A 144,179-nucleotide genomic window follows, 5' to 3' on the forward strand; every position below is an offset into this window, starting at 1 on the left:
GACATGGGATCTGAGTTAGGCCATTCAGCCCATTGAATCTCCTCACTATTCCATCATGGCTGATATATTATCCCTCTCAACCCGATTCCCGTCCCTCTTCCCTGTAATCTTCAATGCCCTGACTAATCAAAAACCTATCAACTTCCACTTTAAATATACCCAATGACTTGGCCTCCACAACAATGAATTCCACAGGTTCACTACTCTCTAGCTAATGAAATTCCTGCTCATCTCTATTCTAAATTGATGTCCCTCTACTCTGAGGTAACAGCTTCTGGTCCTAGACTCCCTCACTATAGGAAACATCCTTTCCACATCCACTCAATCTAGGCCTTTAAATATTTGAAAGGTTTCAGTGAGCTTCCCCTCATTCTTCTAAACTCCAGTGAGTACAGGCCCAGAACCATCAAGCACTACTCATACATAAACACTTTAGTTCCTAGGATCATTCTCATGAGACTCCTTTGGACCCTCTCCAATGCCAGCTCATTTTTTCTTAGATAACGGGCCAAAACTCTTTACGATATTCTAAGTGCAGTCTGACCAATGCCCTATAAAGCCTCAGCATAGCATTCTTGCTTTTATGTTCTAGCCCTCTCAAAATGAAATGCTAACATTGCATTTGCCTTCCTTAACACAATTCAATCTGCAAGTTAACATTTAAAGAATCCCGCACAAGAATTCTCAAGTCCTTTTACACCTCTGATTTTTGAATTTTCTCCCCTTTTAGAAAATCTTCTATGCTTTTGTTCCTCCTACTTAAGTACATGACCATACACTTCCCTATACCATATTCCATCTGCCACTTATTTGCCAATTCTACCAAATTGCCTGTCCTTCTGCAGATTCCCTGCTTCCTCAACACAACCTGCCCTCCGCCTATCTTCGTATCATCTGCAAACTTGGCCAAGAAGCCATCAGCTCTGTCATCCAAATCATTGACATGAAAAGCAACACCAACCCCTGTGGAATATCACTAGTCGCCGGCAGCCAACCAGAAAAGGTCCCTTTTATTCCTACTTTTTGCCCCCTGACAGTCAGCCAATCTTCTATATGTGCAAGTAACTTTGCCCTTTTTACAAGCCTTTTCTATCTCCCATTGTAATTTGTACCCCACATTCTGTCTACTGTTCAGAGGCCTGTATATAACTCCCATCAGGGTCTTCTTACCCTTGTAGTTTCTTTATTCTACCCATAAGGATTCTATATCTTCCAATTCTATGTCACATATTTCAAAGGATTTGATTTCATGTTTACCAACAGAACCTCTCCAGCCCCTCTGCCTACCTGTCTGTCCTTTCAATACACAGTATCCTCGAATGTCAAGCTCCCAACTATGATCTTCTTTCAGCCATGACTCAGTGATGCCCAGAACATCATTACTGAAAATTCTAAATGCACTGCAAGATCATCTACCTTATTCCACATAACACGTGCATTCAAATATAACAGCTTCAGTCCCCTATTCATAACCCTTTTCAAATTTTCCATTGTTAAACTTCAACTCATCCTACTGTCTGCAATTTTGCCCTATCATCTGCCTGGTCCTTTGCCACAATCTTACTACACATTGCATCTACTTGCATAGGAACTGCTCCATCTTCAGCCCTATCACTTCAGTTCCTATCGCCCTTTTAAGTTAGTTTAAACAATGATCAAGATTAATTGTCATTTTCAAGATCTAGCTGCATAATCCCATCCTGTTAACAACTAAATTGGTGATCTCTGTCAGGACTATACATACCCTAATGTAATGAACTTTTCGAGTCTGAGGGAAGCTCGAGTGCGTGGGCTCTAAGGTTTGTGGAGTACGTCAATTGGTTAATTGTTGTTTAATGAAAGTTGTTAATTGGTTAATCTTGTTAAGCTTATTTTGATAGGCATGGGGATTCCATGTACCTGTATTATTTAAACAACAACTCCTTAGTGTTTATGGCAGGGTCCCAGATTAGAACATGTTTCACCTCGCAGTGGTGCTCAGCTGAGCCATCAAAATTCTATTGGAATTACTATGCATAAATTCTGGTCACGTTTTTACATGAGAGTCTGTTTTTTCTCAGCACTTGGGTTAATTCATTGCCAGTGTATACTGTGACAGAAATAACTCATGATATAATAGACCCAGTGGAGTTGAGCAGCATTGTTTTAACATCAGTCAGCTTGAGGTGAAGACGCTATCTATTCTCAAATCCATGTCTAAGTTTAGGTTCCGAGTGTCACTTGTCTACATGCTGAGTTTCTCAAGTCCACATTCCGAGTTTCTCTAGTCTATGTTCTAAGCTTTATCCGAGTTTTATTCTATGCTTCCAAGGTTATTCAATATTTCCAAGATTTGTCCAATGTTCCCGAGTCTTATTCTACGCTTCCTAGATTTGTGCAATGCTCTCCCATTCTCGGGTTCCCCGGCCAGTCTCAGGTTCCCCAGGCCAGTCTCAAGTTCCCCAGACCTGTCTTAAGTTTACCAGGTCTGTCTTGAGTTACCGTGTCTTTCGCCAGCAGACCCAGGATCTCGAGTTCCCCAGGTCTCCCTGCCCCATCAGATGCCGGCCAAAGAGAGACGGGTACGGTAATGAGCTCTTCATGCCTGTGCGAGGAGCCAGAGAACATTGGGGGTCTGAGGTTTGTAGAACACTAATTGGTTAATTGTTATTTAACAATAGTCGTTAATTGTTTAAATTTGTTAAATTTATTGAGATAGGCTCTGGGATGCCTAATGAGGGGGTCCCACCAATGTATATTAATAGCATAGTTCGCTTTCAATTTTGGAGGCTGTGCAATGTGTTATTATGAGAGCAATCATATGTGAAAACATTGGTTTGTTTACAATGCAGTTATCTACCCATTCTTTATTTGCTTCCAGTGGGAAGCTGTTGCTGTGGAATTGCAGGCCCTGAAAGGATTAGAAAGTTCCCCTGATGAGCATTTGGCTTCTCTCTTCAGCTTCAAAATTAGTGGCGGAATGGCTTTCGGTGATGTGTCACAGACAGATTCGTCTTCTCACATGATGAAGCCGGGACTTTTGTTTCTTCCTGATTGCTCTAGGCCACAGGCTCCAAACTGACATGCTCAACAGTGTAAAACTAGACTAACTGAATATGATGTCTCTGTCTCTCTCTAACCTCAGGACATGCTGAGCTTGTTTGTCACCACTTGCTGCGAGCATTTAAGAACAGGGTGTCAGTTCATTAGAGTTTAATTCATATCAACTAATGTGCTCACCAAACCATGGTAGAATGAAGCTCAGCTAACAGATAAATGCCAGCAGGAGAGGCTCTCAGTATCTTTGTGCATAATCGGTAAAGACAACAAGTAAACGCCCCACTTAATGTGCTAGTGATGTGGCTCCAAACAGGCAACAAAAGAAGTTCAGACATTAATTAGGATGTTTCTCCATGCCTCAGCAGTTCCAAAGCAACTTTCTTTTGACGTTTAGCCTCTTCAAGGTAGCAGAGGCTCGTAATGAAGGCAAAGTTTTCATTGCACTCAGGGAATTCTAAACCTTGTTCCACAAAAGTCACCTCAGCCAAGGCCATTTGCGAACTGAGACTGGTGTTTTTTTTGGTTGTGGTTACTGGCCAGGTTACTAATTTAAATTACTGTGTACAGGTTATCACAGTTTCACAACACAATGAAACGCACTGAGTGACCAACTCATGCTCCAGCAACTCAAATTGCTGCCACTGTTTGGTGGATTTGTATTTTGAGTCGAAGTATTTGTTAAACTGAAGGTGGCAGTACTAAGGAACTAAAAATAAGTTAAATCCCTTCAACCAATATCAGAGTCCAGATTTAAACAGAGAAGAAAATGCTTTTGCCTGCAGTATGGCTGCAGTTGCAGAACATAGAACATAGAGCATAAAACATAGAACAAGAACAGGAATAGGCCCTTCAGCCCATGGTGCTGTGAAGTAATTAAGCTTAGGACACATCATTCCTTCTGCCTGCATGTACTTCATACTCTCCATTTATTCAAGTACCTATCCAGGATCTCCCCTGTGAAGCCAACTTTTGGTTAAAAGGCAGAGGATAGAGTGACCTTGGCTTTAAGTTAGTCATGGAGAGTTAATAGAGAAGTAAGATATAAAAAAAGGCCCTTCAGCCCACTTGAGTTACGCTGGTGACCATCAAACACCCATTTACACCAACGAATCTTCAGAAAGGTTTGGGTATGAACCTGTAGTTAAAAACACAAAGATCATAGATCTTTGTGATGGCTTTGTGCATGGGTGCTACTTGTCTTAGTCAATGCAACCCTGAAGGCAAAGGATGAATAATGTATTCAGGACCAAGACTTCCTCTGCTCCTCTCTTGTGGTCCTGGTGTATGTCTATGGTCTTGCTCACACATGCTGCAATTCCAGAAGAACTTCATCGCCAGATGTGGAGGCAATATGAAAACATCAATTGTCAATATTTTCCAAGATCTGCAATGGAAGCCTTGGAAATGAGGTCGAGCAGATCTCACAATGATAGTGCTGTGGAGTGAACCGCAAATGTTTCAACTGGGAGTGGGTATCCCTTTAAGTCACAGAACTTCATCTGTGAGTAAGCATTGAAAGTCATATTTTGGAATAATGTGACTGGACGTCACGTAGCAATGCAGGAAACAGTTGCTGGATGTCAACAACATCACCCACATATGCACAGATCCCTCTGGGAAAAGTCTGGTCAAATGAGCCGGAAATGTCTGTATCATGTTTCACTCTGGGAAAGAATCAGCATTCAAAAGATGGGTATTATGTGATCTCATTTCTAAGCCAGTGAGTCACAACTCCAAACATTCCCCATGTCAGGACTAAAGCAGAACTACTGACAACTATTCCCTCCATAACCAGTCCATTGTTACATGTCCCACATCCTTTTATGCTTCTGTCCAGCCTTCAAGAAATCTTCAAGCCTGTCAAACTCTTGTGGATGAGACAGAGGGGCAACAAGTCGAACTACTGGGTTTCCTCTGGGTGCTGTCTGATTCCAGAATGCTTCCCAGGGACTGGAGAATAGCAAATGTGACAACACCATTTAAGAAAGAAGGGAGAGACAAACATGGGGAGCTGCAGAGTAGTCAGTCTGATCTCAGAAGACTGAAGATGGCAATGGTACACTTAAAACTGGAGCTCAGCAGTGAATGGGGATTTATGAAAGGAAAATTATGCCTGACAAATCTGCTAATTTTTTTTAAGGTTGTAAATAAAGGAAAACAAATAAAGTTGAACAAATTGATGCTATATCTTTGAACTTTCTAAACACCTTTGATAAGATGCTCTGCTGGATATTGTGAAATAATATTTGTGCACACAGTATTCGGGGTTGGTCTTTGAACAGAAAACATAAAGGACAAGAATCTGGGACTGTTGGGGTGTTACTGGAATCAGTGCTGGTGCTCCCATTGATCACCATCTCTATCAATGATCTAGATGAAAGACTTAGTGTAGTATATACACATTTATTGCTGATAGCTAAGGTAGCAGGTTAATTGACTCCAGTGTTGGCAAGTGGCAGGAAAATCGGATAAACAGGAAAATCAGAGTAAGTTGCATGGTATGAGAGAGAGAATAGCCACTGGAAAGTAAGTAGGGGAATGAGACTGAAGGAAACATGGCAAGAGCCAGCAGAGATTTGATTAGCAAAATGACTTCCTTTTATTTACAAATAATGAGACATCTGGATGACATTGTGGGCTGTGAGAACATTGCAGAGCGGCTGCAGAGAATTACTGAGAGGCAGCATGAGTGGGCAAGGACATGTTAGGTGGGATGTACAGTAATGTGGCCATCCATAGTGGTGGTATAAAAATAAAAAGGCAGAATATTTTTTCAATAGTGAAAGGCTGAAGGAAATCAAGGGGACTTGTTACATGGATAGCTGAAAGCTGAGGTAGAGGTACAGCAAACAACTAAAAAGTGAATGGTAAGTTCAACTTTTTTTTGTTAGAGGACTTGGGTACAATAGTAGGGCTGTCTTAATCCAGTTATAAAGAGCTCTGGTGTGACTGCACATGTACAGGTCTCATCTCTTTCTCTCCAAGGAAGTATAAGGAAGGAGAGGGGGCAGGAAAGGTTCTTTTTCCGAAGATATCATAGACTGGGCTTATATACTCTGTGGCCACTTTATTGGGTACACCTGTTCATTAATACAAATATCCTATCAGCCAATCATGTAGCAGCAACTTAACACATAAAAGCATGCAGACATTGTCAAGAGGTTCAGGTGCAGTTCAGATCAAACATCAGAATGGGGAAGAAGTGACTTTCATCATGGAATGATTGTTGGTGCCAGATGAGCTGGTTTCAGTATCTCAGGATATGCTGATCTGGGATTTTTCACTTGCAATAGTCTCTAGAGTTTACAGAGAATGGTCCAATAAACAAAAAACATCCAGAGAGCAGTAGTTCTGTGGGTGAAAATGCCTTGTTAATGATAGAACATAAGACCATAAGACATAGGAGCAGAATTAGGCCATTTGGCTCATCAAGTCTGCTCCACCAATCAATCATGGCTGATCCCTTTTTCCCCTCCTCAGCCCCACTTCCCAGCCTTCTCCCCATAATTTTTGATCCCATGTTCAATCAAGAACCTATCAAGCTCTGTCTTAAATACACCCAACAACCTGGCCTCCACTGCTGCCTGTGGTAAGAAATTCCACAAATTTACCACCATCCGGCTAAAGAAATTTCTCCACATCCCTGTTTGAAATGGACACCCCTCTATCCTGAGGCTGTGCCCTCTTGTCCTAGACTCCCCCACTATGGGAAATGTCATGTCCACATCTACTCTGTCTAAGCCTTTCAACATTCGAAAGTTTGCAATGAGATCCACCCTCACCCTTCTAAATTCCAATAAGTATAGACCCAGAGATATCAAGCATTCCTTTTTTGATAACCTTTTCATTCACAGAATCAGCCTTGTGAATTTCCTCTGAATCCTCTCCAATACCAGCACAACCTTTCTTAGATGAGGAGCCCAAAATTCAAGGTGAGGCCTCACCAGTGCCTTATAAAGACTCAGCATCACATCCTTTCTCTTGTATTCTAGACCTCTTGAAATGAATGTTAATATTGCATTTGCCTTCCTCACCATCAACTCTACCTGCAAGTTAACCTTTTGGGTGTTCTGCCAAGGACGCCCAAGTTCCTTTGCATCGCAGATTTTTTGGATTTTTTTCCCCATTTAGAAAATGTCCACACATTTATTTCTACTACCAAAGTGCACGACTATGCATTTTCCAACATTGTATTTCATTTGCCACTTTCTTGTCTAGTTTCCTAATCTGTCTAAGTCCTTCTGCAGCCTACCTGTTTCCTCAACCCTACCAATCTTCATATCATCTGCAAACTTGGCAACAAAGCTATCTACTCCATCATCTAAACCATTGATATATAACATAAAAAGCAGTCCCAACACAGACACCTGCAAAACACCACTAGTCACTGGCAGCCAACCACAAAAGGATCCTTTTATTCCCACTTGCTGACTCCTACCAATCAGCCAATGTTCTAACCATGCCAGTAACTTTCCTGTAATACCATGGGCTCTTAACTTGGTAAGCAGCCTCATGTGTGGCACTTTCTCAAAGGCCTTTTGAAAGTCCAAATATACATCTACTGTATCCCCTTCAAATATCCTACTTGTAATCTCCTCAAAGAATTCCAACAGGTTGCTCAGGCAAGATTTTCCCTTAAGAATACTATGCTGACTTTGATAGCAGTCAGAGGAGAATGGCCAGACTGGTTCAAGCTGAATAGAAGGTGACAATAACTCAAATAACTATGGTTTATAACAGTGGTGTGCAGAAGAGCATCTTTGAACACAAAACACATTGAATCTTGAAGTGGATAGACTACAACAGTGGAAAGCAACACTCACAACATGCTGGAGGAACTCAGCGGGTCGGGCAGCATCCGTGGAAACGATCAGTCAACGTTTCGGGCCGGAACCCTTCATCAGGACTGAAGAGGGAAGGGGCAGAGGCCCTATAAAGAAGGCGGGGGGAGGGTGGGAAGGAGAAGGCTGGTAGGTTCCAGGTGAAAAAGCAGTAAGGGGAACGATAAAGGAGTGGGGCAGGGGAAGCAGGAAGGTGATAGTCAGGAAAGGTGAAGAAGGAATAGGGGGAAATGCAATGGGTAGTAGAAGGACCCTTCAGACCAAGGGTGTAGCTGTGGGAACTTGCATGGGCCCCAGCTATGCCTGCCTCTTCATTGGTTATGTGGAACAGTCCGCGCTCCAAACCTATTCTGGTACTGCTTCCCAACTTTTCCTTCGCTACATTGACGACTACATTGGTACTGCTTCCTGCACCCATGCTGAGCTCATCAATTTCGTCGACTTTACTTCAAACTTCCACCCAGCCCTCAAATTCACTTAGTCTATCTTGGACACTTCTCTCCCCTTTCTCGATCTCTCGATCTCCATCTCTGGAGACAGGCTGTCCACTGACATCTTCTACAAGCCCACTGACTCTCATAACTACCTCGGCTATACCTCTTCCCACCCTGCCACATGCAAAAATGCCATTCTCCGAGGATGAGGCTTTCCATTCCAGGATACCTCAAATGTCCTCTTTCTTTAAGGATCGTGGTTTCCCTTCTGCTGTCATCAATGATGCCCTCACCCACATCTCCTCCATTCCCCGCACTTCGGCCCTCACCCCATCCGCCACCACAACAGGGACAGAGTTCCCCCTATCCTCACCTACTACCCCACCAGCCTCCGGATCCAGCACACTATCCTCCGCAACTTCCGCCACCTTCAACAGGACCCCACCACTAAGCACATCTTTCCCTCTCCACCCCTCTCCGCTCTCCGCAGGGATTGGTCCTTCCACAACTCCCTGATACACACGTCCCTCCCCACGGATCTCCCACCCGGCACTTATCCCTGTAAGCGTAAGTGCTACACCTGTCCCTACACCTCCTCTCTTGCCACCATTCAGGGCCCCAAACAGTCCTTCCAGGTGAGGCAACACTTCACTTGTGAGTCTGTTGGGGTCACCTGTTGCATCCGGTGCTCCCGGTGTGGCCTCCTCTACATCAGTGAAACCCAACGTAGATTGGGGGACCGCTTCGTCGAGCACCTCCGCTCTGTCCGCCACAACAGACAGGATCTCCCGGTTGCCACCCACTTCAACTCTGCTTCCCATTCCCATTCGGATATATCCATACATGGCCTCCTCTACTGCCACAATGAGGCTAAACTCAGGTTGGAGGAGCAACACCTCATATACCATCTAGGTAGTCTCCAGCCCCTTGGTCTGAACATAGAATTCTCCAACTTCCGGTAATTCCCTCCCCCTCCCTATTTCACTCTGCCCCCTCCCTCAGCTGCCTATCACTTTCCTCATGGTTCTGCCTCCTTCTACTACCCATTGTGCTTTCCCCTATTCTTTCTTCACCTTTCCTGCCTATCCCCTCCCTGCTTCCCCTCCCCCACCCCTTTATCTTTCCCCTTACTGGTTTTTCACCTGGAACCTACCAGCCTTCTCCTTCCCACCCTCCCCCCACCTTCTTTGTAGGGCCTCTGCCCCCTCCCTCTGCAGTCCTGATGAAGGGTTCCGGCCCGAAACGTTGACTGATCTTTTCCACGGATGCTGCCCGACCTGCTGAGTTCCTCAAGCGTGTTGTGAGTGTTGCTTTGACCCCAGCATCTGCAGAGTATTTTATGTTTACAACAGTGGAAAATCACGAGCATACATTCAGTGACCACTTTATTAGGAACCTCTGGTATTCTTGAGTTTTGGAAAATGAGAAGTGACTTCAATGAAATGTATAATTTGTGTGATTTGACGAGGTAGATGTTTCCTTGACAAGTATGAAGTTTCTCTTGTCTAGGGTGCTAAGAACAAGGGATCAAAGTCTTCCAATTAAGGATAGGCTATTCAGGACAGAGATGAGAAAGAATGCCTTTACCAAGTTCAGTAAAATTTTGAAATTCTCTATCAAAGAGGTCTGCAGAACCTCAGTCACTAACTATCTTCAAGAGATTTTTAGATATTAGAAGATATGTGTTAGTGCAGGAAAGTGGCACAGAGATAAATGATCAATGGTCTAAATGCCTGCTTCTGCTTTTTATGTGCCAATGTGAAAATAAGCCATTGCTTAGTTTGTAGTACAAGTAAATAACAAGGAAGACTTGTGCTGCAAAAGCACCCACCAAAAACCATCTCTAACAAGGATGAACGTAACCACCTACCTTTGAAATTCAATAGCATGGCCATCACTTAGTCAAACACCATCAATTATCCTGGGTGCAATCCCATAAGCCAAAATGCTTACTGGATCAACCAGCTAGACAATGGCTAAAAGAAAATTTATCAAAGGGCTGGGTGTCCTCTGGCAAGTGATTCAGTTTCTAACAACCCAGCACTTTTCCACTCTGCAAAGCCCACGCCAAGAATGTGATGAAATACCTTCCACTGCACTGGGAGAGTGCAGGACCATCAACTCTCAGAAAGCTCAGTACCATCCACGATAAAGCAGACTATCTGTTCCGCACCTCTTCCACCACCTTAAATATTCACTGCCCACAACCACTGGTGCATAGCATCTGCAGTGTGCACCATCCACATAATCACTCCTTTTGCTTGCTTCTGATACTCGGACAGCCTCTCCCAAACTTCCAACTTCTAGTGCAGAGCAGCAGGTGCAGGGGAACACTGAAAACAGCAGGTCCTCTAAAGTCGCACAGAGTCCAGACACAAAAATGTATTGTTGGTCCTTTGCTGTGGGTCCATCCAAGTCCTGGAACTCCTTCCCCAAAAGCACTGAGGGAGAGCCTTTATACGAAGGTCTAATTAGAAATGAAGTTAGCAGATCCAGATTCCACACTATGAATATTCTAGGTTTTGCTGTGGGCTGGCAAACTGCCAGATGTACTGTTTTTCAGGTGAGATGTTCATTTGATGCCACAACTGAGCTCTTGCATATATTTGGAAGGTCCCATGGGACCACCGAGATGACTAGAGGTTTCTCCTTGCTGGCACACCCAGATAGTCTCCCTCTTCAGTACATCCCATCATTCATTGTGTTGTTGCTCAGTTCAAAGCAGCAGTTATTTCATTCAAAATACCTTTGCCTAATGATACTATTTCACTTTAACTTGTTAAAGTATTCTGTGCAAAGGACCTTTCCTTCTGTCCACACTCTGGACTCATTATGAAGAACAATGAGATCCAGATTGTTTGTTATTTTTCTGCAAAGACTTGGATTAAATGTGAAATAACTATGCCCTGATTTAGATTAGATGAGACGGGATGAAATACCAAAACAACGTCTGTCAAGCCAGAGGAGGGCTCCATTGGCAGCACACAGTCATCAGTCATATTTGGCAAGCAGGTTCTAGCTTATTGAAACAGACCTGCTGTGTGAACCAATGGAACTGTATTCTCCAGTGGAAGAACCGTGATTAGAAGAGTGTAATCAAATAAGCATGAAGTATTTCTTTGGCTGTTAGTGTGAAGTCTGAGCACAAAAACCAACAGTTCAACTGAAGTAATGCAAATAAATAAATTGCTGGAGGAACTCAACAGAATTTTGCATCACAGTCCTCATAATGTCTTAAACCAAAGTGTTGACAATTCCTTTCTCCATTACAGATGTTGCTCAACCCACTGAGGTTCTCCGACTGTTTATTTTTGCTTCAAGTTCTAGCATCTGCCGTCGCTCATGTCTCCAACATTAAACACAAATATATTGTGTGAAAGCCAAAATTATAGGGGCTGGGTGCTGACGTTAATGAAACGTGCTCACAGTAGCCTCTGTGGTGGGTGTCCCTATTGCTTTTGTTCGAAGGTGGGGGGGGGTAGTTCTTGGCACCAGAAACACTGTTCTTATCGAACCTCCAGTATCAGCAATTGTTTATTTTTAGATTGCTGATGTTTACTAACTTCTTGAGCACATGAATATACAATCAGAAAACAAAGCACAACAGGTAAAGAAAAGTCAAAAAGCCACTGCTGCTGGAAATCTGAAATAAGGACAGAAAATGTTGGAAATACTCAGAAGATCAGGCAAAATCCACGGCGAGGGAAAGAGTTTGTAGCTTAATTGTCCACTTTAAATACCCATGAGGTGGCAAGTGATAGGAATGTCTGGAGAATAAAAATTGATTTATTGTGGGATTAGTGTTTAGATGTGATTGTTGGTTAGCATGATCTCAGCTGTTATGAATCTCTAATCCTATTTACTTTCAAGTTATCGAAGAGGACTTGCGACCCGAAATGCTAACTCTATTTCTCTCTCCACAGAAGCTGCCTGACATGCTGAGTATTTACACAATTTTATTTCATTTAGAGGTCCAGCTCGGTTACAGGCCTTTCGGTGCCAGTTCCACCCATGTGACCAATTAACCTATTAACCCATAATCCTTTGCAAAGTGAGAGGAAACTGAAGCACCCAGAGGAAACCCACAGGGTCATAAAGAGAATGTACAAACTTTTTACAGACAATGGCAAGCACAATTTTTGGTTAATATTTATGGCAGGCTCTCGCACTGACTCTATGCAAGGTTGCTTTTGCAAGTTACTTGCACCTAGTCTGGAGAGGATATGGTACAGTGTAAGACCATGAGACCATAAGCCATAGGAGCAGGATTAGACCATCTGTCCCATTGAGTCTGCTCTGCCATTCAATCATGGCTGATCCTTTTTTTTCTCCTCCTCAAGCCCAGTTCCCAGCCTTCTCCCCGTAACCTTTGATGCCATGTCCAGTCAGGAACCTATCAACCTCTGCCTTAAATACACGCAATGACCTGGCCTCCACAACTGTCTGTGGCAACAAATTCCACAAATTCACCACCCTTTAGCTAAACAAATTTCTCCACATCTCTGTTTTGAAAGGGTACCCCTCTATCCTGAGGCTGTGCCCTCTTGTCCTTGATTCTCCCACTATGGGAAACATCCTTTCCACATCTACACTTTCTAGGCCTCTCAACATTCGAAAGGTTTCAATGAGATCCCCCATCATCCTTCTGAATTCCAGCGAGTACAGACCCAGAGCCATCAAACGTTCCTCGTATGATAACCCTTTCATTCCTGGAGACATCCTTGTGAACTTCCTCTGGACCCTCTCCAATGCCAGCACATCTTTTCTAAGATGAGGGGCCCAAAACTATTCACAATATTCAAGGTGAGGCCTCACCAGTGCCTTATAGAGCCAAAGCATCACTGAGTGGGCCACTCGCTGCAACCTGGATTTGGAGATGGAGGAGGCGACAGGAAGAGTTTTAAAATGTTCTTTAAGCCTACCCATGTTCAATGTTTTGCTTGTTGTAAGATACGGTATTAGATTTATCTAGGTTACACTACTGTGAAGCATCATTGGATGTTTTCACTACTGGAAAGACCATTGTGTTTCCCAGTGAGTACCAGCAAACTGAGTAACTGAGTCAGGATGAATCCAGGCATCCACCTATCCGTCCCCATCTCTTACTGTGCTCACAGGTCTTGGCCGGGGCTGAGAACAGGAAATCGGATGAGGCTGCAAGGGCAGCTCATTGTTATTCCACCCCCCACCTCCCCGAAATACATAAACCAACACCATCACCTGCAGCTTAGCAGACTTCCAACACTCTGTTCAGGCTCTCGCTCAAAGAACGGAAGATCCGGAGCAGCTGTGGAACTGCACCCCTGCCTGGAGTGAGTGAGGGATCAGGAGGACTGGAGACCTACGTAACTACTCCTGAGGGGAGAGCAGTGTTCAGTGGACCTGTTCACTTACCAGGTCAATGCCTTTCAAGATGGAAGAAAGGAAAAGAAGATAAGAGGAACCATTTGGATAATAAAGGCAAAAATCAAAGTTAAACATCTGTAGTTTAATTGCACCTCATTGCATTACAGAAGCCTTTGTACTAAGTGATTACAGGAATCCATTACTTTTTTTTTAAAAGTGTGTGAAAAGTAGTTCATGTACATAGGTAGGCATGCAAACTTAGCCGGTTATTCCACAGGTTTATGTTCACAGGGAAATGTTATGACTTTGGGAAGACAGTAATGACATCATAACCCTCAGGAGGCGTGGATCGCTCCCTGGCGTGCTGCTCACAGTAGATGGCATCCCCCACAAAGAAGTGTCCCTTCTGCTTCAGGTTTGTTCCGCAGTCTGAGCAGACATAGCATTCTGGATGGCGGAACTGGTCGCGCACTTTCACAATCATTCCCCTGCAACAGTTCCAAACAGATACCACGGTCAGGCAGTCCTTACTATTTCCTAAACAGATAGTACAAACCAGCCAGTAATGTGCTGCCTCAGTTTCGTCAAAGCTCATTGACCTGAAATGTCAGCCAGGGAGAGACATGTGTGTGGGAGCTTTCCACTCCCAGTGGCCAATTGTGCTGGGTGCACGTGCCCCAGATAAGGGAAAGGGATCAGCAAGATTCCTGAATGGAATTTGATTGTAGAAAGGATATTCAATGACAATGGGCATCACAGCACAGGAAAATCCAAACCTCACAGTATTTGCATGGGTGTGCTCTAAAGCCCGTCAGGATAGGTTAATGGGCAAGGCCCAGGACCCCAGAAGGATTTCCCTTTGCACCCTAACTGAGATCACCGATCCAAATTCTGGCACTTCTAGTCCGAATGACTCAGGGGAACATTGCCACAAAAAGCACGCCAGCAAGGATGCACGGCATTTTGCAACAGCACCTTCACGGACTGAACAATGACACAATGAAAAGACCTGGCAGAACCTGCCCAATTAACGAGCAAAGGATTTGCTGCCAAAGGGCTATTCCATGTTTCTCTCCCCATCTGATAAAAGATATAAAACCTGGTATAAAATGACAGCCGGGGCTCAGTCCCCAGATCAGGCTCTGACCCAGGTACCTGCACAAGGTGCTCAGTGAAGTTCTGAGGAAGTACTACAGAGGCCGAGTTATTACACAGAAATGGGCATAAATGCTCCCGTTCAATGATAGCAAGGCTCTGCTCCCCGTACTCTGCAAAGATTTATTCATGGACCACAACACCAGTGCCAAGCATCCCGACCATTGTTCTGATCATTAGAGAACCATAATGTTTCCCCATCTCCCTCCAGCCCTTCACCATCCCTCACCACATCCACTCCTCCTCTCCTGGCAAGATCTTGCACGGGGCACAGATACAGGATGTCTACTGTAAGCTCTTCCCACCACTGCCTAGCAGCTCTTACATCTGGGTCATCCCTCTAATGGACATTGCCTTCCCCCAGCTGCTCCCAAGCCTCCTTAAATCCTGCCCCCCAATCTCCTCCTTTCTCCCTGGTGCCTCCTCCTTCCTACCTTTGGGCATCTCCTCAATCAGCTGGGCCCCTGCAACTACCAGTCCCTTCCTATTGGTTCCACCTCAGGCCAGCCCCACTTCCCCACCAGGCCAGACTGTGCAATGTGGTTAGACGACGGGTACCATACTCACACTATCCCGGTGTCACAGATCTCACACACAGGCAGCTTCTGTGCACTTCCCACCGTCGAGCCAACCTTGGTCGCAGGAGCCTTTACTTTTCGGAACCCAGACGGTTTCTCAGTCTGTCCTGAAAAAGTCAGACAAGGCCAGGGTTAAAATAAACAGAATTATTTTATCTTCATGCATTCACCCTAGGTTGCCAACCTCTGACCTACCGTACATATGAATAAGTGTTTGGGAAATTGGAGGGATGGATGGGGGTGGGCTTGCTGGCTGCTGCAGATTTGCAGGTAACTTCTGCTGGGGTGGGAATGGGGCATTTCTGTAAACTTTCTCTTACCTCCCCCTCGCTGCATAAACCACAAAAATCAGGAGCTGGGTTAAACTGGGCAGAGATGGCAGTGCTGAGCAGACTCACTCACCTACTCATTGAGTTAGCCACTGTTCTTGTGCCTACTTGCCCTCCACTGCTGGCTCCGTGATGCTCTCCCACATACTGTTGTTCACTTCCAACTTACAAACGGTCCAGGTTATGGGCAGTGCTCAGGAGTAGAACCCCGTCATAACCTGCGAGTACCAACAATATTTTTAACAGTAACATGGGAGACCATATTAAGAATAGATTGGGAACAACAACTCCTCCTCACCGACACACCTCAAGGATGCATGGTAAACTCATTGCTCTAGTCCTTCCACACACGACTGTATGGCTAGGCAAAGACTGAACACCATCTATAAACTGGCCAATGTCACTACTATCTTTGACACAGATGATGACGAGGAGGAGGACAGGAGTGAAATAGATCGGCTAGTTGAGTGGTGTCGCAACAACAAACCTGCACTCAACATCAGCAAGATCAAAGAACTGATTAATACTTCAAGAACGGGAAGCTGGGAGAACACACACGAATCCTCATTGATGGGTCAGCAGTGGAAAGGGTGAACAGTTTCAAGTTCCTGGGCATCAACATCTCAGATGATCGATCCTGGGCTCAATCATGACAAGAGGCATGCCAACGGTTATACTTCACTAGGAGTTGAGGAGATTTCATATGTCACCAAAGACTCCAGCAAGTTTCTCCAAGTGTACTGTGGGGAGAATTCTAACTGGTCGTATCACCGCTCGGTACGGACGGTGCCAATGCCCAGGGTCATACGAGGTTTCAGGGGGTTCTAGACACAGCCAACTCCATCACAAGCACAAATCTCCCCACCATTGAGGACATCTTCAAAAGGAAGTGCCTTAAGGGTGACATTCATGACTGAGGATGTCACCACCTGGGACATACCCTCTTCTTATAACTACCATCAGGAAAGAGGTACCGGAGCCTGAAGACACACACACAACATCTTAGAAGCAGTTTCTTTCTACTGTCAAATTTCTAAATGGTCCATGGACTCATGAACACTACCTCACTATTCCTCTTTTGCAATCCTTCATTTTTTATTAAGTTGTTTGCTATGTCTGAACTGTATTACTGCCGCAGTCATCAACCACAATGAAAAGACCTGTGAACATCATCACTTGATCCAAGCCAAGGTACCTCTTGTACCGAATACAGTGGTGATTGTGTATGTTTGCACTCCTCTGCTGTTGTAGCCCATCCACTTCAAGGTTCGCTGTGCTGTGCATTCATAGATGCACTTCTGCACACCAGTGTTGTAACGTGTGGATATTTGAGTTACTGTCACCTTCCTGCCAACTTGAACCAGTCTGGCCCTTCTCCTCTGACTCCGATCATTAATAAGGTGTTTCAGCTCACAGAACTGCTCACTGGATGTTTTTGGTCTTTTCACACCATATTCTGTAAGTGCTAGAAACTGCTGTGTGTGAAAATCCCAGGAGATCAGCAGTTTCTGAGATATTCAAATCACCCCACCTAGCACCAACATTCATTCCACAGTCAAAGTCACTTAGATCACATTTCATCCCCATTCTGAAGTTTGGTCTTAACAACAACTGATCCTCTTGACCATGTCTGCATGCTTTTATGCACTAAGTTGTTGCAGCGTGATTGGCTGATTAGATATTTGCATTAATGAGCAGGTGTACAGGTGTACCTAATAAGGTGGGCACTAAGTGTTCATGTCACTTCACCATATCGCAGCCCTTCCACCACATTTAATTGGAAATGTAATCATATATGTTCTGGAACTCCTAAACCAATTGTACTGTGGGGACTGCAGGGACTGCAGGGATGAGGGCAATCTCCAAGACTGCAGTTGGCACAACGGTGTGGGATGGGTGGGGAGTGTGATCTGGGAGGATGCAGAAGATCCGAGATGACTTGGACAAAATGGGAAATGCATGGCAGGTGCAGTTCATTGTGGTTATCTACTTTGACTGTAGTTCCTATTATGGAGAGAAGTGCTTGGGAAGGTGAAATGCCTGAAGGCAGATAAGTCACCTGGACCAGATGGATTACAACCTATTGTTCTGAAAGAGCTGAAGAGATTGAGGAGTGTTCCAGAGGACTGGAAATGTGCAGATATCACTCCACCCATTCAGAAGGGAGGAAGGCAAAAGAAAGGAAATCATTGACCAGTGGGAATAAAGCCTCTTTATTCCCACTCTTTGCCTCTGCCAGTCAGCTAATCTTCTGTCCATGCTATTATGTGGCTCATGCGGAATCTTGTCAAAAGTCTTCTGAAAATACAAATAAACAACATCTATTGAATTTCCTTTGTCTAACCTGCCTGTTTCTATATAGATGCTATTACTAAGGAGAAGGTGCTTTGCAAGCTGAAAGATCTGAAGGTAGATAAATCACCTGGACTAAATGAACTATACCCCAGGGCTCTGAAAGAGACCGTTGAAGAGATTGCGGAGACATTAGTAAATAATTTTCAAGAATTCCTTCAGAACAAAAATGAGGGTGAATTTCTTTAGCCAGAGGTTGGTGAATCTGTGGGATTCATTACACCGTACAGCTGTGGATGCCAAGTCATTGGGGTATATTGTCCTGCATGCAGTGTAACAGCTAATGTAATGCTGTACAGCACCAGCGATTGTGGTTCAAAACTCTCCACTGTCTGTAAGGAGTTTGAACATTCGTCCTCTCCCCCCCCCCCCACCCATGTCTGTGTGGGTTTCCTCTGGGTGCTCCAGTTTCCTCCCACATTCCAAAGAAACATGGATTAGTTGTGGGAATGCTATGCTGGCGCTGGAAGAATGGCTACACTTGTGGGTTGCCGTCAGCATACATTCAGACTCCACTGGTGGTTGATGAAAACGAAACACTTTACTGTACGTTTCCATTAACATCCATCACCCAGTAACTCAATCATCACAGCCTTCCAAGGAAGAGAATTCCAAATATTCAACACCCTGTGGCAGAGGTAATTTTCCCTCCTCTGCCTAGACCGGCCAACCTTTATTTTGAAGTAGCAATTCTCGGCTCCAGACACTTCCACCAGGGGAAAGGATTAGCCTGATTCAGAATATTATATATTTCAATGAGTGCATTCTTAGCTCTAAACTCCAGAAAATACAATAGCAGGGGTAGGAAGGCCTGGGGATTGATGGTGGGGCCTCATGATCCTACCATTGGCCTCGCTTTCCAGGATCTCCTGTAGTGCACGGAACGAGGCTGACTGTCGAGGCGGCTCCTCTGTTTCCTGGTTTTCCTGTAGCATTTTGTAAACTTCAGACTCTGTGTCCACCACGGGCTTACATGGCAGTTTCATTGGTTCCAAACTGGAATGGAGAACATACACATAAGAGAAACACAGAACGTCAAGTCACCCAGTTGATATTACGGACAACGTGTTGAAGGTCTTTCGTCAGGTCCCAATGCCAAAATCATGCAACATAAAGCCATCAGTGAAAGGTGATTGCAAACAAGCACTTAAATTGTCCAACTTTCATCAACCTTCCAATAAGTTCCCAAGCGAATGATTGGATTTTCTTCCTCTAATCACATGTGGAGATCACACTGGAACTAAGTGACTGGGACTAGCATTACAAAAATATTTGTAGTTGATAAATATGAACAGTGAATGGGTGCTTTATTCTATGCCTAACTCATTCTGCCACTGGGAGTGTGTGATGGGACAATGCCTTACTCAGTGGTGTATGAGCCAGCACCCACATAGTTAAACACCCACAGCTCTCTGAGGTACAAAAATTCCAAGAATTCAAAGCCCTCTTCAAATAAATTCCTCTCATCATCTCTCTCTTAAAGGGGCAGACAAGACAAAAAGAAACAACAACTCTGAAGTTTAGAATGAGAGGTGCCCTCATTTCTGAGGGATCTCCACAGGATAACTGTTATGAGGATGCTTTTCTTAGAGGAGGTAGTCTAGAACTTGACTTTTCTGGAATTTTTCCTCCAGTTCTAGACCAAATCCTCATATACTCATAAAAGGCACCAAGCTTTGCCCCTGTGCTTCTACTGTAGTCACAAGAAACACCTGTACAGATGTAATAAGATTTTCCAACTGTACACTAACTCTCCTTCCAATAGAAACCAATATTCCACTTCATTTTGTCACACAAATTTACCAAACTTCCAGAACACCAACACTGAACAGTTTAGCATCAATTAAACAATATTCTGCTTTTTCCATTCTTGCAGGACACATAACCCAGTCTTGATCCACATTATGCTCCATATGACACCTTTTTGACCGCTCACTTACCCCATTAACATCCCTACGCAAACAGTGTGCCCTCCACGAGTTACTTCCTTTTTCACCAAAATTTATATTATCAATGAATTTGGAAACATTACACTGGATCCCCCTTATCTAGATTGTAACTAGTAGACCCTACTGTTCTAACCCCTCATGTCCATCTCTAGTTGCATGTCGTCATCATGATAATTACCTGCTTCACACACATTTGCCCTTGGTTATAGATACCAAGGAGGTCATTGACACCACCCTTCCCCCACAAGTTACAGTATTTCTGCATGCTTATGGAATGGCCAAAGTGAACCAAGCTTACGAGCTTATTCAGTGGGATGTAACAAGATGGAAACTTTCCAGCCAATCTTCCTTCTTACCATTCCTTGTATACCCACTGGCTGGGAATTCATTGCCTTTCTTTTGGGATGAGCAGTCAAATGCCCTGACTGTCCAGAGCCCCGATGAATATCAACACCCATCTGCTGCTGCAGCTTTACTGGAGATTGTGCCTTTCTGGGTTTCAGAGTTCCTTGAATTGCACATCCCTCGTGCTGCAGGATGTTCACTGCACACAGAACAGTACACAGAGCCAAAAGCCCCTTTGGCCCATGATGTGCCAAACTAATCAAACTAGTAATGAATACCTAATTAAACTGATCCTTCTTCCTACATTTTGTTCATATCCTTTCATTTTCTTAACATTTATGTGCCCATCTGAGAGCCTCTTAAACACTGTTATCATATTCACCTCTACTAACACCTGACAGTACAATCCAGCAACCCACCATTCCACTTTGAACTTACCCCTTCTCACTTTAAATATCTCTATTATTAGACACTTCAACCCTGGGTAAAATAACATGAACTGTCTATAGCCATGCCTCTCATAACCTTATAAACTTTTAGATTTTCCCTCAGCTTCTGCCGTTGTGGAGAAAAATAGAGAAAAAAGTTTGTCTTTGCACATGCTCGCTAATCCAGGCAGCATCCTCTCTTTTGCGCCCTCTCTAAAGTCTGTGCATCCTTCCTATAATGGAGTGACCAGAACGAAATGCACTACTCCAGACATGGCTTAACCGACGTTTAATAAAACTGAACATAACTTCCCAAGTGCTGAACTCAATGTTTCCTCCACTAAGAAAAGTGAGCCTGTCATATACTGTATCTTCTTTACCTCCATATCAGACCTGAGCAGCTACTCAGGGAGCTATGGAATTGGAATCTAAGATCTCTCTGCACATCAATGCTGTTAAGAGTCTTGCCATTAGCAGTTTACTGTACCCTTTCAGTCACCCAAAGTGCAAAACCTCAAATTTAAAACACAGAACACCACAGAACTGTATAGGCCCTTTGGCCCACAATGCTGCGCAAAGCTCATAACTAAGATCAATCTAACCCTTCCCTCCTACATAGCCCTCTATTTCTATTAACCATGTACCTATCGAAGAGATTCTTAAACGTATCTGCTTCTACCACCACCACTGACCACTGTTTCATGCAGCCACCACCCTCTGCATAAAAACTTACCTCTGAAATCCTCGCCATGATTTACTCCGATCATCTTAAAATTATTCTCCCTGGTATTAGTCATTTCCACCCTGGGAAAAAGTCATTGGGTGTCCACGTGCCATCTCTGCCTCTACTACTACCCCTAGCAGTATGTTCCACATACTCCACTTTCTGTGTAAAAAAAAACTTACATCTGACATTCCCTGTACACTTTCCTCCAAGCTCCTTAAAATTATACTACCTCGCATCAGCCATTTCTGCCCTGGGAAAAAGTTTCTATCAACTTGATCTATGCCTCTTATCTTGTAAAGCTCTATCAAGTCACTTCTCATCCTCCTTCACTCAAAAGAGAAAAGTACTATCGTGGTCAACCTATCCTGGTAGAACAGGACAGCACAAGATCAGGCCCTTGGGCCCACAATGTTGCACCAAACCAATTAAATCACTAATCAAATTGCTATCGAAACTAATCTCTTCTGCTGACACAATGTCCACATCCTTCCATTTCCCTCACATTCATGTGTCTATCTAAATGTCTTTTGAAAGTCTCTGATGTTTTTCCCTCCACCACCATCTCAGGCACCCACCACTCTCTGTGTAAAAAAACTTGTCCCTCACATCTCCTTTGAAATTACCCCTTTTACCTTAAATGCATGCCCTCTGGTATTACACATTTCCACCCTTGAAAAAAGATATTGTCTGTCTCCTCTATCTATGCCTCTCATAATCTTATCACAAAAGATATATCACCATAAAACATACTCTCTAATCCAAGGCAGTCTCCTGGTAAATTTCCTCTACATTATCTCTAAATCTTCCACATCCTTTCAATAATGAGGGAAACAGAACTGAAAACAATATTTCAAGTGTGCTCTAACCAGAGTTTTATAGAGCTGTAACATTACTTCACAGCTCCTGAATTTAATCTCCCAACTAATGAAGGCCAACACACTATACACCTTCGTAACAACACTATCAACTTATGTAGCAACTTCGAGGGATCTATGGATATTGACCCCAAGATCTCTCTGTTTCTCCCACTGTTAAGAATCCTGCCATTAACCCTGTGTCCTGCCTTCAAATTCAAACTTCCAAGATGAAACAATTCACACTTTTCCAGGCTGAACTCTATCTGCCACTTCTCAGCTCAACTCAGCTCTGCATCCTGTCAATGTTCTCTGGGACCTTGCTGATAAAGGCAACATGAAGATCTTGGTCAAGGCCCCAGCATTCTCATCACTTGCCTCTCTCACTAACCTGGGGTATTTCCCAAATTTATGCTGGGAAAAAGAGCTCTGTGTATTCAGCAGTCTAGCCCAAGTTGTTAATTACTCCATCCCCACCTCACTGCACCCCAAAGGGTCAGGTATGTCAGAAATCTTTGCAGACTAAGCTCTCCCCGTGCTACCAGTAAGCGAGCTCCTCTACAGCCGCCTAGCTTTGTGCTTTAACATAATTTACCCGCTATGCGCAGTGTTCAGTAAAACAGCAACTTTTCTTAAAACCAGTGAGCGCTAACCTGCTGCAGTCAGCTGAAGTTCAGCCTTGGTTGCTGAAGTTGATTGTGTGAGCAGGCAGAGAGAGAGAGGTTCAGACAAAAGATTTGCAAACAATCTTAAGCAGCATTTTCAAGCCTTGGTGCTTTGGGATGACTTGAAGATGTGTAAATTACAAGACTTTCAGTACATAGATCAGTGTTTTATTATTGAAAGCAATAGCCAGTTCACAATACCTAATGTTCCAATACATTGGAGTTCATAGATGACATTTGACAATAAGCACATATTTAAGATAATTGCCAAAGGAATAGAGGGATCATTAAAGTTTTAATACAGAGTCCCTATGATTGGGATCCATTGGGAGAAAAGTTGGTGGCAGCTAAAATGAACATTCACTAGAAGGGAAGTGCGTGTGGGACTAATGAAAAATATTGGGAGCTAGGGTCAGGTTTTTAAAAAGGCTGACTCAAACATAGAGGGTGAACAGCCATCTGTCTATGCAGCCCAATCTGACAGTTCTTTGGAAGAATCATGGCCAAGATAAAGAACAGACGGAAAAAAAATTCTGCAGGAGGCAGAGTTAGATTTCTCCGAGGGAAAGTTATCAATCTGAAATATTAATTCTGTTTCTTCCTCCACAGCCTGACCTGCCGAGTACTTCCAATATTTTCTGTTTTGTTCCAGATTGCCTCCATTTGCATTATGCTTTTTCAGATGGATGCCATCCTGCTACAAGACTTCTTATCCAGCTATAGAATTGGGCTGAAATGTCTCTTTTACCTGCAGTTGTGAGGATCTACATGGTTCAAACTCTGCCTCTAAAAGGGCTGGTCATTCTAAATGATTGTTTTTTTAAAAAAACATCTTTCTCAAAATTTGGGGCAATGTCAATGTAGTTCAATGCAATCTGAGTACAGTAACCAGCAGATATCGGCTGGCTGCAGGAAGCAGCTGAAATGCACAAATGAGAGGATTGTAAGAAGTTAGTTAAACACCTGAGCAACAAAGGAGCAATAAGATGACAAAGAGTGATGAGGGGGCCCAAGAAGACTGGCAAGGGCCAAATGCCAAATGCCACTAAAATGCATTGGAACTCTATTAAACAGAAACTTGTTGTTGTGATGTAATCGATAATTCCGGGTGCAAAGTGGCATAGTTTAGCATACCTCACAGCACCAAAGATCCAGGTTCAATCTTGACCTTGGGTGACAGCTGTGGGAAACATGTATATATTTTGTGGCCAAGGATTCCCTTGGCTGATCTGATTTCTCTCCAGATTCCAAGATGTGAAAGCTCGAAGAGTAACTGGCCGCTGCAAATCATCCTAGTTTATAGTTGAGACTCACAAATCTGTTTATTTTTCTTCAAGTAGGTATGCAAGGTGGTAGATAGTATATGTATGAAGCATACGGTATTGATAATGTACTGCATGGTCAGCTAGTCCTGAAGATTAAGGCAAAAGCGATCTGCAGTATATGGGTGAAATGGATCCACAACTGGTTTAGTATTAGAGGCAGAGGGCAGTGTTGATGGGTGTTTTTTTCTGACAGGAAATCTGTAGAGTGGTGTACTGAAGGAATTGGTGGCACATGGCCTGGTTCCTCTCTCTCTCTCTGTCTGACTCAATGAGGTTAGGAGCGTTGCATTTTCTTCCATCCAGGTTCAACCTTCTTTCACTGCCCCTCACTCCCCTTCTCCTAGAGTTGATGGCACATCTTCGATCAAAGAATATGTTGTGCAGGAGAAAAAGCCCAACAGTGGGTACCCCAGTAATTGCCTTCAGCAACAGCAGTCAGTGGTAGGGGACCCAGCTTAACTCCATTTGTCCCCCTCTTCCTTTGCCTTGACCTGAAATGGTTTGGACCTCCAATCCAAGAATATGACATTTCTAAATAGAGTGCACAACCAGCCATTTCTCTGCCATCAATAGAGGTTTTCGAAAAAGTTCTATGTCCAATAAGATCCTAGGGACAGTAGACATGCTGCTTTGTAGAGCCTATTGTTACCGGAAGCTATGTTTTTACCCAGTGCCAAGACCTGATGCTCAGACAACATCACCAGCGCTTCCCTTCAGCATGTTTGCTCCTCATATCTTTTTATTGCCCACTGATAAAATAAATACACTCACACACAGATCAGTGGTAGCCTGAAGGGTCTGATGATGTTAGCATTGTCTAAAGGGAAGTTGAGATATCGATGGGACTGTCCCACACAAGATATTAAAATGAGCTTGCTGGATGTTGAACCTGTACTTTGCTGGTCGGTGACACATCGGAGTAATCTGATCTCAGTGAGCTTGGCTTGACATTCTGATTAAAAAAAAATCTATCCCCATTTTCCAGTCTGTACTCCATTTTCAGTTTTAATTTCCTTAGTGCTGTGATCTCCAGAAACACTGGGAATGTCGACAGGGAGATTTCAGTCACTAACTGTGTTGGAAAAGAGTTGTGGATTGGTTCCAGAGGAGAGTAAGAGAAAATGGATTTACATAGGATTTGAATAAATGTGTGTTGCTAGTTGGTTCACAGTCAGGAGATTGAAGAACTTCATTGTATACCAAGGGTTCCCAACCATTTTTATGCCATGGATCAATACCTTTTAGCAAGGGGTCTGTGGATCCCAGGTTGGGAACCCCTCTCTACTGTGGAAGTGAGAGGGGGTGAATAGTATTGAATGAAAGGAAAATGGGCAAAAATTGGAGAGGAAAAGAAATGGAATGATAAACCAGCAGGGTTTCTGAACAGAGGCGGGAGAGGGGACACGTGAAGCACAAAACCCAACAGGCCGTGGTATTTTATTATCCTAGGTGAGGGTGATGGGGAAGGGATGGAGTGATAGGTCGGGGACTTTATAAAAATATTGACATAAAGCTGCCAGTCAAGCCTTCAACGGCAAATAGAAGCAGCCGAGTCCAAGCAGCCCAGACCAAAATGTGTGCAGGAAATCAGCCCAAAGTGACGTGCAAGTGTGCAGCAAAACCAGAACCCCGCACCCATGAAACACACAGCACAGTAAAAAAGGGCTTGTTACCTGCCAGCAGTGGGGCTTAGGGTTGAGATCTGTCCCTGCAAACTGTCCATAATGTTTTGCTGAGAATAAAGTTGCAGAGGAGAATTAAACTGAGTGTGAACCACTCGAAGCCCTGGCACTTCCACTTCCACCGGACCTGCTGGACAGTACTGGGCAGCTTCCTTCAGCTCCTCGGGTCCGACCCGGAGTTGGCTCGGGATGGAGGAGGTGCTGTGCCTCCTGCGGAAAGCTGATGGCGAGCAAGAGGAAGATGGAGCATATACAGAGGCAAGGGGAGCTCGAAAGAACCCAGTAGGAGAAAGTGGGCTAGAGCGCAGGATTAATTTTAAGAATTATGAAAGAGAGGAGAGGAATGATTTTAGAAAAGCAAGCAATGGCATGATGATGGGGAAAGAAAGACACTGTCAGAGACCTTAGTAAGGATTCAAGTGTCAGCAACGTTTACTTCACAATACACAGTAAACACTGTTATCATCAGGTATATTGGTGGACAGAGAGAATGTCCCTCTATTGGGCTTCTATACATCTTATCTACAGTATAATATCTAATAATACCTTATTATTGGGCTCCATTTCCCGACCCTTATCCAACCGCAGCCTAGCTGGTAACCAAGAGATTTTTCTAGTTTTCCAGTAGCTAATGCAATGACAATAAGCAATCCATTTACAGTGGATTCCGGTTAATTGGGACACATCGGGACCAGTACATTTTGGCTTTATTAAGCGGCTGCCCCAATTAGCCGAAGTTTCATGGAACTAGTTAAAACGTATAAAACAGACAAACTACCATTTAACTGAGTAACTAATTAGGTATTTAAATGAAGTACAGAACAAACTAGAAGACTAACAATACTATCATAGTACTATAAAACTATAGTTAAATAGTTATCAATGCAGGAGTTCATCCAATCTATGCTGCCATGTTCTTTTGATTGATTGTAAAACTGAATAAAATCAGTGCAGATAGTGGATTGCCTTCATACAATGCTTTTGATGACTGCATCTTCCAAATCTTCATTTTCATTGTAACATTCAAAATGATGGTTGATACCTTCAAGTTCTTCATAGTTCCCAACTTGTTAAGGTAGTGAAATCATTTAATTTCACTCCTGGATGTTTATAGCTTCTCCAAGCCCGAATGCTTGAAACTGTAGTGAGTAAAATGATTCTAAATTGTCTTACTGCTTATTTCTCGCCAACTATCAGTGACAAAAATCACTACTTTTTTTTTGAACACAAGCACACATAACTGATGCTACTTAAAAACTGTTCACACTAAGCACAGAGTAGTGTTTAACAGCCACACTAGTGCACATGACTGACGCCAGTTAGAAACTTCGGTAGCAGTCTTCCGTCCCAATTAATCCGAATTAGGTTAACATCACTGGCATACACATGTCGTGAAATTTGTTGTGTGGCAGCAGTACATTGCAATACATTGTAATAAAAACTATAAATTACAGTAAGTGTATTAAATAAGTAGTGCAAAAAGAGAGGGAAAAATACTGAGGTAGTGTTCGTGGGTTTACTGTCCATTATGATGGCAGAGGGGAAGCAGCTGCTCCTGAAATGCCGAGAGTGTGTCTTCGGGCTCCTCCTGTATCTTCTCCTTGGTGGTAGCAATGAGAAGAGGGCATGTCCGGGGCGATGGAGGTCCTTAATTAAGCGACATGGTATCCCAAATAAACAGAAGGAATCCTGGTTATTTTCTCCACTGGATTTTGTTCTTTAAGAGCTGTACCCCGATTAACCGTTGACCCCATTAACCGGAACTCACTGTATTTGCTTACATTGTTGTTAAGCCAAATCCTTAAATTTCACCCATTATCAATAATATACCCTGGTGTTATACTCCACACGCCACTACCTCACCATGGCTACAGTGATAAATCTGTACCCACTAGCTTTGTACCCCATTGGAATAGTGATAGGTAAGTCCCATCACCATATCTCAATTCCATTCTATAAAAAACTGGACCTACCAGTGTTATAATTGTGAACGGGTCTGTCCCAACTAGCACTGTACCCTAGTGATACCAAGTAACTGACCTATCTCAACTAGCACTGTACCCCAAAAGACTTGTCTCCATTCATATTGTATACAAAGCTACACAGTGATAGGTCTGTCCCACAGTGCTCTACAGGAACCTGCACTGTACATCAACCAGTGTTCTATATCCCAGTGTTATATTGGGAGACAATTATCTCCACCAATAATGTATCCCAATGTTCTGTAGTAAACAGACCTGTGCCCAGTAAGGCTGTACCCAAGTGTGATACAGTTCATGACTTGCACCGACCAACATCCCCATCTCCCCTGCTCCCAGGTGGAACAATGTCACACGTAGCCACCTCTATGACATCCCTGTGTTTGGTTATGTCTAATCTCGATCCACCAGAACAGAAATCCCAGTGACAACAATGTATTTAAGAAGCAAGATAATGCAGCCTAAGTCTTCAAAGACAGTTAAAGAAACTCCTAACAGCATCAAGTGATAATTTTATGTGTCTGATATGCAATCATGCATTCTTATTCAATTATTAAATTTAATAATAGTATATTAAATGATAAGATTCTTATTAATAATAAGAATATTAAATAATAAGATTCTTATTAAATCTGTAAATGAAGATTAGGACACACAAGATTTATGAGGCTTCTATAGATCCAACTATCTAAAGAAAGATGGATCTAAAGTTTGCCTATGTTGCTGAAATCTGGGATCTGCATTGCCTGGATGGAGACAACCCAGGAGGGAAGTTCTGGCTAACCTAGATAATACACTCACACTTTCCCAGTGAGCAAGGCTCTGCACTGGTAATGCAAACTATAAACTTGCCCTGAAATTATGCTTTCTCATTAGCTTCAGGACTGTGACACCTCGTCATATTAACTGAGCTGAGGTAAAACAACAATGTGCACCTGCTGCCACTGGACGTGCGTCTAACGGATGGATTTACTAGACTGAATGCGCGCTGAAACTGAGCTGGTCTCTGAAGAAGGAAGCACAAACACAGACAGTGAAGTTACAGCTTGTTCACCCTCCATAAAGTTGGCACATCAATTAAAGTTAAGCAAGTCCAACTTTGGCCACAAGTCGTGCTTGTGCAGGAAACCTGGCTCCAACAGAACCTGCAAAGAGAAAGCTCAGAGAGTTTTTTTTAAATTACGAGTGAATCAGACAGAGGATGAAATATTTTGTGTTACAAAATGACCCAGCAAGTCCACTGATCGTAAGCTCTTCTCTTCTCACCGCCCTGTCGGAAAGGCCTCCTTGAGATCCTGGTCAATCTGGGCTAAAAACTACACACAGTTATCTCATACAAAATTCAGATTGACTCTTGATTCTTTTCAATAACAGGTCCCTGAGAAACTAGAAATGCACAATTACAAGGGCAGAGAGAGCATGTAAGCAATCAACTGAATGCAAAGCCGAGGTTTGATTTTGGCATGGTTCCCACGGGAAACACCAGCGTATGTGGTACTTACATCTTGCTTGGCTCAGCACTGCTGGAAGCTACCCTGGAGTCGAGGGCACTGTTGACTTCCTCCACTTTGGCTGCAGAATAGAGGCCAGATGGGCTGTTGTACTGTGAGGTTATGACTTTGGGAGATGAGTTGGACGTGGCTGTGGCACAGAATGGCTTAGCACTCCGGTTATGAGCACTTCCTATGTGTTTAACCTCCTGCATGCAAGGTCAAAAGGACAAAGATATATGGCTACATGCATGCGTGAGGTGACAGCCAAGTAACATGCAGTACAAAACCCACAACATTAGGGATGTGCATACACTGTTAACAATCTCTGGGGCTTCCACTTTTCACAATAGTAGCAAAATTACTTATGGTGTGGACTACAAGTGTATAATTTGTTGAAAGCGGTGTCACAGGTAGACAGAATGTAGAAAACAATGTTTAATATGCTGGCCTTCATCTATCGTAACAATGAGTACAGGGATTGGAACATTACATTGCAAGTGGATGTTAGCAGTTTATTCCCCAAAGTAGGGGAGTCCAATATTAGATTTATTTATTTGTTGAAATACAGTGTGGAATAACTCTTTCCAGCCCTTCGAGCCATGCCATCCAGCAATCCCCCGATTTAATCCTAGCCTAATCATGGGACAATTTACAATGACCTACCAGCTGGTAAGTTTTTGGACTGTAGGAGGAAACCGGAGCAGGAGGTCACAGGAAGAACATACAAACCCCTTACAGGGACCGCTGGGAATTGAACCGAGATCGCCTGTACTGTAAATCATTGTGATGACCACTACTCCACAATGCCGCTTTAAAGATTAGGGTGAGCAGGCAAAGGTGAGGAGCAACCTTTCCTGGCAGAGAGTGGAGAGTAAATGCTGACAGAGAATTTGCTGATGGAAGTAGAATGGTTATCATTTAAACAGCAATTGGATGGGTACATGGAGTGGCAGGGAACCAGGCTATGGATCAATACCATTAAGCCAGGGGTCCAGGTTGGGAATACCTGCCTTAGAGGGATATGGACCAAAAGCAGGAAATTGGGACGAGCTCAGTGGGCACCACGGTCGGGATGAACTGGTTGAGTCAAAGGACCTGCATCCACGCTGTATTGCTCCATTACCCAGAGAGCAAATAAAATGGAATTTGCCAGGGATCACCAGGAAAGAAACATGGATCTGCTTGGCTAGCTCTTCCAAAGAGCTGCTCACCAACACAATAACCTCCCTCAGTGCCAGAAAGGGACAAATTTCAACATAAATTATGTGGAAAAGATGGCTTTTACATCTTGCTTGACACTCCCTCCTCTGCTTCGGTGGCTTAACTTGGAGGGTTGGGAAGCCAGCCTAGGATTCACTCCTGCCAGTTTCTCCAGTGGAAGGGTTAGCTTAGAGTTCTGGAACAATGCCCGGATCTCCTCACCAACACCAGCCACAGATGGAAGCTGGAAGGTTAGTGGGGTAAAAGGGTGAACAGCTGCCTTGTTGCCTTGTTTACTGTCATTAACAGGGTACCAACAGTGATTACACATCCCTAATACAGATGTTCATACAGTACTCTTCATTCCAGGTAAGTGCTAAAGCAGGTCTGTGATCTGTAAACCAACAATAAACTCACTATACACAGCAAAGAACAGGTTTGTGACAGCTACATTGACTTACTGTTTACAGCAAATCCCACGTGCATAGTGGCTAAAACACAATAATATCACAAAAGCAAAGACAGGAAGATCAAAACCATGGTCAGCAAGGTGGGGAGTCTTGGAGTTGGGGAGAGGCAGAGACTACAGCACTCTGGGTATAAATGGCTGAAGGTAAGTGCAGAAATGATAAAACCATCACAAGGGCGACATGAGGAGGATCAGAAATCCAACATGGAAGGAAACGGAGTGAACGGATCTCGGCCAGGAGCAAGCAAGAAGCGTGACCTGGAGTAAGATTGGATGTGATCAGCAGGTCAGCTGAGACTTACTGAAGGTGGAGGGCAGGAGACAAAGCAGGTGACAACAGATTCACCAGCCGCAAGTGCCAACTCATCCTGTGGACAGCGGACCGAGAGACCAGCAGTATAAAGTAAAGAGTGACAGACGTATTTCCCTGGCTGTGGGGGTCAAGAAGGAAAATCTGCTGAAGCACGTAGCTCATGGAAGAAACCGGGAGGATGTGGGACAGAAGGTATGGCTGAAGATACTTCAGGTAAATGCTGACACAATGAGGAGAGGATCCACCGAGCCAGGCAGTGGTTTAGAGGCTCCAGGAGGAAAGGGAACACTTGAGAGCGAGGGGATATGGCTAATGCTGTATCTGCAGAGACTCAGACACCTGCTGGACAAATCTCCAGAAGGGAACAGGAGGTAGAACTGAGGACTGCAAGGACAGGGATTCACTGCTGGATCATATACAGAGGGAAGTGATGGTGGTGAATTTGAAAGAGAGGAGACAGTACCTGTGATCTCAGAGGCAGCTGGCAAATGGCTAAGGTAGGTGAAATGGTGTGGATAGGTTGATGTGACTGGATGGAAAAATGAGTGTGGTGAAGGCACAATGTACGTTTGTAAATGGGAGAGAATGTGAGGAAAAAAACTTACGGAAAGTGTGTTTTAAGAGCTAGGAAATGCAGAGAATGATACCAAAGGAGAAGGGATTCACACCAATGTCAACTAAATAAAGGCCTTGCCTATAGGGGTAAAGTCATCCATGAGCACCATGCAAATCTTGAATGGAGATCAAGGGGATATTGGCAGTTGGGGAAAATGTTTATGACTGGGAAATGGAGCAAAAGGGGAAGGTTGGTTGTAAGAAAAGTCAGTAATGATAGTGGGAGGAAATTGGGTGAGGATGAGGGCAACAGTCACCTGTACTTGTGAGGATAATCCTGGATTGATGAGCAGATTTGTTAGAGGGGACTGTGGATGATACGAGGTGAAGATGTATCATCATCATATTTGTATGTTTGAATATATCCAAAGCAAGAACGTTTTAGACGGGAGGGTGTGAAGACAGAGAATAAATCAGGGATCAGCAACAGAAGGGGAGAGACCAGAGGAATTTCTGGGGCAAAGCCATTAAACTTAAAGGAAACCAGTTGAGCAAATAAACAGGTCAACAGCTGCAAAAGTTTTCATGGAGAACAGAGGCAACTCAAAGTAGACTTTGTATTTTACATTTGGCTTGGGAAGCATTTCCCAAAGAAAGAGACAGATGGAGCTGAGGCTGGGAGAGAGCAGTGGGACATGGTGATAAGGGATACAAGGTGGTTATTGGAGCCAGGACTTGTCAGCAATTGAAGCAATGAACGTAAAGTTCACGGGAGGTGATAGGGCCACAGTGTGACCATGGATGGGATAGGAAATTAAACATGGAGGAAAGGCTTCAGGGGTGATGAAGTCAGAGCAGAGAGCACAATGGGATTTGAGGTCTATAGTAGGACAGGCTCAGTACCATGAACACAAGGAGGAAGACTAACAAACCTCAGAATAACAGTCACATACTCATGACTCTGTTAACTGTGTATGAAAAAAAATTTGAATATCAGAATGAGATAGATGATAAGGGATCAAGATCAAAGAAGAACAAGAGTTAAGGGGGATGTCCCAAGTATTTGTTGGATCACCAGAGGTTATGTATTTGTGGGAATAAAACACACACACAAACTGAATCAGAATTACTAGTCTTGTATTTAAAGGGATAATGGAACAAACATTTTTTCTTATTGCTTTCTTACACACTATTAAGATTTGGAAACCGATTTCTGTAACTTGTGTGCCACGGAGAGGCAAAAATAGAACAGCTACATGCCAAGAAATATCTCTTAATCTTCTTCCAACTCCTGATCCTCCAGCCTTCTACATTGTTAGTGCTACTGTCAATGCCCTTCAGGATACCGGCCTGTTTCTGTGACAGGGGGTAGCGTCGTGTGACAGACTGCCATCAACATGCTTTCATATCATACCGACACACAAATTCAGAGCAGGAGTTGGCCTTTGGCTCCTCAAGCCTGAACCATTATTTAATCAGATCAGGACTGTTCAGATGCAGCACTGACCTTATTTACCTCCTTGCTATCTACCTCTGCTTTGAAAATATTCAACCTCAGGTTTTACCACTGTTTGAGGAAGAGTGTTCCACAAGCTCAACTGTCTTAAATGGGTGACTCCTTACCTTAAACAGTGAGCTCTGGCCCTCAGCATCACGATCTCTCAGCATCTTATCCCCTAGCTCCATGTAAAGATGATCCCTTTGGTCTCCATGGCAACTTGCTCTTTCCTTGGCTACCCTCTTATTTCTAATATACTTAAAAAGGTCTTGAGATTCTCTTTGATCTTCAGAGCCACTTTTCGCCCTCCAAATTTCTTCCCCAAGTTCTCCCCTACATCCCCTATAAAACTCAAAGGACTTGTTCAATCACAATTTTCTACACCTGGCATATACTTCCTTCTATTCCCTAATGCTGATTTTGTCCGTGATCCAAACTTCTCACTGTTCCTGCATATTGGCCTTTTCCAAATCATGCACTGGATTATCTAGATCTCTCCGCACCTTACAGCTCTGCAGTCTCTCACCAAGGAATTGTGTTTTTCTGCCAAAATGGACATTTTTGCATGTCCCACTACCAGGTACAAACCCACTCACTGAACCCCTCTATATCATTCTTTGGCCTATGACACCCTTATCATAACTAATTTTCCTATCTGTCTCTGCAACATTAGTAAAGTGGTTAGCCGCTGAGACGTCAGCAAGCGAACGTGTAGCTTGCCCGCAAACCACAATTCAGAAGCAGTAATTATTGCAGATTAGAATCTGAAGTTGGACTTAAAGTGGACAAATTCTAAGTCACCTCTAAGTAGCTTCTGAAGAGCTGGTGTTGCTTTGCCACAACAGAGTTTTTGCTGGACTGTTTGGACCCAGTTCCACCTGCACAACTCAATAGGAACCACCAGGTGGCGCCCAGCAGCCAGAATACATGGCAAACTGTATTTTGTTAGTTAACAAGCTGACGCTGGGGCTGGAAGCCTCTCACTCAGTGCTGCATCCTGCACCTTGCACACACACACATCCCACTGAATTTCTGTGAGTCCTGAGACGGCTGATAAACAAAAGTGGGACGTGTAGATGGAACAGCAAGTTTTGGGCTGGCAGACGGTGGGTGGTTCAAGAGGTAGATTGTTGAGTCCAAGATTTATACTGGGCTCCAGTATACCATCAGTGAATGGACGCGAGTTGGAAATCCGCATGAAGCAGTGGGGATTTTACAATTTTTCTGAATTTTGAGCACCTTTGGCACCTAACAGGAATAGAATCCCTGTTTGGGATTCTGGTGTTGGGACTGTGTGGCTACGCATAGCCCAAACGCCATTTATAAATTTGCCGATGACACAACTATTGCTGGCAGAATCTCTGATGGTGATGAGGCCTACAAGGATGAGATAGGTTGGCTGGTTGACTAGTGTCGTTACAACAACAGCACGCTCAATGTCAGCAAATCCAAGGAACTTACTGTGAACTTCAGGAAGGGGAATTCAGGAGAGCAAACACCAGTCCTCAGTTAGGGCTCTGTGGTGAAAATCGTAAGCAGCTTCAAGTTTCTGGGCACTAACGTCTCAGAGGAATTATCATTATCATTGATTCAATTATGAAGGAGGCACATCAGCGGCTTTAATTTGTTTAGAATTTGACTGGGATAGATAAGTCCTGGGGCTGGATGGGATATAACCCAGGTTACTACAGGAAGTGAAGGAAGAGATTGCTGCACCCTTGGTGATGACCTTTGTGACAGAGGTAGTACCAGATGTTTGAGGGTGGGGGGTGGCAAATATAATTCCTTTGTTCAAGAAAGGAAGTAGAATTAACCCTGGGAATTATAAACCAATGAATCTTACCTCAGTGATGTGCAAAGTACTGGACAGGATTCTTAGAGACAGGATTTACGAGCATTTGGAGAAGCATTGTCCAATCAGCATGGCTTTGTGAGGGGCAGGTCTTGCCTCGCAAGCCTGACTGAATTCCCTGAAGATGTGACAAAGTACATTGATGAAGGTAGAGCAGTGGATGTGGTGCATATGGATCTTAGTAAGGCATTTGATCACGTTCCCTCACTCAGAAAGCCAGGAGGCATGGGATCCAGGGAAGCTTGGCTCTGTGGATTCAGAATTAGCTTGCCCAAAGAAGCCAAAGGGTGGTTGTAATGGAGTGCATTCTTTTTTCTTTGTAATTTTTTTTATTGAATTTCATCATCAAACATTTTCATAAGATGTATTTCAGATACTGTACATATATATCATATAACCATATTTGTCACAAATCTCCACATAATATTTATGTGAGGTATACACTTAGAAAGGAGAGGAAAGAAAGAACAATCAAAAGAAGAAAACTATGTACAGAGTAGGGAGTGATTTTTTTTATAATATATTCATTGACTTGTGAGAACAAAATCAGGCCTATGAGGTGTTATGTAGTTAAACCATTTTTTTCCAGTATGAATAAAATTGTTCCAACTTATGATTAACAGATGCTGTTATCTTCTCCATTTATCACAGGCGAGCCCAACTTCAAATGTATGGATGGAAATTGTAATGGAGTGTATTCTACCTGGAGGTCAGTGACCAGTGGTGTTCCACAGGGATCTATTCTGGGACCCCCGCTTCTTGTGAACTTTATAAATGACTTGGACGAGGATGTGGAAGGGTGGGTTATTAAGTTTGTGGATGACACAAGTGTTGGTGGAGTTGTGGATAATGTAGAATACTGTCGTAGGTTACAATGGGACTCGGCAGGATTCAGAGCTGGGCTGAGAAGTGGCAGATGGAGTTCAACACAGAAGAGTGTGAAGTGATTCACTTTGGAAGATCAAATTTGAAGGGAGAGTACAGGATTAATGGGAGGATTCTTAGTGGTGTTGAGGAACAGAGGAATCTTGGGGTCCACATCCATAGATCCCTCAATGTTGGCATGCAAGTTCATAGGGTTGTTAAGAAGTGTGGTGGCAGACATTAGTCAGAGCTATGGGGTAATGTTGCAGCTCTATAAAACTCTGGCAAGACCTCACTTGCAATATTGTGTTTAGTTCTGGTCACTTCATTTAGAAAGGACGTGGAGGGTGTGGAGGAGATTTGCCAGGATGCTGCTTGGATTAGAGAGTGTGCCTTATGAGGATAGGTTAAGCGAGCTAAGGCTTTTCGCTTCAGAGCGAAGGAGAATGGGAAGAGATTTGATAGAGGTGCACAAGATAATAAAGAGACGTAAATCAAGTTGGTAGCCAGACGTTTTCCCAGTGCAGAAACGGCTAATAAAAGGCAGCTTAATTTTAAGGTGATTGGAGGAAAGTACAAGGGGATGTCAGAAGTTAGTTTGTTTTTAAAAAAACACAGACAGTGGTAAGGGCATGGAACATGCTGCCAAGGGTAGTGATAGAGGCATTTTTGAGAAACTCTTTGGCACATGGATGATATTAAAGTTAGAGGGCTATATAGGAAGGAAGAGCTAGATTGAACTTAAACTAGGTTAAAATGTAGGCACATCAGGGGTTGAAGGATCTGTGCCGTGCTTTAATGCTCTATATTAATTTTGTCGATAGCTGCCTTTGCAGAGAGGTGGTTCTCGGACAAAAGAAGGTCTCCATCCTTTGCAAGGTGTCTTCATGGCCCATTATTGTTGAGGACAGTGTTATTATCAAGAGAAGATTGGGAGAGAGCCCCTGATTTATTTATTTTGCAATTTATATTCATTTTTATCTCTTTGTACTGTGCTACCACCACAAAAGAACAATTTTCATATTATAATTCAGTGAAAATAAATCTGATCCTGATTAGATTTGTACCATTCTATGCCTCGCCTATTTGTGCTTATCTCAATGCTTCATAAATATATTGATTCTATCAAATTCCATAACTCCATTACCTAATCTGACAGCACATTCTAGATATCAAGCACTCTGTAAAAAAAACACTTACCTCTGAGGTCCCCTCTAAAATACCTCCTCTCTCCCTCTTGCTTTTGCTACAAATACCATGTGAGAAAGATTTTGACTATCAACCCCATCTATGCCTCTCATAATCCTATACACTTCTGTCAGGACATCCCTCACCCTCCTTATCTGCAAACCTCTGCTAATGCAGCAGTAACAAAGGTAATGACACAAACATACAGCACCAAGCCCTCGTAGCTGCTCCTAATAAAATCTCTCATCACATATCTTAAACTGACAATATCAGTATTGCATATGCCTTTAAGCACGGCTCCAGGTCACACCTATGTACAACCTCGTCATAGTTCCAAGGAAACCATTTCAAAACAAATGGTAAACAACCAAGTCTGGCAAGGAAACTCAGTAGTGTTTCCTTAAACATTAGAAACTGAACTTTAAAAACACACACACAAGTGCACAAACAGGCACGTAGTTATATGCTGGCAGAGGGGCGATGGAGTGCAGTCACAAATTTCCATGCATTCCTCTCCCCAATTAATCAGCAAATATATTCAAAATGCATATGTATGTGGACATTATGCATGCTTAACGCACCCATCCAAATTGGATTCCTTCCCACATCTACGGCAGGTAGGAGCACACGTGCACGCACACCTGATCCCCTACTGTGCTCCTCACTACAAGTATGAGAACAGGCAAAGAGACATCACATGCAACACGAAGACTAAGTATGGGCACTTGGACAAATGAGTGATGAAGCAGGAAGTGATACTTCAACACAAAGGCACACAGTGCCTGTTGGAACAGCCGAAACATACCACAACCCCATGTCAAATTCGCTAACCCTTGGGACCAGCTTTATCCCCATTATATCCTGCCTCCTGGGCTCAGGCCCAGGAATGCCTTAAGTGCGGATTTATCCAGGAGCTGTCTGATTGTCCATTAACCTTGACTAGCAACACTCAGGGCCTGGAAACAGTGGGATGCTGTGGAGTGCCTCACTGCCAGTGTGTCACTCTGTGGATGGGGTAAAATTGAGACCCTACCCATGGAGACATGTAAACACATAACCCCCGGGGAGACCTTTTCACTGCTGCTCTAACACTGTAACACCAAACTATCAGATCAATTCTCAAAGTTAGTGCAACAAAGCAAAGAGAACACCAAACTGTGGGTTAATGCTTGGTCGCTCCTGCCTGTATCTGATCCAAGATACTCTGTAGCTGGCAATCATTCAGAGTTTTGAGGACGTGACAGAACATTACAAAATTCACGTTCATTATTGTATTGCACAAGCCTTCATCATGACCTCATCTTCCTTGCCGGAAGACAAAAGCTACTGGCTTTTTGAAAAAAAATACAAAAAGCTGTCTGGTTGTCAAAAGGTGGTGGCTATAATGAAGTCTTATTCTTGAGCAGCAGCTTAGCACAGTGATGAATTTAAAGAGCAAGCTCTGGTGTTTCCAGGGACTGGCCAGTCTCTGGTGGGCCATTCATCTCTTCCACTCCATTCTACTCAACAAAGACCCCACACCTCACCTAATAGTTTTCTCATCAGTTTCAAAGCCTGACTTGACTGCCGTCCTTTATGTAAAAGATGCCTGGCCCTGGGTTGAGTTGTAAGGTCAGGACACACTTTTCTCTGGAGTCTCTGATCAATACACTTGGCTTCCCTGGATCTATCCAATCAGAAAATTTTCATCATCTCATCCTCCTTTTCGCTCAAATAAAAACTCCAAGGAAAGTTAAGCCAACCTGTGATTTTGCCCTTTAAATACTGGTATTGTTTTCATATATCAGCACTTTTCTCTCTGTGGTCCACTAGCCAAACCTAACTACTCCAGGTAGTGTTGAACCTCACCAAACAGAGGAATCATCACCACTTCTTTATATTTCAGGCCCATCATAGAGTTGTACAGCACAGAAAAAGGCCCTTCGGCTCATTTCATCCATGACAACCATGGTCCCTCTTCACACTAATCCCATATGCCCTCATTTTCCTATCTAAATTCCTTTTAAATATTGTATCCACCACTTTCCCCTGGCAGCTCGTTCCAAATTACCAACCAATCCTCTGTGTGAAAAACTTGCCCCTCAGATCTTGAAATTTCTCTCCACTCACCTGAAACCTGTACCCTCTAGTGTTAGATTCTCCTGCCCAAGGAAAAATATTCTGACCATCTCCCTTATTTATGCCCTCATAATTTTATAAACCTCTAAAATCACCCCTAAGCCTCCTATGTTACAGTTTATCCAGCCTCTCCTTATAAGTCCCCCTTTCAAGCAACATCTGGTGAATCTCTTTTGCATGCTTTCAAATGTATAGACACTTTGACAGACACGCTATAAATTATAAACAGGGGAGTGCAGTTGATATAATTGGTTTAGAATTACCAACTACAGTGTCTGTACTAAAATACAATTGGATGGACGTGTGAATGATTTTAGAAAGTGTGGAGAAGGGGTTAAGCAGAATTAGATGTAGGTTTATTATCACCGACGTATTTCGTGAAATTTGTTGTTTTGCAGTTGGAGGGATAGACAGATGCTTGCAGTATTTATTCCTCATATTTCCTTACAACATAGGCAATTTAAGAGCAATTCCACTTGCCCCATTTATTTCTCTGTAAGCTATTCACTAAGAGATACCTATCCCTCTAGTCTCCTAACACAACTTTGGGATGTGGCAGTGAACCAGATGACCCAGAAGAAACTAGATGGAGTACTGGGCTTCACCACTGGACAGGAGGGCAGGTGGTCCTAAAAGCTGAGAACTTTAGTAGAACTGCAGTTAGAGTGGACGTGCAGTGATGTGAGCTGTTCTGATCTACATCTTAGAAGGAGGACTAAAAAAAAGAGTGCAGGATACCCAAAACTTCAGTCTGCAAAGACTCAGCATGCTGGGGCTCCCAGCTCCAGTTTAATGACAGTTGACTTAAAGATCACGATAGAGATGATAGGGTGAAGACAGTGAAGAGGTCACCACTGTGTCAGAAGAATCTCAGATGTCAACGAGAAGGCATACAGGAGTGAGACAGATCAACTAGTTGAGTGGTGTCACATAAACAATCTCATATTCAACATCAGTGAGATCAAGGAACGGATTGTGGCTTTCAGGAAGGGGAGCTTAGTAGAACACATACCAGTCCTCAGAGAAGGTTCAGGAGTGGAGAGGGTGAGCAGCTTCAAGTTCCTGGGTGTTAACATCTCAGAGGATCTAACCTGGGCCAACACACTGATGCAATCAAGAAGACATGCCAGCAGCTGTACTTCATCACAAATATATTCACCAAAGGCTGTCACGTTTCTACAGATATACAATGGAGAACATTCTGACTGTATGTCACACCATCTGGTTTGGAGGCTCCAATGCCCAGAATCAAAAGAGGTTGCTGTGGGTTATAGACTCAGCCAGTTCCATCAAGAGCACAATCCTCCGCACCACTGAGAACATCTTCAAAACCCGGTGCGCCAAGAAGATAGCATCTATCATTAAGCTCCCTCACTATTCAGGATAAGACTCTTCTCATTACTACCATCAGGGAGGAAGTACAGAAGTTTGAAGACCCACACTGAATATTTTAGGAACAGTTGTGTGTGCTGGGCACGTGGCCAAGTGGTTAAGGCATTTGTCTAGTTACCTCAAGGTTGCTAGTTCAAGCCTCAGCTGTGGCAGCGTGTTTGTGCCCTTGAGCAAGGCGCTTAACCACACATTGCTCTATTCTGTGTGAGGAGAGGCGCCCCACACAGGCTTCCATTCTGTGCCTTGTAAGGCATGAAAATGCCCGACGCAGGCCTCTCATGGTTTGAGTTGACGTTCCCTCCCTCCCTTCTTTCCCTCTGCTATCAGATTTCTGAATGGTCCATGAACCGAAAAACTCTACTTCACTATTCCTCTTTATTTATTGTAACATAGTAATTTTTTTTGCCTGCCACAAAACAACCAATTTCTCAACTTAAGTCAGTGATAATAAACTTGATTTTGATTCTGCCATTGTCGGCAGATCAAAACATTGTGAAAAGCAAAGTAGTTAGCAATGAAAGCATTGAGGAGGGAAGAAAAAACCCATCTCGACCCACGAGTGGATGAATCTGCAAAATTTTCTCTTATCAGGAGCAAACTGAACTGCACAAAACTGATGCATGAGGGGAAGTTAAGCAAGTGTGATTGAAGAAAGGAATAAATGGCCTGTTACTCAAGTGAGGAGGGTGTGTGGAGGCTTGTGTAGAGTATGGATCGGTTTTCCCAATGTTACTGTGCTTTAGGACAATTAATGGTGAAGGAATAAAGACCCGCAAGGAAAGCTCTACTCATTTACCGAAGGGTAAAAGGTTTAGAGGGCCTCTAAGGAAAATATCTTTCCCCTAGATTGATGGAATTTGGAACACACTGTCTGAGAATGAGGGAGAGTTAGGCACCCCTACAAGATTTAAGAAGAATCTGGGTGAGCATTTCAATCTCCAAGGCATGAAAGACAACAACCCAAGTACTGGTAAATGGAATCAGAATAGTTCGGTACTTGGTGGTCAGTATAAATATGATGGCTGAAGGGCTTAGCTTTGTGCCCTATGCTCGCCATGTGCCAACCTACAGCAAAAACCTCGATGCACATTAGAGCTATCACCAATAAAGTGCTGCAAAATTCTCTAATTCCTGTAGCAGGATGGGTAAGACACTACCAGGTTCTCTCCGAGACTAGAGTTCCCAACACAGGCCACATCAGCCAGTAATTGATACCAGGCTCCAAAGCTGGAACTCTACTCTAAACGCCATTCCAGCAGGTGATTCCCAAACAAAGAAAATATTCCCAGAAACCTCAAAGCTTCACATACTTATCTAGTCATTAGGCTTACAGCACTCAGACTGGTAGAAGAGCATTCAGGAAAGCACGAAGCCACAAGCCTCTCCACCAGGAGGCCAAGAACAAGTGTGGAAGGAGAAGGAAACATTCCAACCACCAAGCTGCACCAAGTCTGTTGCCTGCATATGAATCATCAGTTACCTCAGAAATGCACATGAGGCAAATCACCCTCACAAGGAGTTGCTTGAGGAGTTGTTCTGGCATATATTTCCTGATAATTCAATTTATTCAATCTACTAACAATACAACACCCCTCACTTTCTTTCCCTGTAAGTACTCTCCCTCTCCCATCAAATCTTCCCCACCCCTCCTAATCATCCAACCACCCTCTACTCTTGCTGGTTATTTGCAGTAACAAATTAACCCAGTAACCTGTACGTTCTTTGGATGCAAAATGAATCTGAAGCACCCAGGGAAAGTACTGAAAAGGCTCTGTTGCAAAGAACCACAGTCGAGGGTCTGGCATTATTGGGCACAAAGGGTTGGGCCCTGTGAAACAGCCTCACAAGCATTTCATCAATGTATTGTTCAAGAAGGAAACAAGTACCTCAAAGTAAGGAAATCTACTAAATTGTTTCTACAGTGAATGTAAATCATAAAAGGCCAATTGTATTCATTGTAGTATGACCTGGACCAAATGGACCACACCCAAGGGTTGGGAAAGAGGTAGTAAAAGCGATTGTGGCTGCATAAGTAATGATCTTTCAGGAATCACCAGACTCCGGAATGATTCCAGAGAACTGGAAAATTGCAAATATCACTCCACTCTTCAAGAAGGGAGGGAGGCAGAAGAAAGGAAATTATAGACCAGTTAGCCCATAATGGGAAAATGCTGGGTCCATTATTAAGGATAAGGTTTTGGGGTATTCGGAGGTGCATGATAAAATAGGCGAAAGTCAGCATGGTTTGGCAAGGGGAAATCTTGCCTGTCAAATCTGTTGGAACTCTTTGAAGAAATAACAGGCAGATTAGACAAAGGAGAGTTAGTGTTGTTTAATAGGATTTTCAAAAAGGTCTTTGATAGGGTGCCAGAAGTGAAGCTGCTTGACAAAAGCCAATGATATTACAGGAAAAATACTAGCTGGATAGAAGATTGGCTGATTGGCAGGAGGCAAAGAGAGGGAATAAAGGGGGCCTTCTCTGGCTGGCTGCCGGTGACTAGTGGTGTTCCGCAATGGTCAGTGTAGGGACCCCTATCACTTTATTTTCCCGGCACTTTTCCTATTGTTCTGCAAGTTACTCTCCATTGTGCCAATAATCAGAGTCTGCTCCCTCACACTATTTGTATATTCATCTTACAATAGTTTATCTTCTATTTCCAGCTAAAATCCCTGGAACTCCAACACATACATTCATTGATATTCTTTCTTTTTCCCTCTCTCTCTCTCCCTCTCCTTAATGCAGAATGATTTAGAGGGCAGAACAAAACACTTCAAAAAAAGGATTGTTTGCCATCTACATTAACTTTGCTATGGTCCAGCTGAAGAAAATGTATTGATTTTCTATTTCCCTTCAATTTCATTATACAACTCTTCCAACCCCGTCTAAGTAACTGAAATAAACTGACAGGACAGTGTTCCACCATCAACAACATAGAAGGCACCTTATTGAAAACATAACACATTATTTGCTGATACCATTTTACATACCATTGAACATCATTTTTTTTATCATTAATGACATTCAAAACATCTTGGGAAAATCACTCACATTATGAAATATGTAAATATAATAGGTAACATTTTAAATGCAGAGGGGTAGAAATTTGGGGAGCTTCAAAACACTACCAAATGTCACAGAAATTGGACATGCAGTGGTGTGGAGGAAGCTGGAGCATGATATGATCGATGTATGTAGGAAGTATAGATGAGATAGGGTCAAACTCTTTTTCCTTTGGTAGGGGTATTACGATCATGAGGGCACAACTTTATGTGAGGGGGAGCAGCTTCAAAGGGGATCCAAGAGTTAAAGACTTTTTACACAGAGAGCAGTTCATATCTGCCAGAAGTTGTGGTGTAATCAGATTCAATTATTATTGAGCTCAGTTTTTATTGAGCCACAATAGAAAGCACTGTATCAGAATACTCAAGGACAGCGTCTACCCACTTTATCAGATTCTTGAACGGATCTCTTCTATGGCAACGTCGACTCTTGACCTTACATTATGATCTTGCACTTAATTGTTTACCTATACTGTACTTGCTCTGTAGCTGTTACACTTTCTTCAGCATTGTTACTGATTTACTTTGTTCTACCTCAATGCACTGTGTAGTGATTTGATCTGTATGAACATTATATAAGACAAACTTTTATTGTACATGCAACCAAAATGAACTAATGCAATTAGAAGATACAAGAGGCATTTAGACAGACAGTTAAATAGGTAGGGCATGAAAAGATAAGACCCAACTGTGGAGAAACATGGCCACTGTTGATGGGCAAAAATGCAGGCCTAGTATGTGCTGTATGACTCCATATTTCAAAGTGTGTCTCTCAGTAGGACAATTCCAGAATGTGGTTTAAAGTACCAAATGAACAAATCAAAAACAATGACATAATTTTGTTGAAGTGCACCCTAGGTAATCTATGGTTCCAAAGCCTTTGAAATGTTGTGAAGAAATAGATTTGGCCGCATCAATTAACTGAAAGAGGGCTTTTGCACACCGGTTGAATCCCCATGTTGGTGTGTCTTTCACTGATTCTGTTATGGTTATTATTCTATTATTTTACTGAGTATGCCAGCAAGAAAATACAGGATTGTATATGGTGACATATATGTACTTTAATAATGAATTTACTTTGAACTTTGAACTATATTACAGAATGAAGTGGGTGTCAAATTAAACATATCAGACATTTCACTTGCCTCAGCTGTGTAAAAAAAAATAAAGTGTATTTGGGCAATTAGAGAGACTCACTTGCAGAGAGTTTCCCTTCCATATTCACATTGATCAGATAAAGAATTTGTTCCTTAATTCTGTGGGATAACTAATTCACGAGACAAAGATTTTCCATGAGTTGGAGAAAGAGGGAGCTGAATATAGGTCTGGGAATAATTTTGGTTTACAGGGGATAGGGTGGCCTATCTGGTACTGAGGGGAATAGAATGTGTTTTGCATCAGCTAGAAGTGACCACCGATGGAAGGACATTCAAGAAATGGAGATAGTTGACAAGAAAGCTTTGAGCAATAGAGAGACTGAGGGAGAGGCAGAAATAGCCAGTCTTGATTATAGCCAGAATAAAGGTGAGGCTGACAAATACCATAAGTCACAATCAACCCCAATTCTCTTGTCACCTGTTGTCAATATACTGGTTTTGCAGTGGGTCCATTCCGGGTTACATGTATTGCCAGCAGGTCTGGCCTGGTACCCTATTGCCCATGCCCAGTCTAACAAGGTTTACAGCAATCAGCAAACAACACAGACCACAGCAAGGATCTGGTGGTTCTATACCTCAGTCACACACTGTTACAGAAATCTGGCTGGAATATAATAGGAAATATTTGCTGAACATTCAAAGTATACAATTTTCAGTTTTATGCAAAAAAAAATAGTGTGTGTGTGTTTTTAAGCAAGGCTCAATCATGACTTGAAGAGGAAAACATTGCACACAAATTACTTATTACTTTAGGGAAATGAAAAGGCTTAGGCATCCTGGGAAGGTTAAAGACACTAGACTCAGGGGTCAGGGATCAAGGGCTGGAGGTCAGTGGCTTTTACCTGATGATCAGCTGCCAAGTTCATCCGATACGGATGCGACTTTCCATTCTCATTAGTCAGAGGTGACCAAATTTTCGACTCAGACCTTTAAAAGGGAAAAAAAGGTGTGTGAATATTAATTGACTTTAATTCACTATTCAAATTCACACAGCTCCAAGCTAAAGAACTCCCTTCCAAAAGAATGCTAAACATGACCCTTTGACCAAGGGTTTGAATAACACAGCAACGTGGGATTTTCTTTTTACCAAATTAAGGATGAATTGTCACTGTTAGAAATTGCTATAACATGAAACTCAGATCTTAAGACTGAACTCCAAAAGAATATTTAAAGAGAATGAAGCATATCTGTCCACCAGGTTATGCATTAGTTAGATTTACATTTATAGTCCAAAGGACTGAAAGACTTAGTTAAATGATCTTCCAATAGGAATTTACCTTTGAGTTGGTACTTAACAAGGATTTATTTGGTGTCCATTTTTTGAAATGAACTGAGTCTCAAGTCAAGTCACTTTTTATTGTCATTTCGACCATGACTGCTGGTACAGTACACAGTAAAAACGAGACAATGTTTTTCAGGACTATGGTGCTACATGAAACAATACAAAAACTAAAAACACGACAAGAGAAGATCTGCAGATGCTAGCAATCAAAGTGATACAACATCAAATGCTGGAGGAACTCAGCAGGCCAGGCAGCATCTATGGAAAAGAGCAAACAGTCGACATTTCAGGCCGAGACCCTTCATTAGAGCTGGCCTTCATCAAGACCCTTCATCAGGAGTTATCACTGGCTTATATGTGGCAAAGAGGGAAGTAGCTCTGTGCATTGAGCCGTGAAGGTGCAGGAATGGCAGGGAGGTCCAGAAAGACAAATTCATAGAGATGGTCTTGACAGTGAGGGCTTCATTAGTCACCACCCCATGACAACAACACAATCCACCTCAGCTGTATTGAATTTACCAGATACAACTTACTCTCACAATTCTTGAATTGGATTGTCTTAAGTAAAACACATCTTTCACAACAGCAGTAATATGCCCTATATTTCTGACAAATCTCAAGGCTGTGTGCTTTTCTCCCTGCTCTACTCTATACACACGTGACTGTAAGGCTAGGTAGAGCTCCAATGTCATATACAAATTCGCCACCGACACCACTGCTGTTGGACGTTTCGCAGGTTGTGGTGAGTCAGCATACCGGAGTGAGAGAGAACACCTGGCTGAGTGATACCACCACAACAACTTCCTGCTCAATGTCAGCAAAACTAAAGAGCTGTTTTCATTTCAGGAAGGGAAAGGAGGGCAAACCTGTGCCAGTCTATCCTGGAGAATCCGCAGGGGAGAAAGTCAGCCAGCGGCTTTAGATTCCTGGGCATTAACATGTCGAATGACCTGTCCTGGCCCAGTACAAAGATGCAATCACAAGAAATGTGTGCCAATGTATTCAGTCCTGAAATCAGTCCTCTGATGTTATCAGTCCTGCCAAAGGGTCTCGGCCTGAAACGTCAACTGTACTTTTTTTCCATAGATGCTGCCTGGCTTGCTGAGCTCCTCCAACATTTTGTGTGTGTTGCCAATGTACTTATTTGCTTAGGAGATTATAGAGGGTTCAGCTTATAATTGAACACTCTGTAGATGCACTGCTGAAAGTATCCTGACTGGCTGCACTATGGTTCAGTCCTGCACTTCCAATGCACAGGAACATTAGAAGCTACAGAACGTAGCGGACTCTGCCCAGTACCTCACAAACAGATCTCACCCTGTCATCTGTGGTATCTGCAGAAGGCACTGCCTCAAGTAGGCAACATCTATCACTAAAATTCCCCACCATCTCAACCATGCCAACTTCTCATGAATATCATCAGGCAGGAGGTACAGAAGCCTGAAGTCCCATGTCACCCAGTTCAAGAACAACTACTTTCCTTCAATGGGCATCTCCACTATCAGTGTTAAACTGCTGACCCTCAGGTCAATTGGTTTATCCCCATGTCATTTTTGAAATGCTCCAGTGCCAAACACCAGGAATCATCAAAGATTGATTAGAGCAATCTTGTGCTCAAGGGTGCAGCCTTTAAGAGGCCAAGCCCATCCCACTTTGCCTGTGGGACCTCCTCATTTATAGTTATCTAAATAGCTTCATCTCCTTAACATACCAACAATTCCCAACAGTATGCTTGCACTTCAAAGAAAGCAGAATTCATTTATCCCCACTGCTCCTTTCTCATCCAGATTCAATCCGTACACTCTCAGTTACATCTCTGTGTATATTAAACCGAGCTCATCACTTGTATCAGCTATCTATGAAGCCTCAGACAAGGCAGCAGCAGACATTAGCAGTAAGTTATCTGGCCAAGTTCATTAAATGACATAAATTAACATAATTGAAAATGTAAGGCCCTTGCCAGCAGGAGCATACATTAAATGTACATCTCTCAGGAGCTCTGAGAGACACTCACAAAGACCTGCAGCTGGGTCACGGTTAATAAAACAAAGGAAATTCCACCATATTCAGCCATGAGACTTGGCTTGCAGTTGAACCTTTGGGACAAGGATCAAGTGATCTTTGATACAAATTTCTAGGTTAAATAAATTCATGAAATATGCATGTTAGATTAATCATGATATTGGCCTCTTAAAGTGCAGAAACACTCCAGAAATTTGACAGCAACAACGAGAGTACAAAAGTTCCCACAACATTCTGCAAAGAAAAGCAACCGAGTTATCTGACAACTATCAATAATTAAACGCGTTACCATAGGACACCAAACACTGACTGGTTACAGGGAAACCTTCTTGTCTATGACACACAAAAGAGGAAGTAGACACAAAGAAGCAAAGTAGAAAGCAATAAAAAAAACTGTATAATACTTTACATTCATATACAATTCTGTGCAAAGGTTTTAGGCACATATTTATAGGTAGGGTGCCTGCACAATGTTGTATTCGTCAATGCGGGGGGGAGAGAAGGTTTGTAAATCTAGCGGGGGCAAAAGATGTTGGGAATGGCAAGGAAGGAATGTTGCAGGAGTGGGGGTGGGACGGGTAGCAGAGGAGTGCTGAGGTGGGACAGCAGTGCAGGTGCAGACACACCCAGCCCTGAGACACCAGGCACGGTCATTCGATTCTAAACAACACACACAAAATGCTGGTGGAACACAGCAGGCCAGGCAGCATCTATAGGAAGAGGTACAGTCGACGTTTCGGGCCGAGACCCTTCATCAGGTTCCACCAGCATTTTGTGTGTTGCTTGAATTTCCAGCATCTGCAGATTTCCTCGTGTTTGTGTTTTTGATTCTAAACAGTTGGCTTATTGATCCTTACAGAATGTCTCTCTGATGCTTCCCACTTCTTTCCCCTTTTCCCAACCATGATTCCCTTCTCCCCGCCGCCTTCCCACACTCAGTCCACAGTAGAGACCCATATCAGAATGAGGTTTATCATCATTCACATATGTCATGAAAATTGCTTTAGAGTGCAATAGACAAAGCTACAACAGTACTGTGCAAAAATCTTTGGTACCCTAGCTATACATATGTGTCTCAGACATCTGCAGGGATATTGTATCTGGAATCTGGATGCATTTAATCTCCTACAATTAAACATTATTGTTTCTTTGAACTTAGAGTTGGAGGAAATCACGAAACACGAACACAAGAAACTTTCTCCACTTCAGTCATCTGGTCTGTGACTAGACTACAAGTGTAAAACTGTAAGCAGAACCGATTTACTGCAAAGGGAAATGACAGGAGAGGAGGGAAGGTCTGTGATCTAGGCTGGACACAATCCTCAGCCTTAGTCACAGGAGGAAGTGCTCTTCGAGCCAGCAGGTTCTGTATTTTTGGATAGTAATTATACAAATTCTACTAGGGCCACAATCAAGGCTGTTCCGTGGGAAAAGAAGTTACTAAAAAGTTAACCCCGACTCTCAGATTCTAAAGCCAAGCGTTGGCAGGAAAGCGGTCATGTTATAAACGTCAAACTGAGCTGCATTTGCTCTCCAAACTTGCAGTTTAAAAATAGATGAGTGAGTAAATTATTCACTTTACACTATGTTACTGCTACCAGAAAAGTAGAGGGTTCTCAACCCAAGTTAACACTCTGTCATAAAGTGCAGAAACAGGCCCTTCAGCCTACTGAATCCATATCAATCACCTACACTAACCCTCAATTAACTATTTTATTCTTCCCAGAGTGCCAGAAACTACTGCCATATTCTAGCAGTTACCAACACAGTGGATGAAGTCTATGCTGGCCAATTAACCCACCAACTCATATCTTTAGCAAGTGGGGAACACCGAAGCTATCAGGCCTGCATAGGCAGGCACCTCCCAGTCTCCACCCAGCTAACAGGTGCCACCTGCCACTCATTTCCAACTCAGCACCTGCAGCCTATTTAAACCCAGCTCTCATCCACAGCCCTTTGTTCGTCATCGAACCAGCCAGCCTCAACCAGTTGCTCCTAGCCTTCAGTTACCTTGTTGTAAGTATCTGTTCTCTCTTGTTTTGTGGCCACTCGCTACTTGTTATTTTGCAGTTTGTTAGTAAAGTATCGTTTACTGCTAAATCATCTCTGCTGCTCTGATATTGGGTCAAGTCTCTTCTATATTTTCTGACACATACAGTCATAAGGAGAACGTCCAAACTCCACATAGAAGGCACCAGATGTTAGGATGAAATTGAGGTCACTGGAGCCATAAGGCAGCAGTTTGACTAGCTGCACCATAGTACATTCAGGCAACAATGAATCAGGCATTCATCTTTTCCTCACGCTGCAAGCGATATCTTGCTCCATCCCTGATGAGGGGATTTGCAACTTGCTGAACAAGTTTGTATCCCAAGATATATCATGATATAAAGTATGTCAACAGGTCACCAGACTGATTCCTGGACCTGTGGGTTTGTCAGATGAGAAGAGATTCATCAGATTGGGCCTGTACTCTAGTGTAGAAGCAACACAAAATGCTGGAGGAACTCAGCAGGCCAGGAAGCGTCTATGGAAAAGAGTAAACAATTAATGTTTCAGGCAGAGACCAAAACGTTGACTGTTTACTCTTTTCCATAGATGCTGCCTGGCCTGCTGAGTTCCTCCAGCATTTTGTGTACACTGCTTTGGATTTCTAGTATCTGCAGATTTTCTTGTGTCAAGTGTAGAATAATAGATGACCTCACTGAAGCATTATTTTTAAAAATAGTGCTTGAATGGATGGATGTAGGGATGTTTCCCACGGTTAGGTATCTGGAATCAGAGGTCAGTCTCAAAATAGTGAGCCATTCAGTATTGAATTGAGAAGAATTTCTTTTTCAGCCAGAGAATGAGGAATCTTTGGAATGATCTAAATAACACGAGTACAGAAATACATTTTCTGGGTTTATTCAAGATGCAGATTAATAAGTTTTTAGCTATTGGCATTGGTTTAATATTGTCACTATTGCGTTTGCTCACCTATACAGTAGATACTGATAAGACCCGAAGCTAGGAGATAGAACAAAGCTGGAACATGAAATAAACATTTATTCTATAAAATACAACATCGCATCCCGAAGTCGACTATTTAAATGTTTTACCCAAAAACATTCGAATCATTGTTAGGAACTTCAACCAATCAGTGAAAGTCAGCCTGGGATTGGTTGTCAGTTGACAAACAGGCATTGGTTGTTCCAGCTTACTGTAACACCTCCCTCTTGAAGACAATTTCCTGCAGGATTTGAGCCAAGGGTTGATTTAAATTGGAACAATCAGCTTGTGCTGGTGATCACTCCTTAGTGATTGCAGCCTGTCCTTTTCTTGTTGTGATGTTGAATGTGGCTGTGCTGATGCTGGTTCAGTCAGGGTAAAGACCGTAACTGGTTGATGTGTCGACACCAGTAATGTCTGTCTACAATAACTTCATAGAACACTTTCCCCATTTGTTTGATAACCTGACCTGGAACCCAGGGGTCTTGTCCATTGCAATATTTCTAGCCCTCTGGGCTTGAGTGACTTCACCCTTTGACCAAAGTCTGTGTACCTGACCATCTGTTGTCTCAGATGTTCAACACTGTGGCAGTATTTTCTTCCCAAAAGTGCTTCAGCTGAAGACTTCCCTCGAGGTCTGGATATGGTGTCATTATGTTAACAGAAGTGTGTTGACAGAATTGCCCAATGCTTGTTCCACTCTAGATTTCAGAAGCCACCATTTGAAGGCATCAACAAAACTTTCTGCTTTCTCCGCTTGGTCATTGGACAGTGGATGATATGGAGGTGAGCAGGTGTGGATAATGCCATTGCTCTGGCAGAATTCAACAAACTGCTCCGCACTGAATTGAGTGCTATTGTCAGAAAGAAGTGTGTGACGAGAATACACATAAAATTAAGATGTTTGCTGGCCTGGGTTAGCATCAGTGGCATCAGCAGTTGGTCTGCCACCTGTCCTCAGGGGAAGGAGAGATAGGGAACAATGAAACAGCATCTGGAGATGTGTAATGAAGGGACGGGAGAGAGAGCTGTCTGGAGCGGCTCCCTCTTTGAACCCTGAACTGTTTGAAGTGATGGACAGGCGATACCCCAGCAGGCGGATAAAAAGGGACAGGTTCGCTAAGGCAGGGACACATGACACCCGAGGTAACGAGACCTTGGAAGCGGTGCGCCTCTCACGAGTCGGTGGGAAGTACCAGACCTTAAACGCACAGGGTGGAAAGGTACGATCAGCGGGAACCCGGTGTGTGTCCACCCTCGCTTGGGTGCCGGGTTCACTGCAGAGGATAGACCGCATCTGGAGGAGGGGTCACAGTCGGTGACCTCAGGTGACATCACAAAGGACCCGCCCGAAAGCTGCTTGTGAGCAATATCGCCGGTCTGTGAGTGGAAGCCGTTTCTGAATGATCATTCGTTCTTGTTCTCTCTCTCCTTCCCCCCACATTGTCCATCGCCCTGGCAACCATTACTGCGAACTGAACTATTAAATCGAACTGGACTTTTGTGTCACTTTAAAATTGGTCATTTACCCCTAGACAACGATAGAGCTTGATTGATGCTGTTATCTTAATTCTGTGCACATGTGTGTTTATCATTGCTGAACTGTTGCATTTATTATCCTTTCAATTACTGTGTTGCTTGTTTCTTTAATAAAATTTTCTTAGTTCTAGTAATCCAGACTCCAACTGAGTGATCCATTTCTGCTGGTTTGGCAACCCAGTTACGGGGTATGTAACATAAGTGGGGTTCTCGTCCGCGATTTTGAACGCTAAATTTGGGACGGAGTAAATTGATTGTCTTTTCTTTCTTTCGGGAATTTTAACCCAAACAGCAGAAATGGAGGCTGAGGAATTTATAAAGGCGCCGACCTTGGAGGCATTAGAGGATGCCAGGAAATCGGAATTGGTAGCTGTGGCCAAACGGTTGAATCTTGCTAAGGGGAAGTCGACAATGAGGAGAGAGGAGATACACAGAGCTATTGTAGAGCACTATGTATCTAAAGGTGTGTTTCCCCAAGGCGAGCTGGGGCTGGTGTCTATTGAAAAACCTGCTGGAGATGCGGTACAGGTACAGCTTGAAAAACTGAGACTCGAGCACGAGTTCCGGGTACGACAGTTGGAGCAAGAAGAGAAGGAGAGAGAGGTAGAAAGACAAGAGAGAGAGACAGTTGGAGAGAGAGACAGACAGTTGGAGAGAGAAGAGAAAGAGAGAGAGACAGTTGGAGAGAGAAGAGAAAGAGAGAGAGAGAGACAGTTGGAGAGAGAAGAGAAAGAGAGAGAGAGAGAGAGACAGTTGGAGAGAGAAGAGAAAGAGAGAGAGAGACAGTTGGAGAGAGAAGAGAAAGAGAGGGACAGACAGTTGGAGAGAGAACAGAGAGAGAGGGATAGACAGTTGGAGAGAGAGGAGAAACAGAGGGAAAGGGAATTTGAATTGGAGAGGTTAAGGTTAAGGGCAGAGCAGGGGCACGTGCCGAACCAAGGTGGAGGGTTCCGGGTGACCCAGGAGGTTAGGCTGGTTCCCCCATTTGACGATACCGACGTGGATCGGTACGTCCTCCATTTCGAAAAAGTGGCTATAAGTCAGGACTGGCCGAGGGATAAGTGGGCTGTGTTACTTCAGAGCGTACTGAAAGGGAAAGCCCAAGAAGCTTACTCCGCTTTGTCCGCGGAAGATGCCCAGAGGTATGAGGTGGTGAAAGAGGCCATCCTCAGGATTTATGAGTTGGTCCCGGAGGCATACCGGCAGAGGTTCCGGAATGCGAGGAAGCAGTGGGACCGCACGTATTTGGAGTTTGCCCGTGAGATGCAGACATATTGTGAGCGTTGGTGCGCCTCAAAGGGGGTAGAGGGGGATTATGACAGACTGCTACAGCTGATCCTGATTGAGCAGTTTAAAGGTTGTGTCCCTGAGGGTATGAGACCCTACCTCGATGAGAAAGAGGCAGCCACGTTAGCCGCAACTGCTAAGTTAGCAGATGAGTATGCGTTGACGCATAAAATGAAGTTTGCCCCGAGTAAAGGCTACCACAAGGGTAGTCAGGACGGTGGGGAGAGTCCGCCGGAAAAGTCAGAAAGTAAGCCAGGGACTAGTGAGAAGGATAAGGTAGACCGGGAGCAGTCTGGTAGGAAGTCCCCTGGGGTCGTCTGTTATAATTGTGGGAAAGCCGGACACTTTGCGTCCAGGTGCTTTGCCCCAAAGAAGGAGACGGGAAAAGAAAAAACGGCAATTTTGACTGGCTGTATCGAGTTGTTAAGCGAACCGCTAGGGAAGGACAGGTCTGCCAAAATTCAGGAAGGGCGCGAGAGGTTTATCTCGGCCAGATTGGTGTCAGTGAAGGAGGGGTTAAGACCAGTTCCAGTGCGGATCTGGAGAGACACGGGAGCGTGTCAGTCACTAATACTGAAGAGTGTATTAGAGTTTAGCTCAGAGACCCAGACTGGGGAGGTAGAGGTAAAAGGTGTTGGGGAAGGGACAGAGTCAGTCCCTTTGCACCAGATACACTTACAAAGCAACCTGGTCTCTGGACTAGTCACAATCGGGGTGAGGTCCGAATTACCGATGAAGGGCGTGGAACTCTTGCTCGGTAATGATGTCGCCGGGGGAATCGTGCTCCCAATCGTGAGATTGACAGGTCAGCCTGCCAGCAGTGAGGCCCCGCCCATGGACTCACAGGTTCATCACGGGACCGCGGTAGTGAATTTAGCTGAAACGTTTCTGCCAACCTTGTACGAGACGGGGGTAGAAAATGAAAAGAAGGAGTGTAGTGAGACAAGAGGTAGTGAGGGAGCTGGGACAGACGTAGCAGTAGCCAGGAAAGAATTTGTGCAGACGCGGGAGTGAGACGAGGGGCTGATGGTTTCGGCAGAGACAGCTCTCTCTGACACAGCTTTAACAAGGGAACTAGTAGGCTATTGTGCGGAGGAGGAAGTGCTAAGGAAGCAAGGGAGACCAAGTACTGTGCCCGCAGATGAGGAGTGGGGGGTGGTGCAAAAGAGTTATGGGGATGAGGTTTTTAACATGGCCCACGAGGTACCCCCCGGTGGACATTTTGCGGTGCTGGAGGAAACAGTTGGTGGAATCATGAAAGAGGTTTACCGGCTGCCCGGGGGAAGGATGTTATTGATCATGACCGACGCGAACTGAGACGGTCACAGGCTTTTGATATGCTAACAAACTTAGTCGGTGTTAGCGTGGAAATCAATAAAGCTAGGGGCCCCCTGATAAGAGAAAAAAACCATTTTGAAAAGATTAGTATGGGATCGATCAGATGGGAGAAGGCTATTGTTTTGGCCGGGTCTACTGATAAGGTCTCTCCCTTAATACCCGAACAAAGCGACTCTTTAGGAGTAATTAAACGACTGGCACCCGTGTGTTTGATAGTCCCGAGGCGATGCAAAGAACTGGGACGTTGGGTGATGTCTGTTACAATAGGCCAGCCTAGTAAACAACACTCATATATAATGAGTAATTCAGTGACTAAAGGGCTGATGAACACAGAGGTGTGTATTGGCAATTTAATACGGCTGTCTGAAGCCAGCTCGATAGTGAACCTTGAAAAAAATGAATTCGGCCACACGAGGGTCACTTACCCGGGAATTATGGTGACACAGGGGCAGCTGGCAGCGATGCAAGCTACAGTGCAGGCTATCGCTGACCTCCCAACCCCGACAGACAAGAGGGCCCTCAAAAGGCTCTTGGGGATGGTGGGGTACTATAGGAAGTTTTGCGATAACTCTGCAGTCACTACCCCTCCCCCTCCTACTAAGCCCTTGCGAGAGAAAACTGAGTCGGAATGGGACGACCCTTGTTATTGTGGTCTGGGACAAAACCAAATGAAAGGTTACATTGATCGCAATTCATCAGTGTTTTTGGCCACTATGAAGTTTGCTGAGTTGGAGCCTGGTCTAAGGGATTATTAATAACACATACAAAAGGAACAGAACATGTGATGACTGTCTGCCAAGGTGTTGACAACTTCAAATTCTCTGTATTAGCCAAATAGCTGATAAAGATTTATATTTGTGTGTGTATCAAATAATGTATTCATGTTTGTAATTTTTACCTCCCGGTAAAAATCCTTAAAAGGGGGGAAATGTGACGAGAATACACATAAAATTAAGATGTTTGCTGGCCTGGGTTAGCATCAGTGGCATCAGCAGTTGGTCTGCCACCTGTCCTCAGGAGAAGGAGAGATAAGGAACAATGAAGCAGCATCTGGAGATGTGTAATGAAGGGACGGGAGAGAGAGCTGTCTGGAGCGGCTCCCCCTTTGAACCCTGAACTATTTGAAGTGATGGACAGGCGATACCCCAGCAGGCGGATAAAAAGGGACAGGTTCGCTAAGGCAGGGACACATGACACCCGAGGTAACGAGACCCTGGAAGCGGTGCGCCTCTCACGAGTCAGTGGGAAGTACCGGACCTTAAACGCACAGGGTGGAAAGGTACGATCAGCGGGAACCCGGTGTGTGTCCGCCCTTGCTTGGGTGCCGGGTTCACTACAGAGGATCGACCGCATCTGGAGGAGGGGTCACAGTCGGTGACCTCAGGTGACATCACAAAGGACCCGCCCAAAAGCTGCTTGTGAGCAATATCGCCGGTCTGTGAGTGGAAGCCGTTTCTGAATGATCATTCATTCTTGTTCTCTCTCTCCTTCCCCCCACATTGTCCATCGCCCTGGCAACCATTACTGCGAACTGAACTATTAAATTGAACTGGACTTTTGTGTCACTTTAAAATTGGTCATTTACCCCTAGACAACGATAGAGCTTGATTGACGCTGTTATCTTAATTCTGTGCACATGTGTGTTTATCATTGCTGAACTGTTGCATTTATTATCCTTTCGATTACTGTGTTGCTTGTTTCTTTAATAAAACTTTCTTAGTTCTAGTAATCCAGACTCCAACTGAGTGATCCATTTCTGCTGGTTTGGCAACCCAGTTACGGGGTACGTAACAAGTGTTACTGGGATCTTAAAGCAGCCGAAGATCAGCAGCTGTTGATTGGTAGCCTTTGTTGCAGTTGACTTCGTAGGTAGTACTTATAGCCATTTAGAATAGCTGTCAACCTGGACAAGGTAGGTACACCCATTGACTAGATCAAAGTAGTCAATACTTGCATCAATTAACAAGGTATCTGGACATACCCTGCAGAAAAGGATCTGCAGCTGCTCCTGCTCTGCAATGGACCAAAAGACCTTCAGCAGCATCTGATACAAGCCAGTAGACTTCACAATAAATCACAGCCACAAATGCATCTTGTTTTCAGTAACCTGTTGATTCACAAGTCTGGAGAGAGCTTCTGCCTGATCAGGTTCCTGGGTTGATGAGTACTTGATTTTAAAATCGTAGGCAACTAACATTGTAGCTCAACTTTGTAAATGGTTAGCTGTTTAGACCGGGATGCCTTTCTTAGACCTGAAGATGGATAACAGTGGCTTGTGATCAGTAAGGAGAATGAACTGTCTGCCATAAACCATCTTGTGGAATTTCTTCATGGTAAAGATGATTCCCAAGGCTTTTTTCTCAATTTGTCCATAATTCCTTTCTGCTGTGGTCAATGATATGGTTGCATATATGACCACTTTTTTGGAACTATCAAGGAAGATATGGTATATGACAACACCTACTCCATCGTTGGACACATCCGATGCAACATCAATTGACAACTCCAGTAAGTTAGATGACAGCATACTTTCCACCTGATCAAAATGCCCTTGGCATTGTTCAGACCATTTCCACATGGCACCCTTGTTGAGCATGGCATTGAGTGCCTCCCTCAGCCGGTGCGTGGCTCAGAAGAATGCTGAATCACGACCGATGTTACCCAAAAATCAACACAAGGTGCTGACATCTAATGGCGTAGACATCTCTAAGACAGCAGCAATGTTTTAGGGATCTGTGTGATTACCATGCTTATCTACGATGAGTCCCAGATACTTGACTGAAGACATCAGGAGGCTGCATTTTTTGCATGAAGTCATAGTCTGCAGTCTTGCAGTTTGTTCAAAACATGGTCCAGGCATTGGCATAGTTGTGTCCGATCCGTGCCCATCACAATGATGTGGTCGAGGTAAATGACAACACCATCAGTACCACTCAGCATGGTGTTCATAAGCTACTGAAAAATTGAAGGAACTGCCTTTACCCTGAAGACAGACGGAGGAAGGAAAACAACCCCTTATGTGTTGTTATGGTGAAAAGCTCCTGTGACTTTTCCATTACTTCTGCTTGGCGGTTCTACTTCGTAAAGCAGTGACCACCATTCAATTTTACGAGGAGACTGCAGGTACTGGTAATGGATAATGGTGTGCCTCCAGAGCCGCATTGAGACTAGTTGAGAAGTCTACACCCAACCTCACTGTACCATTGGTTTACTTGTTGATGAGTACTGGAGCTGACCAATGTGAGTAGTTGACTGCTTTGATCACACTTGCTGGCAATTTAAAATTGGTAAGGCTGTGTAAACTTTAAACTCCTTGTAGATTTTGATGGCTTTAAAACATCTTGCCCTCATGCTTATCTGCCCTGGAAGACAGTGAAGGACAACAAAAGCCTTCTTTGTGACCATGCCATTGGCATTTGCTGCAAATGTGTTTCTTGTTTTAGCAGTTCCTTATGTAATGCCATGCAACGCAGTTCCAACACGCTTGGAGATCTGCCGAGTGATGATGTCTGGGCCACTGGAAACTGCATGATACAGTTCTGTTCGACCAGGTTGAAATAATGTTTCAGCTTGATCAACCACTGACATTCTTGAGTCATATCAGGGTCTTGCTCCGGTCTGGCCAGGAGATGTTTGTGAATGTCTGCATTGCCAGGTGCCTGAAGTCCACAAATGTAAATCAGACATTTGAACTGTATTTTGGTCATATTACCCAGCATGAACTTTTCACATGTGTGATTGACAATACCAGATTATATGATGAAGTCATCGGCATAGTCTTCAATCAGTTTTAGGCAATGGTAGATGAGAGAAGAGAGATGATGGTTCTCCAGAAATGCTTGTTAACTGTTGGACAATAGGTCAAGTGGGTTTCTAGGCATGACGAAATAATGCTCATATTCAGCAGTACCCAGTTTTCTGAGCAAATTGTGTGTCTTCCACGAGTCATCTTTACAGGCGAATTCAACCCAGAAGACATCTTCATAAGGTTTGAACTAGGATTCAAATGCAACTCCCGCATGGCAACAAACTGTAAGTTGGTAATAGACACAACTGACTCAGTTGTGCCCATTACCAATTCTGTTCAGTGTTTGACATTGATGTCATTGGACTCACTGATTAACCCGCTCCTTTTCCTCCTCTCAGATGCAGCGAATGATAACAATCCCACTGGCACTTCTTGGGCCCCAATAAGGGGAGAGGATCATCCTCAGGAGAATCGTTTGTTCTTTGGAAAGATCTTGCGGCACTATTTCACACTTCAGTTGGGAAAGCAAATGAAGTTTCATTTGAAATGTGTCATCTGAGAGGTAGTGTATATGGAAATGTGGCATTCCCTCAGCACTGAATTAGAACTGGATTACGTGCTCTGGTATAGGACTTGAACCCACTACCTTCTGATACAAAGAGGAACTAACACAAAGCTAAAGATAGCACAAAGCCAATCTGTTTTCACCTCTTCCTGAATCTACTGGTTGTAAGTCCATACTTAGTTCAAATGACTTTTCACCAAGTACATATTGGATAGTGACTAACAAACGTGTAGGAGAATATTATGGGGGCAGGAGTGTGTAGAAGAAAAGAGACATCAAACCAGGACTGACGGTCTCTTTCTTCCTATAAACCCTATGCTACGGTCACTGGTGTGTGGCCATGTGATTAAGGCGTCGGTCTAGTGATCTGAAGGTCGCTAGTTCGAGCCTCAGCTGAGGCAGTGTGTTGTGTCCTTAAGAAAGGCACTTAACCACACATTGCTCTGCAACGACACCGGTGCCAAGCTGTATCGGCCCACAGTGGAGAGGGGAGACTTGCAGCATGGGCAACTGCCGGTCTTCCATACAACCTTGCCCAGGCCTGCGCCCTGGAAACCTTCCAAGGCACAAATCCATGGTTTCACGAGACTAACAGATGCCTATTATGCTACAGTCACTAACAGGGAAATCTGGCTATTTGCATGCTATCCCAGACACTCTTTAAACACCCAGCCTACTGGAACAGTGAACACTCCCCGATCATGGTACCCAAATTTACCTGGAGTCAAACACTGCCTGTAGTACCTCAAACAAATAATCCAGTTGAGCAGCTTTGACAGTCTGTTGGGGCAGTTCAAATGCCCAAGTAGCAGCTTCTTTCCTTCACGCTGCTCAACACAGCTTATCCGTCCATGGTCAGATTACATATCGCAAGAGATGCAATGATGCGGTGTGAGTTGGGTGGAGTCAGATGTAAAACTATCAGCACATTTTCCTGCAAAAGTAGCCAAACAAGTCCCTAGCAAACTGCCCCAGAGCAGACAATAGGAAACCTTCAGTCTGTCTAAGGATGACAGCAGATTAAAGAAGGTGCTGGTGAAACACAGCGATGCTTTACTCTCAGCAAACAGTACTAATGACTTTATTAATCACACTTTTTCTGGACAATGATCATTGCAATGAGTAGCCTGTAACTTTCCTTTTGGAGCTGAGCTTTTGAACTGCCTGTATGACCTGGTATTTTAGAGGGTGAACTGAAGTCTCGAAGGTGCAGGTTGATTGTGGTGTGGCCCGTTTGGGACAAATCGAGGTGGCCCGGCCCAGGTCAGGTCCAAGAGAACGGAAAGAGCCAATGTTTGGCTATTGCTAGAGTGGACTGAAAGTGGCAGATCCAAGGCGAGGTGAGGCAGAGCCAAAGCTGCCGGGCGCAGGCCCAACAGTGAGGAACAGGCCTATGTTTGACTGATTTTAAGCACCAGGCCAGATTGGAAAAGTTGGGTATGGGCCAAATCGAGGTGGCAGGGCCCGGGTCTGAGGATGAGGAATGAACCGATGTTTGGCCAATTTAAGTGCTGGGCCAGTCTGAAATGGTCAGAGTATCAGGGCCAAAGGTGAGGGATGGGCCAGTCTTCAGCTCACTGCTCAGCGAGGTTTACTTGTCTCCGGGCTGAGCTGAGGCTGTGGCCTGCAATGACAGGCTCCTGGACCAGTTGCAATGGTGACTGGTTGCGTGGCTGTGAACTTTATTTCTGTATGTTACTTGCTTACTTTTTATTGTTTGCACGATTTGTTCTTTTTTTTGCACTTGTGTGTTTGACAGTCTTTTTAAAGGGTTCTATTGGGTTTCTTTGTTTTGTGACTGCCTGTAAGATGACGAATCTCAGCTTGTACATACTTCGATAATAAATGTATTTTGAATGTGTTATATTTATAAACACGTCTTTAGCACAGTAAATTTTCCGAACATGGTTTATAGAAGTATTGTTAAACAAAATTTCATATATGAAAGGTCTCGACCGGGTAAATTAACCATCCACGTTCCGCTACAGATGCTGCCTAGTGCACTAGGTTCCCCATAGAGTTTTGTGGGTTTTTTTTGCATAGCAAACTTTGTTAAAGAGGTAATTTTTACAAACGGAGGAGAGTTCATGCATCACTCAGGAAGTCAGGTGGAAACCGAAGGAGTGCAAAGACCTCAGCGGGTTTGCTGAATGCTCAAAATTTGATTTGGGGATAACGTTGGCCAGCGAACACTTGTTACCAGCCCTGGCTTTGCCATATTTCAAGCAAATTCTGATTCGGTAGTTTTAAACTCATGAAAAGCAACAGCCTGACTCAAGGAAGACTGCATTTGTCTTCAGTGTAAGGAACTAGTAATGACTTCTTGACCCAGCTCTATTTAAATGCATTCTCAGATGGCAAAATAACTGGTGGAGATTTGAAACTACCAAATCTCCAGGGGTTTAATTAAAAACATTACAAAAATTCATGTAGTCTGAGTTTGTGCAGATGAACACACTGCATCCACGCATTGAGAGCCGGGGGGTGGTGGGGGGTGGAGTTGGAGGAAGATCACTTAATTGGAACAAGCTAGGAATAATGGATCAATAAGACAGCCTGAGGCCGTGCAGCTTCATGTCTGTATATGGTCTGCTCTATTGTTAGCCTGTTGCAGAACCACTCACAACGCCACTTCGCCTAGAATGATCACCAACAATAGGAGACAGAGCACCGTGCCTCCTGTCAGACTTGGGCATAATTTGGCATGAGATTTTTTGCATGCCATTTGGATTACAGACACATTAATGAAAGAGTGCAAGGGATGTCTCTCCTCTGGGGCTGAAAAACTCTGGGCACAGGGCATTCATCACCGTTCGTATTGCAATATACACTCAGTAGCCACTTTATTACCTCCTGTACCTACCTAGAATGGCCACCGAGTGTACATTTGTGATCTTCTACTGCTACAGCCCATCCACTTCAAGGTTTGATGTGTTGTGCATTCAGAGATGCTTTTCTGTACACCATTGATGTAACTTGTGGTTATTCGAGTTACTATTGCCTTCCTGTCAGCTTGAACCATTCTCATCTACCCTCCCTCATGTCCCCACAGAACTGGATGAGCAACAACTGAAGCCCTTGGTCATGCCTTCATGCTTTTATAAGTGTACCAGCAGCAAAATCTGATCAGATCAAGATTTGATTATTCAACAATGATAGTAACATCAACATTCATAAGTCATGAACATTAGATCCAAAGTCATTTTCCTTGACCAGTGAGTGCAAGGACAAAGGAGAAAACAGTGATTTGGAATCAAATCAAAGACACAGAGTCGGTGTGAAAAAACTAAGGAAAAAAAAGGAACATGTAGAAGAGGTCACTGCATTCCTGCTACATTCTGGTCATTGAGAAGTTAATGAGTGGAAAAGAAGTGGGGAAATATATACAAACATTCATGGCCCATGAGTTATAGGATCAACAGTCCCATTCATCATGATCAGAACCACCCAGTGATAAGCCATTACAATGGAACACAGGGAAAGATGGACAAAAAAGGTATGGTTTCAACCAGTTCACATTTTACTAGTCTGCCAAATACATAACTTATGGGAGCAATTGACTACAGTAAATCAATTGCTCCATCAACTCAGTAACTCCAGTTTTGAAGTTTCCCTTGCAGCTCAATGGACTTCTCTCCAGTGACGATTTCCAGCAGTTCCTTCTTTATTTGGGAATCAGCCCTCCAGGTTTGTCCAGGAGTGGGATGGAAACATTACTTGGAACTTATTATTTCTCTGGGTTTAAAGGGGGCCATGGCTGACAATGCCTGGTAAAAGTGGTGACTTCAGAAAACCAGTAACTCCCTTAGGTGAGCTCACTCACTCAGTCCATTGCCAGAAATGCAAGCCTTGTTTAACAAGGTCTCTGACACACCTCTCACCCAGCACCAGGAGGAATGTGCACAGAGCCAGGGAGAGAAGGCAGCACAGGAGGAGGTTAGGAATTAGAGGTTACGTTGGAAAATATGAAGATGTGTTGATAGTTTGTCACAGACTCACTCAGGACACAGACTGCCAGAATGCAACTGGTCTTGAATAATCTGGGATTCCCAGGAATTAATCTTTCTAATCAATTAGTCCTGATGTAGATTCTCGGCCCAAAATGTCATCTGCTTATTCCTTTCCATAGATGCTGCTGGGTATGCTGAGTTCCTCCAGCATTTTGTGTGTGTTGCCTCGGATTTTCAGCATCTGCAGATTTTCTCATGTTTGCATCATTCTTCTCCAAAGAACCCAGGAGGAAATGGAGGAGATCTAAATACCAAATGTTTCCTTTGAGGGTACAGAAGATGTGGAAGAGAATGAGGGATTACAGGTAAATGAAGAGCCTGCCATGACTTCCACTGTTCACTTCAGACAATGGAGGTTTAAACATCTGGTACACTGAGCAAATAGAAACTGTTAGGAGAGGTAGAGTAATCGATAATCAGGCTCGGGTTCAAAGTGATTGGGAATGAGCCAGAAGAAAAAAAAATTAATCTTTATGCATTAGTTGGTGTTATCCAAGTATCCAGCCAGAGGAAACAGATTCAATAGCAACTTGCAGAAGAGAACTGGAAAAGTGGCTGTGTGTGGAATGGGAAGAGTGCTACCAAACACCAGCACAGCTTTGACCCAACACCTGCATTCTGTTACTTTATGGCTTTCAGTTTCCTCAAATATCATCACTTATTTACTCTTACCACCAGGGAGGCGGAGAGAACAGCAGCTCAACGTGGCAGATGAACCTTCCAGTGAGCCTGGTGACCATGTATGGAGAAAGTCCATTCTGCAGGAGGTAGAGCAGTAGATGTGTAGGCAAGTTACAGAGAGATAGAATATAAATCAGTACAGCACAGGAATGGGTTCTTTGGCCCACAATGTTGTGCCGAAACAAGTAAATTAGTAATCAAACGGCCAACTAAACTAATCCCTTGTGCCTACAGAATGTCCACACCCCTCCATTTTCCTCACAGTCAAGAGGAATGATACTGCAGTCATAGGGGATTTCAATTTACCCAATATTTATTGGGCAACACTTAGAATCAGAAGGAGTGAGATTTTAAAATGGACTCAGGAAAAATGTTTGTGTCAGTACACAGACAGTCCTACGAAGGAAGGAGGTCATTCTGTGTTGTGAAGTTGGGCAAGTGGACAAAGTTTCAATGGGAGAATACTTTGGTAATAGTATTCATAACTTGGTGAGTTTTAAAGTAATTATGGAAAGGCACAAAGACAGCAGAGAAATGAAGTGGACAGCAAATCTGGGGATCCTTGGATATCAGAGTATATAAATGGTTTGATTAAATAAATAAAAAGGAAGAATACAGTGAAGTATTGTGGGTCCCATTGTGGGCAGAAAGGACTATGCGTGTGTAGACACAAGAATATGTGGGCAAGCTTTTCATCTCTATTCACCAAAGTGAAAGTCGTTGGAGCTGGAGATTTCATTATGGATCGTAAAATTCTGCCTGATAAGAGTGAAAAGGAACTTGAAGTTGAGCAAGTTCCTAGGGCCTATGAGATATAGCCCAGGCTGATGTGGGAGGCAAGGGAAGAAATTACCAAGGCCATGAGAGAGATATTTAAAGCTTGAGCCACACACACACACACACACACACACACACACACACACACACACACACACAGAGTTCTGCCAGCATTGTGCAAGTCAGGCAGCATCTATGCAGGGAATAAACAGTCGACATTTCAGGCTGAGACCCTTCATCAGAACACAAATGCTTGAAATTAGCAGCTTCTTTCTGACTTTTGCTCCTTCCATTCCAGACCTGATGAAGGGTCTTGGCCTGAAATGTCAACTGTTTATTCTGCATGGATGCTGCCTAACTTGCAGAGTTCTGCCAGCATTTTCTGTGTGCTGAAGATATCCAGCATCTGCAAGAACCTCACGTTGATATTTAAATTTTGATTGCCACAAGCAACTAGACAAAGGGCAGCATCAATACTCCAGATAATTCTCAGATTTTACAAAAAGCCTCAGACTTAAAACATTAACCGTTTCACTTTTCACTGATACTGTTGGACCTGCTGAGCTTTTCCAGCATGTTCTTCTTGCTTTACTGGATAGCCTGGGCTTGTTTTCCTGTGAGCAGAGGAGAGCTCTCAGGAGACAAGCAAAAAAATATGAGAGACATAGCAGATAGTAAAAAACAAAATTTCTCCATTTACAAGGTACCCATGATGAGTCACAAGGCACCTATGCTGCCTTGCAGCTATATGCACTCATGGGGGAAGGCTTCCGGAGTAAAGCCTGAGGAAAAATCCAGAGCTGGAGTCCCTAAGGCCAACCTACATTGAGTTCAACGTCGCCTGGCAACTCCTGTGACGCTGCAGGTGCTGAACTATGCATGGGCAACAGCTTGCTTTCCATCTTGCACTGCCCTGGCTTGCATGTCACGTAGACAGCTAGCTCCCACTCTCCAACATCCATGGTTGACCCTGACCAACAGAAGGCCTCAGGATGATGAGAAACAAGAGATTCAGAGGGAATTAAAAGAAAAGATTTTTTTCCACCCAGAAGGTGGTTACGATTTGGAACACACTGCTGAGAGGGTGATGGTGGTGGCAGGGACTCTCATGATATTTAAGCTTCTGGGCCATCACTTAAATAACTAACATATAGAAGTATAGAACACAGTGGATCAAACACTAAGACACGGCAATGATGGGACAAGATGAACAGTTCTGTGCTGTGTGACTATGTCTCAATGAAAGGGCCCAGATCACTGCTGCTGCAGACGCGTACATGAGGCAGGGGCTAGTCTAGGTGACTTTAGGTTGATTTGGCATCAATGGCCACCTCTGGGTCAACTTCATTCAATATGCAGAAAGGGCGGTAAAGGAAACTGACCTATGTTTCTGTTGCCACTATCACAGTCTCACTATTTCCCAAAGCCCAACACAGCCAAAGAAGCATTTTGTGCAGTCACTGTTTGCATAGGGAACCAAGACAGGCCACTTGGGCAGAGCACACTGTGAAGTGATAATGACCAGGAAAATCTGTTCAAGTGTTGCACTTTAGGATAAATCATAAACACGAGAAATTCTGTGGATGCTGGAAATTCAGAGCAACACACAAAATGCTGGAGGAACACAGCACGTCAGACAGCATCTATGGAGAGGAATAAAGAGTTGACGTCTCAGGCTGAGATCCTTCATCAAGGTTTGAAAGGAAAGGGGAAGAGGCCAGAATAAGAAGGTGGCGAGAGGCGAAGGAGTACAAGCTGGAAAATGATATGTGAAACCAGGTTAGGGAGAAGGTGGGTGGGTAGGGGAGGGCAGATGAAGTGATCCACCACCCCTTTCCCCTCCACCCCCCAGCCTCCCTGCTTCTCAATTCACCCCCAGCTCTCTGGGGCAGAGAATGAGAACTAATTACAAACTTTGGAATAAATTCCTCCTCATCTCCAGCTTGAACAGACCACCCAACTTGAAGCTATGCCTCTCAATTATAGACTTCTCCAGGGAGGAATCTACCCTCTAAGACACAAAATACTCTGCAGGTGCTGGGGTCAAAGCAACGGTCACAACACGCTGAAGGAACTCAGCTGAGTGTTGCTTCTACCCTCTAAGATATGTTAATTCTCATTCATTATCTTCACAACATCTAAGTACAGATAACCCCAACATTTCAGCAGTTCACATAATGGAAATATGACCTTATGGAATCCACTACCAAAGAAATTTGAGATATGGAATAAAAATCTGCTCTTCTGGAATGCTTAGGAGAACAAAGTGTAAAAGAAACAACAAACTTTGGTATTGGGATTTTTCTGTAACATGAACTCTTGGCAAAAATTGGCAAAGGCTTTCTATAAACACAGCTTCTCTGTAACAAAGGATAACACTGTAATGTTCTATCCTTCTATTCTTCCAAGTCTGGTAGAAAATGTCAAAATTCATCCTTCCTCACCAGTGGTTCCTGTTCTAGCTATTTATTTCAACTATTCACTTTAGGTCTGTGAACTGATTTTCTATACCAGGTACCTTCAAACCTATATCCCTTATTTTGTGTAGTTATATGTCACTTTACCAGAATACCTCATGAAGTCCAAATATACTATATGCACTGGGTTCCCTTTGTCTTATATGCCAATTACATCCCCCAAAGAACTCTCAAACAAGAGAAAATCTTCAGGTGCTGGAAATCCGAGCAACACACGCAAAATGCTGGAGGAACTCAGCAGGCCAGGCAGCAGCTCGGGCTTAGTCCTGCCGAAGCGTCTCTGCCCGAAACGTTGACTGGACTTTTTTCCATAGATGCTGCCTGGCCTGCTGAGCTCCTCCAGAATTCTGTGTGTGTTCCCTAAAGAACTCTAGTAGTTTTCTGTATTCCCTTTCATAACATAATTAGGCAGAACCAATGTTGTCTTAAGCTCAGTCTCTAGCCTTTCCTTAATAAAACATTCCAGCAATTTTTCCCCCTAATGGGAAGTTAACCATCCTGTTACTCCCCAGTTATCTTCCTCCTCCTTCTTGAGGAACCTTACCACATTTCCAATGCACTAGAAACTAAATTCACAGTCTCATAAACAATCAACACAACGACGACCAGAATTTAAGACACATTGCTTATGCTATTATTGTTCGACATGATACAAATTGGTATTGGTTTATTATTGTCACGTACTGAGATATGGAGAGAAACTTAGTCTTGCAAGCCATCCATACAGATCATTTCAAAACAACGTACCTTGAGATAATACAAGGGGAAACAATAACAGAATGCAGCATATAGTTTAACATTGACAGAGAAAGCAAGACAGTAAGGTGCAAGGACCATGGGTTTTGCACCCAGAAAGGGCAGATCAAGACAGTTCAACAATCAGAGCTTGTGTCAGTGACGCATTTGCTCACTACTGTACAGGTTCATCAGCACAGATAAATGGGTGATGAACTTCCATTAGAAATTGAAACCATGACCTTCTGATTGAAACAGAAAGTGAGCTGACAATTATAAGGAGAAAGGAGCTGAAATAAAGAAGGTATGAGAAATGGCAGTCAAGACAGAACACTCTTGACAAATATAATGTAACAGAAAATCCTGACGAGAGGCTCTGGTGGAGAAAAGAGCAATCGAGACAGACAGAGTAACTGGGAACCGTGAGGTGGAGATGATGGACTCCCTGTGGAAAACGCAGCTGTAATGAAGTATTAGTGGGGAAGTTTGCGGTTAATGGTGGCCACATGGGAGATGTGTGGAAACTGGAAGAGTTGCTATTAAAATAAAGCAATAAGTGATCATAAATGACCTGCCATACTCTAGACGAAAAAACAATGTTTTGAAACCAACCGAAATCTGAAGCCTCTGAACATTATTATTAAAAGGGAAGGGCGGGAAATGTTGGCACCTAAAAAAAACCTGCAGTCTGTGCCCTGAAGACTAATTGTCTGCAGCACTTGTAAGAAGTTAAGAGAAAATAAAAATTCCATCTTGATGCGTGAAAATAATTCCCAGATTCCGATCTGCTGCTTTTTCAAGGTACTCATGTTACTGCTGCCCAAGCCGCTCGCAGCCCACACAGCGAGTAGAGAAACAGCAAATAATCCCAGCTCATCATCATTCAGCTCCGCCAAGGGGAAGCCCCACACATCCCAGCAGAAATACAATCTCATTCTCCATCCTGTGAGAACATTGAACCCAATATACCGAGGTTCTGACACACTCCCAAAGACTGGAAAGAAAAAAGATTCAGTCTACTGTTCCCTGTCTGCAGTTACTGTGGTTCCTTGTCTGCGAGACATGAAAAGATTTAAACTGGGTTCCAATTCACCCACACACACCTAAACGCAAAGCAGATTCACAGACAACAAACAGGATTCACCATCGAAAACAATGTGAAAAATGGTTATTTATGAAAATCAAAGAAATCCAGATGCTGGAAGTATGAAACAAAAACAGAAAATGATGGGAGACCAGACAGCATGTGTGGAAGGACTAAGAGAGAAAACAGGTTATGCTGAAGTTATAGAGAGGGTGGGGAGGGATGGATAGGACATTTCCTGACCTGCTCAATGTTTCAACATGCCAAGAGCAGGAGACGCTCAGCAGGTCAGGGAGCACCTATGGGGTGAGATGGACAGTCTATGTTTCAGGTCACATTCATCTTCATCTGGACTGCATGTTTCTACTACTTCTGTGAAGAATATTCAATCACAATCATTATACATCAGAGTTTTAGTGTTATTTTTGCCAATTCCTCTTATGTTCTCTCTCCTTTGTCACACAGCTTCCCCATCCCTTTCCTTCCCAAGAATCTCCTTCTCCTCTGTTATTGATTACAGGATGAAAATTGTTTGTCTGAGCATCTCTCATTTTTACTTTGTCTCCATCGCAGGGCACTGGAGCTCAGGCATTTTTTTCCCCTGTGCTATACTGACAGTCACGTAATCCTACCACAGAAACACGCCAAGTCTTGTGAGTGAAATTTTTATGTGTGATCAATGTTGGGACTACAACGGCAAAACTAATGGAAAATTTCCTGTAGGAAGCTCCATCTTGTAGAAATGCATATGCTGGTTTAAAACTGTGCTGAACTATACTGAAATACTGTATGCCTTTTGATTTTGTGTTTTATATTCTGGATTTTCTCTCATTTCTTTTTTGTCATTTTCACATTTTTGTTCTGCGCATGGGGGGGGGGGGGGCGGGTCAAGGAGGTCCTGATGTTTTTCTTTGAACAGGTTGTTTCCATGGTTCATCTTTGTTTTCTGTGGGAAGACAAACTTCAGGGCTGTATACTTCATATATACTTTGATACTAAATGTACTTTGAACACTTCTACTGCTGAGCTAATAGGCTAGGAGTACCTGGTTACAGAAACCAATCCAACTTAGTCATTGGTAGCTACATTACTACATCGTGCCCCCAATTATGAAGAAGCCAAACAGGCCGAGTGCCAGTTTTAATAATCTGGGATCTTTCTACACCCACATAGTTTAATTACAGACTAAAGGAAACAAAAAATCATGCATTATTTAATTAAAATGGACTTAGGCCTTTGTTCACCAAAAGACATCACAGGCGTTTTCTTAAGTTGAAGTGGCAACAAAGGAAGCCAATACAAGAGGCAATTAAGTAAATAACCAGCTAACATATTCTTTAGGATATTATTTAAAGAGTAAATATTGGTCACAACATTCCTTTACATTGCGCAAATCTTCACATAACTGAAGGTAGGCAATTTGTCAGTTCTGTACAAGGAGTAACACCCTAGCTTAAGTGGTCATGTCTCTGGAGTGGGACTTGATCACACCAATAGGGGGATGTGACCTACAACCAAGGCACACTTGGTGGCTAAGAAATGCTTTAGTCCATTTGTAAAGTTGCCATTGTCAGACCCTGGGATTACTCACCATTCAGAAGAGAAAAGTGAGAAGTATTTTATTAAACACAACAGTCCATCTTCCAACCCCTCCCTAGTAATGCAGCCCAACTTTTTTGGCGCTACATCGACAACAGCTTTAGTACTGCTAAGTTCGTCAATGGCATCAGCTTTACCCCCAACTTCCACCCTGCCCTTAAATAACTTGGTCTATTTCTGACACCTCTTTCCCTTTTCTTGATCTCTCTGTCTCCATCTCTGGAGACAAACGGCCTACAAATATCTTCCATGAACCTATCAACTCTCACAGCTGTCTTGACTATACTTCTTTCTACCCTGTCTCCTGTAAAAACGCCATTCTCTTTTCTCAGTTCCTTTGTCTCTGCTGCATCTGTTCCCTGGATAAGGTTTTCCTTTCCAGAATATCAGAGATGTTTATCTTCTTCAAAGAAAGGGATTTCCTTTCCTTTACCATTGATGCTGCCTTCACCCATCTTTCTGGCACCTTAACTGGGATAGATTTCCTCTTGACTTCACGTACCATCCCATGAGCTTCCATATCCACGAGAACATTCTCCTCAACTTCCACCATCTCCAAAGGGATCCTATCAAACATATCTTTACCTCCCCACCACTCTGTCTTCTGCAGACTGCTGCCCTCTATTTCACTTGTCCATTTAACCCTCCTAGGACTTATCCCTGAAAGTGGCCAAAGTGCTACACCTTCACATTCACCTCCTCCCTCACCCTCATTCAGGCTCAAAACAGTCCTTCCAGGTGAGGCACACTTCACTTGTTAATTTATTGGGGTTGTCTCCTGTGTCTGATGCTCCCAATGTAGCCTCCTCTATATTGGTGAGACCTGACTTAGACAGCGGGAAATCACTTTGTTGAGAACCTCACTCTATCTGCAAGAATCAGGATTTCCCGGTGGTCAACCATTTTAATTTCAATCCCCATTCCCAATCCGACCTGTCGGTCTACAGCCTCCTCTACTGTCACAATGAGCCCACTCCCAGAGTGGAGGAGCAATGTCTCATATTCCAACTTGGCAGCCTCCAACCTGATGGTACTAACTTCAATTTTTCTACCTTCCAATATTTTTCCCCTCCTCCTTCCCTCTGCTTACATTCCCCATTCTGGCTCCCCTCTTTTCCTCACTTGCCTATCACCTCTGCCTGGTAACCCTTCTACTTCCCTTTCTCACATGGACCACTCTCCTCTCCAATCAGATCCCATCTTCTCCAGCCCTTTACTTTTTCCACCTATCAGCTCCGAGCTTCTTACCTCATTTCCCCTTCCCGCAGACACCTGATTTCACCTATCACCTGCTAGCTTGTAATCCTTCCCCTCTCCTCACCTTCCTATTCTGGCTTCTTACCCCTTCCTTTCCAGTCCTGATGAAGGGTCTCAGCCCAAAACGTCAAGTCTATTTGTTTCCATAGATGCTGCCTGACCTGTTTAGTCTCTCCACCATTTTGTGTGTGTTGCTCTGCAATTCCAGCATCAGCAGCATCTCTTGTGCTTAGTATTTTATTCATACAATGCTGTTTTACCTGGAAATCAGGAACGTCAGCTCATCTCCATATCCTTTGATCTTGTTCTGAGCATCCAAGTGTGTCATTCCATCAGTTTTTTCACCATCAATGTCCAAGATTACATCCCCAACGCACAGCTTGGCAGCCTCCGCTTTACTCCCTGGAGTTATCTGACAACAGAAAGTTGAGATTTTAATTACCAAAATACAAAGTCTGGGTGGGGGAGGGGTGATGAAGTAAGTGTGTACTGTTCTCGATGGCATTTATATGTGTGGCCCACATTCTGCTCGTAATTTCATTTGAGAAAAGGACTCTCCCAATTCTGCATTTGCTGACCTATCCCCTAAGGGCAGAATGCTAGAACACAGCACGGCCATTCACACAGGTAGTGTCATTATACAGCAGATATTTACAATGACAACTCAGGAGTTAAGAAGGTGGTACAAATGGAGAATCATCAATGGCTGCTAATTCAACACTTCACCAAAGAGGACATAATTCCAACAGCCAGGTATTAGCATAGAGTTAAGTATGTAAACTTCAAATTTTGTGTGTAAAGTTGGGAAAATAATCAAATTTACTTATCAATCATGATAAGCCTTCTGCTAGAGGAGATCCAAGGAGAAGTTATTTAGCAATCAAAAAATACAAGCTCATTCTCTCTTGATGGAATTCTTCACAAACTCTCACTACATATTTTCCTCAAATGTTTGCTGAATTAACTCCATTTTCTCTTCCAATTGAAATAGTAGCTAAAGCAAAAGGGCAGCAGAAACCCAGGCAGCTCCTTGAATGGGGCTGCTTGTCAGGGTAAAATTTTGCCATTGTTGACACAGCAATGGATACAGTTCTGGCCAGTAATCAAATGCCCCACAGAATAGTGCCTAACAGTGGCTAAAAACAGCACATTTCAACTCCCATGTGTTGACATTACTTGGAGCATCTTAGATCACAAGTCATAGGAGCAAAATTAGGCCATTCAGCCCATTGAGTCTTCTCATCCATTTCATCATGGCTGATTTATTATTCCTTTCAACCCTATTTTCCCACCTTCTCCCAGAAACCTTTGACACCCTTACTAATCAAGAATTTCTCCACTACTGGAATCATGTTCTCCACTACTGGAAACATGCTCTCCACATCCACTCTATCCAGGCTTTTCAAGATTCAGTAGGTTTTATTGAAATTCTCCTCTCATCCTTCTAAACATTAGTAAATACAGGTTCAGAGCCATCAAACACTCCTCATACATTGATATTTCATTCCAGAGATTGTTCTTGTAAACCTCCTCTGGACCCTCTCCAATACTGGATCATTCTTCCTTCAACATGGGGCACAAAACTGCTCACAATATTCAAAATGTAGTCTAATGAACACCTTATAAAACCTCAGCATTACATTCTTGCCATGACATGATTGATCACACCATCTTCTCCACTGGCCAGCCATATGCATCTGCTCTCATCCAATCCTATACTCATCTATCCAGTGTCAACAACCTCCAACAACTGGCAAGTTGCTGACATGACCTCCAATAACTCACGCCTTCACTCCTGCAACATTTCAAAGGGGTCTCTCAAAGATCTATATTTGCACCCGTCACCTACACACTGTGTCATCAACTTCCTCATGCAGAGCAAGATACCATGGGTAGGTTGACATTACACCAATTCCCCTCACAAATCACACCCTTGTCTACCATCTGAGTTTTCTGATACACAGTTCTGGGAAACTTTCCACCAACTAAGTACTCAAAAGGGCAGAGGACACTATCTTCCATACCTGTAACATCTATCCATAATAACAGCCTCCAAGCTTCCTCTGCTGACTGACTAAAACTAAACCACAAACAACTCTAGTGGGGTTTATGATCACAGGAGGAGGTTCGTACCAAACATCCCTCCATCAAAATAAAAAGCAAAATACTGCAAATTCTGTATATCCAAAATAAAGCAAAGGGCAGTTCGGGCAGCATCTGTGGAGAGATGTACAGATTTAATGTTTCAAGTCGATATGCTTCATACAAAAAAAAGCTTTTCTGTCATCCAGTGAAAACATTAATCATGTAGTTCCACTAATGCCACGTGGTCTAAGAACTCCCACAACTTTTTCCAGTTCAGCCTTTGTTCCTATGAAACAACTGCATAGAGTCGAGTGTGGTCCCAAACATTCCCATGCTCTCTCTGTGAGCCAATGGATTCTGCTTTATTCCCAACAATATGCCACTGGGTTAAAGATTACCAGAAAGGTAATTGGCAAAAGAATCAAAGGGGAGTCGATTGATAAGTGAGAGAAAAATCATTTCAGGAATAAAGGCAAATAAGAGGGTAAATGAGACTGACACGGTTACCCTGGAAGCTTGGCATGGTCACAGTGGGCTAAATAGTCTCCTCTGTATCACTGAGTGTAAGAGGGCTGTGCATCTGTGGAAAACAACAGTATCGAGTTCTACTGTTCACTCACCCAGAATAATACAGAACAGTACAGGCCCTTTGGCCCACCATGTTGTGCCCACCTTTTGACCTACTTCAAAACCAATTTAACCGTTCCCTCCTACATAGCCAATTACCCTCCATTTCTCTTTCATCCATATGCCTATCTAAAAGTCTCTTAAATGTCCCTAATGTACCTGTCTCTACCATCACCCCCGCCAGTGAATTCCATGTACTCACCACTCTGTGTAAAAAAAATTATCTCTGACATCCCGCCTATTAACACGAGAGGGCACAGTTTTAAGGTGCTTGGAAGTAGGTACAGAGATGTCAGGGGCAAGTTTTTTTTAAAAGCAGAGAGTGGTGAGTGTGGAATGGGCTGCCGGCAACGGTGGTGAAGGCAGATACAATAGGGTCTTTTAAGAGACTCCTGGATAGATACATGGAGCTTAGAAAAATAGAGGGCTATGGGTAACCCCACATGATTGGAACAGCATTGTGGTTGAAGGGCCTGTATTGTGCAATATCTATGTTTCTATGCTTTCTTCCAATCACCATAAAATTACCCCCTTTTGTATTATCCATTTCCACTCCGGGGAAAAGATACTTAAACTACGCCTCATCACCCTATACATCTCTATCCCCTCAACCTCCTTCACTCCAAAGAGGAAAGTTCTATCTTGCTCAACTTTTCGTCATAAAATATGCTCTCTGATCCAGGCAGTATGTCTGGTAAATCTCCTTTTTGCACCCTTTCTAAAGCCTCCACATCTCCACATGAGGCAACTGGAACTGAACACAATATTCCAAGCATGGTCCAACCCAAATTTTATAAAGGGGGAACATTCCCCCCCCCACTTTATAAAGCTACAACTTTACCTCACATCTCTTGAACTCAATCCCTGTAATAATGAAGGCCAACACACCAAACACTGTCTTAAACGTCCCATCAACTTGTGTGGCAACTTTTAAGATCTATGGACAGGAACCCCCAGATCCCTCATTAAACTATGCCCCTCCTGCCCCCCCCCCCCAAAAGCTCTTTAGCTTTGAAAGCTTCATTTACATCCTTCATGGAGTCACACACCAGATAAATAGACCCATGGGCCCATCTGTGTTGACTACCAAACATCAAATTACACTAACCCCATTTTATTCTTTCCAAGTCCCCTCAAATTCTACCTCTCACCTACACACTTGTGAGGCATCAACCTATCAACTTCCACATCTTTAGGATGCAGGAGAAAACCGAAGCACCCAAAAGAAGCCCATACAGTCACAGGGAGAATGTGCAAACTTTACTTTGTGACCAAACGACAAAGTTATCAGAAGATTGATGCCGATAAGAGAGATAAGAGAGAGACAAATGGGGGAAACATTCAAAATGCTAATAAGAGAGAGACGAGAGAGATTAACGAAAAGAGACATAGCTCCGAGTATTGTCAGACCGGTTGCTTTGAATCTGAACTGTTTGAAGTTTGATGGACAGGCGATACCCCAGCAGGGGGATAAAAGGAACAGGTTCACTAAGGCAAGACAGACACCACGAGATAACGAGACCCTGGAAGTGCGTTGTGCCCCCCCCCACACAAGTGGGTGGAAGTTTTGGAGGTTTGGTCGCGGGACCGACCATAGACGCACAGGGTGAAAAGGTACGATCGGCGGGAACCTGGTGTGTGTGTGTCCGCCCTTGCCTGGATGCCGGGTTCACCGCAGAAGGACGATCATATCCAGAACGGAGGGGTCACAGTCGGTGACCTCTGAAGACATTACAAAGGGCTCACCCGAAAGCTAACTGCGAGGAATATCAAAGGTCTGTTTGAATCCGATTTGAATATCATTATTCGCTCTCTCTCTCTCTAACAGCACAACAGCAATTACTGCGAACTGAACTAAATTGAACTGAACTCTGCGTCACTTGAGACTGATCATTTTACCTCTAGACTGCGATAGAGCTTGATTGATTCCTATTATCCTAGTTCTGTGTACTTGTGTGTTTTATCATTGCTAACCTGTTACATTTATATCCTTACTATTAGAGTACTATGTTACTTATTTCTTTAATAAAACTTTCTTAGTTCCAGTAATCCAGACTCCAACTAAGTGGTCCATTTCTGCTGGTTTGGCAACCCAGTTACGGGGTACGTAACAACTTCAACAGCATACGAGGTCAGGATTGCACACTGATCACTGGAGTGGTGAAGCAGCAGTGCCTACCAAGTCAGTGTACCATTCTACCTTAGACTTTACAGTAATCATTCTTAGACCATAGGCCATAAACCATAAGACATAGGAGCAGAATTAGGCCACTTGGCCCATCAATGCTTTCCACCTCCATAAAACATCCATAACTGCTGTTTCACCGTATTTGCCTTCCACTCTACATGGCCCTTAAAACCTGTCTATAATTCATGAGGTCCATCAAAACTTGTGGATATCACACATCTGAAGCACTCTCGGATGTGTCTTAATCTTGAATAGTCTGCACTGATGTACTAGGGCACAATCCACGTTACAACCATTAAGATCAGAATGCACTGGTTTAAAAAGATAATAAAAGAACATTAGGATGTCATTAAATTGTTTTAGAATCAGATTTATTACCACTATCTTATACAAAGTGAAATTTGTTGTTTTATGACAGCAGTACAGTGCAAAGACATAAAATAACTATAAATTATTAAAGAAGTATTCCAAAGAAAAAGCAATAACGATGTAGTACTCATGCATTGCTCAGAAAAAAAGACAGAGGGGATGAAGCGATTCCTGAATAATTGAGTGTAGGTCTTCATGCTCCTGTACCTCCTCCCTAACGGTAATAACAAACAAAGTGCTATCCCAGACAGTGAGTATCCTTAACGATGGACGCTGCCTCTTGAAGATGTCCTCGATGCTGGGGCCAGTTGCGCCCATGATGGAACTGGCTGACTGTATAACCCTCTGCAGCCTCTTGTGATCCTTTGCACTGGTGCCTCTATACTAGGCTGTGATGCAACCTCTCAGAATGCTCTCCACTGTACATCTATAAAACATCGCAAACGTCTTTGCTGGCATACCCAACTTCTACAAATTCCTAACAAAGTATAGCTGCTGGTGTGTCTTCTTCATGATTGCATCAATTTGTCGGACCCAGGACAGATCCTCTGAGATGTTGATGCCCAGTAACTTGAAGCTGCTTATCCTTCCACCTCAGACCCCTCAATGAGAACTGGTGTGTGTTCTCCCAGCTCCCCCTTCCTCAAGTCTGCCACCAATTCCTTGCTCTGGCTGATATCATGGATACAGGTCTTCACCTGTTTATGAATGCTCAACATATTTCAGGAACCAGCTGGATTGGGGGGGTTACAGGCATCTGCTCCCAGTTGGGAATGAGCCATTTCTACATGCCTTCTCTCACTCCCCCCGCTCCCCACTCCGCACCACTGATCTGAAAGAGTCAGGGGCTGGGTCAAGTAGGCGTGCAGAGCTGAGCTGATTCACTCACTGAGGTCAGCTGGTAGCCGTTCTTCCAGCGCCTGCTAGTTCTCCCATCACCACTGTTTCTGTGATCCTCTCCCACACACCATTGCTGTTCAAAGTTCACAGTAAGTTTATTATCAAAGTACTTCTATGTCACCATATACAACACTAACATTCATTATCTTGCAAGCATACTAAATAAATTCATAAAATAATAACCCTAACAGAATCAGTGAAAGACCGCGCCAACTCGTGCATTCAACTAGCATACAAAAGACTACAAACTGTACAAATAATAAATAAAAAAGGAATAAGTATTGAGAACATGAGATGAACAGTCCTGGAAAGTGAGTCCATTGACTGTGGGAACACTTCAATGATGGAGCAAGGGAAGCTGAGTGAAGTTATCCCCTTTGATTCAAGAGCCTGATGGTTGAAGGGTAATAACTATTCCTGAACCTGGTGGTGTGAGTCCTGAGGCTCCTGTAGCTTCTTCCAGATGGCAGCAGCGAGAAGAGAACACAACCTGGGTGGTGGGTGTCCCTGATGATGGATGCTGCTTTCCTGTGATAGCATTTCGTGGCAATGTGCTCGATGGTGGGGAGGACTTTACCCATGATGGGCTGGGTTCACTTTTGACTTATCAACAGTTTAGGTTATGAACAGAATCCTGCCTGAATGAGGGAGAAAGGAATACTGTAGGAGGATATGCCGATGTGCTCAATGCCAGAACACAAACAGCAGCATTTGATTAAACAGTTTATGTGTTTTTTTGACAAGCAATCATTCCAAAACAAGTAATTCCAGGGGACTAAGCAAAGCAGGTTGGCTAACAACATGGTTTTTAAATTGACCCAACTGTGGGATGTGGTTTTACATCTCGCAGGCAGTTGGGAAACATGCAGCTAGAAATCATAATATACTTTAAAAAGTAGATACTTAACAGCTATAGCACAGTACTGGTAAGGGAATGGGGAGTGCCAAGTTTCTGTGAGGCCACCTGGCTTGAATTTCTTGTCATGCGCAAAGCTGAAGACCTTATATACTGGATGGATAAAATCAAGATAGAAAACGTAGGTCAAATTATTGGAAAGGTGCAAGCCAAGGTGGAGTTTCAGAAAGATGGGCTCTCAATCACTAGCAACCGGACCTCAGCTCAGCAATGTTATAACCAGAGCCGAGCAAGCTTAATGGGATAGAGTTTGACAAGTACAGAAAGATCCACTAAATCTGCAGTGAACGTTGTATGCTGCACTCAAAAAATGCATATGGTTCAGGTCACCAGATTATAAAAGAGACATAGAGGACCTGATGGGGATGCAGAGAGGATTTATAAAGAAGATACTTGAAAAACAAGGGTGTACAAATCAGGAAAAGATGAACAGACAGCAACTCCTTGAGAAGAGGTGGTACAGGGATGACTTAGGTTGCTGGATTGGATGTAGAAAGAGTTTCCATTGATGGGGAAGAGCAACACCAGATGCCATCAATTACAGGAACTCACCCCAAGGGTTTTAACAGTAACCTCTTTACCCAAGGTGCAAATGGAAAGATGGAAATGGTTCAGACTGGGATGGCTCAAAAGTTAACAATACAGAGTAGATGCATTTAAGAGAGCCTGGAAATGTTTAGGAGTGGGGCACAAGAGACTGCAGGCACTGGGACCTGGAGCAAAAAAAAAAAATCTGCTTCAGGAACCCAGCAGGTTGAGCAGCATCTGTGTGGTCTAAAGGAAGCCTCAACATTTAAGAGTGGAGAAAGAAGATGGCCTGCATAATGAGGAGTTATTGATTGGTCAAATGAGGAGGGGTAAAGGATTATGGGCCAATGAAGCCAGGTGAGGTTAAGTTCGGAGACAGAGGTAGGAGAATGAGTACTGGAGATGGGGGGGGGTGGGGTGCACACAAAGGACTGTAATGATAGACTATATTGGCTTGGTTTATTATTGTCACAGGTACCAGAATGCAGTGAAAAGCTCATCTTGCATAGTGTTCATACAGATCAAATTAATATACAGTGCATGGGGCTAGAACAAAGTAAAGCAATAACAATGCAATAGAAAGTATAAAAGCTCCCAGAAAATGCCATGTGGGTAAACAGTAAAGTACAAGATCATGATCAGTTCGACTGTGAAGCCAAGAATCCATATGATCATAAAAGAGGTCCATTCAAAACTCTGATAATAGTGGGATAGAAGATGTCCAAGCCTGGTGGTATGTGCTTTCAGGCTTTTGTATCTTCCGCCTGATGGGAGTGGGGAAGGACAGAAGTTCAGGGTAGGTGGGGCCTTTGATTATGCTGGTTCTTTTACTGAGGCATAGACAAAGACCACTGAGCGCAGACAGGTTTCTCTGATATACTGAGCCGTGTCCACAACTGCCTGCAGTTTCTTGCAGTCACGTGCAGAGCAGTTGCCATGCCAGGCCATTATACATCCAGACAGATTGCTTTCAGGATTTGGGGAGTCCCAAGCAGAATACACACATTTAACATGGACTAGCTGTTTCTTCACTTATGTTCTATACAATCCTATCAAACTTCCACCAAGGTCGCTCCTTAATCTCATACTAATATTTGTTTTAGAGTGGGGGGTGGGGATAAAGACAGCAGACAGTTGATGGACAGGCTGCAACAGTCAGCAGCAAAGGTGATCACAGGAGATGTCAGCTTTACATATTACCAATCAAGAAGGCAGGAGACCTGAAGCCATTAGCAGTGAAGGTAAGAGAATACGAGTTTCAGCACTCGCCTCCAGTTTTGACCCAGTAAAATTTCAGCGCCGAGGTTTGTGTGCGCAAAGCATCATTTCTGTGACGGAGGCTCACATGAAGACTGTACAATTTCAAGAAAGATACATCAAAACTAGAATTACAGGGAAATCCAGAAGAGTGTTTAACAATCAGATTTTTCAAACACAAAATTTTTGAAAATAAAATATTGTGGAGAGGCAAGGTAGTGTAGTGGTGAGCACAACGTTTTACAATTCAGGTGATCTGGGTTTAATTCCCGCCGCTGCCTGTAAGGAGTTTGTACGCTCTTCCTGTGACCATGTGGGTTTCCTCCAGGTGCTTCGGTTTCCTCCCACAGTCCAAAGACGTACTGTAAGTTAATTGGTCATTGTAAATTGTCCCATGCTAGACAAGGGTTAAATCAGAGGTTGCTGGCAATGTTCCCTCTAATCTGTAAAGACCAGTGTGCACAAAAATCTTCTGCTGCGCAATTTTTTTTGCCCAATGACAACAAGTGCAGACTGAATTTTATATATGGAGTTATTCATTTTAACAGCGAGCAAAACACTGACAATAAGAATTTTAATCTCCTCTGAGTTTGATTGTTTCGCCCTCATTCATCTGCACTCACAAAACATACGTAGCAAGCCTGTAGTGGGTGATGAAAGATTTTTCGCTGAAGCTTTTGCACACCACCTATGTGATTTGCTTGCTAAATGACGCTTTCAAAAGTCTCCAAATATCAGTCCACTTCTTCCCACTTGCAAATTCTCTGCAACTTCTGCATCATGACAGCACATGCAGGTAATACCAGTTTCTCTACTGTACATAAATATTTCTCGTGGCTGCACGTTCCTGACCTCATGAGCTTTCAGTGAAGCAGCTTCTGCTGGTTCATGAAGCCATTTCGCTTTAAATGAACTAGCAGTTCTTTTGCAATTCACACCCTTTGCTTCTTTATAATTCAACACAGTGAATCAATATTTTCAATTAAAACAGTATAAATAAACCAATTTTCAAATCGGTAAGCAAATCATTGCAAACACTACATTGTCACACCGTCCACATCAGAAACCAGAAAAGGAAATGTGATTGTGTACAGTTGTGAAATATACTTAACATGCCATCGAGGTAGAGGGAGACAACCTTTAGTGAGCAGTTAAATTGCTTTGTGCATGAGCATATGCACACACCTTAGAGGGAACATTGGTTGCTGGGCAACATGGCTTGAAGGGCCTATTCCACACTCTAGCTCAAATAAATAAATAAATAAATGCACAACACAGTGCACTAAAATGCTACTCTATGCAAAAGAATTTCCAAATTTTTGCTCAAAGAACAATTATACATTTGTTTGGTCCCAACATGGGCTACTTCCAGACACAAAGTTCCTGTTAGAAAGGCTAGGATACTCAGGAAGCCAATGTCCACAAGTGCCAAGGATGGTGCTGTGGAATGCTGGGATACAGAATGGAATGAGGACTCAATCCCACCCAACGATCTTTGTATTAGTTCCTGTACGCCAACATACACACACAGATTCTTTGTAAATCAGGTGCAAGCAGAATCTGCTGCAGATTTACAGCTCAGTTTAATTGTCACGATTTTTTAAAGCCTGCTTTGACAACAGTTTGGATATTTACACAAGCTTTTGACTCTCCAGCCAGCTAAGCTTTAAAAATGTGACACTGTATTCTGTAAGACTATAGAGACAAAGATGTAGCAACAGAAGAGGGCGTAGCATTTGTTTGAGATGAGAGGATGTTTCAAGGCTATGACCCTCAGAAGTTTGTTTGAAGTAAACCGGTTGGAATATGGAAGAGTGGTTGTGCAACATCAAAATGCCCATGGCCTGAAACAACTTGCTAAACTGATACATCTGAGAACCCTAGAGTGCAACTACAGCTCCAGCTCCTAACTCCCATGTGCAGAGCTACACAGTAAAAGCGGGAGATAAACTTTTTTCAAGCAATCTGTGCAGCATATTTTGGATGTGACGAGAATACACATAAATTAAGATGTTTGCTGGCCTGGGCTAGCATCAGTGGCATCAGCAGTTGGTCTGCCACCTGTCCTCAGGGGAAGGAGAGATAAGGAACAATGAAGCAGCATCTGGAGATGTGTAATGAAGGGACGGGAGAGAGAGCTGTCTGGAGCGGCTCCCCCTTTGAACCCTGAACTGTTTGAAGTGATGGACAGGCGATCTGGAGATGTGTAATGAAGGGACGGGAGAGAGAGCTGTCTGGAGCGGCTCCCCCTTTGAACCCTGAACTGTTTGAAGTGATGAATAGGCAATACCCCAGCAGGCGGATAAAAAGGGACAGGTTCGCTAAGGCAGCACACACACGACACCCGAGGTAACGAGACCCTGGAAGCGGTGCGCTCTCACGAGTCGGTGGGAAGTACCAGACCTTAAACGCACAGGGTGGAAAGATACGATCAGCGGGAACCCGGTGTGTGTCCGTCCTTGCTTGGGTGCCGGGTTCACTGCAGAGGATCGACCGCATCTGGAGGAGGGGTCACAGTCGGTGACCTCAGGTGACATCACAAAGGACCCGCCCGAAAGCTGCTTGTGAGCAATATCGCCGGTCTGTGAGTGGAAGCCGTTTCTGAATGATCAGTCGTTCTCTCTCTCCCTCCCCCCACGTTGTCCATCGCCATGGCAACGATTACTGTGAACTGAACTAAATCGAACTGGACTTTTGTGTCACTTTGAAATTGGTCATTTACCCCTAGACAACGATAGAGCTTGATTGATGCTGTTATCTTAATTCTGCGCACATGTGTGTTTATCATTGCTGAACTGTTGCATTTACTATCCTTTCGATTACTGTGTTGCTTGTTTCTTTAATAAAACTTCCTTAGTTCTAGTAATCCAGACTCCAACTGAGTGATCCATTTCTGCTGGTTTGGCAACCCAGTTACGGGGTACGTAACATGGATTTACGAGGAATGTGCACTTGGACTCCGGGCAAGAACACAAGAGGCTTGGCAGACGTAAAACTTGATCTTGAAGTATGGAGATTTAACAACTTGGCCACCAACGTTCTGCAATGGAATCCAGTCAACTCATCCAGCTCTGAAACACTCAAATTTGAATGCTGCTTGGGGCAAGACAGAGCCGAGTGAGTCCATCACCGAGTGGGTCTGTGTTCAGCACAACACAGGAGATCCCACTGGAAGAACTAGAACACAATTCACACATGGATCAGTAATCTTTGTTGAAAGTGGTGCCAGAAGCCACTGTTAGCTAAGGTAGCATCCATGGCATTAACAGAGTGCTTCGACTCTGTCATGTTAGTCACAATTAAACTTCTGGCATACAATGCACAACCGTAGAGCAAGAATGTTTCCTCCCATCATTACAGGAAGCACTTCATTACAGGAAGATCAGACACAGACCCAATTCTAACCACAACAGCTGGATTCATTGTTGGAGTCAGAAGGACCACCTCATTCTCAACGACCTGGAGAGAGATAGTTTCATCACCTCACTTCCATCCCCGGATCCAGCGTACACAAAATAATTTAAATTATTTCTTATATCAATGGATGCATTAACCCACAATGGCCCAGAAGTGGAGAACTTTAATCGTTTTATTTGATGAGATAAATGAATAAATGGAAGTACCCTTTTCCATAGATGCTGCCTGGCCTGCTGAGCTCCAGTATTTTGTGTGTGTTGCTTCGACTTCCAGCATCTGCAAATTTTCTCTTCTTTGTGAAATGAAAGTAAATGATTAATTTGACAATCGATAAAGTTAATGTACATTCTGGCTAAATTTAGCTGGTGTTTACTCTAAGACCCTGCTTGCTTCTTTATGGAATGCCTTGGGTCCATGACTTGAAGCAAAAACATAACTAATATAATCACAAAACCCTACCCACAGCACTGTGGGAGTTTAAGGCAGCACTGGTGAAGCTCAACAAATACTTGCTGCTGGCCAACGATGCAAAGGAAACAACTAAATAGTTTGTTAATCACACTTTTTCTGGTAAACGATCACCACAAACCATCACTTGTAACTTCACTTTGGACTTGATTCGATAGGGCAGGACTAAAGCAACAGGCCCATTGCCAAGAGCAAGGAAAAAGCCGCTTCAATCAATTTAAGCAGTGGGCTGAATTGGAAAGGTCAGGAACAAACTGAATCAAGGTGGTGGTGCCCAGGCTTCAGAGCGGATCGAAGTGTCAGAGCCCGATGTTTGGACGATGACCTAAGTGTTGGGCCAAATTGGAAAGATTGGGTACAGGCCAAATCAAAGTGGTGGCATGCAGGCCCCAGAGCATATCAATGTGACCAAACCTGATGTTTGGACAACAATTTAAGCGCCAGGCCAGATTAAAAATGTCAGAGTGTTGGGACCTGAGGTGAAGAATGGGACAGTTCAGCTTGCTGCTCCACAACATTCACTTGTCTCTGTGCTGAAGTGAGGCTGTGAGGGTGTCTGTGTATGGACTCTCTTTTACGGACTTTAGTCATGAACACTGTTTGCTTGCTTTTATGTTTGTACTATTTGTTTTTTTCTCTCTGCACATTCGGTGTTTGACCGTCTTTTTTTTTAAACAGGTTCTACAGGGTTTCTTTGTTCTGTGGCTGCCTGCAAAAAGAAGAACCTCGAGGTTGTATACTGTGTACATACCTTGATAATAAATGTACTTTGAATTTTGAGTGTATTCACTACAAGGTGCAACATTCAAGGAGATGTGACCACCTTAAGGGCACCACCTTAATGTTGGCTTTATTAATGATCCCAGAAATGTTCCTTAATGCAACCAAACTGGAATCTGGAGGAATACTCAGTGAGGAGCAGTTGAGAGTCTCACACCAGCAGGCCCCACTACTTCTGATCACAGCCTTGCCACGTAAAAGAACCAAGCTCACATGACAACGATACAGAGCCAAGTTCCAAAGGACTGGCACTGTCGATGTGGCCTGTATCAAGAGACGATCACATAAAAGATTTCTCAAACAGCGTTAAGCAGTTACTGGAACAAGATGAAAACAATCTGATCAGTTATGTCCTAACAGTACAACTAAGATAACTGCTCTGAAAAGCACAAAAAAAAAACAAGTTTTTTGCAAGATTAAGACAGTGGTTGCTCTAAAAAATTCAGAGGCCCATATAAGGTCCGGCACTTCTGTCCTCTGCTCTCTCTCCTCTTTTAAACTTTCCTCTTTCAAATATGTGTTTGCCATTTACAAGATATCCTGGCAGTTGACTCACAACTAAGCCTGGTTAGGAAGTCAATGTTCCACAAAGGATATATTTTGCTACTTACATCCCCTCCCTCTAGCCCTTGTTCTTTAGTGCATGGGTACTAAACTGGTGATCACTGAATTGTTAACGACTTGTTAAATTGAGGTAAAGGCTTCTCCAGCCCCTCACTCCTCAGTTTTCAATACACACGGTACATCTCTTCTCCAAAAAGATGGGGAGGGTGGATTCTTTAAAGGAGAGAAGGAATATAAAAACCATGAAGAGGTTTTGGAAGAAAATCCTAGAGACGGAGTGAAGGAAGGTGGAAAATGTACAAGGTGCCGCAGTGGAATGACAGTGAGAGGTCCATGAACTGTATATTAATTATAGAAGAGGAAGCGTTTGCTGTCTTGAGGCAAATTAGTGTGGATAAATCCACAGGGTCTATAAAGGTATTCCCTCAGAGCTTGTGAGAGGCTGGTACAGAAGTTGCCAGGGCTCCAGCAGAAGACAAGGTTCCAGAGGATTGGTGAATAGCTGATGTTGTTCTGTTGTTTAAAAAGGCTTAAGAACAAGCTGGGAAATTATAGGACAGGGTGTCTGATATCAGTAGTGGGTAAGTTATTGAAAGGTATTCTAAGGGACTGGACATACAAGTATTTGGTTAGACAGAGACTGATTAGGGACAGTCAACATGGCTTTGTGCAAGGTAGATCGTGTCAAATCTCTGTCAGAGTTTTTCGAGGAGGTTACCATGCAAGTTGCTGATGGAAAGGCAGAGTCTGTTGTCTACGTGGACTTCAGCAAGACCTTTGACAGGATCCCAGTGGGAGTTCCGTCAAAAAGGCTTAGTCACTTGGCACTCAGATGAGGCAGTAAATTATATTCGACATAGGCTTTGTGAGAAAAATCAGAGTGGAAGTAGATGGAGGCCTGCGACTAGTGGTGTGCTGCAGGCGTTGGTGCTGGGCCCATTGTTTGTCATCTATATCAATAATCTGGATGATAATGTGGTAAACCGGATCAACAAATTTGCAGATGACACCAAGATTGGGGGTGTAGTGGACAGCGAGGAATGCTATCAAAGCTTGCAGTGTGATCTGGACCAGCTGGAAAAATTGGCTGCAAAATGGCAAATGCAGTTTAATGCAAACAAGTGTAAGATATTGCACTCAGAGGGAACAAACCAGGATATGGCTCATACACTGAACAGTAGGGCATTGAGGACACTGAGGTAGTCAGAGGGACCTGGAAATAGAGATCCATAATTCCTTGAAAGTGGCATCTCAGGTAGATGAGGTCGTAAAAAGAGCTCTTGGAACACTGGACTTCATAAATCAAAGTACTGAGTACAGGAATTGGGATGTTATGCTAACATTGGTAAGGCTTAATTTGGAATATTGTGTACAGTTCTAGTTACTTACCTACAGGAAAGATGTCAATAAGATTGAGAGAGTATAGAGAAAATTTATAAGGATATTGCCAGGTGTTGAGGACCTAAGTTATAGGGAAAGGTTGAATAGGTGAGGTCTTTATTCCATGAAGTTTGGAGAATGGAGGGAAATTTGATAAGAGGTATACAAAATTATGAAGGGTATAAATAGGGTATATGTAAGGATTTTTTCCACTGAGGTTGGGTGAGATTAGAAATAGAGGTCATGGGTTAAGGGTGAAAGGTAAAATGTTTAAGGGGAACAGAAGAAATTCTTCATTCAGAGGGTGATGAGAATGTGTAATGAGCTGCCAGTGGAGGTGAATACGGGTTTGATTTCAACACTTAAGAGAAGTTTGGATATGTACATAGATGGGAAGGGCATGGAGGGCTATGGTCCAGGGTCCAGGTGCAGGAGAATTGGAATAGGCAGCTCAGCACCGACTAGGTCTGCCAACAGGTCGTTTCTGTGCTGTAGTACTCTAAGACAAGGGAGTGGGAATGATAGTTTGAGGGGCAGGGAATAAATGAGCAAGAAGGAAATGAAATTATTAAACACCTGGGAACCATTCTAGGTGACAAAGACATGGAGGGTGGGCAAGAGAAATGGTGGCTTTAAAAAGGGAGTTAGTTAAGAACATAAAGGAAGATAATTTAAAGAACTGAGGGGCAAGAGGACTGGAAACAAAAATGAACAGAATCCTTGACAAGTAGCCAGAAAGGTCTCAATGGGTAGAATGGTCTGTCTCTGCTACATTGATTCTCCACCTTTGGTCTCTCCCAACTGTTAGAGAAAAGGTAACTGCAGCTTCACTATTGCTATGTGTTAAACAATCAGACCAACTGCAAAGAGATGGAGAAGATCTAAAAGATAAGGTAGCGGTCAGCCAGGATGATACCTCTCATGTATGGAAAATCAGGGAAACTTATGTATGAGCAACCTTGGGCAGAGAGAGCTTTACTGAAGGCAATGCATTACTCAAGTTATCTTCTTGAACATATGTTACATTGGCAACACCAGCTCCTGGCCAAGTTCCATATGTCTGAAAGATTACGGCCAGAATTTTGTTATTTACTAACATTCCTCAACACCCCACAGCCTTTCCTATTGCGTTCAACTTTTCCCAAGGATATGTTCTCACATGTCACTGCTTCACAATCTACTTTTGTATTTCATTGGGTGAGTAAACAATGACAATATACTCACTAATAAACATTGTTGGTTAAGTTAGCAGCAAAAGAAAGTATGCTACTCTTTAGAGAAACTTTCACTATTGGTGTAGCAGAAGAAGAGCAACTGGCTGGACTGTAAAGGATGGGTAAAGAAGTGACCTAAATGAGCAAATTCCTCCGATCTGGTGCAGATGTGACATGGCTAACAGACCGAGTACTTTGATACTATGATTGCTTGCTTTTGGCCAGTTCTATGAAACATAATCCCAATTCCCCCTCACAGGCAACAATAAACAAAACAAAATGACTTGGCTTTACCTTTTTATAACATCAACCACAGCCCAAACAGGAAATCACTGATGCACATTGACCTTTGAAATGTTTAAAGCATGTGGGGCAGACTTTATTTCTGCCTGAAATATTCTGACAATAACTCCAGTTTTCAAAACTGCTTCCAAGATTCAATTGCATTGCCAGAACCGACAATACCTTTAACCATGACAGGACACAAATTCAGAGTTGAACTGCATTGTTATTGGTATGTACTTCAATTTGATGGTGGGCTGGGAGCTGCTCTTCTACCAGATTTGGCCCAACACCTTAAAACCGCAAAAGTGATTATCCCCCACACCCCCCCCCCCAGTTTTTAAAAGCAATCCCACCCACTCTGCCCCACCACACACACATACACCACTTGGGGATTCATCAAAACCACTTTAAAACAACACACACCTGCTGTTAGTCTGTACTTTACATTTCTTTTATTTGTTAATTTTATTTAGAAAACCCAATACAGTTGGGAACTTTACTCAGAAACCTGTTTCTCAGCCCAAGTAAAAGCAGAAAATGCTGGATATAGACACAAGAGAGACTGCAGGCGCTGGAAATCTTGAGCAACACCCACAAAATACTGGAAGAACTCATCAATTTAGGCAGCATTCATGAAGGAAAATGAAAAGTTGACATTTCAGGCCGTCACCCTTCATCAGGGCTGGAAAGATGGCGGGGGGTGGCGAGGGTATATACTCAGCCCAGGCAGCACCTGTTGAGAAAGTTACTATTCCAGATCAATGACAGTTCTCTCTCCATATTTTCCATCTGAACTTATTCTAGGCAGTTTCCAGGGTAGGTTACATGGTCGGCACAACATTGTGGGCTGAAGGGCCTGTAATGTGCTGTAGATTTCTATGTTCTATATACAGCATTTTCCAATATGCCGTTTTATTTTCAAAATTCTGCATTCTCTAACTAGCAAGATCATCACCTCACCCGAGCCGTACATTATACAAGGCACACCACAGTCATCTTCTGCCTCATGTTACACATTACTGAATGGCAATTCAGCAGCAGCCACCCAATTACCAGCTAATGTTGGTGATACAAATTGGATATAGGGTATTGCGTATGCCATCTGCTTGGTTATACTGTACCCCTCCACCACAACTCGAACGCCATTTGAGGGAGACACCATGTCTGACCTGCTGAAAGGAGCTTGGGGTGGGTCTAGTGTCCTGATAGTACAACAACCAAGACATTGCCTTTAACCTTGGTTAACCTGTCTGATGCAGATTATACCCATCATAAAGGAGATGTACCCTCCATGGTGCTGATCAACAGCTCTCCGGAGGCTGTGGCTCTCCATGGGAATATTTCTGTTTTTTCTAAAACCCATGTCAGTCTATTATACAACAGAAAACGTTACAGAGGAGAAACACCACTCAACATCCCACCCCATACACACAGAAAGCTCCTAAACTTCTCTAATTTCACCATTCAACAGTTTCTGGGAGGGAAAAAAAAATCCAAGTCTGTCTTACCCGACCAAACAATTAAGCATGTTGCTCATTCTACAAAGGAAATGGTGCTATGCTTTGCTAATTCTCCACTTCCCAAAGGCTTTTTCTCAGCAGATAAGGTGCTAATTATGTGGACTCCTCCCCTCCACTTAATCATCTCAGAAACTCCTAGAACTTATCCTTCAGATGTCTTCTCCCAAGCTCGAATGGTGGACTTTCTAAAGCATGCACAGCAGATACACCTGCTCACAATGTGAATAGCGTCATGTGCAATTATTGAGAATTCAGCAGCTTCGGGACATTCACAAAGCACAAAGGTGCATGAGAAGCAAGGCACCTATAGGAGCTACTGTCACATTCCTGGCAGGAAGTCCCCGCAAAGTGTCATCTGAGTGTCTGCATTGCGGGGGCAATGCAGCCAAACTGAATCCCCAGAGTGACCCCTACGAAATGATGGAGATGAAATCTCCTCTCAGTGACGTTGGAGCTTGTGGGACCTCCTTAACACAGCAGTGAGCAGAAAACTGAAATGTGGCAGAGGTCAGCAGCAGCCTGAAATGATCTGAGACTACAAAGCAAAGAAAGTTCATCACCCCATTCTCTGCCAATAAATATTCCAAGTACACGTGAAATCCTGTACTTGAGGTCACTCAATGAGGCGTCTTAAAAAGCCGTGTCTGTGTGGACATTGCCTCTCACAGGTGCTTTTTAGCTTTTGTTCGTGTAAGCTAGAGGTGATGTACTCCTTTGCCTAGTCCCAGCTGGGTCCCACAATTTCTGTGATCTCCAGTGGTTTATCTCCCGCTCAGTCAGTAGAAGTGTCGTCAGGTGTAGGCCCATCCTTCCAGGTCAATTTTGAGTATATAAAGGTAATTAAAGATGCAAGGAAAACTCTCTATTTAGTGTGAGCAATGTTTAAGGAAGGAGCAGAGCTGTTGTCAGTAAAGAGTCCATCTAGCTTAAACAGCATATTTGCAAAGGATTGAGTCTCAATAGCTGCTGTCCATCAGTAAAAAAGAATTGGTATTTGGACTAGCGAGGGCTGCAGATATGTAAAGTGTTGTACTGTTGACATCATTTAGTAGAGTTCGGCACTAGGACAATGCTGTGCTAACAAAAATCCCACTGCAGAGACAGAGTTGTATTTCTCATAGTCATAGAGTACTACAGCACAGTAACTGGCCCGTTGACACATTTAGTCCATGCTGACCTGATTATCGACCTATTCCCAACTACCAGCAGATGGATGACAGCCCTCCATAACCCTTTCATCCATGTACCTATCCAAACTTCCCTGAAGTGTTACAATTGAACACACAACTACCACCTCCATGGACAATTCGTTCCACACCACCCATTCTGTGAAGTTTCTTCACAGGTTCCCTCAAATATTTCACCTTTCACCCTCAACCTATTACCTCTAGTTCTAGTTTCACCCAACCTGGCGTGGGGGGGGGGGGGTGGGAGCCTTTATGCATTCACCTATCTGCATACCTTTGTAAGATATCCCTTCATTCTGGAGTCCAGGGAATGATGTTCTCATCTATGCAACCTGACTCTATAACTCAAGTTGTCCCCAGATGCTCAAAAGAACTGGGAATGCTGCTTTTCATCTGCTCCCCCAGAGCGGAGAGAAGAGCATCTCAGCTCTATAACTTAAGTATATACATCTGCCTACTGCATTATCTAGCAACATTGATACTCGGGAAATGCCAAGACCAACTTCTTGCACTTTCTTGCACACATTGCACTGAGTCTTCAATAAGCAAGTTAAGACAAGTTATAGCTCTTCTCCCACTGCTGACATATCCTCACATGCCCTGAATTCCCACACTTGAAGAGTTAAGCAGCAGGAAGTCCAGTTGAGTACAATTCTTTTAATGTACTCTGAACTGCCTCATCATTGAACCAGCATTAGAGTTTCAGTCTTTGCCCACACAAAGATCACCTAAGCCAAGCTTCTCCTTGTGCTTCTCTTCATCTTCACTTTCTCTGCTCCAGATCAGCAAACAGGTTAGAAACTGCAGTTACTTGGCAACTTTAAATAAAGAAATATTTTGAACTCGTACACAAGGACTCACTAGAAAGAGTATAGCTTGACCTAGTTAGTTCCTGGGGAGAAAGCTCCTCCCGGGCGTTTTCCCGTTACATCATTTTAGCTTCATTTCATCCTTCCTTTTCATCTACAGACTTTCCCCAGGCAGCTTCAAACAATTTCAAAATCCTCAATTCTCGTTTGAACATAGTCATTAGTGTTCAGATTTCATCTGAGTCCCATAACCCTTTGACAGAAAAAAAAATTCACTAGTTTAATTTCAGCTTGCTCCTTACATCAAAGGCCTCAAACATATCAAATGTATAGTCACGATCTCCAAAAATGGGACATTCCTCAGAGGTTTCAGACTGATTGAGACACAATTTGTTCATTCTGGAACAATGAGTACTTCACAAACAGAATGATGAGAAGAAATTAAATATAAAATACAACTTTCTATCTCAAAAGACCACGGGTTAGATAGTGGCTAGAATGGACAGGTAGATGTAAAAGCAAATGTCTCTAAGAACATGGTTAAGGTTTATTAGCGTGATAACATGGGAAGGAGTGTAACGTAATCTTCATCTGCCCTGTGGTAACAACGTGGCATCACAGTGTGACTAACCCTGCCTTTGGAGTACTTGACTGCCCCTGACCAGCATCAATGCCTTTCTTAAAAAATAAACAAAACTGCACTGTCTACTTCGCATCTCACAGGAAGTCACATTACCCCAACATCCTGCACCCTATTGACCCACATCGGATCCCAGCCTACCGTGGCCTAGAAATTCCAAGTTCATCTTACCATACCTCTGAAAAATCTGTAGAGGGAGTTTGATGGGTCAGTCTCCAGAATGGAGGATTTGGTGGGGTGCCAGTGTGGCACAGTGAAGTTGCAGCTCCAATGACCTACGTTCAAAGCTGACTCCGGTCACCGTCCATGTGGAGTTTGCATGTGACAATGCAAGTTTTCTCTGGGTCCTGCAGTTTTCTTCCACATCCTGAAGATGCACAGGTTGGTAAGTTAATTGGTCATTGTAAATAGCTTCCGGGATAGCGGGTTAGAGATACGTCTCTACCAAAGGAGGTCTAAAGTGGTCCTACCCCGCCATTAGCCTGCAGGTCACCCTCAAGCAAGGTGTAGCACCTGCTTAGCCTCTCGATCAGGGTCATGTGAAGCCATGGGAGCAAGTGGTGATATCACAAGTCCTGGTTATGCAACACTGACGCCTGGCAGACAATCTCTTAAGAGTATTGATAATGGCGAGGTCACCTGTCTTGTAAAGACACTACCCAGACGAAGGCAACGGCAAACCGCTCCTGCACAAAAATTTGCTCAGAACAATCATGGTCTTGGAAAGGCTATGATCGCCTACGTAATATGACACACCACATAACAAATGAACAAAATGGCTTCTTTCCAGCATAGGACTGATGGTAGAATATAAAGTGGAACAGAGGGGAATGTGGGAAAAATAAAATGGGATGAGGTAGCCCATTCCCATGTGGTATCTCTCCATGATTTTATGATTCTATCAAAGGCTGAGTAAAGACCTAATTACCCTGGAAGCTGATCACTGACAGATGTCGTGAAATTTGTTGTTTGGTGGCAGTATTACAATGCAAGATGTACGAATTTACTACAAGTTACGAAAATAAACAAGCAGCACAAAAATAGGAATAAGAAGTTAGTGTTCAGGGGGTCATACATCTTTCAGAAATAACAATGGAAGATAACAGAAATAACAGTGGATTACACCCACAGGGGGCTGAAATAGCACAACAAGGCTCTTTTATAAAAGCAAGTTATTACTCTGAAGGGAATTCAAAGGATTAGACAATTGCGTCAGCCTATGATTTCATCTCCCTCTGGGAAATGCCTGCCCACAATGCATATCTTCCCTCTACAGGCTTTTGTTCCCTTTCAGATTTGATCCTTAGTTGTAACTGTAAGTTCAGATTCAAATGACAAGGACACCAAACTATGGGTAACGAGAGACCAACTGATGAGTTGGGAGAGCAACAAATCCCAGTATCGCTGCCACATAGGGACACGTGAAGACACAGTTTATATCCTGGATAATGCAGCATTACTACCAGAGGCAGAGGCACATTGTCTGTTCAAACATGTTAGGATGCGACCACAGTTCGAACTTGAGGCTTTCTATATCATTCCACTTTCTGCCAAATTCTGACTAATTCAACATTCACTTTCTTCCAAACACTTGTGGCTTTATCATCACACTCCCATCCTTGAGTCAGCAGCTTGTGGATTTTCAGAACGATCAGCAATTACAAATCTGTAATGTAGTCTCTGGCAACTCTTGACTGTGAAAATACATAGCCCTGAAGAGACAGTTCCATCTTCCTGTGCACATGTCCCAGGGCAACACACAGGCGGGAACAGATCCCACCTGGAAAGCTCAGGTCACTGTCAGGGAGAAGGTTCTGAGAGGGAGGGCAGGCAATGAGATGAGAACGTAAAAGCAGGAAACACCAGAAATACTCAGCAAGTCAGGCAGCATCTATAGAGAGAGGAAAAGAGTCAATGTGCCAGGTCAGTGATATTCTATCACAACTCGCTTCGTTATATTGATATGTCTACTCTGTTTCTCAACTTTGCACAGATGCTGCTGGACCCACATTTTATTTCAAAATTCCACCATCTGCAGTACTTGGCTTTCTGGGAATTTATCCAATACCTACCTGGATGGGAAAAGTTAATTTGGGCTCTCTGGCAACAACCCACTTGTAAGATGGAGCCTTTAACTAACACCAAAACATCACAGTTCGCTCCGGTCAGCATGTGTTTAGTGCTCTAATGGGACCCTTATTTACAGATGGATTATGTACAGGAGATATCAGAGCATTGTACTGACCTAATTGCCTCCATGAACTAATGTTACTCACACAGAGCTGCAACACTGGTTGGTCAAAAACAAAGATGGCCCTCCCAATACAATAGTCTGCGCACTCTACTGCGGTACTGAGTGGGAGCTGCACTTCTAGAAGCACCAAGTGTTGGACAAGTCACTGAAGCACAGACCCTATAGATGTTTAAAATTATCTTGAGTCTGTTCAGAGAAGAGCATTTCCTTAGCCAATATTTCCCCTTCGAACAGTACCTGGAATAGTTCATCAAAGCACTTGTCTGCTGCCATTTATGGAAGTGAGTAGTTTATAAATTAACTAAAGCATCCAGCATCAGTTATGGAAGGTATCAAATAAATGCAAGTCCTGCTGAAGGGTTTCAGTCCAAAATATCGACTGTACTTTTTTTCCCCATAGATGTTGCCTGGTCTGCTGAGTTCCTCTAGCGTTTTTGTGTGTGTTGCTTGGATTTCCAGCATCTGCAGATTTTCTCTTGTTTGTGAAATAAATGCAAGTCTTTTGTTCCACACAGACCACCTGGACAACTGTAATACCCATGTCAGACTGCTGTTTATTGATTACAGCTCTGCATCCCCTCAGTACAAATCAGAAAGCTTCAACACATCGGCCTCTGTACCTCCCTCTACAACTGAAGCCCTCACTTCCTCAGGAGACCACAGTCAGCGTGGATCAGTAATAACATATCCTCTGCACTGAGAATTAACATAGATGCACCTCAAGGATGCATGCTTAACCCACTGCTCTACTCTCTCTACACATAACTTTGTGGCTAGTCACAGCTCGGATGCCATCTATAAGGTCATCGACAACACAACTGATGTTAGTAGAATCTCAGATGATGATGAGGAGAAGTAAAACAGATTTGCTGGTTCAGTTGTGTCGCAGCAACACCCTTGCACTCACATCGGCAAGACCAAGAATTGAATGTGGACTTCAGGAAGTCGAAGACAGAACACACAGCAGTCCTCATTGAAGGGTCAGCAGTGGAAAGGGTGAGCAGTTTCTGGGCATCAGCATCTCAGAGGATCTATCTTGGACCCAACATATTGATGCAATCAGGAGAAGGCACACCAGTGGCTATATTTCAACAGAAGTTTGAGGAGATTGGGTCTGTCATCAACAACTCTAGAAAATTTCTATCGTGGTCGCGCTGATACGCAACGAGTGAAAGCAACACACTGAGTCGAGCAGGGTCTGGTTGAACTGTTTACTGTTTCTATCTACGTGCGCTTAAGTGTCCGCTCCCAGCATCCCCCGCTCTTTGCGGGGCAGAAGTGGCGTTGGCTTCCGGGCCGAGGTCTGCCCTGCCCCCTTGGTTGCTGCTGGCTGCGGACTCGCCCGCAACTGCTGGAGCCGGTTTGCTTGATGCGTGGGGGAGCCGACACACTATGGATGTATGGTGGAGATCATTCTGACTAGTTGCATCAAGACCTCTAATGCACAGGATCAAAAGAGGTTTCCAAAGGTTGTAGACTTCCCCACCATCAAGGACTTCTTCAAAAGGCAGTGCCTCAAGGTGGCAGCATCCATCATTAAGGACCCTCGCTACCTCCAACATGCTCTCTTCTCACTACGACCATCAAAGGGGTGGTACATACTCAACGTTTTAGGAACAGCCTCTTCCTCTCTGCCAATAGAAATGGACATGAACCCATGACCGCTACCTTGCTATTCCTCTTTAGCACTATTTATATTATATTTTTATTGTAACAATAATTTCATATCTTGCTCTGTACCTCTACCAAAAAAACAAATTTCACAATATATGTGAGCGATAATAAACCTGATTCTGAATTCAGTCTACCTTTGTCGTCACTTCTCCATTTACCTTGCCTTCCATACACATGCAGTGCTGTCTCGTGCCTTTAACTCAGTATTGCAAAGAAAAACATTCTGGCTCACTCACATAATTAGACCCTGAGCAGACAAGTCTAAGAATGGACAAGTAATTTCAACAGGAAAAGGAGTGTTTCGGGGAGATAACGAGTGAAGCAAGACTGATAAAAACAAAGTCAAAACAAAGCATGAACATGTTTGACCATTCCTCATGCACAGACAGAGACTCACTTCCATGACAAGGGCAAGAGAATTCCTGACTACATAACTAAACAGGAAGAAAATATTAAAACTGTTAGAGTGTTGAAACTGAAGTGCAGCTACAGCACCTGTGTACATATTGCAGAGAGGCCTGAGGAATGAAAGCCAGGAGAATTTAAGGGCAAGGTGCAAACGTCAAGGGTATAAGACTGGCTTTGTTTTGGATAATGTCAAGCTTCAGTAGTTTGAGGTGGTAACTAATAAAACTGATGAGGACCAGGTAGTACTGTAGATGTCACATGTGTGGGCTTCAGCAAGACATATGTGAACTGGGCTGAAAGGCATGTTGCCTTGCTGTATATCTATGGTGACTGTATGACCATTCGTCAGAATCACATTACAAGATATATGTCACTGCAGGGACAGCACACCAAGATGGATATCGGTGAGACTGCAAAGTTATGAGGTAACTCTAAGTAAATATTATATTGGCTGGGGTTGTTTTATGTGGAACAGGAAAGGACACGGAGAGATTTAATAGAGGTGTATAAAATTGGATAGACCTCAATCGAGGGGAGAAAAATCAGGAACCACAGATTAAAAGTGGTAAATAAAAAAGTTAAGTTAAAGTGAAGAGGTAGATTTTTACGCAGAGGGTGGTAGGGTCTGGCGGAAACCTCAGCATATTGAACAAGCACTTGCATGCCTACTCAAAAAGTCATGAACTACTGGGCTATAGACGCAGTGCAGGGAGGGTGGGTAACTTTTTTGACCAGAATGAGTGCAATGGGATGAAGACCTCTTATGGTGTAGAAGAATGTTCTGCATCCACAAACCTACACAATGTCAAGTATTACCTTGAGACACTGTAAACTAAGAAAGCTCCAAAGACTCAACATTCCAAACACTGAAACCACATCCTGTATCATACCAAGGATTTCTCTTGTTGGAGCCAATTATAAAAGCATAATGACGTCCCACAAGAAAAAACAATTAGTTGAAAGCTGGAATTTGCCCAAATGCCCAGCATCAACAAACGTTTTTCCTTTCAATCCAACAAACAGGAGATGCAATGAGAAGGAAACACGACCAAAATTGATAAAAGGAAAAGCTGATCATTGGAATGAGAAAATGAGTTAAAGTTAAAGCAAGAGAGAAAAGTAAGAGAAAACTGAAAAAGTAGGATGGAATTAAGCAAGATAAATTACTGACAGATGTAAGAAATTTAAATAGGTCAACATCTTGAAGTGAAATGCACACAGTGGCCACTTTACTTTTAGGTACACCTGTATACCTGCTCGTTAATGCAAATATCTACTATCTAATCAGCTATGTGACAGCAACTCAATGCATTTACACATACATGGTTAAGAGATTCAGTGCTGTGATCACTTTTGCTGATTCTAGTTTTCAATCTTATTACAAGATTTTTTTTATATAAAAAGTGGGATTTAGGCTAAGTATTACAGAGCCTGGGGTCTAATTGCCAAAGATGGAATGATAAAAACTAGCTTTCCAAGAAACTGGGACTGGATTAGAGAGAGTGGTAGTGCTGGGGGAGTTTACAGAGACAGGCAAGAGGAAACCACAGGGGGATTTCAACTCAAGGATCAGAATTTTAAACTTGCGGCTTTAAAGGGTCAGAGTCCAACATCGACCAGCGGCCATAAGTGAGCAGGCTTAGAGCCAAGGGAAGGTGGGATGGATACAGGTAAAAGAGGTGGGACTGGATGAATAGCCACAAAGGCATAATGAGGGCTGAATGGCCTCCTCACGCTGAGAGTTGTATTACTACTTATTCAATACTAGACAGAGTTTATAACGAACTTTTAGGATAGATGATCAAAATTTAGTCACACAGACTGATTTCAAGGAGTGGCGAGAAAGAAAGCTTCAGGGAGGAAACTGATGAGGTCAGGGCTAAGAGCAAGTTCACCCTGCAATAAATCAGTGGCTGCAGTTTATACTATCATGGGGGTGGGTTATGTTTGCATTCGCAGGTGTGGATATCTCTACTGCTTTGTTCACAGAGAAAGAACAATCTTACGGCAGGAACTTTAAGCAAAGAATGGTAGTTAATATAAAAGAGAAGCCAACAATCCATTAGCGTGTTAACAGTACGAGGGTAGTATTAAGCAGGATAGGCCCTGCAAAGGACTAGAAGCTGACATGACAGATGCTCAGAAGTCAAGCAAAGCTAAAACACTCAACAAGTACTTTGTCTCAGTATTCACTAAGGAAAAGGATTCTGACAAAATAATAGAAGCAGAAATGGTAGATCTAATAACTAGAATGAAATTGGACAGGTAGGAGGTACAAAGAAGACTGGCGATAAGTATACTGGATAAATCCCAGATCTGGGTGGCTTACATCCCAGATTTAAGAGAAGTAGGAGTGAAGATAATTGAAGGACTTCCCAATCTTCACTAGGCACAGGGGAGATGCCTTATTATGTTGGGAAGTGGTGAATGCGATACCATTGTTTTAGCAAAGATGGCAGGACATTCCTAAGTAACTACAGGCCAGTCCCTTTGGCATTTGATGCATTCTGGGTGAATAATCCAGGACACGGCATACATAGCAAATAGCAGGACCCTGATGAGTGTTGTAGGTTAGGGAGACCTAGTAATTACAAGTACATGTTGTGAAAGTCATGACACAGTTAAGACAAGGTAGCGAAGAAGACATTGCATACTTGCCTTCATTAGTCAGGGCAATAAGTAGAAGGCGTAAGATGCCTTGATGTTGAAGAGAATACACCTAGTAAGTTGCATGCAGATCTGGAAGCACACGATTATGCTAGAGATGGTGCAGAAAAAATTCAAATGGACATTGCCAAGGCTGGAGGTCCAGAATTATAACAGGAAGACAGACAACTGAAACTGTTTAGCCTGGAACAATGAGGCTGAGGGGTGACCTTGTAGAGGTTTATAAAACACTGGGAAGACTAGAGAAGATGGATGGTCACCGAGTAGTGAGTATATAGATGAAGCTGCCAAAGGTGGTGGTAGAGACAGGCACAATTAAAAGTTGAAAAGAATCTTGGACCAGTTCAGGGATAGGAAAGGCTTAGAGATATGGGCCAAATGCAGGCAGATGGTGCTAGCACAGGTAGGCACCTTGCTCGGCATGATCGAGTTGGACTGAAGGGTATGTTTCCATGCAGAATAATTCTATTATTGTTCCTAAATAGTAACCAGGTCTAAATGACTTAATTAAGGAGATCCAGCAGGTATTTGTAAAACGGAGATCAGTTTGACTAACCACCCCTCCCCGCTGCCACCAATGACTATTTTGTTGAAGTAACGAGAGAAAGTTGATGATGGCACTATATAGTTTTATAAGAGAGAATGCAAGGAAGAACTTTTCCTACAGGGTGAGTGGTAATAAGCTTGTGCTCTCTACCATGCAGGATACTGAAGACCCCGAAAGAAACTGGGGCAGTACTGGAGAGAACTCACAGGGCCATGGGGCACAGTCAGTGAATGAAACACACTCAATTGTTGTACACAAAGCCATCATATGTTGAATGGGTCAAGTAACCTCATTTTGTATTGTAACAATTGTATGACAAATTTATGCAGTTAAGTCAAATGCTTTACTATTCCTGAAGAAACTAGAAAGAAGTTATCCTAACTTTATTGTAGCAGCCAGCCCGCCTTTCAAAATAATTATAATCATTACATTATGATCATGATTTCAAGAGCTTACATTGGCTGCAAAGCATTTTTGGCTGCTCTATGATTGTGAGAAGTGTTATACAAATATGAGTTAAATTCACACATTCTGCTTTCCTGATCCAGCCAGTCTGAACATTTTGGATCTTTGCACATCCAAGATGAGGTCAGGAACAGGCACGCAAAAAATCCCCAAGCTAGTGTTATGACCTAATGCTTAGTCACATCAGGCATCCTTCCTCCTATTGCTGGGAAGCACCTGGTTTCAATACCCTCCTCAGAAGCAGAGCTCATCATCAGAAAGTTCAGTTTGTCCAAGAACCACAGCCCGAGTAGTCAATCCATTGGGCCTTTATCCTCTCCTAATGGGAGCCCCCTACTCAGTCCCACTTACAATTAGCCACACTGCTCAGTCTTTCTGCAATGAAATGTAATCACTTTCCATCTGGATATTACCTCAACAGCCACTTTATTAGGTACCTCCTGCATCTAATAACATGGCATCTGAGCGCATGTTCATGGTTTTCTGCTGCTGTAGCCCATCCATTTCAAGGTTCCATGTGTCATACATTCAGAGGTGTTCTGCACGCCGCTGTTGTGACTATTTGAGTTACTGTCACCTTCCTGTCAGCATGAACCAGTCTGGCGATTCACCTCAGACCTCTCACCCACAGAATTGTCACTCACTGTTTTTTGCACCATTCCCCGCAACCTCTAGAGACTGTTATGTGTGAAAATTCAAGTGTTCAGCCGTTTCTGAGATACTCGAACCACCCCGCCTGGCACCAGCAATCATTCCACAGTCAGAGTCACTTAGGATCACATTCCCTCCCCATTCTGATGTTTGGTCTGGACCAATTGACCATGTCTGTATGCTTTTAATGCATTGGGTTGCTACCACATGATTGGCTGGTTAGATATTTACATGAACCAGCAGGTGTACAGATGTACCTAATAAAGTGGCCACTGAGTGTACACCTGGTTCTTTTATGAAGGTGTGTTCTTTTTAACTTCATTACCCTCTCGGGAGCTGTCAGTTCAACACCCATGGGGGGAAAAAGTGATCACTGAAAAAAAATCACACATAGCACCAAAACGCAGCACTTACAATGAGAGATAAAGTAACCTGTTTACTCAGTCATTTATACTCAAAGGTGAGCCTGTACCTACCAGTATAAACTCAACAATACCCAGGTCCAGTGTATCAGACAATAGCAGCTCTGTGCTCTATTTCAAACCCACATTAGAATCAGTTAACAGTGCATCTGAGCTGATAAACAACTCCAACTACCATATAGCCCAGCGTACAAACCCCACTACCCACTCCAAGCATCATTTACATCCAGTATCAATCCTCAACCACAAACTACTCACCCTACACCACCAAGTTAACCCAGTGTGTAAAAGGGCCCATTTAGTGCTGGGACAGAACCCTTCAGTGAGAGTACCATTATTCCCTTCCCCACAGCAAATGAAGGAAGTAACCGACTGCAAGCAATGGGTGTCACCCTCACAGCAACATTCTAATTCTCAACAATTAACGAACTTCTCCATCCACTCACCCACAATTAAAGTTTGGAGTATAGACCCTTTTCCCAGTGCGTGCTCCACATCCCCCTGTCAACCCCCATGATTCTCTACCCCCACCTTACCAGCAGCTCCAGGACCTTTCCTCACCCTCAGAGTTCTCAGTCCAGGAGAGTTGGGAATCGACCAAAAGAGATGCCCCACTTTAAGGGAGATAGAGGAACACCCTCTAGGAGCAAACCCTCCCTAAGCTCTCAGGGTCCACTCACCCTTCTCCATCTCACCCGAAGATGTTGCGGAGACTGTCCCATGCCCTTCTCCCTTCTTGTCCCGTCCTCCCTGCCCCAGTCTCCTCTCCTCTCTCACCTCCCTCCCCCTCATCCAACCCTCCTCCCCATCCCCGCTGGACCGGACGAGCTGAGATCGCCGCGGCTACCCTCTGAATATTTACCCTGGAGATGGTGAGCGGTTGCTCGAAGTCCTTGCCCCCGACCAGCCTGAAGCCCCAGGGCGCCGGGCCGCGCAGACTGATCCGGAATTGGGACATCCTGAGCGGGGACGATGCCGGCTGCGGCTCGCCTCTGTTTCAGATGGACTCGATCCGCACGGCGGGCAGGGCTGTGCTAGGGTGGGGGGATTTTATTGTGCGGCCAGCTCGCGTCAGCACTCGGCCTCACCTTGTATGGAGCTGGCTGTACCGAGCGGAGCCGCTCCGCCCCCGAGGGCAGAGCTTCTGTCGGCTCTGCACCGCGAGGGCCGCCCTCTCCCTACTGTTTACCGCGGAAGATTGAAGTTCTCAGCTTGCTCAGTGATTCTGCAAACCAACAGCGGCGGGTTAACAAAATATTGCCGGCGGCTCGCTATAAACGTGCTACCCAAACCCAAACACAGTAAGAATAATTGTAAATCCCACCCTGGGTAGTAACAGAAACTGAACCCACCCCCTCACCCTTACCCTCCTATACATAAGGTGGACGCTGGAGAGGGGTAAAATACTGGAAGGTACACCCAGCAAGTCGAACAATTGTTGTGAGAGAAATAGGATGAATGTTTCTGCTGGACGCCCTTTCAGAACTGGAAAAGAGGGGGAAAAAATCCGATTTCCAACATCTGAGGTTTTTAAGTGAAGAAAACGTGCTGGAAATTGGAAAATTGTTTCTGACTTCTGCTTCCTTTCCACGTGCTGGAAATTGGAAAATTGTTTCTGACTTCTGCTTCCTTTCCAGTCTGGGCCCAAAACATTGACTGTTCATTCCTCTCCATAGATGCTGTCTGACCTGCTGAGTTCCTCCACCATTTTGGGTTCAAGATTTTAACAGTCCTGACGAAGGGTCTTGGCCTGAAACGTCGACTGTACCTCTTCCTAGAGATGCTGCCTGGCCTGCTGCGTTCACCAGCAACTTTGATGTGTGTTGCTTGAATTTCCAGCATCTGCAGAATTCCAATAAAAGTTGCTGGTGAACGCAGCAGGCCAGGCAGCATCTCTAGGAAGAGGTGCAGTCGATCTTTCAGACTGAGACCCTTCATCAGGACTAACTGAAGGAAGAGTGAGTAAAGGATTTGAAAGTTGGAGGGGGTGGGGGAGGGGGAGATCCAAAATGATAGGAGAAGACAGGGGGGGAGGGATGGAGCCAAGAGCTGGACAGGTGATAGGCAAAAGGGATACGAGAGGATCATGGGATAGGAGGTCCGGGAAGAAAGACAAGGAGGTGGGGGGGGGGACCCAGAGGATGGGCAAGGGGTATATTCAGAGGGACAGAGGGAGAAAAAGGAGAGTGAGAGAAAGAATGTGTGTATAAAAATAAGTAACAGATGGGGTATGAGGGGGAGGTGGGGCATTAGCAGAAGTTAGAGAAGTCAATGTTCATGCCATCAGGTTGGAGGCTACCCAGATGGAATATAAGGTGTTGTTCCTCCAACCTGAGTGTGGCTTCATCTTTACAGTAGAGGAGGCCGTGGATAGACATGTCAGAATGGGAATGGGATGTGGAATTAAAATGTGTGGCCACTGGGAGATCCTGCTTTCTCTGGCGGACGGAGCGTAGATGTTCAGCAAAGCGGTCTCCCGGTCTGCGTCGGGTCTTGCCAATATATAAAAGGCCACATCAGGAGCACAGGACACAGTATATCACCCCAGCCGACTCACAGGTGAAGTGTTGCCTCACCTGGAAGGACTGTTTGGGGCCCTGAATGGTGGTAAGGGAGGAAGTGTAAGGGCATGTGTAGCACTTGTTCCGCTTACACGGATAAGTGCCAGGAGGGAGATCAGTGGGGAGGGATGGGGGGGACGAATGGACAAGGGATCTCTTCCTAGAGATGCTGCCTGGCCTGCTGCGTTCACCAGCAACTTTTATGTGTGTTGCTTGAATTTCCAGCATCTGCAGAATTCCTGTTGTTTGTGTTTTTCTCTTTTCTTAGTGGTTTTTAATTTTCTTTTAAGTTGGAGATATACTATTCGGGCCTTCTTGCCTGTACAGTCCACAGGTCATCTATTACCTCACTGCACCAACACAATACCCCTCATATTTTAGTTGAAGTTTATGTAGTCTGATCCCTGTGATTCTGATTCAAGCAAATTTTTCATTGGACTTGTGCACATGACAATAAGACCAAACTGATTATCTCATTCAAAAAGCTAACAGACTTCGCCCCAAGTGTACTCAATCACAGAATCAAGGACACTCAGCAGGTTGGGCAGCGTTGCTGCAGAGAGAAGCAGAGGCAATGGTTGGCTGGTGACACAGTGAGATCAGCACCGGGCTCGAGAACGGACATTCCCAAGTTCGATCCAGTGACAGACCGCTCCGAGCGCGCTCTCCATCCGTGCCGAGTTGATCTCGAGCTCGCAACTCGACCTCGTTAAAAAAAAACTCTGCCACCTCCAGTTTAAATTCCCACTCTGAATACTGTGGAGGATCAAATACAAGTGCTTCAGGATGACAACTTCAGAAATGGAAAAAAAGTGAGGAAACAAGCATATTTTAAGTTTTGTCGAGGGCTGGTGGAGGGGAGTAAACAGCAGAAACAACAGTCAAAGAGTCACCGAATTCCAAAGATCCTGTGACTTCATTCTGGACAATCTATCCAGGGGAAACATCATTCCCACACCTATCCTGTCAAATCTCATAAGAATTTTAAACTGTGTTTCGATGGTATTACTTGTTATTCAGGACGCCATGGAATTCAGGACCAGTCTATTTAATCTCTCCTCATAGGACAATCATGCCAATCACTGCACCCCGTTGCTATTATGTCCTTCCTTACGTGGGGAGACCAGAAGCATCCAGTAAAAGCCCACAGGGATGCCTGGAACCGTCAGGCAGCAGGAAAACTGCTGCAGCCCAGTTCCTCACTGTGTAATATTTCAGTCATAATCTCACCAGGCACTCTGTAACTCCAGAAAAACATCTCAATTCTTAGTACCTGAGTCCTCTTGTAATAATGCCCAACTTTTAAATACTTGCTGTACCTTTACATTAACTTTCACTGATAGGTTCACTAGGACACCCATGCTCTTTAAAACACTTCAGTCTTTCATCAGGTAAAATGATTGCACTGGATTATCTTCCCCACCAGTGTGGATGCCTCACAGTTTTCCACATTATATTCCATCTGCCATGTCCTCACCCAGGCACCAAGCCTCTATCCTTTGACGTCGTCTGCACAGAACATACTGCCACCTAGCTTTGTATCATCATCAAACTATTATACTGGAACTATTCCGTAATAAATAGTTCCTGCATTATTTATTTCTTGTTTATGTTTTTTTTTCAGTCCCTGGGTTTGTTCTTTGGAAACATCCTAAATTCCACAGGCTTTCCCATCATCACGCTATGAATGTATATGTACTAATCTGGGAGTGACTGACTATCTCTGGAGCTCAGAATGATATGCCTGTCGGGAATTTGAGTTTATCTCTGTTTCACTGACTTCCTTGCCTTTTGGTTCCCAATACAGACATTATTTTAATGATGTTTTTCATCCTGAGAAGCTAAATGGCAATGTTATATTGTTTGGGATAGGCAACGTTTATAAATAATGACTTACAAATGCTATTTCCCTCAAATTAAACTATCATACCATTTCCAATTATTCTCTCCACTCTGCAGGCACCAGCTCATCGGTTTCCGGTACCCCACCCAGATATCCGCTCCTCATGACTAAACGAAGAATAGTAATGTGCTGTTTGAGCATGAGGCATCACCATCACTCCTCACTCGATGCCACGTGGCTCTAATTGTATTACAGTCAGGAGCAGACTGTGTTTTATCCCTCGAGTAACAGATTGGCTGAAGCTAGTTGTGACTCCTCAGGATATACAATAACTGAATTCAGAGAATCAAGCAAGATCAAAACTCCTACAGAAACAAATTAGAAAATAACATGATGTCATTAGACCGAAGAACATTTCACTTATCAGCACGTTCATCAGATACCTTTTGTGAACACTATGAGGTAATTTGATCTCTCAAAGGGCAGTGACAGTACTTTTAAACTTGGTCAGACTATAGGAGTTCAAAACTCCCAGATTACAGAAGAGAATTCTGAATGAAACTTATTTTGCATGATCCAAGGATATGTACCCAGGTATCCACACACATACGGACATCTACTGGAAAATCATCAACTCAGTGAAAGATGCTCCTTTGTCTGCCCAAAATGCATTGATCTTCCTAGACAGTGAGACGTCTGTAAGATAACATTGTTGATTGGCACATTCCAGTCTGTAGTAGTCCGTGTTGAGGGATGCTTACTGTAGCCAATACAAAGGCTCCGTGGAGAATTGGAGTCGGTTTCTTATTGTCACATGTACCCAAGGTACAGTGATAGTCTTGTCTCGCACATTGTTTATATAATCCTGATGAAGGGTCTCGGACCGAAATGTCAGCTGTTTACTCTTTTCCATAGATGCTCCCCAGCATTTTGTGTGTGTTGCTTGGATTTCTAGCATCTGCAGATTTTCTTGTGTTTGTAATGCTGTCTATATAGGTCAATTCATTACACAATGCATTAAGGCAGAAGAAGGTAAAGCAATCACAGAATACAGAATGAAGTGTTAAAGTTACAGGGAAAGTGCAGTACAGGCAGGCAAAAAGGCCTAAGGCCTAAGGCCGTGACAGGGTAAATTTTGATATCAAGAGTCCAGTGTACCATACTTGGGAACTGTCAATAGTCTCATAGCGACAGGGTAGAAACTCTCCTTGAGCCCAGTGATACATGCTTTCAGACTTCTGTGTCTTCTGCCTGATGAGAGAAGGGGGATGACTACAGTTTAAGGTTCTTCCGCTACTGACTTGGAGAGGGTAGAGTCCAGCTGGGGAAGTTCCTTAAACAGCAAAATTGTGTATCATCCCATAGTCATAGTCATAGTCATACTTTATTGATCCCGGGGGAAATTGGTTTTCGTTACAGTTGCATCATAAATAATAAATAGTAATAAAACCATAAATAGTTAAATAGTAATATGTTAATTGTGCCAGGAAATAAGTCCAGGACCAGCCTATTGGCTCAGGGTGTCTGACCCTCCAAGGGAGGAGTTGTAAAGTTTGATGGCCACAGGCAGGAATGATTTCCTATGACGCTCAGTGCTGCATCTCGGTGGAATGAGTCTCTGGCTGAATGTACTCCTGTGCCCAACCAGTACATTATGTAGTGGATGGGAGACATTGTCCAAGATGGCATGCAACTTGGACAGCATCCTCTTTTCAAACACCACCGTCAGAGAGTCCGGTTCCATCCCCACAACATCACTGGCCTTACGAATGAGTTTGTTGATTCTGTTGGTGTCTGCTACCCTCAGCCTGCTGCCCCAGCACACAACAGCAAACATGATAGCACTGGCCACCACAGACTCGTAGAACATCCTCAGCATCGTCCGGCAGATAGGGGCCACATGAGAGATAATGGTGCCATGTAAAAAACAAATGTGCTAACTCTGCTGATGCACATAGAAACATATAGCGAAATGTACTGTTTGCATCAGTGACCAACACGGTCCAACAATGTGCGAGGGGCAGCCCACAGGTATTGCCATGCTTATGATGTCAATGCCGACAACTCACAAACCCTGAACTGTATTTCATTGGAATCTGGGAGGAAGTGGGAGCACCCCACACAGTCACAGGGAGAAGGTACAAATTCCTTACAGAGAGTGGCAGAATTGAATTGCTAGTACTGTAAAGCATTATGCTAACCACTATGCCACTGTACCACCCATCGTATCTCTGATATCACACTATGCTGGCACTTCCAAAACTGCAAGGTGGTCAGCACTTCCTAGCATTCGTGCCAAAGTGAGGGTGGTAAAATCACAGGCTCGGCATCATCTGTTTCACAGTCCCGGTGTCCTTTCGCTGGGGGTCTTGCTGACTGGGCTTATTTAGGTAAAGAAAGGAGGAGGAATGTTGCACCACTGCCTAACTGAGTGTAGACCATCAACCATTTTAGTAAGTTCCCTATAGTCCTTCATGGATGCATTTGCAACAGCTATGCGAACTTGATCGAGTGTTTGCTACATGAAGAGTCCTTTAAAAATCAAACAAGGTAGTGATTTCCCAGGAGAGGCAGCATGTGTTCCACGAGCTCCGACGGCTTAGCATCACTGAGGCCGGGCAAGGAGAGCATCTGTTTGGTGCACTCAGACTCTGATAGTCCAAAAGTCTGTAAAAGGTGAGTTTTCAGCGATCGATATTTATCATGTTCAGGTGGATATTCTATTAGACTCACCACTCTTGCAGCTGTGGGGTTTCTGAGCAATGTTACCACATAGAAATATTTTGTGTTGGCACGGTGATTTCTCACAGCGCAAATTGGGCCTCGTCTTGTACAAACCAAGCAACGGCATTTTGCTCCCAAACCTCCGGCAGTTTCAAAGCGACTGCATTGGCCGACTTATTGAATAACTCTGGAATCATCCTAGAGCATCGGGGTCACCGATGTAGGTTATTACAAATAAGACAGCAGAGGTGTTTCATGTTTAAGAAAAACCATAGCAACTCATTTATTGAACACCAAAAAACCAAACACAAAGTGCAGTAAAAGTCCTTTACATAATCACGTCATCACATGAACTCCAACCCAATGTTGGTGATTGTGAATTCTGCACATTTCCACCAATTACAATACAACCTGGAGGAAGGAATAAACCAAATGGAATCTATTTCAAAATCAAAAAGAAACCGATCTTTTCAAACTTTGCAAAAGCAATAAAAATAACACATGTAACACACGTCAAAGTTGCTGGTGAACGCAGCAGGCCAGGCAGCATCTCTAGGAAGAGGTACAGTGCAACTTGGATGTGTGTTGCTTGAATTTCCAGCATCTGCAGAATTCCTCGTGTTTGCAAAAATAACGCATGTATTTGGAAGAAATAATTTAATTGCTCGTGAGTAGGAGATGAGGAGAGATTTAATAATTTGAAGGCCATTGTTGAAGGGTTAAATTTTTAGAAATAATGATCTTTTATCTGGGTTACTGTTTAAAGGGGGAGGATAGATTCTGTGATCTTAATCCTGCGAATGCTTATCTCCTTTAGCATACAATTGATTAGCATTCTGAGTTTATAGTGAGACATATTATGATATACTGTATTAATTCACAGACTGGAGTGTGTTCCAACCAAAGTCAACAGTGAGTGGGAGTTGAAATGCATCTTCAGTCAAGAATTTCTGCATTCCTCAAGCACAAAGACTGATGAAAACCTCAATGCAAGACCAGACGTATACTCTGGACTGTTCTGAAGGTTTCGCAAGATCTTAAACTATAGGGGGACAAGAAAGGACATGCATTTTACACATTACATTGAAAACTTCAGCATGCCCCAAAGGACCGTTTAACCAGAAAATCTAATTTAGTCACTGTTGAAAATAGAATAGTCCCCTGCATAATCCCACAGAAAACAATTTGACAATAACTATTTCAGTGGCATAAGTTTCCAGGTAAGTATTGGCTGGGACCAGGATTACCCTGGTATTTTGCTTTGAATTAATGTCAGGGTATTGATTACATTCACCTGCTGATTCAAAAGTTGACAAGTTTTACATTACCCCTCTGTGAATGCTGTTCTGAGGCATAATTGTAAATTATGTGCTTCTATAGAGAGAAACGTGAACCTTCACCCTGTTGACGCAGAAGTGAGAATACCGCAAAGACTAAAATAAATTTAAGCAGGCTAGTTCTCTTCCTAACATGCTGCATGTCAAGAGGGTGATTTTCACTTATGTATCTGCATATGTGTGTATGTTATGTATATGTGTGTGTGTGTGTACATGTGTTTGAGTGTGCATATACTTAAATATTCGTGCTTGTGCATGGGAATGTGAGCGTGTGTATGAGTGGATTTTTGACTGCGTGTTTGTGTGTGTGTGTGTGTTCCCTCCAAGGTGTGCACATGTGCACACGCACATATCTTTTGCTACTAGCACATGAAGGAATTTAAACAGCACACAAAAGGATCTCACCCTCTACCTCATTGGCATTTTAAGTATATTTCACGATTGTAGACATTTCCTTTTTAAGTTTTTGATGCAGATGGTATTGACAATGTGGAGTTTGCAATGATTTGTCTTCAGATTTTAGAGCTGGCTTATTTATACTGCTTTTGTTGAAGAAATTATTTTGTGCTAACGTTGTCACTGGGCAAAAAAAATTGCACAGCATGGAATATTTGCGCACACAGGTCATTACAAATTCAAGGGAACATTGGTGTGTGTGCATCTATATGTATGCACACATGTATGTTTGTGTTTATGGGTGAGAATGTGACTGCGTATATGCACGGGTTTGTGGGCATACATGAGGGTGGGTTTGTGATGGCGTGCTTGTTTGGCACAGAGTTTGACACTGTTTCTTTGTACATTTATATCAGAAGATGTGAGACTCTGTGCATGTGTGTGGAGGTTTGTGAGTATCTATGAGTGTTAATTTCTCAGACCATAAGACCATAAAACATAGCAGCAGAATTAGGCCACTTGGCCCATCAGTTCTGCTCCACCATTTCATCATATCTGATCCATTTCCCACTCAACTCCATTCTCCTGCCTTCTTCCCATAAATTTCAAGCCCTGACTAATCAGTGCGAGTTCAAGAATGCAAGGACATCAGAGTAAGGGCAGGAATCAGCCATCCACCTGCACCATGGTTCATTTACGTTAATGTGCGTGTTCGAGTGCGGTTACCCATCTTAGAGCACAGGTGTGTCAGTATAGGAGCATTCAGGAATGTGGGGCCCTTTTCAGTTTGAGTTTGTGTGTGTGTTTGTTTGTCTGTGTGCATTTAATGAATACACTAGGGAAACAGTTATCAGCCCTTATCAGCTTTAGGCTGGGTTTAATGATTATGTCCCTGACTTTAGAAACTTTCTCCCATTATTTTACAGACAAATCTTTGTGGGGGAACTGGGATGTTTAGACAGCAGTAGAATCCAATGGGTCTGCAAGTTTGAAGGCCCTGCTTATATTTTTGTATAACATCTCATCGAGAGGGCTGACACTCCCTAAGTAATGTATTTGGGTATCTGCCTTGCTGTCTGTAATTGTCCCTGTTTCTCTGGTGTCAGAACCTTCACAAAAAACCTGAGTCCAACTCTAAATAACAGTCCCTGCATTGTTAGTAGTGAATACCAAAAGATGTTTACAGACATACATACACTAAGTATAAATGCCATGAAAATTTGCTTTTTGCAGCAAAAGCACGGTATATGACAAGAACTACAAAAATAAAAACAAATTAAATTAATATGAATTATACATGTGTGCAAAAATGAACATAAAAATAAACATAATGACGCTAGTGCAAGATTAAAAGAGAGAAAAAATATAGTCTGAGGTAGTGATAGGGTTGTTCCAGTTAGTTCAAGTCTGGAGAAGATGTGCCGGACATCAAATGACTCTATTATTGCCCAAGGTTTCCAGTAAACTGGGGAAAGGATCAACAATCTGTGTGGCTCTGCAAAGCTCTGGGGCATTCCGGTGTGTAATTATAACAGATAGAGCTCCAGTGAATAGAAATCAAATATAAAGATTGTTCTGGATAATAATTGCGACTAATTTTGACTGTCAGAGGCACAGATGGTTGATACACGCTATATATCAACCTTAATTAGAGTGAATAGTTCTTGTGCATAGCATCAATTCATTAGCAACACACGTAGTTCCAGTACAAAAATCAGGAAATCCCATTTGGTCCTTTGAGTCTCACTGCTTTCCAAAGATCAAATCAGTTCCTCTTAAACTTGTTATTACCATTTGTTTCCACTGCCTCTCTGTTCCGCAAATTCCTCACTCTTCGCAAACTATGAGGACTTACTTTGCTATTCTGGGGTAGGAAATAATGACCACTTAATTGGGATATGTTCTCATCCAGTATCTGCCAGGAAAAGTGGATGGATGGTGATTTCTTATAAATAGGCTGTGACACAGATAGAATAAATCTGACCTGGAAAACTAGGTTGCAATCCCACACCAGAGATCTGCTTCCAATCTATTTGATAAGAATGGCTATTTGTCTGGTCTTCTCCTGATGATTGCCCACTTAGAGAGCAAATTATAATATCCATGCCTCATTAAGCCACATTTACTCACATATCGTGCATTTAAGAAAAAGGTGAGAGCCAATCAGTGTCTTTCCTCATGAGTTCAACTGGGAGAGACATGAAATGTCCGACACTCACTGTTACGGATTCTATATCATTACACCATGTCGGCATTCCTTGGTGTGTTTTACAAAGGAAGTATATGTGTGAGAAAAATACACCCAGAGTATTCATTGAGGAAGCTATTGGCGTTGTGCCAAGGAGTGGAAATGACCTAATGTGGGTCATCAAAAGAGGTGATAAAGACATTGGTCATTACAGAACCCTTAGCTTTTCTTTGATACCAAGTAATAGAATCATTTACCAGCTGCTGTATTAATGAGATCTCTCTTTAATTTTGGAAACGATAGTTACAATTTATTTAAACATGTTAAATTTAAAATGATAGTGTGCAAAATAAGCTTGTGTCCAGTGATGGTCTTGCTCCTGTGTCAGTCCAACTAAATCTGGAGTAAAACTCCAAAATAAGTGTTGATCCCAATCATCCTGGACATCACCTGTTTTCCCCTCTACCTTCTGGGAAGAGATACAGAGCATTAAGAACGAAAATAAAGAGATTCCTTAATAGCTTCTACCCACAAGCAGTGAAATGTATAACACCCCCTTCCCTTCTCCTGCCCCCCTCCTAAGACGGCAGCAGCTAAATGCATCACACTTCCAGGAATGGCAGGTGTGCAATAGTCCTACCCCCCCCATCCATAGATTATTAATTTTGGACTGCACTCCTGAGGTTTTAGAGTTTATTTTATATATATATTCTTTGTCATGCTGCAAAACGTTGAGCTGCTAAACTGTGTTTCATTGCTCCACAACGATGACAATAAAGATATTCTTCTTCTTCTTCTTCTTCTTCTTCTTATCATTCCCTGCAGAACACTCATAGTATAGGAAGCCAGCAGAGGAGGATGATGTTGAAAGTGATGATAAGTAGATTGATCCTGTTTCATGCTGCCCCGTTTGTCACTCAACAATTTGGTCATTCACTCAGAGGCAACTGAGTGAGGATTTAGCACAATGTGATTCACTGAGAATGAGAGAGGCAGAGGCGTTGGTAAACTGAGAGAGGTGCTGTTTTCCTCATGGTGATCTGGAGTCTTGACTAGGAGACAAGGTCACAGAACAAGGAATCCCCTGTTTGACATGCAAAACATGAAAAGGAATTTCCTTTCTCAGAGGCTAATGAATGCTCTCCAGAGAGATGCGCATTGAATATATTGAAGGCCGGGAGCCTTGTGGTACAGGCCAGCCGAGGGCGTTGGAGAACAGGCAGGAAAGTGAGATCCAAGATTGGATGGGCCATGGCCTTGTGCCTTGCTCCTGAGTGGAAGGGGAGGAATCAGCCTTTTCAGAGCCTGTCAAAGTTATATGCAGAACCACATGTGTGCACAGGTGTAATGAACAGTATCATAGGCACACAGCATCAGATATGCAGTAGCCATGAGAAAAACATAAATTACGCATAATTATACAGAGTTTTTACAAGATAGAACACAATTAGAATGGAAGAGACAATGTCCGTAGGTCGAGGAAGCTTGAGTCTTATGTTTCTAACACCCTTCAGCAACAGGAATCATTTGAATTTCTGTTGCCTTGGTCCTTATTCACACCAACTCCCTTTCACCTGCTACCAACACCATTGCTGATCTATGCTCCCTGTGGCATTGCTGGGAGACTTTTGATTTGCATCAGGAAGATATGTCAAGAGGAGTGTCTTCTTTTGTAAGTTTTTCAGGTATTTCCTTTTCCAAGATTAAATGGGACAATCCATCAGCGTTTCGATGATTAGTTGCTGACCTCTTGAACTTGAGCTTGTAATGGTATCCTCCAAGGAACAGAGCCCATCTCTGCATGTGTGCTGTTGCTGCTAGTTGGAACCCCCTTCTGTGGATTGAAAGTGGACACAAGTGCTTGACGATCAGTAATGAGGATAAACACTCTCCCATAAAATGCGTGGTTGAAACATGTTATGCCTGAAACCAGATTCCAGGTCTCTCTGTTAATTTGTGCATTTTTTTCTGTTGTGGTGGTAAGGGAACGTGATGCAAATGCTATGGGGAGTTCACTGCTATCACTCATAACCTCTGTTGTGACTTTACCCATACCATAAAGTGAGGTGTTACAGGCAAGCTTCACTGGATGATGTGAATCATAATGTTTGAATACAGTGCCTGACATCACCGTTTCATAGAAACATAGAAAACCTATGGCACGATACAGGCCCTTCGGCCCATAAAGCTGTGCTGAACATGTCCTTACCTTAGAAATTACCTAGGGTTACCCACAGCCCTCTATTTTTCTGAGCTCCATGTACCTATACAGGAGTCTCTTAAAAGATGCTATCATATCCACCTTCACCACCGTCACCAGCAGCCCATTCCACGAACTCACCACTCTCTGCATAAGAAACTTACACCCGACCTACTTGCAAGCACCTTAAAACTGTGCCCTCTCGTGTTAGCCATTTCAGCCCTGGGAAAAAGCCTCTGACTATCCACACGATCAATGCCTCTCATCATCTTATACACCTCTATCAGGTCACCTCTCATTCTCCGTCGCTCCAAAGAGAAATGGCCGAGTTCACTCAACTTATTCTCATAAAGCTCCCCAATCCAGCCAACATCCTTGTAAATCTCCTCTGCACCCTTTTTGTAGTTTCCACATTCTTCCTGTAGTGAGGTGACCAGAACTGACCACAGTACTCCAAGTGGGGTCTGACCAGAGTCCTATTTAGCTGTAACATTATCTCTTGGCTCTTAAACTCAATCCCATGATTGATGAAGGCCAATGCACCGTATGCCTTCTTAACCACAGAGTCAACCTGCGCAGCAGCTTTGAGTGTGCTATAGACTCGGACCCCAAGATCCCTCTGATCCTCCATTCTGCTAGAAGTCTTACCATTAATACTATATTCTGCCATCATATTTGACCTACCAAAATGAACCACCTCACACTTATCTGGGTTGAACTCCATCTGGCACTTCACAGCCCAGTTTTGTATACTATCAATGTCCCACTGTAACCTCTGACAGCCCTCCACACTATCCACAACACCCCCAACCTTTGTGTCACCAGCAAATTTACTAACCAATCCCTCCACTTCCTCATCCAAGTTATTTATAAAAATCACGAAGAGAAGGGGTCCCAGAACAGATCCCTGAGGCACACTACTGGTCACCGACCTACATGCAGAATAAGACCCGTCTACAACCACTCTTTGCCTTCTGTGGGCAAGCCAATTCTGGATCCACAAAGCAAGGTCCCCTTGTATCCCATGCCTCCTTACTTTCTCAATAAGGCTTGCATAGGGTACCTTATCAATTGCCTTGTTGAAATCCACAACTATGACTCTACCTTCATCAACGTGTTTAGTCACATCCTCAAGAAATTCAATCAGTCACATAAGGCATGACCTGACTTTGACAAAGCCATACTGACTGTTCCTAATCATATTATGCCTCTCCAAAGGGTGGATGAACCCTCTCTTAGGGTCAACGGCCATCTAGTAGACACGTACCGTGAAGCGAGGAAAGGGCATCCCTTGCATCGAAGCTTGGTCTGGCCATTCACTGCAACAGAACTTTCCCCAGCCGTCTTGGACCCCACCATGCTGCTGGATGTGGGAGGGAATGTCGAGAGGGTGGGTCTGGACCTGTGCAACCCCCTATTCACCCAAAATCCACTCACGCACATGCTGTTCCTTTCTGAGGAATGGGGTACCCTCAACACACCAGAATGCACATATCAAACCCCACTAACTGACTGAAAGGAACCATCATCATCCTATGGGATGGATAGCCAGAGAGAGAGAGATGCCTCTCCAAATTTTCATAAATGCTGCCTCTCAGGATTTTTTCCATTAGCTTACCAACCACTGAAGTAAGACTCACTGGTCTATAATTTCCTGGGTTTTACCCTTTGGAAAGCCACCTCACACTGCTTTGTTCATTGCCATTTCTTCCCAATCTGTCATAATGAGGTTAAGTGGTGGAGCAAGTTGCAACATGAACAAAGTCATCGGGGAGACATGGCAGGTAGATATGAAGTAGTCTTTTTATTTGATATATATACACATACACAAATAAGCTGACACTCTTTTGGAGTCACTCAAAAGAGCGAGGCTGAAAGAAAGAGAGAGGTCGTGGACAAGAGACAGAGACTTCCCAACTCAGCATTACAGCACATTTTAATTTTATATGAACATTTATAGATAAGAACAAAGGTCACAAGATAAATTCTATAGTTACAGTGCCCTCATAATGTTTCTTTTGTGGTACATGTGGTTTTCAAATGCCTATGTCCTTCCTCTAACACATCCAAATCATGCAATTGTGTGTTGTTTGCATTTATGCGCATATAGATATATATGAGTTAAGTGGCTTTTTCCTGGTCTGCAAAGTACTGTCATCTGAGTCCTATTCATTCAATTACTGGTCCGAGCTGCATTTCAAATTTAATCTACAATCCATATTTACGTAGATCTGAAGGTTGGTTGCTGATGGTTAAAGTCTGCTATACATCTAGAATGTGCCCTAACAGAGCATATTAGCCAGGTTTGGCAGGGCCATGTTATAATAATTGACAGATCCTAAACAAGACCACAACTGTAACACACCCTTTGGCCTTGGGGCATCCACCACTGCTTAAATTTTCTCAGCACACTTGTGTAATGCTTCTGCATCAACAGTGTGACCACAGTAAGTGATGCTTGGTTAAAAGAATTCACACTTGTTGTGGCGTGCCCTGAACCCACAGTCTTCTAATCTCTTTAACACTGTCCTGATGTTCCTTGTCATTCTTACCAGTAACAATGATGTCATTCAGACTACACGGAGTGCCTGGGCAGCCTCACAGCACCTGGTCCATAGAGTTCTGCCAAAATGCAGTTGCAGACGCTACTCCAAAAATATGTCTATTATAGTGTAGTAAGAATCCTAATATGGCATGCAGAGCGTGCAAGGAGCAACTGCTGGAATCAAATGTGTGATGTGCGGGGCAAGGGAGAGCTGTGTGCTAGGTGGCAAGGTATTATATCTGAAGACCTGAGCCTGTAGTGCCCGAGGCAAATGTCGTGTGAAGGGTCAACCTGGACAAAGGATCAAGCCAGGTAGGAGTGGAGAGGAGTGACCGGGGTATAAAAGAAAGAGCACACCAGTGGAGAGGTCTCTTTTGGGCTCACAGCAGATTAGGTTGCGACTGATGCTGGGGTTGCTGGGGTTACAATTGGAATGGGGTGCTGCAGTTAAACAGACTTAGGTGCGTTTCTGAGACAAGTACCACTTGTAACTTAACAATAAAGTGTCTTGTGTGCAGCATTCCGTGTGTAAGGCTTTTTCTATCAGATCTGCGAACAGACCTTAACTTTTGGCAGAACATTTAGTGATCAAGCCCTTTGTGTGTGTTTATAGAGATAAACACTTTGGACTCTTCTTCCATCTCCATCTGTAAGTAGGCCTCAGCTAAATCTAATTTGCTGAAGTGTTTTCCTCCAGAAAGGTTTGCAAAGATATCCTTCATCCTAGGCAGAGGATATTGACCTACAGTAATCTTAGTACAGGGTTCATGGTGACCTTAAAATCACCACAGATCTGACAGATTCATCCTTTCGGACCACTGAGATCACTGGCATTGCCCCTGGGCTCCACTCAACCTTGGAAGGAATCCTTTCAGCCTCCATGCTATCCAGCTCACTGTTTACTTTATCATGGATGATATAAAGAACTAGACAGACTTTGTAAAACTTGTATAAGTGTGGGGCATTTTCATTTAACACTATTTTGATTTGTTAGAGTTGAACACTGTTGTGGCATCATCGAATAGCTTTCTTAATTCACCTTCAGTTGACTCAGTTGCAGGAATGTGGCATGCAAATGGTGGATGGATCTCCAATCAAGTTGTAGTTGCCTCATACAATCACGGCCCCACAATTCAGGCCCTCCTGTGTCTGCCATGTGCAAACACAGTATGACCTGTTGGCTGTTGTATTGTCACTGTTCTGGATGTCATTTCCACAGGAGTTATCTTTTCTCCAGTACAAGTTCTTAGTTGGATATCTGCAGGTTTCAGTTCAGTATCTTTGAAATGCTGTTCAAAGTCACCTTGGAGAATGACTGAAATAGCTGAGCCAGTGTCCAATACCATTTCAATTATTTCAATATGTTTCAAAGGTACTCGTTCACCCGGTAAGTCGAGGGAAAAAGAGGTGACCCCATTGCACAGTGAGAGGGGAGACATAACAAAACAACTCACTGGTTTATGGCATTAAAAGTCTGTTGCACTACTTTTTCCAAGCTCTATGCCCAAAGAACTCGGGTCTCTGGGCACACAGCCAGCAGCCAGCTCGCTGCTTTCGATCTTCTGTGTACCCCCACAACACATCAGGCAGCAGCGCTTACCTCGAATCCACCCGCCTCCAGTGCCATGAAAATCTGGCACACTGAAGGCATGCTACTCTCCCAGGCCGCGTCCTTGGCATATTGAAAAGCAGCCGGTTGTGAGGCCCCAGAAACGGTCCCATTTCCGCAAAGAACCAAAGTCAGTATGTAGCTCCAGGTCAGGGTCTTCAAAAGAACCCTGAAAAGGGAAAATAGAGATATTAAAGATAGAAATAGAGCTGTTTCCGAAGATGCAAACAAAGGAGTCGCTGTTAGGCACCGTCATCCTAAGCTCCACCTTCTTGTCATTCACTTCAGGTGTAAGCTATTTCACTTGTCTGCTGTTCATTTTAACATTGTACATCTTAAGGTTACCAAGTCCTGAGTTACTCTCATCATTATCAGATTTGTGCCCTGACTGAAATTGCAACTTGACTTTTTAGTTTCTTTTCTTCCTTGTGCAGTCCATTCATTTTTGTCTGCCTGACATGCTCCTTGTATGTGTCCTACTTTGTTGAATCTTCTGTAAGTTTCATCTTTAAACCAGCATTAGTCTGATGTATGTGAGCCCCTTCCACAATGGTAGCACAATTTGTTTGGCCAGCCAGGTTTCTCTTTAGTTGTTGCAGATAATCTTTTCAATTCAGCTACGTGTGTGCTGAACTGGACTCCCCTTCCTTTTGATTCCACTTATGAAGCCCAAAGCTTTCTGCAATCAACAATGGTTTTGGTTTAAATGTTCCTGTATTGCTTTTATGACATCAGAAAAACTCATTTGGGCTGGTTTGGTTGGAGCTGTCAAACGTCTAAGCAAACCGTATGCCTTTCCAACCAATGCACTCAGCAAAACTGGCAGTCGTTTTTCACTGGCTGTTTCGTTTGCTTCAAAATACTGCTCAATTCACTCACTGTACATCAACCAGTTATCTTGTGCAATCACATCTATCTTCCTGCTCTTCTGCTCTTCTTTTATTTATTATTATTACTACCTTGTACAGTACTCACTGTTTTGTCCGTTTTTTGCCTTTTATTTTAACTTCAACGTCTTGCTGCGCTTCTGAAGAAATAAAACCGTGTTGTGCTTTTTTTATACTCGACCATCTAACTGCATTTAAACAGGTAGGTAGTCGCTTCAGGTTCATTTAAAACTTCCTTGTTGCCTACGTTATGTTTTCTAACTCCAAAACATAAAACTAATCAATAAAAAAAAGACATTGTGCCAAAAATAACCGTGTACATTTAATTTTACTGTAGCAAGGCACACACACCTGACATGGTGGCATAATGACATAATGTTGTATGCCATTCACGTATTTCTTGCACACAACCCATAATGAATTATGTAAACAAACAAAGAATGCTTAATCAAACAACATATTTACAATATTACTCAAATACTACTGAAATATTAAATATACAATGTCCTTTAGTTCACTGTCACATTTTGTCTGAAGCAGTTTGATATGATTCATTGCTCATCAAGTCAAGTCACTTTTTAATGTCATTTTGACCGTAACTGCTGGTACAGTACACAGTAAAAATGAGACAACATTTTTCAGGACCATGGTGCTACATGAGACAATACAAAGACTACACTGAACTACGTAAAACAACACAAAAACTACACTAGACTACAGACCTACCCAGGACTGCATAAAGTGCACAAAACAGTGCAGGCATTACGATAAATAATAAACAAGACAATAGGCACAGTAGAGGGCAGTAGGTTGGTGTCAGTCCAGGCTCTGGGTATTGAGGAGTCTGATGGCTTGGGGGAAGAAACTGTTACATAGTCTGGTCGTGAGAGCCTGAATGCTTCGGTGCCTTTCTCCAGATGGCAGAAGGGAGAAGAGTTTATATGAGGGGTGCGTGGGGTCCTTCATAATGCTGTTTGCTTTGTGGATGCAGCGTGTGGTGTACATGTCTGTAATGGCGGGAAGAGAGACCCCAATGAACTTCTCAGCTGACCTCACTATCCACTGCAGGGTCTTGCGATCCGGGATGGTGCAATTTCTGAAACAGGCAGTGATGCAGCTGCTCAGGATGCTCTCAATACAACCTCTACAGAATGTGGTGAGGATGAGGGGTGGGAGATGGACTTTTCTCAGCCTTCGTAGCAAGTAGAGACGCTGCTGGGCTTTCTTTGCTATGGAGCTGGTGCTGAGAGACCAGGTGAGATTCTCCACCAGGTGAACACCAAGAAATTTGGTGCTCCTAGCGATCTCTACGGAGGAGTCATCAATGTTCAGCGGAGAGTGGTCACTCCGTGTCCATAGAACCATAGAACCATAGAAACTACAGCACAGAAACAGGCCCTTTGGCCCTTCTTGGCTGTGCCGAACCATTTTCTGCCTAGTCCCACTGACCTGCACACGGACCATATCCCTCCATCCATGTATCTGTCCAAATTATTCTTACATGTTAAAAAAGAACCCGCATTTACCACCTCATCTGGCAGCTCATTCCATACTCCCACCACTCTCTGTGTGAAGAAGCCCCCCCCCTAATGTTCCCTATAAACTTTTCTCCCCTCACCCTTAACCCATGTCCTCTGGTTTTTCTCTCCCCTTGCCTCAGTGGAAAAAGCCTGCTTGCATTCACTCTATCTATACCCATCATAATTTTATATACCTCTATCAAATCTCCCCTCATTCTTCTACGCTCCAGGGAATAAAGTCCTAACCTATTCAACCTTTCTCTGCAACTGAGTTTCTCAAGTCCCGGCAACATCCTTGTAAACCTTCTCTGCACTCCTTCAACCTTATTTATATCCTTCCTGTAATTTGGTGACCAAAACTGAACACAATACTCCAGATTCGGCCTCACCAATGCCTTATACAACCTCATCATAACATTCCAGCTCTTATACTCAATACTACAATTAATAAAGGCTAATGTATCAAAAGCTCTCTTTACGACCCTATCTACCTGTGACGACACTTTTAGGGAATTTTGTATCTGTATTCCCAGATCCCTCTGTTCCACTGCACTCCTCAGTGCCTTACCATTAACCCTGTATGTTCTACGTTGGTTTGTCCTTCCAACGTGCAATACCTCACACTTGTCAGTATTAAACTCCATCTGCCATTTTTCAGCCCATTTTTCCAGCTGGTCCAAGTCCCTCTGCAGGCTCTGAAAACCTTTCTCACTGTCTACTACACCTCCAATCTTTGTATCATCAGCAAACTTGCTGATCCAATTTACCACATTATCATCCAGATCATTGATATAGATGACAAATAACAATGGACCCAGCACTGATCCCTGTGGCACACCACTAGTCACAGGCCTCCACTGAGAGAAGCAATTTTCTACCACCACTCTCTGGCTTCTTCCATCGAGCCAATGTCCAATCCAATTTACCACCTCTCCATGTATACCTAGCGACTGAATTTTCCTAAATAACCTCCCATGCGGGACCTTGTCAAAGGCCTTACTGAAGTCCATGTAGACAATATTCACTGCCTTCCCTTCATCCACTTTCCTGGTAACCTCCTCGAAAAACTCCAACAGATTGGTCAAACATGATCTACCACGCACAAAGCCATGTTGACTCTCCCTAATAAGCCCCTGTCTATCCAAATGCTTGTAGATTCTGTCTCTTAGTACTCCCTCCAATAACTTACCTACTACTGACGTTAAACTCACCAGCCTATAATTTCCCGGATTACTTTTCGATCCTTTTTTAAACAACGGAACAACATGAGCCACTCTCCAATCCTCCGGCACTTCACCCATAGACAGCGACATTTTAAATATTTCTGCCAGGGCCCCCGCAATTTCAACACTAGTCTCCTTCAAGGTCAGAGGGAACACCCTGTCAGGTCCCGGGGATTTATCCACTTTAATTTTCCTCAAGACAGCAAGCACCTCCTCCTTTTCAATCTGTACAGTTGCCATGGTCTCACTACTTGATTTCCTCAATTCCATAGATTTCATGCCAGCTTCCTTAGTAAATACAGACGCAAAAAACCTATTTAAGATCTCCCCCATTTCCTTTGGTTCCGCACAAAGCCGACCACTCTGATCTTCAAGAGGACCAATTTTATCCCTTACAATCCTTTTGCTCTTAATATACTTGTAAAAGCTCTTTGGATTATCCTTCACTTTGACTGCCAAGGCAACCTCATGTCTTCCTTTTGCCCTCCTGATTTCTTTCTTAAGTATATTCTTGCACTTCTTATACTCCTCAAGCACCTGATTTACCCCCTGTTTCCTATACATTTCATACAACTCCCTCTTCTTCTTTATCAGAGTTGCAATATCCCTTGAGAACCAAAGTTCCTTATTCCTATTCAATTTGCCTTTAATCCTGACAGGAACATACAAACTCTGCACTCTCAAAATTTCCCCTTTGAAGGCTTCCCACCTACCAATCGCATCTTTGCCAGAGAACAACCTGTCCCAATCCACGCTTTTTAGATCCTTTCTCATTTCTTCAAATTTGGCCTTCTTCCAGTTCAGAACCTCAACCCTAGGACCAGATCTATCCATGTCCATGATGAAATTGAAACTAATGGCGTTATGATCACTGGAACCAAAGTGCTCCCCTACACAGACTTCCGTCACTTGTCCTAATTCGTTTCCTAACAGGAGATCCAATATTGCATCCCCTCTAGTTGGTCCCTCTATATACTGATTTAGAAAACTTTCCTGAACACATTTTACAAACTCTAAACCATCTAGACCCCTAACAGTATGGGAGTCCCAATCAATGTATGGAAAATTAAAATCCCCTACCACCACAACTTTATGTTTCCTGCAGTTGTCTGCTATCTCTCTGCAGATTTGCTCTTCCAAGTCTCGTTGACTATTGGGTGGTCTGTAATACAATCCCACTAATGTGGCCATACCTTTCCTGTTTCTCAGCTCCACCCATAAGGACTCAGTAGACAAGCCCTCTAATCTGTCCTGCCTGAGCACTGCTGTAATATTTTCCCTAACAAGCAATGCTACTCCCCCACCTTTCATTCCTCTGCCTCGATCACATCTGAAACATTGGAACCCCGGAATATTAAGTTGCCAGTCCTGCCCCTCCTGTCCTCCTGAAGTCAACAACCATCTCTTTTGTTTTGTTCACATTCAGAGACATGCTACTTAAATACTGGTTTCTTGTGTTAAGGAGTGTCAGGGAACCTTTTACTTATGTGGACACAAGAGATTGCAGATGCTGGAATCCGGAGAATGCCGGAGGAACTCAGTGGGTTGTTTCCTTCTATCACTTCCCAATTTTTATTGCTATCTCTACATTCCCCTCCCCATCTGTCTGTCACTCCTTCTCAACTGGATCAACCTATCACCTGCCTGCTCTTGTTCTACTCCTTTCCTCAGACTCTTTATACACCCCTCTGTCTTCCAGCCCAACACCTCAACTGTCCATTTCCCTTCCTGACCCACTATGTTTTCCAGCTTTATATGTGTTTCTTTATAATTATGGGTGGTGCTGCATCACAGCATTTCAAACTCTGAAAAGAAAGATGAATGCTTATTTATTTGTATGACATCTATTAACATCTACAAACAGAGACTGCATCTGTCTCTCAAGATCGCCATCCGAGTCTGCTGCATTCAGCTGGGGTAATACTGAGAAGATTTTGCCTTTTACAAATATCAGTGTGATATGTTGCAACATTGTGAAAAGACTCATTCTTCTTCCTCATTTTCTCATGCCCCAATAAAGATAAGTTGGTGTCATGGTTCAAAGCTGGATCTGTCATGTTTTAAAATTCCTCCTTTATTTTCCTTCTTTAATAGTGCAAGAAAAAACCTGGAGGTCCTCAGCAAAAGCCCCTGAAGGGTTACAGCACAAGCAGACGGGAGTGGGGGTGGGGGAATTGGTAAATTTGGTAAAGAAGATTTAGGAATATTTGCCTTCACTCATCAGGGTTAGAGTGCAAGAGTAGGGAAGTTATGGAGCAGTTTTATAAAAACATTGCTGAGGCCACATCAAGCGTCTTTTGTGTAGACAGTAGGGATTAGTTCAATTAGGTATTTAACTACTAGCTTAAGTAGTTCAACAATATCATGGGCTGAAGGCCTCTTTCTGTTCTGTACTATGTTCTATGTTCTATCTACATCGTAATGTTGACTGAGGGAACAGTATTGGTTGGGTACTAGTGAAAATCTGTCTCTCAAAATAGAACTACGGGATCTTTTGCATCCACCAAAGCAAATTGAAAGAACATTGATTTAACATCTCAGTCAAACAGTACAGTGGCAGAACACCCTTGGAGTGGCACTGAGCTACCTGCTGAGAATTTGGGCTCTCATTTATACAGCCAAGCTTGAACCCACAACCGGACTCCAGAGGAGAATGCATATCATTGAGGAAGAACCTGCCTAGAACAAGCGCAGACACTGTGGTCCAGTGATCTGCTTTCTTCATTCTTTGACTCCCGACAGCCATTGCTTGGTTAATTGCATGGACTATGTGGTGGAAAAACACAACTAATATTCATAACAAGCAAAAGAGTAAACTTCTTAAAACTACAGCTAGGTTATGAGAAACAAATGTTCAGTATTTTTAGCCTCACTTAGCATTGCTGGTACATTGTAATTTTGAGTTCTTACATCTGGAACGGGTGTACTGATTTCTCCAATTGTGATATATTTTGTAATAGTCAAGTGATGCGTGCTCCACAAATCTGGCTTACAGATGCAAACTAACCTAGTATGAATTGCAAATGAAAAAGTATCCAAATATTTTCCTTCTAAAATATACAGTGCCAAGAAAGCAACTTTGATTTTATGTTTATATGTGGAGTAAATTGCTTGCTCTTCTGTTTGCAGATTTTGTTCAGATGATTCTCATGATCCAAAGTGAAAATCCAATGAAAAAAAGTCCAGAGAAAGATTATGGCTTCTCCAGCATTTATTTGCAGGCACTTTAAAGAATTAATCAAGTTTAGTATTGGTGTTTACAGACCCTGAATACTTCACTGAATTGCGATAATGAGCTGATCAGCTGGAATAAATGTGCTGTAAAGGTTCTGTTGCATATTTCCTAATCTGATAAAGCAAGTCGAGACGTAAATACCACAATTCTCCTTTTGACACGTTTACTTTGTAAAGGAAATCTCAGTTGCAAAACCTTTGCTAACAGGAAAGGAATTTGTATCATTTTTTGCTACTTATCTGGAGTGACGTGGGCTCAGCTGCTCCCAACAATTATGATTTGAAACCTTCCACTATCATAGTAATTAGCAACTCAGCAAAGCAATTCTCTATACTTGGAGATCTTTGTAATTTTACCCAAAAGCAGAATTATAGAATTCACAAATTTCTTGCTACCCACGAGGTTCCTTTAACATCTCAACCCAGCAGCAGCTCAGTCAAGCCAGTCATTTGAGGTGTTTTATCAAACATTGAAGCAAGCTTCTCTCAAGTGTCTGTAACAATTCCAATACTAAAGTAACTTAAAACTTTACTGAAGAAGGCATCTCCAGTGATACCTGGCGGTTAATTTTTAATTTAACCTGGTGAGCAGAATAGTGAGAAGATGGGGTTGAAAACATGTTGTATCCTGGCGCTTGTAATCTGGATTGAGGTCAATGAGAGTAAAATCTGATGCAGGACCAAAGCAGTGATTCCCTTATGGAAGGTTGGAATCCATTCTGCATCAATTAGCTTGCTATCACTGTTTCTATAAAGTTGCATCCAACCTGGCGAGATCAACTATAGAAATGGAAAACCCAGAAACTCTACTGAAAACAGAGAATGCTGTCAGTACTCATCAGGTCGGGAAACATCTGCGGAAAAAGAAACTGAGGTAACAACCTGGAACCCTCAGCAGGCAAGGGGCAAAGACTCTATCAGCTGACATTGGCACATACTGACACTCACAGCACTCTGGAGGAACTCAGCAGGTTGGGCAGCATCAGTGTGTTTACAGCACATATTGACAACAGACAGGATTTGTATAGGTGTGATGGATATTCACTGTCCAGGATCAGGGGACCTTTTTTCTTTAACCAAACTCAAATTTCTAACAGTCATACTTCTACAGATCAAAGAGCTGTTTCTGTGCAAGTTAAACTTCCAACCAATATTCCTTGTTCAACTTCTTGTAAACAGGAACAAGTCTTCAGTTCTTAATAAATATAGGTGGCAAGCAATAATCAGTCTGAAGTTAAAAGGGCAGCTTTGCAAACAAACAACACTATCTATAAAACATAAACTGACGGCCCACAGCACGAGGTACTCAATGCTAAGGGGTGCAATGGAAGACAATGGGATTACGTTAATTGGGTTGTATCAAACCAGACAATGTTGTGTAAGTTATTTAGTTCAAGGAAGCTTGCAGGCCAGATTAATACTATCACTTAGCATATCAAATAGCTGATCAATTAATAGTTGGAAGATTAGTGTACTCAAACAGTCAGCTTCACATCACTAATTTTGGGTGTTTGGGAACTCTGTCCCCAGAAGCCTTTAGATCACCTGGGTGAAAAGGTGTCTGAAAAAGTCACCCAAGTAGTAGAAAAACAGTTTAAATATAAGCCAGCAGTCAGGCTTGTGAGGAATAGTCCAAGAACATCAAGAAGAATGACAGAAAGACAGAGTGATCTATAATCCATTCCTCTGCCTTTGATTTCTGCTAGGGACAATTTGTTTATCTGTCATTTGTGGGAATACCTTATAGGGATTGTACCTGTATTTTCAAAATCATTTGGAATTTGGAATTTTTTATAAGATAGAATCCTCTGTGAGCTTTAAATGTTTTTAAAAGAATTTTGTCTGAATTTAAATTTGTATCACTAAAAATAAATGAACTGTGTTTGAACTACTTTGTTAGCTAGAAGCATCTCCTCCTTGGTTGGGAGAAGGGACCACTGCATAGATAGGAGGTAATGACAGCTAAACTTGTTGCAGAAGATAAACAGGGAAATGAACTAGCTTTTGAAGAGTAGATGGTTACAGTATGATCTCCCTTTAGTGAGGTCACCCATAGCTACCTATATCCAATTGGGCTTAAGATCTTCATTTTGAGTTTGGAATCACATGGTCAGCAAACCCAATACAGGCTGAGCACCCCTTAACTGAAATTCCAAAATCCAAAAATCTCCAAAATCCAAAATTTTTTTGAGCCCTGACATAACGTTATAAATGGAAATTCCATAAGGTGCTGGGAAAGTTCTCTGGCAATGTGCAGGTTTCTGCACATCACAGACAGTTCTGAGAAGTAACCTCACATATGTAATGAACAGAAGTTAATGAAAAATGGAAAAACACTGCATAAAGCAAAAAATGAAGATCTCAACCTGTACTGAAAAGTGGATTTGTCGGTGTCGGAGTTAATGTATGCTACTCAGTGGTATGCTTATCATGAAACAAGCAAAGATCTATCATGACAAACTGAAAATTTAAGTATTTGAAGAAGTTGCAGAACTTTAAGAAAAGGCACAGCATTAATTTTAAAAGTATTTGTGGTGTTAAAGAAGTCTGCTGACCACAAAGCAGCAAAGAAATTCATTGATGAGTTTATCAAGATTGTGGTTGATGAAAATCTAACATGCTGAATGGCTGCACTGGTACATATGTGTGATGAAAAAGTGTAAGATAAATACTGCTTACCAGTAGCACATAAACTCAGAGTCAGTAATGATGGCAATGCCAAACAACTACTAAGTGTCCATCTGGGCAGCCGAGGTAATGACTATTAAAAATATTCTCTAAACTACCTTCAGAGTATATGTATAAGCAGCATATGTAATGCAAATGGATTTCATGTTTAGACTTGGCTCCCACCCCCCAAGATATCTCACTATATAGATGCAAATACTCGAAAATCCAAAAAAACCCGAAACCCAATGCACTTCTTGACCCAAACATTTTGGATAAGGGGTGCTCAACTGCACCATCAAATAGAGAATAGCACACATGGTTGATGTGCTTTTAAACAAAATGATGACCGCTGTAATCAACACTTCAGACTCAGCATTCAAGTTTCAACATATTTTGGCTTCGTATCAAAGGAAGGATGAGCTGGGACTGGCGAAATTCCAGAGGAGGTTCTTGGAAATGATTTTGGCAATGAAAAGCTTGACATTCAAGGAGTGTTTGATGTTTCTAAGCCTGTACTCAATGGAGTTCAGAAGGATGAGGGTTTTACTATTTATTTATTTGTTTTAATTTTTTACATCTTGCACTATACTTTTGCCACAAAACAATGTATTTCACAACATATGTCAGTGATAATAAACCTCACTGACATCTGGAAAGCGTGGACAGAGTTGATGTGCAGAAGATATTTCCATCAGATGGGGAGTTTAGGATCCAAGGTTATATACTCAGAATAAAGCAATGTCCTTTTAGTACTGAGATGAAGAGAATTTCCTCTGCTAAACGGTGATTAACGTGTGGAATTCACAGGGGGAGGTGTAGGCCAAGTCATTAGGTGTATTTAAGGCAGAGATTGATAGCTTCCTGATTCATAAAGGGGTTGAGGAATATAGATGAGAAGGTAGGAGAATAGAGTTAAAGAAAAACAGCCATGATAAAATGGCAGAGCAGACTCAATAGGCCAAATGATTAAATGTTCTAATTTATTACCCTGGTCTTCAGAAAAGGTAGCTTGAAATAGCTCAATAGAATAATTTTAGGGTTGAAAACCCCCCAAAATACTGAAAAATAATTGATACAGAAACTAATTTATTGGTTTATTACTGTCACATGTACCAAGATGCATGCCATCCAGGCAGATCATTCCATGCATAAATCCTGAATATTGAGGTAGTGAAAAAAAACAGAAGGCAAAAATACAGCGAGACAGTTACACAGAAAGTGCACTGGAGGTTGACAAATAAAGTGCAAAGGAAGATCAAGAATCCAAGAGTCTATCCTTTTGTGTCTGTTCAAGAATCTAATAGCAGTGGGATAGAAACCGTGCTTACGCTGGTGGTTCACGTTCTCAGGCCTTGTGTCTTCTGCCAAACAGGAGAGAGCAGAAAAGCAATGACCAGGGTGAGAGGAGACCTTGATTATGTTGGTTGCCTTCCTGATGCAGCAGGGATGGACACTATAGAGAGGAGGCTGACTTGTATTGTGGTCTAGGCTACGTTCACAACTCTCTTAAATTTCTTGCAGTCTTGGGCTGAGCAGCGGCTATATCAAGCTGTGAAGTATCCGGATAAGACAGTCTCCATAGTCTGTCTATAAATATTGGTAGGAGTTATCAGGGACATACCAAATTCCCTTAATCTTCTGAGGGATTAGATTATGAGGACACTCAGTCCTCGTTTATTGTCATTTAGAAATGCATGCATTAAAAAATGATACAATGTTCCTCCAGAATGATATCATGAGAAACACAGGACAAACCAAGACTAAAACTAACAAAACCACATAATTATAACATATAATTACAACAGTGCAAAGCAATACCATAATTTGATAAAGAGCAGACCATGGGCACAGTAAAAAAAAGTCCAAAGTCCCGTTAGCCTCATCATCTCATGCAGGCGGTAGAAGGGAGAAACTCTCCCTGCCATGAACCTCCAAGCGCCGCAAACTTGCCGATGCATTGGAAGCACCCAACCGCAGCGGACTCTGAGTCTGTCTGAAAACTTTGAGCCTCCGACCAGCCCCTCCGATACAGCCTCTCCGAGCACTATCCTCTGCCAAGCGCTTCGACCCCACCCCAGCCGCCAAGCAACAAGCAAAGCCGAGGACTTGGGGCCTTCCTCTCCGGAGATTCTGCACCACACAGTAGCAGCAACAATGAAGCAGGCATTTCAGAAGTTTCACCAGATGTTCCTCCGTGCTCTCATGTCCGTCTCCATCAAATCAGGATTGTGCATGGCACCCTACTTGAGAAATAAAAGACATCACCATCGGAGTGGCCGCTGCGAGCTGCGTCGAGTAGGGGTTTTAGTGTATTTCCTAGGCCATGGTACCCACAGGACTCAAGCAGGACAAATAGCTGGTAATATTTACAGCTGGAACTGAAATCTGTCAACTTTCTCCACCCCTGCACCATTTATACAGACAGGATTGTGTGCTATGCCCCACTTTCTGAAGTCAATAGCCAGCTCTCCCTCCAGTACTCTGTGTCATCATTGTTTGAGATCTTCCCAACGATGGTGGTTTTATCTGCTCTCAGGTATTTGTATTTTCTGCTCAACAGGAGCGGGGGAAGAGATGAATGATCAGGGTGGGGAGAGTCCTTGGTTATGTTGGTTGCTTTCAGATATAAGTGTAATGGGAGTATATGAGGGAGCTGAGAGCACAGTCTTACAGGACACCAGTGGTCAGGGTAATCATGGAGGAGGTGTTTTTGTGTTCAGTTAGTCAGGAAGTTGGAAGTGGTCCACGCTTGTACCAATGGCATGGGTAGAAAGGATGACGAGGTTCTGCAAAGTGAGTTCAGAGGCTTGGGTGATAAGCTAAAGTACATGACTTCCAGGGTTGTGACCTCAGAATTGCTACCAGTGCCTTGTGCTAGTGAGGACAGGAATAGGAAGATCATAACATTTAAGGTGGCTAAGGAGATGGTGCAGGAGAGAAGACTACAGATGATTGGCTCATTGGGCTGTCTTCCAGGGAAGGTGGGACCTCTCCAGAAGGGGCGGTTTGTGGGAAGGTTTGCTAGTGCTGCACAGAGGTTGGAGGGTGTGGGGGGTGAGAGTTGGTTTACACTAGAGAAGTGCATCCAGCTGCAGCTTCTAACAATCCATGTTAGGGAGTTGGAGCTGGGACTGGATGAACTCCAGCTCATTCAGGGGGCTGAAGAGGTGATAGATAGGACATGTAGAGAGAGGCAGTTACACCCAGGGTGCAGGACCCAGGAAACTGGGTGACAGTCAGGAAGGGGAAAGGAATCAAGGAGCCAGTGCAGAGTTACCCTGTGGTCATCCCCCTCAATAACAGGTATATCATTTTAGATACTGTTGGTGGGGATTATAGGAACATAGGAACATAAGAAATAGGAGCAGGAGTAGACTATCTGGCCTATTGAGCCTGTTCTGCCATTCAATAAAATCATGGCTGATCTGTCCATGGACTCACCTCCACCTACCTGCCTTTTCTCCATAACCTTAATTCCCCTATTATGCAAAAACTTATTCAACCTTGTCTTAAATATATCCACTGAGGTAGCCTCCACTGCTTCATTGGGCAGAGAATTCCACAGATTCACCACACTTAGGAAAAAGCAGTTCCTCCTCATCTCTGTCCTGAATCTTCTCTCCTGAATCTTAAGGCTATCTCCCCTAGTTCTAGACTCACCCATCAGTGGAAACAACCTTCCTGCTCCAATCTTATCTACCCCTTTCACAATTCTATATGTCTCTATAAAATTTCCTCTTATTCTTCTGAATTCCAGTGAGTATAGTCCCAGGCAACTCAATCTGCTGTCATAGTCTAACCTCTCATCTCTGGAATCAACCTGGTGAACCTCCTCTGCACTGCCTCCAAAGTCAGTATATCCTTCCTCAAGTAAGGAGACCAGAAATGCATGTAGTACTCCAGGTGCAGCATCACCAGTACCCCATACAGTTGCAGCATAACCTCCTTGTTCTTAAATTCAATCCCTCTAGCATTGAAGCATTTGCCATCTTGATAGCCCGCTGCACCTGTAAACCAACCTTTTGTGATTCATGCACAAACACTCCCAAGTCCCTCTATACAGCAGCATACTGCAATCTTTTACCATCTAAATAATAATCTGCTCTTCCATTTTTCCTTCCAAAGTGGATGACCTCTGTTGATCTAACAGAGGAAAATCACAGTGGTCAAGTCTCTGGTACTGAGTCTGTCTCTATGATTCAGAAGAGAAATGGGAGGAAGGAGCATTCTGTGGTGATAGGGCAATCGTTAGTTTAGGGACAGGAGATTCTGTGGTTAGTTAGACAGGAGGTTTTATGGGCCAGAATGAGATTCACAAATGGTATGTTGCCTCTTGGGTGCCAGGGTCCAGAATATTTCAGATCGAGCCCTCAACATTCTAAAATGGGAAGATGAACAGCCAGAGGTTGTGGTCCATGAAAGAGGTCGGACGAGTGACGAGGTTCTGAATTGAGAGTTCAGGGAGTTAGGTGCTAAGTTTAATGGCAGGATTGTGGTCTCAAGATTGTTACCCTTGCTATCCATGCTATGTGCTAGTGATGTCAGAACTAGGAAGATTATCAGTTTAATACGTGGCTAAGGAGCTGGTGTAAGAGGGAGGGTATAATATTTTTGGGTCATTGGGCTCTCTTCCAGGGAAGATGGGAACTGTATAGAAGGGATGGTTCTGCACAGTGGGGTTTAAATAGAGTTGCAAGGGAATGCAAACCAGAGTGACAGAACAGTTAGTGGAGAGGTTGTGGAGGCAGATCAAGTTAGGAATCAAAAGGTTGAGCATGGTGTGACTAATGTCCTGACTGCTGATATTTCAAGGCAATAAGTATCATAGGAAAGGCGGGTAATAATGCTGAAGATGAGGTAACTGGTTTAAAAACAGAGGCAACATGTAGTGAGGAGAGGTTGTTGATAGGGCAAAATTGCAGTCAACAGGATGAGTTGCAATGTAAAAGGCTGACAAAATGGTAAAAAATGAATACCGGACTGAAGGTGTTGTATTGGAATGTGCACAGTATACAGATTAAGGTAGATAAACTTGTAACAGCTGCAGATTGGCAGGTATGATGTTATAGGCATCACTGAATCATGGCTGAAAGAATACTATAGCTGGGAGCTTAAAGTCCAAGGATACACATTGTATCGAAAGGACAGGCAGGAATGCAGATGGGCAGCATTGCACTGTTGGTAAAAAATGAAATCAAATCATTAGAAAGAGATGACATGGTTTAAAAAAAATCTTTAATTGACCTGTCTTTTAAAGAATGGGATAGATTGGGTATTAAACAATTTCAGGATTTTTTGTTGGAGGGAAACTCTCTTTTTTTGTGCAACTTTCAACGAAATTTAACCTTTCCAATACCCACTTTTTTCGATACTTACAGATTAGAGATTTTTTAAGATCCCAATTACATACATTTCCTACAAGTCCAGATAAGAATATAATAGATACTATTTTTAATCTGAAACCCTTTGACAACGGTTCAATATTTTACATTTACGGCCTGCTGTTGGGACTGATAAAGGCCTCTTTAGATAAAATCAAAGGAGACTGGGAAAAGTATTTACAGATTTTCATATCTGAAGAGAGCTGGAAGATTATTTTAAAATTGATTCATTCTTCATCATTATGTTAGTTTTAAGCCCAATCCCTTGACTGCCATGTTTGGTATTGTTGAGGATAGTACTACAAAACTGAAGCCATCTAATTTGCGGGTATTGGCCTTTATGTCTCTTATGGCCAGGAGGGCGATCTTGCTCAAGTGGAAGGAGGCCGCCCAGCCCACTCATGTTCAATGGCTATCTGAAGTTATGTTGTGCCTTGATCTAGAGAAGATTCATTGTTTGATTTTTAATTCTAAACATGATTTTCTAATGTAATGTTCTCATGTTTCTAATGCAGGTAGATTGGGAAAATCAGATCCGTGCTGGATTTCAGGAGAGAGTTTTCTAGAACGCCTATGAGATAGCTTTTTAGAGCAGCTCATGGTTGAGCCCACGAGGGGACAGCCAATGAACTGGAGGTGATTAGAGACCTTAAGGTAAAAGAACCCTAAGGGGAAAGTGATCATAATATGATGGAATTCACCCTGAAATTTGAGAAAGCAAAGCTGAAGTCAGATGTATCAGTATTACAGTGGAGTAAAGGGAATTACAGAGGCAAGAGAGAGGAGTTTGCCAGAATTGATTGGAAAAGGACACTGGCAAGGATGACGGCAGAGTAGAAATGGCTGGAATTTCTGGAAACAGTTTGGAAGGCACAAGGTATCCCACAGAGGAAGAAGTATTCTAAAGGAAAGATGACACAACCGGGGCTAACAAGAGAAGTCAAAGCCAGCATAAAACCCAAAGAGAGTGTTTTAAATAGAGCAAAAATTAGTGGGAAGTTAGAGATTTGGGAACCTTTTAAAAAACAACAGAAGGTAACTAAAAAAGTCATTAAGAAGATAAATATGGGGGAAAAAGGTAAGCTAGCCAATAATATTAGAGGATACCAAAAGTTTCATCAGATACATAGAGAGTAAAAGTGAGGCAAGAGTGGATATTGGACCACTGGAAAACAATGCTGGAGAGATGGTAATGTGGGATGAGGAAATGACGGACAAACTGAATAAGTACGTTGCATCAGTTCTTACTGTGGAAGACACTAGCAATATGGTGGAAGTTCCAGGTGTCAGGGGTCATGAAATGCGTGAAGTTACCATTACTAGACAGAAGGTTCTTGGGAAACTGAAGGGCCTGAAGGTAGATAAGTCACCTGGACCAGATGGTATACACCCCAGTGTTCTGAAAGAGGTGGCTGAAGAGGTTATGGGGGCATTAGTAATGATCTTTCAAGAATCACTAGATACTGGAAGACTGGAAAATTGCAAATGTTATTCCACTCTTCAAAAAGCCAGAGAGGCAGAAAAAAGGAAACTATAGGCCAGTCAGTCTGACCTCACTGGTTGCGAAGATGTTGGAATTGAATATTAAGGATAGGTCTCAGGGTCCATGGAGGTACATGATAAAATAAGCCATAGTCAGCATGACTTTCCCAAGAGGAAATCTTTCCTGACAAATCTGTTGGAATTCTTTGAAGAAACAACATGCAGGATAGACAAAGGAGAATCGGTTGATGTGTATTTGGTTTTCAGAAGGCCTTTGTCAAGGTGCCACACACATAAGGCTGCTTAACAAGTTATGAACCCATGGTATCACAGGAAAGATTCTAGCATAGATAAAGCACTGTTTGATATGCAAGAGGCAAAGAGTGGAAATAAAGGGAGCCTTTTTTGGTTTGCGGCCAGTGACAAATGGTGTTCCACATAGGTCTGTGTTGGGACCAATTCTTTTAATGTTATGTGTCAATGATTTGGATGATGGAGTTGATAGTTTTGTTGCAATGTTTGCAAATATTATGAAGATAGGTGGATGGGCAGGTAGTTCAGAGGAAGTAGAGAGGCTACAGAAGAACTTAGATAGATTAGGAGAGTGGGCAAAGCAATGGCAGATGGAAAGAAAACAGTGTCAAGAAGTGTATGGCCATGCACTTTGGTAGAAGAAATGAGAAGTTTGACTATTCCCTAAATGGAGGAAAAATACAAAAAACTGAGGCACAAAGGGACTTGGGGGTCCTTCTGCAGGATTTTCAGTTTGAGTCTGTGGTGAGGAGGGCAAATGAAATGTTAGTATTCATTTCAAGAGGACTGCAATATAAAAGCAAAAATGTAATGTTGAGATATATTACAAACATCTGCCGAGGCCTCACTTGGAGTATTGTGAGCAGTTTTGGGCACCTTATCTAAGAAAGGATGTGCTGAAACTGGAGAGGCTTCAAAGGAGATTCACAAAAATGATTCCAGGATTGAATGGTTTGTCATATGAGGAGTGTTTGCCAGCTCTGGGCCTGTATTCACTAGAATTCAGAAGAATGAGGGATTGCTTTGACTTTGCTTATTATCCACGATTGTTTCATCTTTCCTTTAGAATGAGGAATAAGGATGAGGCACGTGCATGTCAGTGTGTTAGACCGGTGGGAAGAATTTAAAAGGAGATCATTTATTCTTCAGCGGTTTGATCGAGGCACGACTGTGCAGACACATGGATATCAGCGAGTTAGACTGGCGGGAAGAATTTGAAAGGAGATAATTTTTTCTTCAACGGTTTGATCAAGGCACAACTATGCAGGTGTGTGGACGGCGAGAGGAATTTAAAAAGAAGACAGCTTTATAGTGTGGGTGCCAGAGAGGAGGGGGTCAGAGTAGGAGGGCTTTGGCTCAATGGGGCTTCGGCGATAATGCATCGAGGTGAGGTAAGTTACTTGTGAAGAATAGGAGTAGGAAATATGTCTGCAAGGCTGGTGTTCTGCACTGGGTGTAGGAAGTGGGAAGTCCAGGAGACTTCCAGCCACCCTGACGGCCACATCTGTGCCAGCTGCGTTGAGCTGCAGCTCCTTAGGGACCGGGTTAGGCAACAAGAGGTGCAGCTCAATGGCCTTTGTCTGGTCAGGGAAAGTGAGGAGGAGGTAGATAGGAGTTAAAGGCAAGTAGTCACACCGGGGTCTCAGGAGACAGATAAGTGGGTAACAGTCAGAAAGGGGAAGGGCAAGAGTCAGATACTAGAGAGTATCCCTGTGGCAGTCCCCCTTAACAATAAGTACTCTTGTTTGAGTACAGTTCGGGGGGGGGTGTGACCTAGCTGGGGGAACAAATAGTGGCCGCACATCTGGCACAGAGACTGGCCCTGTGGCTCAGAAGGGCAGGGAAAGGAAAAGGATTGCAGCAGTGATAGGGAACTCTATAGTTAGGGGGTCAGACTGGTGAATCTGCGGATGCAGGAAAGAAACACGATGGTAGTTTGCCTCCCAGGTGCCAGAGTCCAGGATGTTTCTGATCGCGTCCATGATATCCTGAAGTGGGAAGGTGAACAGCCAGAGGTCGAGGTACACATTGGTATCAATGACAACGGTAGGAAAAGGAAAAGGGAGAAGGTCCTGAAAACAGACTACAGGGAGTTAGGAAAGAAGCTGAGAAGCAGGACCACAAGGGTAGTAATCTTGGGATTACTGCCTGTGCCACGCAACAGTGAGTATAGGAAAAGAGTGAGGTGGAGGATAAATGTGAGGATGAGGGATTGGAGCAGGGGGCAGGGGTTGAGATTTCTGGATCATTGGGACCTCTTTTGGGGCAGGCGTAACTTGTACAATAAGGACAGGCTGCACTTGAATCCGAGGGGGACCAATATCCTGGCAGGGAGGTTTGCTAAGGCTATCGGGGAGAGTTTAGTGTAGAATTGATGGGGGTGAGAACCGAACTGAAGAGATGGAGGAAGGGACGGTTGGCTCACAAATAAAGAAAGCTTGTAGGCAATGTGAGGGGAAGGATAGGCAGGTGATAGAGAAGGGATGTACTCAGACCAATAGTTTGAGATGTGTCTATTTTAATACAAGGAGTATCATGAACAAAGCAGACAAGCATAGAGCAAAGATCAGTACTTGGAGCTATGATGTTGTGGCCATTACAGAAACTTGGATGGCTCACAGGCAGGAATGGCTACTGAGTCTCTGTGGGTGGAGGTTAGAAACAGGAAGGGTCAATAACTCTACTGGGTGTTTTTTATAGACTACCCAATAGTAACAGGAACATCAAGGAATGGACAGGGAGACAGATTCTGGAACAGTGCAATAATAACAGGGTTGTTGTGATGGGAGATTTTAATTTCCCCAATATTGACTGGCATCTTCCTAGAGCAAGGGGTTTAGATGGGGTGGAGTTTGTTAGGTATGTTCAAGAAGGTTTCCTGACACAATATATTGATAAGCCAACAAGAGGAGGGGCTGGACTTAATCTGGTATTGGGAAATGAACCTGGTCAAGTGTCAGGTCTCTCAATGGGAGAGCATTTTGGAGATAGTGATCACAATTCTATCTCCTTTACCATAGCATTGGAGAGGGATAGGAACAGACAAGTCAGGGAAATGTTTAGTTGGAGTAAGGGGAAATATGAAGCTATCAGGCAGGAACTTGGTAGCGTAAATTGGGAGCAGATGTTCTCAGGAAAATGTACGACAGAAATGTGGCAAATGTTCAGGGATATTTGCATGGCGTTCTGCACAGGTACGTTCCAATGAGACAGGGAAAGGATGGGAAGGTACGAGAACCGTGGTGTACAAAGGCTGTAGAAAATCTAGTCAAGAATAAAAGAAAAGGTTACGAAAGGTTCACAAAACTAGGTAATGGTAGAGATCTAGTAGATTATAAGGCTAGCAGGAAGGAGCTTAAGAATGAAATTAGGAGAGCCAGAAGGAGCCATGAGAAGGCTTTGGCAAGCAGGATTAAGGAAAACCCCAAGGCATTCTACAAGTATGTTAGGAGCAAGAGGATAAGACGTGAAAGAATAGGACTCAATCAAGTGTGACAGTGGAAAAGTTTGTATTGAACCGGAGGAGGTAGTGGAGGTACTTAATAAATATTTTGCTTCAGTATACACTACGGAAAAGGATCTTGGTGATTGTAGGGATGACTTACAGCGGACTGAAAAGTTTGAGCATATAGAAATTAAGAAAGAGGATGTCTGGAGCTTTTGGAAAGCATCAAGTTGGATAAGTCATCGGGTCTAGACGAGATATACCCCAGGCTACTGTGGGAGGCAAGGGAGGAGATTGCCGAGCCTCTGGCAATGATCTTTAGGGACGGGAGAGGTTCCGGAAGATTGGAGGGTTGCGGATGTTGTTCCCTTATTCAAGAAAGGGAGTAGAGATAGCCTAGGAAATTATAGACCAGTGAGTCTTACTTCAGTGGTTGGTACATTGGCGGAGAAGATCCTGAGGGGCAGGATTTATGAACATTTGGAGAGGCAAAATATGATTAGGAATAGTCAGCACGGCTTTGTTAAAGGCAGGTTGTGCCTTACGAGCCTGATTGAATTTTTTGAGGATATGACTAACACATTGATGAAGGTAGAGCAGTAGATGTAGTGTATGTGGATTTCATCAAGGCATTTGATAAGGTACCCCATGCAAGGCTTATTGAGAAAGTAAGGAGGCATGGGATTCAAGGGAACCTTGTTTTGTGGATCCAGAATTGGCTTGCCCATAGATGGCAAAGAGTGGTTGTAGATGGGTCATGTTATGCATGGAGGTCAGTGACCAGTGGTGTGCCTCAGGGATCTGTTCTGGGACCCCTACTCTTCGTGATCTTTTAAGAGTCTCTTGGATAAGTACATGGAGCTTAGAAAATAGTGGGCTATAGGTAACTCTAGGTAATTTCTAAAGTAAGTACATGTTCGGCCCAGCATTGTGGGCTTAAGAGCCTGTATTGTGCTGTAGGCTTTCTATGTTTCTAGGACCTCATTGAAACCTATTAAATGGTGAAATGCCTAGATAGAGTGGATGTGGAGAGGATGTTTCCTAAATCTCAGAACTGAGTGGAGATGAGAAGGAATTTCTTTACCCAGAGAGTGGTGAATCTGTGGAATTCTTTACCACAAGCAGCTGCAAAGGCCTAGTCTGTATGTATATTTAAGGCAGAGATTGGTAGAGTCTTGATTGGTCAGGGCATGAAGGGATACGGGGTTTGGAGGGGGGTTGGAGGCAGTAGATTGGGGCTGAGAGGAAAAATGGACCAGCCATGGTGAAATGACAGAGCAGACTTGATGGGCCAACTGGCCTAATACTGCTGCTATATTTTTTGGAAATGCAGGGGAATAAGAACCAAGGTGCCAGAGCAGTTAGTGGAGTGGTTGTGGGGAAAAATATTTTTAAGCCTATTTAGAAAGTAAGGCATTATGGGTGAAAGTGAGAAATAAAAAAATGTATGACCACATTAATGGGGTTATATTACAGTTCACCCAACAGTCTGAGGGATTTAGAGGAGCAAATTTGTAGAGAGATAGCAGACTGTTGCAAGAAATTAATGTTGCGACAATAGGTGATTTTAACTTTCCACATATTGACTGGGAGCCCCATACAGTTAAAGGGCTGGATTTGATAGAGTTTGTCAAATGTGATCAGGAAAGTGTCCTTCGTAAGTACTTAGAGGTCCCAGCTAAAAGAGAGTTTGACACTAGATCTCCTATTGGGAATGAGACATGAGTTTCAAGGTAATATTGGAAAAGGATAGTTTGGTCCTTGGTCAACATTCTAAATTGGAGAATTGGTATCAGAAAGATCTGGCAAGTGTGGATTGGAACAGGTTGTTTTCTGACAAAAGTGTACTTGGCAAGTTTGAAGCCTTCAGATGTGAAATTTTGAGAGTACAGAGTTTGTTTATTCTGATCGGAATAAAAGATGAGCTTTAGAAAGCCTTGTTTTTTAAGAGTTATTGAGGCCCTGGTCAAGAAAATGAAGGACGTAGATCGCAGTTATCGGCAGGAGCAAACGAGGTGCGTGAGGATTTTAAGAAATGTAAGGCAACACTTAAAATCATAGAATCATAGAAAAGTACAGCACAGAAACAGCCCCTTTGGCCCATCTAGTTTGTGCCAACTCATTTAATCTACCTACTCCCATGGACCTGCACCAGGACCATAGCTCTCTATACTCCTACCATCCATGTAACTATAGAAATTTCTCTTAAACTTTAAAATCGAGCTTGCATGGACCATGTGCTGGCAGCTCATTCTGCCACTCTCACAACCCTTTGAATGATGAAGTTTCCTCTCATGTTCCCCGTAAAGTTTTTACCTTTCACCCATAACCCATGACCTCCAGTTGTGGTCCCACCTAACCTCAGTGGAAAAAGCCTGCTTGCATTTACCCTATCTATACCCCTCATAATTTTGTGGATTATCAAATCTCCTCTCAATCTTCTAGCTTCCAAAGAAAAAAGTCCTAACCTATTCAGTCTCTTCTTATAACTCAGGTCCTCCAGAGCTGCAACAACCTTGTAAATTTTCCTCTGCACTCTTTCAACCTATTTACACGTTTCCTGTAGCTGTCATGGGCCCTGCAGTTTGCCATAGAGCACTGAGCTTCCAGGGTTTTTGAGCACCTGTATTTACCAATCAGTATCTTAACTAGAGTTGTTACACCCTTGTGTTTTCAGTTTAATCTTGTCAAGTTAATCATTGCTGGTATATGGTGCTCGGATTCTATCATTATTTAAAGAGGTCTCCCATTCAGTGCCTTAATGGGATTATTGTGTTTGAGAGAATGAATGATCTTGCTCTTCTGAGGCTCAGTTGGTACTCTGATGGCTAACTTGGGGTTCCTGCTGTTTTTCTGCTCCTGGGTTGAGTTGTGAGCCTGCTGTCTGCAGGTCCTGGGTTGAGTCCTTAGACAGTAGGTAGGTGACCAAAACTGCACACAATACTCCCAATTAGGCCCCAAAAATGTCTTGTATAAAATCAATATAACATCCCATCTCCTATACTCAATAGTTTGATTTATGAAGGCCAATGTGCCAAAAGCTTTCTTTATGGTCCTTCCTACCTATGATGCCACTTTCTATGAATTATGGACCTGTAGTCCCAGATCCCTTTGTTGTTCCACACTCCTCAGTGTCCTGCTGTTCACTGTGTAAGACCTACTCTGATTGGTCCTACTGAAGTGCAAGAACTTGCTCTTGGCTTCATTAAATTCCATCTGCCATTTTTCCCTGCTGATTCAGATCCTGCTACAAACCATGATAGCCTTTCTTGCTGTCCACTACACCCCAAATCTTGGTGTCATCCACAAATTTGCTGATTCTGTTAACTACATTATCATCCATGTTGTAATGTGAGCATTATTAAAAGTAAGTTAATACTAATTAGGATAATGGGAGGTTTTACTTCCGCTCTTTTTACTTCTGGTGTGCTTTGCATATAGTGTTCCTGCCATTCTGTATGGGTTGCGAAAGCCTCTGTATGTACATAATGGTTTTGAAGTTCGAGATAAAGTTGTTTCTTGGGCATGAAGTTGTCGAGTGTGCCTTTTTCAAAGTAGAAGTTACTACATATTTTTGGCAACGAGGTGAACTGGTTTTGTAAACGTATCGGCACATTTTTCGAACGAGAGCTTCGTGTTTCTGATGGCTACATTTGGACTTTGCTGGCCCTTTTATGGGGCAAATGTTTCTTGTCATGGTAGATGCGCATTCTAAATGGATCGAAGCTCACATCATGAGCAACATCACAGCCCCCTCAACCGTAGACAAACTCAGGCAGGTGTTTGCATCCACGGGTTGCCTGACACTCTGGTCACTGATAATGGCCCGACATTCACCAGTGAACTGTTCAGTGAGTTCATGCGGCAGAATGGCATTCATCACATTTGGACGGCCCCTTTCCACCCAGCCTCCAATGGTTTGGCTGAGCGGGCTGTTCAGACAGTGAAGGCAGGCCTGAAGCAGATGACAGGGGACTCTCTTAGCATGTGGCTTTCACGTTTCCTGTTTAAATACCGCCTCACGCCACAGACTACGACTGCCCGCACTCCAGCAGAGATGCTGATGAGGCATAGGCCCAAGTTAAAATTGGACCTGCTGC

General features: G+C 43.3%; 1 protein-coding gene across 2 annotated transcripts; it reads right to left on the reverse strand.

The window, feature by feature from the left end:
* Positions 1-13,788: 13,788 nt before the first annotated feature.
* Positions 13,789-103,969, reverse strand: pdlim1 (PDZ and LIM domain 1 (elfin)). 2 transcript variants are annotated; one of them, XM_063070771.1, is made up of 8 exons: positions 103,664-103,969; positions 72,840-72,991; positions 46,030-46,114; positions 28,964-29,034; positions 26,041-26,346; positions 18,919-19,070; positions 15,383-15,500; positions 13,789-14,148 (listed from the first exon to the last, which is right to left on the reverse strand). In XM_063070771.1, exons 1-8 carry the CDS (start codon positions 103,757-103,759, stop codon positions 13,959-13,961), a joined length of 1,170 nt encoding a protein of 389 aa, XP_062926841.1. In that variant the 5' UTR covers positions 103,760-103,969; the 3' UTR covers positions 13,789-13,958. The 2 variants fall into 2 exon arrangements, with proteins under 2 accessions (XP_062926841.1, XP_062926842.1); XM_063070772.1 differs by lacking the exons at positions 26,041-26,346; positions 28,964-29,034 and adding an exon at positions 29,531-29,727 and having other exon boundaries at positions 103,664-103,951.
* Positions 103,970-144,179: the final 40,210 nt, after the last annotated feature.

Source organism: Mobula hypostoma, chromosome 18 (assembly GCF_963921235.1).
Source record: "Mobula hypostoma chromosome 18, sMobHyp1.1, whole genome shotgun sequence".
NCBI classification, from domain to species: domain Eukaryota; kingdom Metazoa; phylum Chordata; class Chondrichthyes; order Myliobatiformes; family Myliobatidae; genus Mobula; species Mobula hypostoma.

Excerpts from the sequence above, each read along its gene's own strand:
- pdlim1 (XM_063070771.1), bottom strand. The coding sequence starts at position 103,759 with ATGTCCCAATTCCGGATCAGTCTGCGCGGCCCGGCGCCCTGGGGCTTC. Across the intron at positions 29,035-46,029 it reads ACTTGGCAGCTGATCATCAG|AGACCAGCTCAGTTTCAGCG; the intron begins GTAAAAGCCACT and ends TTCCTTCTTCAG. Across the intron at positions 19,071-26,040 it reads CTAAGCCCCACTGCTGGCAG|TTTGGAACCAATGAAACTGC; the intron begins GTAACAAGCCCT and ends TCTCCATTCCAG.